This window comes from Ostrea edulis, chromosome 4, assembly GCF_947568905.1.
Source record: "Ostrea edulis chromosome 4, xbOstEdul1.1, whole genome shotgun sequence".
NCBI classification, from domain to species: domain Eukaryota; kingdom Metazoa; phylum Mollusca; class Bivalvia; order Ostreida; family Ostreidae; genus Ostrea; species Ostrea edulis.
Window position 1 is genome coordinate 80,708,876 of NC_079167.1, and position 127,274 is coordinate 80,836,149.

General features: G+C 35.1%; 5 protein-coding genes and 3 long non-coding RNA genes across 13 annotated transcripts; 3 read left to right on the forward strand and 5 right to left on the reverse strand.

The window, feature by feature from the left end:
• Positions 1–7,591: 7,591 nt before the first annotated feature.
• LOC130054380 (uncharacterized) lies at positions 7,592–12,002 on the reverse strand. Its single transcript, XR_008802691.1, has 3 exons — positions 11,898–12,002; positions 8,826–8,995; positions 7,592–7,692 (listed from the first exon to the last, which is right to left on the reverse strand). It is a non-coding gene; the product is annotated as an uncharacterized LOC130054380 (long non-coding RNA).
• A 1,426-nt stretch (positions 12,003–13,428) lies between these two features.
• Positions 13,429–28,207, forward strand: LOC125665244 (uncharacterized). 2 transcript variants are annotated; one of them, XR_008802692.1, is made up of 4 exons: positions 13,429–13,497; positions 19,464–19,676; positions 24,421–24,491; positions 26,282–28,207. It is a non-coding gene; the product is annotated as an uncharacterized LOC125665244 (long non-coding RNA). The 2 variants fall into 2 exon arrangements; XR_008802693.1 differs by lacking the exon at positions 13,429–13,497 and adding an exon at positions 15,000–15,363.
• Positions 28,208–32,609: 4,402 nt separating this feature from the next.
• LOC130053868 (uncharacterized) lies at positions 32,610–49,012 on the forward strand. The gene is made up of 6 exons (XM_056161499.1): positions 32,610–32,940; positions 33,216–33,458; positions 39,787–39,881; positions 41,229–41,346; positions 47,126–47,220; positions 48,357–49,012. The coding sequence occupies exons 1-6, from the start codon at positions 32,610–32,612 to the stop codon at positions 48,474–48,476; spliced, it is 1,002 nt and encodes a 333-aa protein (XP_056017474.1). The 3' UTR covers positions 48,477–49,012.
• A 225-nt stretch (positions 49,013–49,237) lies between these two features.
• Positions 49,238–67,581, reverse strand: LOC125671956 (leucine-rich repeat-containing protein 74A-like). Of its 3 annotated transcripts, none has more exons than XM_048907959.2 (13): positions 65,474–67,581; positions 60,464–60,551; positions 60,017–60,192; positions 58,416–58,523; positions 57,366–57,459; positions 54,423–54,472; positions 54,240–54,321; positions 52,941–53,026; positions 52,551–52,745; positions 51,967–52,062; positions 50,915–51,175; positions 50,480–50,565; positions 49,238–50,183 (listed from the first exon to the last, which is right to left on the reverse strand). In XM_048907959.2, the coding sequence occupies exons 1-13, from the start codon at positions 65,480–65,482 to the stop codon at positions 50,096–50,098; spliced, it is 1,419 nt and encodes a 472-aa protein (XP_048763916.2). In that variant the 5' UTR covers positions 65,483–67,581; the 3' UTR covers positions 49,238–50,095. The 3 variants fall into 3 exon arrangements, with proteins under 3 accessions (XP_048763916.2, XP_048763915.2, XP_048763914.2); XM_048907958.2 differs by lacking the exon at positions 65,474–67,581 and adding an exon at positions 65,075–65,270; XM_048907957.2 differs by lacking the exon at positions 65,474–67,581 and adding an exon at positions 60,626–60,772.
• A 3,892-nt stretch (positions 67,582–71,473) lies between these two features.
• Positions 71,474–73,315, reverse strand: LOC130054381 (uncharacterized). The gene is made up of 2 exons (XR_008802694.1): positions 73,205–73,315; positions 71,474–72,911 (listed from the first exon to the last, which is right to left on the reverse strand). It is a non-coding gene; the product is annotated as an uncharacterized LOC130054381 (long non-coding RNA).
• Positions 73,316–73,318: 3 nt separating this feature from the next.
• On the forward strand, positions 73,319–81,191 carry LOC125671284 (coiled-coil domain-containing protein 137-like). The gene is made up of 7 exons (XM_048906857.2): positions 73,319–73,456; positions 73,663–73,796; positions 74,517–74,677; positions 78,035–78,105; positions 78,352–78,425; positions 79,797–79,885; positions 80,485–81,191. The coding sequence occupies exons 1-7, from the start codon at positions 73,371–73,373 to the stop codon at positions 80,695–80,697; spliced, it is 828 nt and encodes a 275-aa protein (XP_048762814.1). The 5' UTR covers positions 73,319–73,370; the 3' UTR covers positions 80,698–81,191.
• A 10,518-nt stretch (positions 81,192–91,709) lies between these two features.
• On the reverse strand, positions 91,710–95,137 carry LOC125670130 (uncharacterized). Its single transcript, XM_048905114.2, has 3 exons — positions 94,803–95,137; positions 94,466–94,688; positions 91,710–92,801 (listed from the first exon to the last, which is right to left on the reverse strand). Exons 1-3 carry the CDS (start codon positions 94,830–94,832, stop codon positions 91,852–91,854), a joined length of 1,203 nt encoding a protein of 400 aa, XP_048761071.2. The 5' UTR covers positions 94,833–95,137; the 3' UTR covers positions 91,710–91,851.
• A 7,948-nt stretch (positions 95,138–103,085) lies between these two features.
• Positions 103,086–121,601, reverse strand: LOC130054382 (uncharacterized). 3 transcript variants are annotated; one of them, XM_056163911.1, is made up of 6 exons: positions 121,469–121,572; positions 118,997–119,361; positions 114,994–115,134; positions 111,380–111,419; positions 105,943–106,216; positions 103,086–104,647 (listed from the first exon to the last, which is right to left on the reverse strand). In XM_056163911.1, the coding sequence occupies exons 3-6, from the start codon at positions 115,020–115,022 to the stop codon at positions 103,788–103,790; spliced, it is 1,203 nt and encodes a 400-aa protein (XP_056019886.1). In that variant the 5' UTR covers positions 115,023–115,134; positions 118,997–119,361; positions 121,469–121,572; the 3' UTR covers positions 103,086–103,787. The 3 variants fall into 3 exon arrangements, with proteins under 3 accessions (XP_056019886.1, XP_056019888.1, XP_056019885.1); XM_056163913.1 differs by lacking the exon at positions 118,997–119,361 and adding an exon at positions 114,336–114,418 and having other exon boundaries at positions 103,089–104,647; positions 121,469–121,601; XM_056163910.1 differs by lacking the exon at positions 118,997–119,361 and having other exon boundaries at positions 103,089–104,647; positions 121,469–121,601.
• Positions 121,602–127,274: the final 5,673 nt, after the last annotated feature.

Consider the following 127,274-nt stretch of genomic DNA (forward strand, 5'->3'; position numbering starts at 1 on the left):
TGAATAGGTAAATGTAATAGGAAGGACAAAATGAGATTGTATAGGTAAATGTAATAGGAAGGACAAAATGAATAGGTAAATGTAATAGGAAGGACAAAATGAGATTTGACTGTATAGGTAAATGTAATAGGAAGGACAAAATGAGATTGTATAGGTAAATGTAATAGGAACGACAAAGTGAGATTGGACTGTATAGGTTAATATAATAGGAAGGATAAAATGAGATTGTATAGGTAAATGTTATAGGAAGGACAAAATGAGAAAATACGGATGTATATTTAAATAACGTTTCAAAATTTTGAAATTCATTTCAAAATTAAGGATTATCTCCCTTACGCATAGCTCTTATCCTTAGACGAATTTGACTCCACTTTTTTAGCACACTGTTTTTCCTTAAAATAGCTCTAAAATTTAATTGTTATTTCGGATTTCAAACATTTCGGTTGAGCATCACTGAAGAGACATTATTTGTCGAAATGCGCATCTGGTGCATCAAAATTAGTATCGTGTAAGTTTTACTGTATAAGTAAATGTAATAGGAAGGACAAAATGAGATGGTATAGGTAAAAGTAAAACTAATACGGTATAAATTTTGATGCACCAAATGCGCATTTTGACAAATAAATTGTCTCTTCAGTGAAGAGCTCAGAGAAAAGAGCTCAAGCCAAAATTTTGGAAATCCGAAATTACAATAAACTTGTAAGAGCTAAAAGGAAAACTAGAGTGCCAAGAAAAACTGGAGCCAAATTGTCCAAGAATAAGAGCTATGCATGAGGGAGATAATCCTTAATTTTGAAATGAATTTCTAAATTTTATCCTCTTAAATGTAATAGGAAGGACTAAATTTATGGCTACACCAGGAATCATACCCAGGACCCTGTATTACTAGTCATGTGCTCTAACCTCTGAGCTATCCAGACCGACATACACAGTACATATAGTCTATACTACAACAACATGTACTAGTAATTCTGTACTTATATGCTGCACTTATATTTATAGGAAGAACGTTTCAATTTTGAATTTAAAAACTTTACCTTTATTTCTGATTAACGAATTCTTTTGAAAAATTACATGAAGTAATTAAATTTGGTTGAGAGATGAATTCCAGATTATTCAGTTGGTAGAGCACCTGATGAGAGATTCAGGGACTATGGGTTCAAATTCCATTCTGATCCATTGCATTTCCTGTAATGTAGAAAATTTGTGGGACACACAGTAAGAATATCCAGACTTCATTTATCAAAACAAAATAAATGATTCACACTGCCACCCCCTCAATGTTGGTGTTTGGTCAAATGGTCAGGACATTCTTCTGCTGTAGGCTGAAGTCCAGCTGATTGACCTTGTGTTTCCCTGGATCTGGGAGAACTTGGAAAGTTCTGTACAACTAATCACTTCATGTCAAATTCTTCAGTCAATTTCTACAAGAATACCTAGGATGTATCAATGTCAACACAGAAAGTTAATCAATTAAAGTACTATGTTGAATCTATTTATAGCTTGGTAATATATAGGTAACCAGGTACATGTACATGACATTGTGTTCATAGCTTGGTAATGTAGATAACTTGATTCATGACCTTGACAAATGAATAAAACTCATTGTTCACGGTAGCGTATCCGCAATTGTCTAAACATGGTAAATAAATCACTGATAGATCATTCACTCTTGTCTTTGTTATGCGCATTTGTTTACATCTCAAAAGTTCTTCGAGGTTCACTCTCATGCGACTTCATGTTTAGAGTAGAAGAACTGTATCAATTTCTACTCTACTTAAATCACAATCAACAACCAAACAAAACGTTTATGTTGTCATCTTTTTAACAAGAGGCCCATGGGCCATATCGGTCACCTGGATACTAGTGAAAAAGTACAGAGTTGTCGAAAACTCTCGGTCCTGTCGGCAAGGCCGGTAAAAAATTCCCTAGACTGATAAGCTGTTAAAAAATGTCGGTCCAAATGACCGTTTGGAAATATTGGGTGTGATCCAATTATTTTAGAGATCAAGTTCGGGATGCACAAGTGAAGGTCACTCAAACAACATGGCCGAGTGCCCGATCAAATTTGTGAAAGCTTCTCTACCCACGGAGAAAAGATGGGTCATGATAGCTCAGAGGTAGAGCGTTCGCTTCGTAACTGGAAGGTCGTGAGTTCCGATTTCTGCTCATGTCATGACCACGTCAAACCTAAGTTGTAAATATATCCTCGCCTAACTCTCGGCATTTAGCAGTGAGAGTCACAGGTCTTTCAGATATGACTTCCCATGTCGCGACAGGTGTTAACAATTAAAGAACCCTCACTACTACGACATTGATTCAGAGTACACAACATGATATGTCTAGACTAAATATGTGGTATTTCACCTACAGCTGGTGAAGTCTCAATATGAGGGGGAAATTCCTGACGGGACGTAAAACAAACAAATAACTTGGTAAGAAAAGAAAAAATGCTGAACCTCAACCACTTAGAAATTTACGAAGGCTTCCGTGGTGTTTATGAGTTCCAAGATGGTTGGAAAACTGACAGTATTTGGCTGGATATGAGTGGGTGATGCATTGCTGTTAAAACAATAAAAGGCATTTTGGTGCAGTTCTTTTCTTCTTCGTTCTTTCTATGCAATACAAGGTCAAGGTATATGTATCTGGTCTGACAAAACTTTGTTTGGTCTGACAGAACCTTCAACTCAGTCAGACCAAATGTCTGACAGTGATCTAAAAATTTCGACAACTCTGAAAGTATCACTACTCCCACGGGCTATGATTGCTTGATTGATTGATGCTTTCCGTCACACTAAACAATTTTTCAGTTATATGGTGGCGTCCAGTTTTTCATTGGTGGAAGAGAGAACCCCGATACTATGTAGCTGGGAAGAGACCAGTGACCTTCCGAAAGTAAACTGGGAAACTTTCTCACTTACCGGCACGAGCGGGATTCGAACCCACGCCGACAGAGGTGAGAGGCCGTGTGATTTTGAGCGCGATGCTCTAACCACTCTATAGAATAAGCTAAATTATAATGTTCAGCAACAGTATAAAACAATGCCCTCAAAAGTGCTTACACTGATGAAAGGCTTTACATAATATCACAGATGTAACAACATTAAAAGATATACATGTACCTAATTTGGAATCATTCTAGAGTCAAAACCCTGGATTGTGAAATTCACCAATTTTTGTACATCTTTTTCTGCTATTCCTAAGTATGCATTTAGATTGTATACAGTATCAGCAAACTTACACATAAACACTATATACTAAGTTTGGCCCCACCCTGGGGTCAGAACCCCTACCCCGGGGATCATGAAATTTACAATTTTGGTCGAGGCCTTCCTGCTCTACATAATTATGCATTTAGTTTTCCTTAAACATGTGCGGTTCTAGAGAAGAAGATTTTTTATAATTGGTAAATTTTGGGTAGTTTTTGCCCTGCCCCTAAGGATCCAGCAATCCTGAAATTTAAAAATGTCTATTGTTCACACATTTAATAACTGACCATTTTGGCCCCACCCTGACACCAAAACCCAAACCCCTGGGATCATCAAATGTACAATTTTGGTAATGGACTACCTGCTCTTCCTAAATTTCCACTTAGTATCAATGGCACCAAAGAAGATGTTATTTGTTTAACATTTAAACACTATAGTATAGTAAGTTTGCCCCTGCCCTGGGGTCAGAACCCTTCCCAGGAATCCTAAAATTTACAATTTTGGTAGAGGCTTTCCTGCTCTACATCTCTAAGGCCTAAGCATTTAGTTTTTCTTACACATGTGTTGTTCTAGGAAAGAAGAATTTTGAAAAATGCTAAATTTTGGGCAGTTTTTGCCTTGCCCCTAAAGCCCGGGGGTGCAAGAATCCTGAAATTTATGATTTATGTCCCCCTTTGTTCCAAAGATGCTTCATACCAAATTTGAAAAGAATTAGAATGATAGTTATCAAGAAGAAGTTAAGAATTTATATTGTTCACATATTTAATAACTGACTATGGCATTCTAGTCCCACCCTGATACCAAACCCCTACCCCTGGGATCATCAAATTTACAATTTTAGTAAATAATTACCTGCTCTTTCTAAATATCCATTTAGGCCAAAAAAAAATAATATGTTTGTTTCAGGTCGCCTCCGATTTCAAAAAAGGGTCGGTAGGTAGGCTTTTTATTTTTTTTTAATATTTTTTTTTTTCAAATAAATATGTGCCTTCAATGAAAATTTGATAGTTAAAGTTGTTTAATAGATAAAAAATTGGTTCAGAGCACAATGTTTTATTGACAATATGCACAGTATGTGATTGAGTTTTGATATACATTTACAATAAATGTCTTAGCATATTAAAATTGTCAGACATCATATATGGAGCAGAAACCGTACGCATTTCTAAAGGTGGTACAGATTATGCTAAATAGTTGTACACACTTTCCTACATGTATTTATTCATAAACACTGTCATTTGTTTGTAATCAATGTGTCAGCTACTTCTACTCAAAACACAATATTCAACCACATACACAATACATTTGACAAAAAGCATTGCATAGTATATACATGTAGTTCATACAATGTTTATTAGGCTACAGACTACCCTTGCACTTGGTTTGAGTGACTTTGTACATGTACATATTCTCGTGGAAGTCCTATTCTTCCACCGAATAGTTCTTTATAATTACTTACATGCTTTGACATACTACAAGTAATATAAAAACATATAGTTTAGGTGTTCAGTTAATTTCGTTTTTGAATAAATGATTCGTGGCTTTGAACACTCTGTACCATTTACCAGTGAAGGGATTTTTTACCCCTTGAATCCAGGGGCCAGGGCCTTCAAGTTCGGGAAAAATAGCGATATTTTATTGAAATTGGAAAATTTGTTTTATATAAATGAATAAGAAAAACAAGCAAAAAGTTCACCATTTGATATTTTATTATCAATGTGGCTGGCTTAAACAAGCTTTCATTTGAGGTCTTTAGACAGAAAAAACTGTCACAAATGTTTTGCAACAGAGTGGCACTGAGGTTGGATGGCCCCTCATGGTATATTTTCATCAAACCATCCATCATTTGGGAATTTTTTGGCATCATTTTGGGAAACACATCTACTTTTCAGCATTGCCCATGATTACGAATGGGGCCGAATTTCGGCACTCTACAGACCCTTAAAAAAATCCCTGCAGTGCACGGGCGTTTTGGGTTGAAAAGAGTGATGGATCATTAAATTTTCTTCATATGTCGCAAGAACTGCTACTGGATCCAAGTGTGAGATAAAAAATAAAAACGTTCGACTACGAACGGGGTCTCGTTTGGTGCTAGCCCTCACTTCACGTCCGCACGACTGTCCACCTTAAAATCTGCGCCTTGAATAGGTCGCTTAATATCGATTTGTGCAAGACAGTTGTCATAATATAATTGGGGTTCTGATACTGGCATTTAGGTAACTTTATTGCCGACACCGAAGCAGCTTCTAAAAGATGTGTCGCCATTGTTGTCGTCAGTATTGTTAATTCGTACCAAAATGATTTCGGGTAATAGTTCGTACATCGATAAATTGAAATCGGAAAATTGAAAACAAGAGCAACGCCAATGTGGCATAATACGCCCGTAGATTTTGCTCAAGGAAAACATATTTTAGTGGGATTCATATTTTAGTGAAGTTAGCACTGTCCTCTGTGAGCTAATTCATTATTATGCTTGTAGAAATGGATATCAATATATAAAGAGGGATAGCCTTAGAATGCGCTACTTCATAAATATGCTAACGGTTCAGTTTGTATCCTGCCCACAAGGTTTTCCTAATAAGTGATACTACAACCTTGATCTTTGACCTTGAAAAACAATAGGCACCTTCCTCTCATCATGATGATCAAATATACCCAGTTATAATATCCTGGAGCTTACGGTTCGGTTTATATCCTGCCCACAAGGTTTTCCTAAAAAGTGATACTATGACCTTGACCTTTGACCTTGAAAAACAATAGGCATCTTCCTCTCATCATGGTGATCAAATATACCCAGTTATAATATCCTGGAGCTTACGGTTCGGTTTGTATCCTGTCCACAAGGTTTTCCTAATAAGTGATACTAAGACCTTGACCTTTGACCTTGAAAAGCAATAGGCACCTTCCTCTCATCATGATGATCAAATATACCAAGTTATAATATCCTGGAGCTTACGGTTCGGTTTGTATCCTGCCCACAAGGTTTTAGTAATAAGTGATACTACAACCTTGACCTTTGACCTCTGACCTTGAAACACAATAGGCACCTTCCTCTCATCATGATGATCAAATATACCATGTTATAATATCCTGGAGCTTACGGTTTGGTTTGTATCCTGCCCACAAGGTTTTCCTAAAAAGTGATGCTACGACCTTGACCTTTGACCTCTGACCTTGAAACACAATAGGCATCTTCCTCTCATCATGGTGATCAAATATACCAAGTTATAATATCCTGGAGCTTACGGTTCGATTTGTATCCTGCCCACAAGGTTTTTCTAATAAGTGATACTACGACCTTGACCTTTGACTTCTGACCTTGAAAAACAATAGGCATCTTCCTCTCATCATGGTGATCAAATGTACCAAGTTGTAAAGTCCTAGGGCTTATGGTTCAGTCTGTATCCTGCCCACAAAGTTCGGACAGACGGACAGACAGACGGACAGAGCCATACCATAATACGTCCCGTCTTCGACGGGCGTATAAAAAAATATATAGGGTCGGTGGATATATTTAGAGTTGGTCGGGCGACCGGAAACAAACATATATTTTATTTTGGCCTTAGTTTCAATTTATTATCAATAGTTATTTAAGTGTTTTACACATAAACACTTTATATACTAAGTTTGGCCCCACCCTGGTGGTCAGAACCCCTACTCCGGGGATCATGAAATTTACAATTTTGGTAGAGGCCTTCTTGCTCTACATCATTATGCATTCAATCTTTTTTTTTATTTTTATTTTTTTTACACGTGTGGTTCTAGGGAAGAAGATTTTTGAAAACTGGTCAATTTTGGGCAGTTTTTGCCCTGCCCCATGGGCCCCAGGGGTGTAGGAGTCCTGAAATTTACAATTTATATCCCCTTTGTTCAAAAGATGCTTCATATCAAATTTAAAAAGAATTGGAATAGTAAATGTAGTTATCAAGAGGAAATTAAGAATGTTAAATTGTTAACGCACACTGACGGATGACAACCAATTGCAATAGGTCACCTGGGTTTACTCAGGTGACCTAATAACCCATAAAACACCCTTATTTGACCCATAGTAAATATCAAAAAATATTAGATCCCTGGGTCAGAACAATGTGAACATCATTAAATGATAATGAAGTATTGTACAAAAATTCAAGGCTATCTGATAACCCATTTAGGAGGAGTGTTCATGACTATTCTACACCCGCCACTTCTCTTACATCGACTATGACTTCAAGGGGCATAACTCTGTCAAAATTATTGAAGCAGTTTCATTCAATAGTGAAGAGAATGAATGGGAACTGAATTATGACAGAGTGACGGAAAAAGGCAACACTATATGCCCCAGTCTTTTCAGTGCCAGGACATAAAAATCAAGCATTTCACACAAATTTCATTCACAAACCTGACATTTTGTACAGCATTAGAGCTACCCAAGTCTTACAATATGTCACTTTCAGGAAAATTATCCTCGTCAATCAGCCGGACATCTCCAGTAACAGCCATCCTGCAAAATTCATTTTCAGGATAAGGATCCAGTTACCAAACATTACATGTATGCAGCTTCTCATACCATTATATTATACATTAAGAACACAAATTTCTAAAAACTATACATGCATTAATTCTAGATGTATCAAAATAAGACCAAACCGTCCATCCCTCTCACATAAAGTGCAGTATTCATACACTAAAAATTGTTGTCCATCGCTCTCTCATCCCAACATAAACTTCAGTATTCATAGACCAAAAATTGTTGTCCATCCCCCTCACACCCCAACACAGAGTTCAGTATTCATAGACCAAAAATTGCGAAACTTGAACTATTCTGTCGGTGATTTTGGCCTTGAAGTTCATGTCACAGTTTTTGCAACCCATTTTCGATATTTGTCAGTCACCAATAAAAAATCAGTATTATCGGAACTAAATAGAAATTGTGAATTATTAGATTGTTGTCATTATTTATTATAATGTCAATCATTCCAATTTAATTACATTCTCAATTATTTTATTTCATTCACTTTCTCCGAATGCTTTTTTTTTCTGTCTGCATCTGTTTCAGGATTTTTTAACGTTTGGATTGGTTACACGTTATGAATTCACTCCGGTAACTGTTCGCTTTAATAAACTTAGTCAAAATTTAAAAGAATAAATTTTAAATGGGTAATTATAATCAATTGTTTACAAAGAAACTATTGTACAGTATTTGATGTTGGTAACTGAAACTATTTCCTGATGTGCATTTGGGCTGTTTACATGTGAAAAATACATGGTTTAGGTTATGAGGGTAGTTTTGTTTGTGGGTGAAAAACAATTTAGTCAATACCAGGTGTTGTTTTTCTGGTGACATGAGGCATATAAAATTTCTGAGTAACCTAATTTTCACAGATTTAACAACCTGATTTTTAGTTACATGTATTTGTTTTCCGCTGGTAAAAGTAAATTATCAGCTTGATACAATGTATCTTGTGTGTCCGCTATTTAATGTTACAAAACAAAACCGAAACGGAATGGGTTTTAATGATCTGTAATATTCCCTACAAAAATAATTTAAACTGTTATACATGCACAAAATGGCAGAACATAAAATGATATTCGACAGCATGAACTGAAAAAAATCAAACCAGAAAACATGTCTACCTATGTCCCATCCTGTGTTGTATTGCCATGTAACAGTGAAGAAAAGTTTTATAGTTAGGTCCAAAGAGACAGGAAATGTTCCTGTGCCCAGGGTGTCACCATCTCTTGAGGCCCAGGGTGTCACCATCTCTTGAGGCCCAGGATGTCACCATCTCTTGAGGCCCAGGAAGCTGAAAATGTAACAATGAGTGCTGGAATAACCAGAAAATTTAAACAGACCTAATCAGTAAGATTTTCTGCAAGTTAAAATTCTTAAGTATAATCTTGAAGATAATTTTGACAAATCTACTAGATCATTATCTGTTTTAAGACAGACTATTAACTAGAACTGACCTAGAGGGACCCATGGACCATATTGTTCACCTGAACTGAAAATTTTGATCCCATATTGTGGGTTGTTGCTAAAATGCGGAACGGAAAACAGAACGGAAAACATTTTAAGCAATAATGTTATGAGGAGGTCTGCATTGTGTAAAATCAAAAGGCTTATTGTGAACAAGGGAAGCAGAAATTACAGAGAGAACAGGAAGTCATCCTCAGAACAGTCTATGCGAAAGACATTGGACCGTCGGACCTGACCGATGTGCAGTGCCTCAGGTCCGATGTGTCATTTTTTACACCGGACCGGAATGTCCGATGTCTCAGTATTCGGTTTTAAGCTTTATTATTTTGACGCGGAGTCAATTAAATGTTTGTTATAAGTAAAAAATATCACACAAATCCAAATACGTAAATGAATGTGATTAAACCGCATGGACCGTCTAAAGTATTATGCAGGAAGGATCCCTGGTATAGTATTACTAGTATAATAAATAAGATTTCCTTGGTTTTGCATTTTCACGTGTTTCTCTTTTTTACATTAGGTTTTTCGGTCTGACAAAATTTGGTTCGGTCCGGTGTGTTCATTGATTACACAGGACCGAATGTCCTGTGTGGTCCAAAAAACTTTCATATAGGCTGTCAGAATCCACCATTTCATATAAATACCTCAAACCAATGTATTATTCAATATGTACATGTATTCTAAATCAGTGGATTTTGTGGATGAATGTACCAACAGGTGCTTGCTTAATATTTTGTATAATAAGTTTTAATAAAATATTAAGGGCTATTCCAGCAAAAAACGTATTGGGGGGGGGGGGGGGAGAGGGGGAGGGAAGGCAGTTGATATTTTTTCGGATGGGTGGGGGTGATTTGGAAAAATATATTTGTATGGGTAGTGGTGAGTTGGGAAAATGTATTTGTATGAGTGGTTGTCTTCTAGGTTTAAAAAAAATGGGTGCTATAGTGAATTATGATAAAAATGAAGACATTACAGAGTCTGTATCATGTTCCGAAATTTCTTTTATTATAAAAGAAGAGGAAGAAAAGCGGAGCCATCCTACATTTTGTACAAAAAAAGATTGATAAATGGGCAGATAACTCTATTCAAAGTAAATGTTTCAGTTTGTGTAGAAATGACAACAATAATAAATGAATAAATGAAAATGAAATGTTTTCTGTTGGAGTGACATGATTAGAAGTAACACCATCTCCAGATATGATCTATTAAGGGATATGTTTAGCGAACTCGGAAGGGAACGAGAAGAAAATTATGTACGAGTTAACAAAGAAGTTGCAGCCATAAGCCCACCGAAACGCGATTCCACATTTTTATCAGCCAATGGCTTAGGCAATTATTGTCAGGTCTTTCAAGGTAATAATAATACCTGCATTCATGTAAAAAGAAAAAAATTAAAAATGCCCGAATTTTCTCAGAACTTTGTTATGTGACACACATGTCTGAAACACCAACATGTACAACCTGTTGTTTTAACACATGGGCCTATGTCAAGGGTAAGGTTCGAACCTACAACACTGCTAGAAGACCAAATGCCGAACATTAGGCCACTACGCTAGTGTAATAATTTTGATATGAGTGCACCTTCTCTGTTAACTATTAAAATCAACATGCTTAGGATGACATTACAACTTGAGTTTGGCTAGAGAATGGTCACAAATTACAATATCAATGTTTTGGCTTATCTAAAAAATAGTATATTTATATTGAATAGGTCAGATTTTTATTAAAAGTAGGTCAAACTTCCAGGTCAAGATCACAAGATTGCACACCATTGCATCACATGAAATGTATTATCATGAATGTATATACAAATATGAAAACCCTAGGTTAAATAGACTTTTAGAGATATATATTAAAGATTTTTCAACATGTAGCATTTTGATTCCCTATTGTGGCCCCAGCCTGCCCTGGGGACTATTTGGAAATCTCTATGTCAGGAAACTTTCATGTAAATTTCCACTTTTCTGAATATAAGATTTTTAAAGATTTTCCCTATATACTCGTATGTAAAACTTTGATCCCCTATTGTGGTCCCACCTGGCCCAGTAGTTCTTGAGAAGAAGCTTTTTAAAGATTTTCCCTATATATTTGTATGATTGATTGATTGTATATTGTTTAACGTCCCTCTTGAGAATATTTCACTCATATGGAGTGAAGGGCTGCAAAATTTAGGCCTATGTTCGGCACTTTTGGCCATTGAGCAGGGAGGGATCTTTATCGTGCCACACTTGCTGTGACACAGGACATCGGTTTTTGTGGTCGCATTCGGACCGCCCCATTTAGTCGCCTCTTATGACAAGCAAGGGGTACTGAGGACCTATTCTAACCCGGATCCCCATGGGATTATATGTGTATGTAAACATTTGATCCCCTAACGTGGTCCCACCTGGCCCAATGGTTCTTTAGAAGATTTTAAAAGATTTTCCATATATATTCCCATGTAAAACTATGATATCCTACTCTAGTTCCACCCTACCCCTGGGGGCAATGATTTTAAAAAACTTGAATCTGCACTATGTCAAGAAGCTTTCATGTAAATTTCAGCTTTTCTAACCCAGTGGTTCTTGAGAATTTTTTAAAAATGACTCCACCCTATTTGTGCCATTTGAACAACCTTGAATCCCCTTCAACCAAGGTGAGCTAAAAAGTACTGGAGAGAAGTGGAAGAAACAGAGTAAAAACAATATGTTCTTCTATTATGCAAAATCCCTACTGCTCTGTAAACTTACATGCCTTTTCCTTTATTTTAAATTGCAAATATTTTATTTTCATTCTGTAATAGTCTGCCTTTGTTAGGTATGCCTCTCTTTCTGTCCGAAGGGTTAAGATCTCTTCATCCTCCATCGTCTTCCGTCTCTTTGATGTAGATGGTGTTGGCAATGGACCTAAATCAAGTATCTGTGGTATATTAAGACTAATTACTCAGTTAATTTAAAACAAAAACTCCAACTGTTCAAATTCGGAACTACTCTGCTGATTGTACCTAGATCTACACTGCACATGAAACTCGGGTAGAGGTAAAGAACCAGAGAATAAATTTCAATAGTATACCCACAGGCACTTGTTTCTGTAAATAACTTATGACCTCTGACCTCTATATACTAATATACAGAGGTCATATCTCATAAGTTATGTATACATATGTTATAGTACCTAGTAATTTAAAAAAAATATCATCAAACTGTGAAACTCAACACTGTGTCAATTTCCCCAATGAATAATAGATAGTATTATGTATAAAGGAATATACTTACCTGACTGGAGCTTGTAATTGTATTGTACCCGACAGTCACCTTTGCTAAATACCAGCAAAATAGCTTTCTTTCAGACTCGGCATCCATTTTCGTTTTCACAGCAAGTGTCTTCTGCTTCATCAAGAAAGACAACTCTAGTAGATTTTCCAGTGGTATGAAATGAACAATGGCAGGAGTTGCGTTTCTTGCATTGATAACGTTTCTAGTCGTTTGTAGTGGCGGATTAAGAGGGACTCGGGGACCCTTATAAATTCACATGGCATTAGGGGCGAGACCAAAAGTCCAATGTATGACAAAAAACTAAATTCACCAAGTTTTTACCAAGACCCTAACCCACCCCTTAAAACCTAAATATGGTGAATGTTGAAACTTATCGATTAACAAGCAAAAACATACGTGAGTACAAATAACACTGTATACCCAGTGACGGATTTAGAGGGGGCGCAGCTGGCGCCCCCCCCCCCCCCCCCTTATAAATTCACATGGCATTAGGGGCGAGACCAAAAGTCCAATGTATGACAAAACACTAAATTCACCAAGTTTTTACCCCTTAAAACCTAAATATGATGAATGTTGAAATTTATCGATCAACAAGCAAAAACATACGCGAGTACAAATAACACTATATACCCAGTGGCGGATTTAGAGGGTCGAATTTCCTCCATTGTTTACATATAGATTATAGTGCAATATCCTTGACCCAGACGCCTATGATAAATTCTAATGGAAAAAAAAAATAAATGTGTGTGTGTGTGTGTGTGTGTGTTCGCGCACTATGCCGACACTTACGACACGTATAAGGTTACACACGAGCAACCTACGACATTTTCAGAACCTACGACACAAAAGTGTGTCGTAGGTTTGGAGACCCCTTGAAATCGGAATTTTTCATCGTGTTTTACCCAGAAAATACAAAATTTTGTATAGTGTGAGTTTCCGGGTTACACACGACTTTTGTTACACACAACACCGAGCCATAATGGGGTGCTTACACACTTTGCATCCTTGCCACATTCTCGCGCATGCGCAATTCAACTTCCTAAGGAAACGAGGTCGAGTGGATGACAATGCAAATGTAAGTGTTTTTGTTTATTTAATTGAATATAAGTAGTCAATTAATGATTTAAAATTGATATTTTTGTTCCCGTCCGTTTAGTTTGAATACATTGGGGTATGTGATGTATCGTTATTCTGCAGTAATGGTGAGAAAAAGTAAGTTGACCTTTGACACGACTAAGATACAATTAGATGCGTGTAAGCTTAAATAGTTCAATGGTTTTCATTTTCTGTATGTTTTTGTGTTTGTTTTATATCATCATGATTATCTTCAGTATTTCGGTTTATCATTGATTTGACAAAATGTTTTACAAATACAGAATCAAGGAATAGTTAGAATTTCCTCTTCAATACAATATCGGTGTACACGTTTTTTTTTAGACATATGAACATCGTTAAAAGCAACAATTCTCTAAATATTAAATGAGAATTGAATTATTATACACAGTATATTTGTCATTCTTTGATGAATATGCGTATCTTAATGTATAACATTGATATATAACAAACTGACGAACAACTGGAATTTCCTCTTTAGAATATTCTATCTTAGCTTGGCAAAATATTTTCAATATTTTCAAAGATATAAACCCCGTTTCAAAGCGACAATATCAAAGAAAATTAAACAAGTACATAGCTCCAAAAAATTGGGTCTTTATTACCACTATTTTTGGATATTATTAACTGGTAACCGGTGGATAGCTCCAGCCTCTTTCCCCTTAATAAGGAAGGTGTGGTCAAGCGCGGTTAAACAAGTTCTTGGGGAAAATATTGTTTACCTTATTTTAAGAAATTGTTTAGATTTCATTTTGTTCCAACATCGACCAGTTGCAAAGATTTTGGGTTAATTTATCTGATGGTTGACTTTACGCCATGGCTATAAACAACTTTATATAATATGTTGATTTATAGGCGTTGAAAGAAATTTCCAAATAAAGGGTGTTGAAATCAAATGGGACAAGGACATTTAAAGTATGTGCGGTTCAAGTGTCTCTCATCAATATGAATAGAATGAAAAATAAAGTAATTTGTCCCAAAATGAAGTCCCCCCCCCCCTTTCTTCTCTCCAACCCCATCCCCATTTGTGCATGCAGCTAGATCCAGTGTTTTCATACCAGACCAAATTCATGTTAAATTATCAATGTTTGTCCTGTTAAGAAGATATACTTTTTAAGTAAATGGAAACTCCAATCTAGTTCACTGAATTTATGAAAAGGCAAGAGCAGATCCGAATTTCTCTCTCTCTCTCTCTCAGAGTGTTGCCAAATCGGTGTAACTTACATTAAAAAAAATAAAGGGGTTTCGGTCAAGGGCTACCGCTATTTTTAGAGCGACCCTGAACACTAGCGACAGCGATCACCGCAACACCGGCACCAGAACATGTACAGACTGTTCAATCGAGTGGGGAAGATCCCCAGGGCTTTTTGTAAATTTCATATAAAGTTGCAGAAATGACATTTTTTATCTTTGTTTATTTTTTTACTTATTCAATTGTAAGAAATCTGATACTATTTATATGTATTTCTAAAAATAAAATTGAAAAAAAAAATAATAAATCCATTACGAGATTCGAACTGGGTACATGTTATCGTGAGTTTCATAGACATCTCTAACGATTACGTAACAGTGTTTTAATCTTCACACTCTTGTTATTTCACACTCTCAAATAAATGAAGTTATGTAAATCAATTTTGTGTAGCCTATGTTTCAAAATATTATCTGTATTTTGCACCATTTACAAATGTAAAATAGTATTGTTAAAAATTCAGAAGTTTTTGAATTTGTCAGCACTTGGAGATTATTTTTCTCGTGCCGTAGACCGACTGAAGAAGAAAAAAAAGGGGTCAGATTATTTTCTTAGTGCTGTGTTTAAAGTTATGTATTAGTAAGTATAAAATGAGGATATCATTGTTTATAGACATCAGTCAGTGCTGCATATACATGTATTACCATTGTCTGTCTGTCTGTTTACCAGTATTTACAGGTATCTGAATTTTTAATCAGCTGTTAATCTGTAAATGGATACAAATAGAAAAATGGGAGGGGGGATGCATATAGATAGATATATAGTGTATTTATCATCTATTTATAGAGATAGAGTTTTTTCCTTTTATTTATTTATATATATTTATTGATTAAAATACCTGTGCAGTATAATGAATATTGCCCATGTCTGTTGTAGGGGTAGTGGTAAAATAGTATGATATACATGTATGTATGATATTTTAATAATATTAACAATGAACCTACATTGTAATATTTTTGCCATAGTGTGTATATGAATTCTAGGTATCAGGACAACTCGCCCCCAAGACAACTCGCCCTCAAGACAACTCACCCCCTCATCGGGACAACTCGCCCCTAAGACAACCCGCCCTCAAGACAACTCGCCCCCTCTTCAGGACAACTCGCCCCCTCTCTTGAGATAATTCGCTCCTACATATCATACATGTTTACAATTATTATTTTTGGTCTAAATCCAAGAGGTGTATTACCAAAAATTAATGAATTTCTTATAGATAGTATATACATCACAGACAATAAGACGTGTTCACATTAACACCGAACTTCATGTCTTTTTATGCAAGACGAATGATTTTAGTGGAAATCCAGTGTTTGGGTTCAGTAAATTCATCATCACTTTTATGTACATGTAAAATATATAATTTCAGCGGAAACAAGTTAGCGTTTGGTATAGGGAGAGTATTAGCTTGGTCTACAGCTGACGTAGTATAATTATCAATAATCTGCGTCTGTTGTTAAATCTAATTGTTTCATTTCCCCCAAGCTGTTATAAATTTACTTCAAACGTTATGAGTTACTCATCATCAGAGTTCTTTACACTTTGAAATCACCGCGTAAAAAGAATCACACTGCGTAAAAAGAATCAGTAAAGCAAAGCCGTTATAAAATTTCTAAAATGGGAATTTTATTTTTCAACGGGTATTAGTTGAGAAATGCATTAAAAGATAATTACATGTGTCAGAATATTCATGCTTCACCTTTACACTTATGTATACTATATCGATAAAAGAAACACCCACACCCTCAAAATTTTCTCAGTATTAGAGACATTTAATCAATTACCTGAAGATCAGTAAATATAATTTTCCTTGCCAATTGATTTATGAAAAATATAACTTTTTCTGAAATGCAATAATTAAATATATGTATAATTCTATTAGAATTTACCATTCGTGTTAAAGTATGAAAGAAAAAGACGTATCTTTATAATTGTAATTGTAATTAAAAGATTTATATAGCGCCCTATCAACATTAGTTCTCTAAAGCGCTTTACAAATGTGAAAGAAAAGATAATATAAAATCGATGTGCACATACATGTGAATAAAATATTCATAGTGTCAGAATTAAAATGCATAAATATTATTAATAATATATAGCGATATGATATGATTACCATAATAACATATGAAACAATTTAAAACAACCCTTAGGAATAATTAAATACATAACAAGGACATAGGCATAATAACAAACAGCAGGGGTTTTTTTTTTGGGGGGGGGGGGTGTTTGTTTTTTGTTAACAGCACTGTAAGAGCTGTATGTAAGAGCACTAAGTATATAAAAATAATCACAAATTAAAAGCTAATTTAAAGAGATGCATTCTGAGGTCCACTTTAAAATTAGACAATGAAGTACATTGTCTGAGTTTAAAAGGCAGAGAATTCCAGAGACTCGATGCAGCTTTGTCCAAACGTCGATCCCCATATGTTTTCGTACGTGTCCGAGGTACCTGGAGAAGATGCAGAGATTCGGATCTTAGTGATCGTGTGGGATTGTAAACTGTAAAGATATCCTTTATGTAAACTGGAGATAGGTTGTTGGGAGATTTGAAAGTATGAAGGAAGTATCTTATATTGAATTCTGTACTCAACTGGGAACCAGTGAAGATCTATTAGAACAGGAGTAATATGGTCGGATTTTTTTTAGCGTGTTATTAATCTTGCAGCTGTGTTTTGTGCCCTCTGAAGTTTGCTGGTGTGTTTAGAATGAACACCATAAAGCAATGCATTTCCGTAATCTAATCTGGATGTAACTAGCGAGTTTACTAGAGTTTTACATGCTTCATCATTGATAAATGTTAAAAGTGTAAATAACACACACAAAATAAAAATAAAATGTGATAATATATTTATATATAATATTGGGGGCAGGGTTTGACACTAAGGTACGCCCGACCGACCGAGACTACTAAATGATAGGTCTGGTTGGGTAAAATGTTTATTTACTAGTCCGACTGGTCGTGTTAAAAATATGAACAAATTTAAGAAACTTTACTTTAAATCATAAAATATTTTATTCATAAAAAAATAACTGTAAAGAGTTTGCGAGCAATTTAATGAACCGCATGATGACATAATCTCTATCTTTAGTTCTAATAAGTCGCGGTCGTAAGTGATGTTCTACGACATCTACACATTGTTAATGTGTGTAAAGTTATGTTTTGGTTAAATAGAATTATTGAATTCACTTTCATTAAAAAAAACACCAAAACAGTTCATTTGAATTGAATATAAGAAAGTGTTTATTAAACATATGTGCGGGAATGTCTATATAATCAAATATGAAATCTCGTCCTCAATGAAAGCAAAAGATGTCTCAAGAAAGAAAAAAAAAGGAAAACGTTGGGAAGAAACAAAGCAGCTAGGGCTTATGAAATAGAAATTTAAAAAAAAATATTGAGGTCAATTTATTCTAAATGGATTAAAGAATTTCCGTGCCGGTAAAAATTTAATGAAACTGAAAATAGGGTTGAAAGTAAAAGCATCAAATTGAATGACGAGATTAAAGATTTTTTTGAGACAATTAAATGCATTTTAGTTCAAACTTAACGTTTTTCATTTAAATTAAGTACATGTATTTAGATATGGAGAATCTTATAAAAAAAAATTCTGGAACGTTGGTCAGGGCTAGTGGATGTAAGGTCAGGTCTAGCAAAAATCATTTTAAGTAGCCCGATTGGTCTAGTGCCCCAAAAAGTTAATGTCAAACCCTGGGGGGCGAGTGTCTCAAGAGAAGGGGGCGACTTGTCCTGAGAGAGGGCGAGTTGTCCTAAGAGGGGGCGAGTTGTCTTGGGGGCGAGTTGTCCAGCATTCGAATTCTATTGGTATCAATTATATAGTAGGCCTAGTAAGAATACTATTCTACTTCTATTCAGTAGAAATAGAGCAACACATACAAGAATATTTAAGCTTACATTTATGTATAGTAGTCTGGTACCACTAAATATATTAAGTTGAGTGTTCATAATATGTTAAAAATTCAGATCATGATGTTTATTTACATGTCAGAGGGCATAAACATGCACCATACTTTTCATGAAGCACCAACACTCTTCATGAAGTATGCTGGCGTAAAGCGCAGCAGTTCAGGGTACCTGTAAAGTGCGAAACGAAACGAAATATACCGAAACGAAACGAAATCCAACGAAACGAAATATGTCGAAAGGAAACGAAACCCACCGAAACGAAACGAAACCTACCTAAGCGAAATGAAACAAATTGTATAACCAAACTCTTTTAATTATAATAATTAAAAATGGCATCTTAGGCCCCTGTGAAAGTTACCACATATCAATAAAATTCGCCTCCCCTTTGATGTAGGCCTTCGGCTTAACTGATATAATTAAAAGAGATCGGTTATACAATCTGTTTCGTTTCGGTAGATTTCGTTTCGTTTCGGCGGATTTCGTTTCGTTTCGATTTCGTTTCGCACTTTACAGGTACCCAGCAGTTCATGCCCTTAAATACTTTAAAAAATTAAACTTATTTCTTAAATATGCATACATGTATTTGTACTTTAATAATCCATGTTTAGGAAATATTTCCATGTTATATATGTTAATCATATGTGTCACCATGCAATGTTAGATTGAAAAATAATATAAATACATGTGTATATGCAAGCTAATGTTTCATTAGATTCTTTGCATTTGATTTTAATGTCAAGTTTCTTTTTCATAGTTGACGCAACAGATTATGAGATACAGATGTAACATGCAGGGAACCATGTAAATGATTCTGAAAGTGGCTACCCAGGTGCTGTTTAAGGAAGCTTGTAATAGGAGTGGAAAACCACCCAAAAACTATGTGTCTCAAAATGCCAGTAGAGACATAGAAAGAAGAGAGGAACTAGCTGGGATATCATTATGAAGAACCTAACCTCCTTGGAGTCAAGTATGTTACAAATTATTCATATAAATAATCATCCATGTCACCATGAGATCGAAATTAACTTTTTAACCACAAGAAATTTTAGGTACTGTATTCTTTTCCTACTAGGCTCCAATTCGAAATTTAACCAGCATTTTTCTATCGATTGCTTTTTTTCAGGAATTTAATAAACTAAGCACCCCTTTTATCAAAATAAATGAGAAGAAAGTGCAATATCAAAAACAAGATTGGAATTTCTTTCCTTTAACATTTTTAAATGAATTATCAGGCAATGTATCATTGGTGGGGGTCATAGGGAACAGCTATGCAGCATGTACTCACTATCCAGAGGTCCTCCACCTACAATTTACAGCATTATGTGGCTTGAACCTTAAGACTTAGTGTGTATTTAATTCTCTCTCTCTCTCTCTCTCTCTCTCTCTCTCTCTCTCTCTCTATCTATATATATATATATTTCTATTTACTCAATCCTGTGTGTAATCATGCTTAGCAACTATCCAGTATGTTTCTGTGTAACATATTCTCAGCCATGCGGATGTTTTTCGTTAGATGTCATTTTTTTCCCGACGAGTGAGGGGAAACCATCCCCTTACGAAACAGCCTGTAGAGAAATAAATGTTATGTGATTGAACTCCATCTGATCATCAATTTATATATATATATATATATATATATATATATATAATCCAAATAGAAAGAGTTGATATCACACAGTCAAAATAATTAAATAAAAAAGCAGGAATATATGCAGTTCCAAAATATATTCAAATCGCTAGTGCTTTCTGGATTTTAACATCCATCCTCAGGTGAATACAAATATTGAATACAAAGTTGTTTATCTTATATTGTTGTATATGTATATCTAAAACATTTGGAGATTTCATCACAGTGGCTCATCACAAATTAACCCTCTCTCTTCTATATTTACATGGGGGGGGGGGGGGGGGGGGGGGGGATCTGGTATCCCAATAATCACTCCTTCAAATTTCTATTATGTCTCCTTTATTTTACTGACATAAGATTTTACGACCCCTCTCAATCGATCAGAGAAAGACCATAGTTTGTAAAAATACTTAGAATATCTGTTCGCACCAACAATATATTTGAAGGAACAATGCATTTTCTATCGTTTTTAAAACCACAGGAACTTTTCATCAATCACTCAGAATGGAAGACAGACTTGCATTGGTCAGTTCAAGTTGCTCTTCAGTTAGGATGTGTGAGAGTAGTTTAAGCAAACATCCCCCCATTTAAGAAATTATGTCATTGTGCTTCTGCACAACTAATCATAATCTTACGTTCTAAGTTTTTATAGTATGTACCTGGAATATGTCAATATAATTCCATTTTTCTCATTCATAAGAGATTTACCAGTTATCTAAATATTACGTATGCAACTAATCAGAATGAAATGCTTGACGTGTGCATGTGTAGGTATTCATATTGTAAATCAACAGCAAAAAATCATTTTAATTTAATTACCCTTTAATAAGAAAGTTGTGGTCATTTCAGTACCAAAAAATGAAAGAAAGCAATGCACGTTATGTGCATATGTCAATCTGTAATTCTGTTGATGTCATCCAACAGGTATTTGTATCATGTACATATGATTAGCATAATTAGTTTGAATTTCATGTTTGCATCATATATAAGAAAGCTGTGGAGATTTTGAAATTGTCTAATCAAAATTTAGCACAATTGTGCATGCACATGCTGGCTAGTAATTTTAACCATACCAATTTGTAAGTGCCAAGACATACTAAAATCCTCAACTTCAGAAGAATTTAATGAAAAACATAAACATTATGGTCCTTGAAATATAGAAAAAATATAGAATCTTCAAAAGACAGGATATGCATATACTGAGTGTTGGCATTTTTGTATTACACCAATCTATATAGATACACATACTATCTACTATGCTGTGATATCAACTCATTCACTTTATTCATAAGAAAGTTACAGACATTTTAGTATTAAATCCAATCAAAATGAAATTTTGCATGCATGTGCAGATTGGTCATTTTGAACATGCAGATCAGTTAATAAATATCTTAAAAATATCTTAAAAATAAAAATCTTAAAAATTACAAGTCTTAATTAATAAATGCCTACAATATGAATATTAAACAATCTCAAAGAACAAAAAAAAATTTAGACTGATTCCCAAGTTAGTGTACCAAAATCCAATGCATGCACATTCAGACTAAAATACTATCTTTCTGCACATCCAAATGATATACATGTACGTACAATCATCTTAAAAAGATTGCATATAAAGGATCTCTTGTATAGTTATTGAGAACAGAGTATACCCTAAGTTCTGGGAACATAAATATAAGGAATCACTGTCTAGTTTGTCAGGGTATATGAGGTGATTAACAAATTAACATCAACTGAAAATATGAGAATTCATGCATAACAGCTTTACCGTTTATATAGTTTGCATGCATGTATCATGTTCATGCTTTTATGGGATCTTTGTGAATTATGTCAAGGATTTGGATGATTTGAATATATTATAAAAGTGGCAAGAATGAAAATAACATGTTCTGCCATATTTTTGTTTTCGACAGTTTATTTTATTTTTCAATGCGTTGTTTTACACCAGTTTTATAACGTATGCAATGCAGTGTACACCAGTTTTGGACAAATGAAATTGGCCTTTAGTTTGCTTCATCAATATACAGACTCTATTTCAATTGATTATATATTAATAGTGAGTCTCATGCCAGTATAAGGCAATATACATCTTTCTCACATAATCACTAGTGTGAGACCAACTCAACCCATGTGAGACAGCCATACAAGATTTTTCTGTCTTACGCTGCTAAGACATATCTTTGCTTGTGATGTACATATGTATGTCATATATTTTCTGATTTACATTACACGATAAAGAAAAATAGTTTGTATTGTTTTCTTCAAATTTCAATTTGATATATATTATGTATAGCTTTTTTATGGACAACCTTGGGTTTTGTACTTTACACTTATATTGTAAACCATTTTCAGGTATGCTGAGATCTTCATACTGTGTAATTAATTTTTGCATATATTCAAAGAAGGATTTCAATAATTTTGAATTTTCTCAAAGCTCTTGAATTAAAATACTGAACTGATAAAATGTGAGAAAAATAACACTTTATTATTTGCTCATGTGGGATAGGGAAATTCCACCTCTGGAACAAGGTTCACTGCTTAAGACTCAGCAAAGTCTCGTCCTAGACTGCAAATCTTGTCCCCTCGGTGGAATTTCCCTATCTCCCATTCATACGAATGAAGGATTCCATTTATCACACACATGCAATGCACACGTGATATCATGCCAATATACATATGCATTTATCACACATGTAGCAAGTTTCAATGTTAGAACACATCTGATATATGCAGTGAGTTTTATGTCAATATATATTTATCACACACATGCAGTGAGTTTCAGTGCCAGTACACATTTGCACACATGTAATGAGTTTCAGTGCCAGTACGCATTTATCACATGCGTGTAGTGAGTTTAAATGCCAGTACACATCACACACATGTAGTGAGTTTCAATGTCAGTACAGATCAATACACATGTAGTGAGTTTCAATGCCAGTACAGATTTACCACACACATGTAGTGAGTTTCAATGTCAATACAGATTTATCACACACATGTGAGTTTCAATGTCAATACATATTTATCACACACATATATTGAGTTTCAATGTCAATACAGATTTATCACACACATATATTGAGTTTCAATGTTAATACAGATTTATCACACACATGTAGTGAGTTTCAATGTCAATACAGATTTATCACACACATGTAGTGAGTTTCATTGTCAATACAGATTTTTCACACACTTAAACTGTTAAGTGAGTTTCAATGTCAATACAAAGTGATCAATTCTTTTGAGAAGCCTGTAGTAACCAACCATGTTGATATCCAAGAACTTTTTAACATTGTTATCTCTTTCTAAAATATTCAAAGTTTATATTTGGATTTCAAAAATCTTTTGTCTCTCAATCAACACATTGAAATTTGGTTTAAAGCATGTTGAATTTAGTTTCACAATCTTGATATGATTTAATTGTGATGATTTCAAAAATAACATTCCTACTCACCACCCTGCACCTCAGAAATTAAAATGTAACTTAGAAATAATGAATGCATTTAAAAAAAAGAAGATTTAAAAACATTCAATATTTAAAATGATTGGACCAGTATTTCCTAATGTGAAATAATGTTAACGTGTACTGTGTTGTGCGGCGTGAAGACAAAATGTTTGGTAATAAAATAAGGTTATATTTAACAAGGAAAAAGTTTTTGAATAGGTATTGACCATATATTACACAGATAAGTTAAATAGGCAACTTAATAAATTTCAAATGATTAGGTCACTAAAGATCATTTTGGAAAGATCAAGGTCACTCAACATGTACCTTATATAGAAAAGAACCTTTATTTCAAAAGTTATATATCATTGTGCAAGTCATTTGTTACATGAAGTAGTTCAACTTCATTGGTTAGATGCAGTTTGGGGAAGCAATTACTAATATTCTTGTTATTGGATTTCACTCAAATAGAGACATCAACACTTGCCCGAGTCCCCACATACACAGGGTGGAAGTAACTTGTTTATGTGTTTGGAAAACGCGATATGTATATTACATATTTAAAGTTCATTTACATTTTGTTAATAGTAACTTACAGCAGTACAAACATTTTAAAGCTTTATCTCTTCAATGTTGTAGACTATATTCAGAGGGAATGCAGATACTGAGGCCCCCAAGCTCATCTAGGAAGTCGGGAAGAAAAAAGCGAGGTATTTGTATGTCATAATTTGTATTATATTTTGTTATTCCCAAGCAAATGAAGTTTAGGAGGGTATATTAGAATCGCCATGTCTGTCTGTTGGTCTGTCTGTCTGTCGATTTGTCTGTAGGCATAATTTTGGCTGTACTCATTTTAGGAGACTAGCTAGTGGAATTTTCTTAAAATGTGTACACTCTCTCAAATCATAAAGACATATAAAAATCTGCACCTAGGGTTTTCATAATGATTGGACAAAGTTTACTTAATTTAGATCATTTTGTTGTTTCTTTGAAATTAGAAAAATTTTGAGCCTTGTTTGCTTTAACTTAAGGGTATGTCCTGACCTTAGCAGAGGGTCATTTGGACAAGATTACAGATATTTTTATGCCCCCTAGATCAAAGATCGGGGGGGGGGGGGATATTGTTTTTGTCCTGTCTGTCATTCTGTCTGAAACTTTAACCTTGCTAATAACCTTTGAACAGTAAGAGCTAGAGCTTTGATATTTCACATGAGTATTCCTTATGACAAGACCTTTCCGTGGGTACTAAACCTTTTGACCTTGACATTTGACCTACTTTTTGAGAAAAAATTGACATTGGTCATAACTTCTAAATGGTAAATATTAGAGCTTTCATATTGTACATGAACATTTCTTGTGACAAGATCTTTCTACTGGTACCAAGATATTTGTCCTTTTGACCTTGGCCATTATCGGGTGCATTTGTGTTTCACAAACACATCTTGTTTGTCCTTGCCATAAATTGCAAGATGAGATAAACAGGAGAATAATATACTAGGTGCAGAGGTTGCTTGTGTTCAAAGAATGTGCAACAACCAGCATCAGATGATAATCATTTGGACAAGCTAGGTCAAGGTTTCTGGGTGTGCAATGCAAAATTCTTCTCTATAATGTAATTTTATTATGAAATAACTTCAGAAAATTATACAAGATTAATTAAAATATGATCAAAGAAATGTCATGACCCTGAACACAAGTCATTCAGAGAAGTTTAGGGGCACAGTTTAGGAGTTTCAGATTATGAAGTCTTAGGAATGTTAATATTCTAAGTTAGAGGTGCATGGAGAAGTCATACTTGACACAGAGGCTGCTTATAGCCAAGAAGTATGTCATAAACCTTATGCCCAGGTTATTTGTAGAGGGTCATGATCACATGACTCAAAAGTCAAATGTTCTTTAGGCTGCACCAATTTAATGCTGGGATTTTGGACAGTCATATTTTTCTGTTACTCTACTCAAAGTTTACTCATGACCAGACTTTTGGACCAATGTCATTTTGGGAAGGTCAGGCTCACTCAGAATATACACCTTATATATAAGGAAAAGTGCCTTATTTCATTAGTTTTTAAACAAGTATGGATCATAAATCGTGCAGATAGGTAATAGGCAAATGGCTTTCAGACAAAGGTCACTCAAGGTCATTTTGTAAAGGTCAACATCACTCAACATATACCTTATATATGATAAAGAAACCTTCATTCCAACAATATATCAACATTTATTGAGCATTGTGTGAATCATTTGTTATTTGAAATAGTTCATTCAGGTGAGATGTATTTTGGGGAGCATACATCAGTTTTATCAATATTCTTATTTTATATTAAATATCTATTGGTAGTTTAATAAAGGTTTAGGATAGAACATTTAAAAAATATATTAATGATTTGAAATCATTTACTTTAAGTTATGGTAAATGATAGAGAAAATGAGTTGGACAATCTTTCAAGAAACTGTTGTACAACTGTTTCAAGTGATATGTACTGTCCATTCTTTATTACAGCCAATGTTCAGTGCCACACTTGGACCACTGCAGAAAAGGCAGCTTTGTAAAGACAATTTGAGACTTTCATCAAACTAGGAAAAACTCTGGCTCAGGTTGACTGTCTAAAATCCATTTGGAAGGAGAAATCGCTGTCCAGTTTAACATGGTGTCGTGGAAAGTTTGCTGTTAAAAAAAATTACTTCCTGGCAGAGGTGTTACAAAGAGTTAATCCAATTTTTATGCCCCCTCCATTTGAACGAGAGGGGACGTATATATTGTTTTACATGACTAATTCGGTCTGTAGAGCAAATCTTGTCTGCTCAATATCTAATGAATTCTTTTGCTTGACTGTTTCCAAACTTGGTACAATGATTGCCCCTAGATAGTGAATGAACCATATTAATTTACAGGTCACAGGGTCAAGGGTCAAACTGGACACAGTAAGATATTGTCTGTTCAATATCTTGAGAACGCTTTCCTGACAGACATCAAACTCGGTATACTGGTTTCTTTTAAGAAGTAGGTGGTTTCTTTTAAGAAGTAGATGGTTTCCTTTAAGAAGTATATGTCCCATAATGTCCCATATTCATTTTGAAGTCACAAGGACAAAGGTCAAACTGTACATAATAAAATATTGTCCACTGAATATTTAAAGAACCAACCCTTTACCTGACAGTTACTAAACTTGGTACAGCGGTTGCCCCTAGAGAGTAGATGACCCCTACTGATTTCCAGATCCCAAGGTTGAAGGTAAAATTGGACATAGTAAGATACCGTCTGTTCAATATTTGAGAACCATTCGCTTGACAGACATCAAACTTGGTTCACTAATTTTCCTTAAGAATTAGATACCCCATGGATTTTGAGGTCACAAGGTCAAGGGTCAAACTGGACATGACAAGATATTGTCTGCTCAATATATTGAGGACTCTTTGCTTGACAGATATCAAATCAGGTACACTTGTTCTACCTAAGGAGTAGATGACTCCATTTGATTTTGAAGTCACAAGGTCAATGGTCAAAATGCTACGGACATAGGTATTGTCTACACAATATCTTGAGTTTGCGTTTCTTGACAGACATCAAACTTGGTACACTGACACATCATAAGTGTAGATATCTAGTATTCATTTTAAGGTCAATGGTCAAACTACTCTGGACATCAGATTTTGTCCATTCAGTATCTTGAGAACCCTTGTTTGACAAACATCAAACTTGGTAGTCTGGTGCCGCCTAAAGAATAGATGGCTCCCATTGGTTTTAAACTCTCAAGGTCAAAGGTCAGGACTCAAATAACTGGTTATTTGAAAATATCTGCTCAGTACCTTTAGAGATCACATATAATGGTTGCCTCTGACTAATAGATACATTGTAACTTTTGCTACAGACATTCTAAATGATCATTTTCAATATTGTAATATGGAGGGCATATATGTTTCTTAAATCTTTCTTGTAAATGGTTTTGATACTAGTTTTATATACAAGATGTATTATCAGCATTTGTCATTCATTGTACACCATACATTGGTTCATTCAAAATTGATAAATATATAATCAACAGCAGTACACATGAAATAATTCTCCATCTATATCTTGAATTGAACAAAAAGTTTAATGGTATTCCAAGGCCTTATATTCATGTGCGATTGAAAGACTGAATGAATATACTAAGATAATATAACAGTATTTAACTAAAACTAATTGCAGTTTAACACTAATGTACTTATAATGTAATTGATAGTACCATGCTCTTACTTGTAACTTGTTTTCATTTATATTCAATAGATATTTCAAGTTTGATAGCTAACTCAAATTTCAAATATGAATGAACATTAAGTGTCTGCTGTTTTAAGACTAAAGAGTAGCTTTATTTACATCATATGAGGTTTTTTGAGCTAAATTGATCAGCTTTGTATGCTTATGAAATAAATATGTACACCTATATTTTGCAGTTGATTGTACTTTGCTTTAAAGAAGTCTTAAAATTGGTGTAGTTTTCATTAGGTTTGGACTTCGCAAGTGACAAATTGGATTAGGAGTATTTTTACTCAGTGTCTTCTCAAATACTAATGAAAAATCAAGACAATTTAATAGAGTCTTATAAATTCAGTATCTCTTGATAGATTGCTGAAAGAGTAGTACGAAAGAAAAATCCTGAACTCTGAACGATCAGATTCATGATGGATGCAGGGACACACAGTATTTTTAAAAGTCCTTGGTACAAGTTCTTCCTGTGACTTGAGCAGTGTCTGTATTCAGATATTTAAAAAAAAAGATCTTTAAAGCACTGTAGTACACTGTCATATAACCAGGAATATTTCCTGTATGGTCACCTTTAAATGGCCTTTGGTGTCGTATTTCGACATAAAGGACATCCAGGATACAGACGCCTTTGAATGCAACATTGGTTATATTACAAGTGTGACTGATAAGGAGCGTCAAATTAACAAAAACTCAGATAAAAAGATCAGTTCAATTATTACCCGTAATAATCAATTGACGTGCGCATCAAATCAATCATTGTTCTCATCAATTGATTAGGTGTTCACATCAATTATTGCGCCCATATATTAAATAATGCGCGCTGCCCATCAATTCAATGTATGAGAGCAATAATGGGTTTGCTGCGCGCATTTATTTAACTGATGACTGCAATACTTCAGCGCGGCATGTGATTTTGAGCTCCGTATAATTGATTTAATAATCTCTTTAATTCAATTGAAAATATCTTAATTATTTACAACGATTTTTGTACAAGAAATTAATGAGCACATCAACTCTTATATAGAGAGAAACACTTCAATTAATATAATGAATTCAAGACAGATCTAATTAGATAGTTGTTGTATCTAGAAGAAGTATTGCATGCATCAATTGAATAAATATCAATTCAATTGAAGAGAGCAATAATTAAATTATTACACACAGTAATTGAATTGAAGCGCTAGTAATTGAATTAAAGCTTTTTTTTAATTAAATTGTGGAGGGCATCAATTCAATTGTTGATATCAGTAATTCATTTGAAGAGAACAACAATTCAACTATAGCCTAATCAACTCATCAAAGTATTCAATGCTATAAAGAATTCAATCAATGCGCGCAATAATTCAGAATTGTAGATTTTAGTAATTATCTGAACATGTTTCATTGAATTGTTGCAAGCATCAAATGAATTGATGATATCTTCAAATAATTAAACTTCTCTTGAATTTAGCTTCTTAGACTGAAAACCTTTTTCAAATCTTTTTAACATTAATTTCTGTTACAGAAGAGTATATTTTAGTTCAACTGACAAAACACTAGACAGCCTCTCTCTCTCTCTCTCTCTCTCTCTCTCTGATATTTATATAAATTCCCCAAAAAGTTGTTTTTTGAGAAGTGGTTGAAACACTTGAGTTCCCTTTTAATTCCTTCAATCAACCGCCAGACTAAATGTAGTGACTTTCATGTAATATATCAAGTTTATACACTCTGTAGTGAGTTTCCGGTGTGTGTTCACATGTGATATGGTGTCGTAGGTATCAGGTGAAAATTCAATTTTGTTAAAGACGGATTTTCTATATTTTAAGTATCAGAGCAATATAAACAATTTAATCAATGCGCGCTAGAAATTAGAATAGTAGATATTATTAATTATTTGAAGAGATCTTCAATTGAATTGTTGCGCGCATCAAATGAATTGATATTTTCAAATGCTTAAAGATGTCTTGAATTATTTGAGTTTACGTTGATTTGGTGATTCATAGACTGAACACCTTGTTTAGATCTGCTTAATATTAATTACCGGTATTATATAATGAGACTCCCCCCGGAAAATTGGCTATATATAGTAACCCCCCCTCCCCCGGAGGAGTCTGGCAATATAGTTAGACCCCCCACACCCACACCACACTTATCAATAGTGAGCCTCCCTCCTTCGTGATTGGTCTGGATTTCCATCGGAAGACTGGCTATGGTGTTTAGTGAGTCACCCCCTTTGAGGGGTGGCTATATCCCCTAGCCCTAGTAGTGAAACTTCCCTACAATACACATACGTGGTTGGTTGCAATTTCATTAATATCTTTGATATATTGATTAAAGGGGTAAATTCTTTTGGCAGTCGTTCAACTACTGAATTGAATGCTCATTGCGCTTATGAAGGATCATTTTTTAATAAGATGCATTTTGCTATATAGCCAAATTTATTTAGGGGTAATACTGATAGTTAGCCAGGTTTCCGGTGGATGTGGTAGGGTTGCTTTATAGCCAGAATTTCGGGGTGGGGGGGGGGGTAAATAGCTTGGGGGAAAAGCTATTCTTGTACTCTGTACAAGGACACAATGCATGAGCAGACGAATACATTTACTGTATATGTACATTTTCAATATCCACTCTTCGTCTTTTCATCAGACCTTATTTTTATTTGATATTATTGTGTAACACAGGACATATTATAAAATCCAACTTATACTGTGACATAGAAAATGTTAAAAACGGATATTGAACCAGTATTCGTGATTCGATGAAAGACTATATTGTCGAATGATAAATGAACCTTTTTCACAATTTATGTCGGGGGAAAAAATAGGAGTTTTTCCTTACTTTTATACCAAACACATAAAAAAAAAATAGTTTAATCTCAATTTAAAAGGACTTTCATACAATGATAGACGATTAATAAAATGGTAAATAGAAACGTTTTAAATTTTCAACCTAGGACGTAAATATCCATCTGGATCCTCCATTATCCTAAATTCTCTGAAAGTAATTACTAAATGGCTAGACATAAAGCTGATTTTCCGGAGGATGAACCTACTGAAGGGGGTATAAGCTACAACACCAGGTGTCTCATCCCATGCCCCACCAGGGCTTAACCATGGGCGCACTGAAGGCATAACGCCGGACTATTTAGACCCATTGCCTCTGAGGATTGGTACACGTCCTCCAACCCTTGCATCCACTCCTTGGTAGAGCATCAAATACCTTTAATTAATATAACTTATGATCAAATATATAGGTTACAATGTGACACTTCAAACCGAGGCTCTTCTTCGGATATGAAGGTCATTGAAATATGAAAATATTCATTGCTAAACACAACCTCGTGCACTGGCCGAGAAGCCATATCGTCTGATATATAAAAAAAAAAAAATAGTTCTTTTAAAGGTACCAACTTTCCGGATAATATTTTGTGATAAACTGAAGTAAAACAATGCATAAAAGACTGGGATTTTATTTCAATAAACACATGTAAATTATAGCGAACAGGACTATTCCGTATACCAAAGTAAAGACCCCCCCCCCCCTTTACTTTAGTATCCGGAATAGTCCTGTTTGCTGTAAAGGGGGATACTGTAAAATAAAAATTGTTGGGTTTTGTTTTGTTTTTTTGAAAATGGTTGAAATGCTTGAGTTTCCTGTGCTCTCAATCAATCGCCAGACTAAATGTAGTGACTTTCGGGTAATATATCACGTTTAAACACTCTGTAGTGAGTTTCCCGTGTGTGTTCACATGAGTCATGTGACACCGTGTCGTAGGTATCCGGTGTAAATTCAATATTTTTAGAGACGGCTTTTCTATATTTCAAGTATCAGAACAATATACAGATGTCCCACATTACGTAAAAATGAATTTATATTCTGGTTAGCATAACTAGAACATAGTGTAGTGAGTTTCAGGTGTAAAGTCTTGTGTAGTGAGTTTCGGCATTATGCACGTATGTGTGTGTGTGTGTGTGTGTGTGTGTGTGTGTGTGGTCGTTGTACTTAGTTCAATTTTATATTGTCATTCACATTCATTCACTTCAATATGTATTTGTATAGGGTGTTAAAGAATCCTAAACACTTCTGTTTAATTTGTCAAGGTCAAAAACTGTTCATGTATATTGTATGGGGTCATACTTGTGTTATTTGATTGGTCCGTGTTCTAGCCAAAAGGGAGTCCTGGCAAGAATTTCTTTAGTTTTTTTGGAAAATATTATACAGGAAAAACTAGTATGGTAGAGATTCGAAAGGGTGTTGCCACTACCGTAACTGCTTATAAAGTATAAAATATATTTGATTTTATGAAAGATATGATCGCAACCATAGATGTAAGTTGTTGGGGTTTTTTTCTTTATTCATTGATATATATATTTTTTATTCATTTTTTTTTTCTTCTTCGTAAAACATGTGTGCAAGACTTATTTGTGAGAAGAAGATTTACTAAAAAGTAGAATTGTTGAAAAACAGAATTTCTATGATCCAATGACGGCGAACACCATTATGACGTCACAATCACAGCGCGATTAAAGTCATGGTGACGTTATAAAACAAAAGGTTTTCATTCCTGTCGTATCGTGTACGGTTTATTGTGATTTTTCCAGACATGTTGAAATTCCTTCGAAGAGTTTTTGGAAAGAAGAAACGCAGTAATGTTGAATGTCAAGCAGTCGTGATCGACTACGACAAGATTTCTCATTCTGCTCAGGAAATGAGAAGGAATAATAACGATATACACTGCGTGTATCAGTCTGTGCAGGAGAATGTTACGGATGTCGGGGAACAACTACGACATTCCGAGGATTTGATGGATCATTTAGCAAAGAGTTTGACAGACATGGAAAACATGGCAGAGCGAGCCTGTCAAATTCTTTGCGAAGAGAAGGAAAAATTACAAAAGAAGAAGGACACTTTGGCGAAGCTGAAAGAAGATGTCGGTAAGTTGACGGTTTATGCCGGGGGAAATGACGAACCGTACAAGCATACTTGTAGTATTTTGCACGTTCTCCTTATTTTATGCAAACCAAAGCGATTGTAATTTTTCACTCAAAAATAATCCTACATGGTATATACACCCTAAGGAAAATTAGACAGGAGAAATCCGATTTTTACATAATTGTCATAGGACATTATAATTTTGAACTTTATATTTTAATGGCATTTGCCAGAAGATTTTGTTTCCAAAGGTGAAGACATGTTCTCATCTGGTGAGAGTCACCCGGGACTTTGGCAAAAATATCTGAGGATGTTTCCCGCAAAATGCAACTACCGGCTTGTTTATATCTATGTGATCCCTTCCATATAACAGAGCGTTTTCCACTATCAATATCTTTTTCTCCAGAGGATTCTAAATACCGCCTGACAATTTTGAGAGGGTCGGCAGTGGAACAGCACGCCGAGGCAGCCGAGAGTGGGACTGCTGAGAGTTTGGGGTCCTTTGTGCGCGAGGAGCGAGGTGGGTGATCGGGATAGTTGCACGATGTTCAGGCCCATAGAAAGCGAGTTAGTGAAGGGGGGGGGGGGGTCACTGATTGTGTGCATATATGGATGCACAGGCACCTGAAGTATGGATATTACTACATCCTCCCCCCCTTGATATTTTTTGGTGGCAATAATTTCTCTGAAATGTGTGAAATCCCTGTTTATCTCATCCCTCTTTCGATTTATGCAATCGTTTCAAGCGTTTTGTAAACCAATCTCTAAAGCTTACAAAAAGCGTGAAATGATTACATAAATCGAAAGAGGGATGAGATAGACAGGGAATTCATACATTTCAGAGAAATCATTGCCACCAAAACAATTATCAAAAGAGGGGGGTGGTTAGTAATATCCATACTCCAGGTGCCTGTGTGTACATGTAGGTATGTGTGTGGGGGGGGTGGGTGTGGGGTGTGGGGGTGGTGTATCACCCTTATTCTGTGGTGTGTACATGTAGGTATGTGGGGGTGGTGTATCACCCTTATTCTGTGGTGTGTACATGTAGGTATGTGGGAGGGAGGTGTATCACCCTTATTCTGTGGTGTGTACGTGTAGGTATGTGGGGGAGGTGTATCACCCTTATTCTGTGGTGTGTACGTGTAGGTATGTGGGGGAGGTGTATCACCCTTATTCTGTGGTGTGTACGTGTAGGTATGTGGGAGGGAGGTGTATCACCCTTATTCTGTGGTGTGTACATGTAGGTATGTGGGGGAGGTGTATCACCCTTATTCTGTGGTGTGTACGTGTAGGTATGTGGGGGGGGGGGGTGTATCACCCTTATTCTGTGGTGTGTACGTGTAGGTATGTGGAGGGAGGTATATCACCCTTATTCTGTGGTGTGTACATGTAGGTATGTGGACGGGTGTATCACCCTTATTCTGTGGTGTGTACGTGTAGGTATGTGGGGGGGGGGTGTATCACCCTTATTCTGTGGTGTGTACGTGTAGGTATGTGGAGGGAGGTATATCACCCTTATTCTGTGGTGTGTACATGTAGGTATGTGGGAGGGAGGTGTATCACCCTTATTCTGTGGTGTGTACATGTAGGTATGTGGGGGAGGTGTATCACCCTTATTCTGTGGTGTGTACGTGTAGGTATGTGGGGGAGGTGTATCACCCTTATTCTGTGGTGTGTACATGTAGGTATGTGGGGGAGGTGTATCACCCTTATTCTGTGGACCACCTTTATTGTGGAAAGTAAAACCTCCATAGTGTTGTACGATATCAATTTTATAGAATACAAGCTCATTACATGTATATAAAAGATTAGTGTTGATCATATACAACAGTACAACATAAGCTCTGAGGAGCTTGTATTTCAACAGAATATCAGTAAAGCAACAACTACTAGTAATCCAAACAAGAAATACATATAGACATGTTTATCTATATAGTATGCGTGTAAATATGTAGATGTGTTTCCTTTGTGATATTTTGTATTTTATTTTGTCTGTGATAGTCGGTTTAAGCTCATGTTATTTATTTATGTTTGTACACAGTGCCGACTTTAAATAAAATTTACATACTTATTTACATGTAAACAAAAAAAAAAAGGACTGCCTACGCAAAAGCAAAATATAGCATAACAAGGATAAAACAGGCCACACACAGATAAGTATAACATAAAAGCATGCGAAGAAATCAACTAAAAAATAAGTATACATGTATAACTTAAATCAGGAGAAATTAACACAAAAATAAGTATAACTTAAAAGCATCAGGAAAAATCAACTAAAAAATAAGTATAGCTTAAAAGCGTCAGGAGAAATCAACACAAAAATAAGTATAACTGAAATTCATAAGGAGAGATCAACTAAAAAATAAGTACATATATAACTTAAAAGCATCAGAAGAAATCAACACAAAGATAAGTATAACTGAAAAGAATAAGGAGAAATGAACTAAAAAATAAGTACATATATAACTTAAAAGCGTCAGGAGAAATCAACACATGTAAAGTATTAAGACAAACTAAGCATTAGGGGATAATGACAGACATTATTTAAGTAAAAAAAAAAAAAAAATAAGGAGCAAAACAGTGGTCGGGGCAATCCTTTTCCAGCAACATGCCATTATTAAGAAAACTAAGATGAACTGGTTGTAATAAGACAGTAATACCCACACTCAGGTGTTTACAAGTATCTACAAATACACACTTGTGTAACTAGCGAAAAATTACACTTTTAAATATATCTATTTGAAAATGTGAAAGAAGAACAGAATTACATAATTTACTTGAATATGATTAGATTTAACATAAAAAGTTCAGGTGAGAATATGACCTCGGGGGGGGGGGGGGGGGGGGGGTGTACATTACCACATTGCCAGAACTTCCATTTTTCATCTCACGGAAGGCGTTGTACGATAAGGAGGCCTAGCATGCACAAGTCCACTGAAGATGGTGACTTATCTTCATGAGTGAAAACATAAAATTCTGCTAATTCCTAAATATACGCGAGGAATTTATCATCGCGTAATTTCGCGAGAAGCATCACTCGTGAATTAAAATTACTCGCTTTTTTCTTGCTATTGCTAAATTACATGTAAAAACTCCTGATAAAACAGAGCAATCGCGAATTGTAAAAACTCCTGATCAACAGAGCAATCGCGAATTCTAAAAACTCCTGATCAACAGAGCAATCGCGAATTCTAAAAACTCCTGATCAACAGAACAATCGCGAATTCTAAAAACTCCTGATCAACAGAGCAATCGCGAATTCTAAAAACTCCTGATCAACAGAGCAATCGCGAATTGATGTTCTCACGATTCGACGTAATCGCGTAAAATACGGAATCCACAGTAGGACACAAACAAAACTAATTTCTTCTCAGAAACTACACAACAACATTTGTACAGTAGGACACAAACAAAAACTATTTCTTCTCAGAAACTACACAACAACATTTGTACAGTAGGACACAAACAAAAACTATTTCTTCTCAGAAACTACACAACAACATTTGTACAGTAGGACACAAACAAAAACTATTTCTTCTCAGAAACTACACAACAACATTTGTACAGTAGGACACAAACAAAAACTATTTCTTCTCAGAAACTACACAACAACATTTGTACAGTAGGACACAAACAAAAACTATTTCTTCTCAGAAACTACACAACAACATTTGTACAGTAGTACACAAACAAAAACTATTTCTTCTCAGAAACTACACAACAACATTTGTACAGTAGTACACAAACAAAAACTATTTCTTCTCAGAAACTACACAACAACATTTGGTGTGTGATATCGTTACGGGTAGAGGAACAAAAATAAAAAAAATAATTTCATGGTCCTTGCTTCGTTTGCTCCGATGTGGGATTAGAACATTAAGAAAGATCAGATATATTTTCTAAAACTATTCGTTATTCCTGAACATGAAGTTGACTAACTGGGTGTAAAATAACATATATTATGAGAAAACCAAAATCGCCAAATGTATTACCCCCCTTGGTGATCAGTGATACAGACAATAGTGTTAGATTAAATACTAAATTTAGAAGCTCCTGAAGTGAAAATGCATTTCAACCTTGAAGAAGTAATACGGAAAATATAACAGGTCCATTGAGCTACAGTTATCAAGCTGCAAACTTGGATCAGGGCTTTAGACCTCCAAGGAGTGGTTAACAGGTCACTGCTGGATCAGAGCTTTAATTAGACCCCAGGCAGTGGTTAACAAGTCACTGCTGGATCAGAGCTTTACTTAGACCCCAGGCGGTGGTTAACAGGTCGCTGCTGGATCAGGGTTGTAGACCTCAGGCAGTGGTTAACAAGTCGCTGCTCGATCAGGGCTGTAGACCCCAGGCAGTGGTTAACAAGTCGCTGCTGGATCAGAGCTATAGACCCCAGGCAGTGGTTAACAAGTCGCTGCCGGATCAGAGCTATAGACCCCAGGCAGTGGTTAACAGGTCGCTGCCGGATCAGGTCTATAGACCCCAGGCAGTGGCTAACAAGTCGCTGCTGGATCAGGGCTATAGACCCCAGGCAGTGGTTAACAAGTCGCTGCTGGATCAGAGCTATAGACCCCAGGCAGTGGTTAAAGGTCGCTGCTGGATCAGGGCTTTAATTAGACCCCAGGCAGTGGTTAACAAGTCGCTGCTGGATCAGGACTGTAGACCCCAGGCAGTGGTTAACAAGTCGCTGCCGGATCAGGGCAAAAGACCCCAGACAGTGGTTAACAAGTCGCTGCTGGATCAGGGCTGTAGACCACAGACAGTGGTTAACAAGTCGCTGCTGGATCAGGGCTGTAGACCCCAGGCAGTGGTTAACAAGTCGTGCAGTTAAAATATAATAAATCTATCATTAGAATCTCCTCTTTTTCATCCCTGAACATGTACATTTCTAGTGGACAAAGTGGTGCATAGTTCATGACCCAAGGTACATTAGTTCTGGCCCTTAGATAAATATAAATATGTATACAATGTAGACACCGGGTGCTTGAAATACGTCTCCGAGAATCTGATTTTTCATTACGCGATATTTAGTTCACATGGACATGCTATGACATCTTCTGGAGATCTATTTTGAACTGTAGCTCTCTGGGATACATAGATCCGTGATCTCTGTTAAACTGTAGCTCTTTGGGATATATAGATCCGTGATCTCTGTTAAACTGTAGCTCTTTGGGATATATAGACCCGTGATCTATGTTGAACTGTAGCTCTCTGGGATATATAGACCCGTGATCTATGTTGAACTGTAGCTCTCTGGGATATATAGATCCGTGATCTCTGTTGAACTGTAGCTCTCTGGGATATATAGATCCGTGATCTCTGTTGAACTGTAGCTCTCTGGGATATATAGACCCGTGATCTATGTTGAACTGTAGCTCTCTGGGATATATAGATCCGTGATCTATGTTGAAATTCTGTAGCTCTCTGGGATATATAGACCCGTGATCTATGTTGAACTGTAGCTCTCTGGCATATATAGACCCGTGATCTATGTTGAACTGTAGCTCTCTGGCATATATAGACCCGTGATCTATGTTGAACTGTAGGTCTGTGGGATATATAGATATGTGATCTATGTTGAACTGTAGGTCTGTGGGATATATAGATATGTGATCTATGTTGAACTGTAGCTCTGTGGGATATATAGATATGTGATCTATGTTAAACTGTAGCTCTCTGGGATTTATAGACCCGTGATCTATGTTGAACTGTAGCTCTGTGGGATAAATATAGATCCGTGATGTCTGTTGAACTGTAGCTCTCTGGGTTATATAGATCCGTGATCTATGTTGAACTGTAGCTCTCTGGGATATATAGACCCGTGATCTATGTTGAACTGTAACTCTCTGGGGTATACAGATCCGTGATGTCTGTTGAACTGTAGCTCTGTGGGATATATAGATCCGTGATGTCTGTTGAACTGTAGCTCTCTGGGATATATAGATTATTGATATCTGTTGACTGTAGCTCTCTGGGATATATAAATTCGTGATCTCTGTTGAACTGTAGCTCTCTGGGATATATAGATCCGTGATCTCTGTTGAACTGTAGCTCTCTAGGATAAATAGATCCGTGATGTCTGTTGAACTGTAGCTCTCTGGGATATATAGATCCGTGATCTATGTTGAACTGTAGCTCTCTGGGATATATAGATCCGTGATTTCTGTTGAACTGTAGCTCTCTGTGATATATAGATCCGTGATCTCTGTTGAACTGTAGCTCTCTGGGATATATAGATCCGTGATCTATGTTGAACTGTAGCTCTGTGGGATATATAGACCCGTGATCTATGTTGAACTGTAGCTCTCTGTGATATATAGATCCGTGATCTCTGTTGAACTGTAGCTCTCTAGGATAAATAGATCCGTGATCTAAATCAATGTTTTCGCAGGAAGTCACAGTTCTCCAGCCAGAGTAGGAACATGGTGCTTCTAAAGATTTTACGTATTCTTCTCTGTAAACTGTATGTTGTCTGCATCAGGTATTGGTAAACAATCACCCAACAACGGGCACGAGACCTTGTATCCCCCATCCCACGAGACCTTGTATCCCCCATCCCCACACCGAATAATTTGGCGATCTATAATTTTGAATGACTGTTGGGTTTTTTTCTCTCTATAATACATTTTTCCAATACAATAGTTTGTTGTCATTTTACACTCGTATTGTGTATTTAGAAAGTCAATTGTTATACAAGTTTAACTATTTCTATATACTTTTTAAAGAATACCAATGCTTATATTACACTAATCTACTTTTCTCAAATTAGTGAATTGCTCATCTGAGTAAATAGAAATACGTGTACGTGATTCCGTTACTGGTATAAATGTAATGTATTTGATTTGCAGAACAACTAGAACATCAGCTTTCTGTGGCCAAAATGGATGTCGATAGGTACACACAGCAGAACTTAGAAGATGAAGTGGTGATTGATAGTGTACAGGTATTCTTACTATAGGTGATACAGAGTGTACAGATATTCTTATTATAGGTGATACAGAGTGTACAGGTATTCTTACTGTAGGTGATACAGAGTGTACAGGTATTCTTACTGTAGGTGATACAGAGTGTACAGGTATTCTTACTATAGGTGATACAGAGTGTACAGGTATTCTTACTATAGGTGATACAGAGTGTACAGGTATTCTTACTATAGGTGATACAGAGTGTACAGGTATTCTTCCTATAGGTGATACAGAGTGTACAGGTATTCTTACTATAGGTGATACAGAGTGTACAGGTATTCTTACTATAGGTGATACAGAGTGTACAGGTATTCTTACTGTAGGTGATATAGAGTGTACAGGTATTCTTACTATAAATGATACAGAGTGTACAGGTATTCTTACTATAGGTGATACAGAGTGTACAGGTATTCTTACTGTAGGTGATATAGAGTGTACAGGTATTCTTACTATAAATGATACAGAGTGTACAGGTATTCTTACTATAGGTGATACAGAGTGTACAGGTATTCTTACTGTAGGTGATACAGAGTGTACAGGTATTCTTACTATAGGTGATACAGAGTGTACAGGTATTCTTACTGTAGGTGATACAGAGTGTACAGGTATTCTTACTATAGGTGATACAGAGTTTACAGGTATTCTTACTATAGGTGATACAGAGTGTACAGGTATTCTTACTATAGGTGATACAGAGTGTACAGGTATTCTTACTATAGGTGATACAGGGTGTACAGGTATTCTTACTATAGGTGATACAGAGTGTACAGGTATTCTTACTATAAATGATACAGAGTGTACAGGTATTCTTACTATAGGTGATACAGAGTGTACAGGTATTCTTACTATAGGTGATACAGAGTGTACAGGTATTCTTACTATAAATGATACAGAGTGTACAGGTATTCTTACTGTAGGTGATACAGAGTGTACAGGTATTCTTACTATAGGTGATACAGAGTGTACAGGTATTCTTACTATAGGTGGAATATATTCATAAAGTAGCACTCTGTAAGAGAGAGAGAGAGAGAGAGAGAGAGAGAGAGAGAGAGAGAGAGAGAGAGAGAGAGAGAGAGAGAGAGAGAATAAAATTTTTCTTATACCTTTATTTTTGTTCAAGAATCATGCTAGTCTGGATGACACAATCTCTAGATCACAAAATTTGTACAAATGACATTTAATTAATGTATGTACATTTATTTGGGGGATACCACAGCATCGTCTCATGTTGTAAAGTTCTGCACAACATATCATGACCAGTAAAATGAGAATCAGATACATTGCATGTATACATAATGATGTTATGGAGAGTTTTTTATATTTAGCTCATCAGAGAAAAATTACAAAAGGACCACAACCTCCATGTTCGTCAGCTCCAGAACGAGTGTGTCAATCTGGAGAAAAAGAACGCTCTGATGAAGTTCCGGGAGAACCACTTCAACTGTAAGTTAGTTCTCGACCAAAGTCTTGCAGTTCTTTCACACAAATCTATTAAAGTTAATATAACGTTAATTTTTCGCACCGATATTAGTCATGTAGTGCATCGTGCACAGAACCGTTGATTACAAGAATTCGGGGTTTTTAAAAAAGTAAATTGATAAAAAAGAGCAAATGAAACACCGGGCAAAGATAAGTTACCAGAATTGAAAGCACTGAATGGTAATATACAATAAGGCTTTCATAAACCTTATCTTCCCGGAGGGTTGGGAGCGGTATTATTGATATACGTTTAAAGTTTTGTCGGAGGTAAATCTTGGATATTTTGTAATTATACATGTAGCACTTACATTATATTCGAGAGAATGTACATTTAGTTCTCTTGTTTGACCTCGAACATTGGTACCAAGTCGCCATGTTTACCAATATCGAATTACATGTAGTTTGATGTTTCGTTTTTCAAACTGTTGATACATGCATTTTTTGTTTTATAAAGGATGAAATAACCTTATTCAGAAGTAGACCTACATGTATATAATCATTTTAAAGGTATAATGAAACGATTTTTCACAGTGGTATTTTACTTTATAAACATAAAGAAAGGAATGAATAATTAAGGAATGACTTTAATTCTGGGGCAAGTTATACGAGTATAACCTGGTTTGGGTCAGTTTACACTTTTTTATAATCCGCTTCGCGGATTATAAAGCGTAAACTGACCCAAACCAGGTTATACTCGTATAACTTGCCCCAGAATTAAAGTCATTCCTTATAATTTAATACAAGAGACAAATATGTTAACCTTCGTTTATCAAAATGTACATAAAGTCGGAAAAATACAAGTCAACTGAGCAGTGCAATGATTCACTTAGCAACGACACGAAGCGTCTCGATGTGAAGGTCGCCATCTTTAATCTTAGTTCTACGGAGCCTAGCCATTTATCAAAATATTGTGTCGAAAGTGAAGTTTGTCATGATAGAAAATATGTGTAGACTATGCATGCAATGTGTATTTCGCTGCCCTTTATATAGAGATCGACTTTGAAGTCGCTCGTCTCCGACAGATTGAGAAAATACGGGAAATAGCATTGTTTATACCTACCCAAAATAAATCTTCAAATAGATCTATCAAAAAAATGCAATACTTTGCGGCTTTAACTCTGTGAAAACTTCTACTACATAAAAACTTACCCTTGTATGCAACATTATCGCTAATAGTAAATCCGACACAAGAAAATATGTAAGCAAGTGACAAATAGATGGTTTTCCATCGAAGCGATTAAGCAAGAGTTATTTCCCATTGGCCGCCATATTGTAGGTTAACATGCTCGGATTCCTTCATTATTCAACCAAAATCAGCCTTGTTATTCTGGTCACTGAGGTGGAGATAAACTGTTTTTCTTATTAATATACATTTGTTAATGCATCTTTTACTTCATAATTGCAATATTGCAAAGATTCCTCCCATATATTTCTGCCTTACATGTTTGAAATTGGTTGCCCAAAGAGGAAAATCCACCAGTTTGACCTACAAGATGGCGGCCAAGGAGAATAACTCGGGGTCAAAATACGTCATATGAAAACCATCTATTGCGATCCACATGTCAATGTGTCTGACGTCATGTGAGAAAATGTGACGTATGAATTTTTGTTTGCTTTGTTGAAAGACAATGAAGCAGTGAACCCCCCCCCCCTTTTCCCCAGTGAGAAATGTATTTCAAAATGAACAGGGTAATGCTTACTTGGCAAATCATTAATTCGAGTATAATATCTTTCTTTCAATCTATACATACAGAGAAAGTGTTTTACAGTGATTTGCGTACAAGTAGATGCTAATATTGACAATGAGAAAACAACATGTGTATCAAACTGAAGTATCTCATTGTACACGTTGACTTTCTATTCCATAGAAGGCTGAAGACAGTGCTGCGATGTAAATTTAGAGAGAGAGAGAGAGAGAGAGAGAGAGAGAGAGAGAGAGAGAGAGAGAGAGAGAGAGAGAGAGAGAGAGAGAGAGAAATAGTTCCGGCTTCTGGTTGTCAGGGGGGGGGGGGGTGTCCCCATACCAAACCATGTTATACAAAAATAACTTCCATACCTCAATTGGAAATTGACCAATCAGAGACAAGGATACAATAAGAATTAAATTATAAGTCAAATAGCGTTTAATTAAAAAAAAATAATCGCCTTTGGATTGATAACAAATAAAGCTGTAAACTTGTATATAGAATGAATTTGTTACCCGCTTATCGTTCTTGATTCTGTGTTCGTGACGTCACAACGACACATCGATGTAAACAACTCAATGAACTGCCAAAAGTTTTGAAATTGAATTGATATTAAGGCCAGGACTCTACGCTGACCAAACCATGGACTTAAGTTGCTTATTTCTGCGTGATAGCTCTCTAAACTACTCTGGAATATCTATTGTAGATGAGCGGATCTAAGATTTTTCGGGCTCTATTGAGATGTCCTACTTTTACAGCCTTTGAATCAGAGCATTATCCAAATCCCGATGAATATAAAAACGTGACCCAAAAAAAATCATTTCTTTGACACTTGTCCATCAAACGTTACGAAATTCGAACTTGATCTGGAGTTTGCCATTCTGAATTTCAAATGAATCATCGCAAGCATAACGGGAAAGTGTTAGGACAGACTGACAGTCAGACAAAGGGACGGACGGACAGATGGAGAAGAAAACTATAGTCCTTTTCAGTTTTACAAACCGGTAGGGGACTAATAATGTACATTTGTAGTATAGTCACACGAAAAACGACGTTTTAACCGAATACAGCGACTTGTCAACACGTAACATGACATAATAACACCAAAACAATGACGTAATAGCGCCAAAGATCGACGTAATAACGTAACAATGACAGGATAACACAAAACAATGACGCTATAACGTCATGAATGTAATCAAACTCCCCGTCGAGGCTTCACATATATATGGTTTGTGAGGAAACGAACTCTGTCGGAAGTTTGTGATGTAATTAACAAGAACGTTAACTGTTGTTGGTTGGTTGTTTTACGTCCCTTCGAGAATTTTAGTTTAGACCGATGTTTAGACCGTTTACGACCGAAGCAGTCAAGGTTCTTTAACGTGCCAGCGCCTGTCGCGACATGGGACCTCCGTTTTTAAGGTCATATCCGAAAAACCCTTGATTCTCACTTCTAATGCTTCGATTGCTCACTTCTTGGCGAAGGAGCAATCACTACCTACATGTTTGTTTACATCTTAGGTTTGACGCGGCCGTGACACGAGCGGGACTCGAACACACGACCTTCCGGTTACGAAGCAAACGCTCTACCACTGTGCTACTGCGACTAGTTCGTAATAACATGAATCAACACATAATGACCTAATACATGTAACAAGAAATGGCGACATGATAATTCAACGACGTGTTTTTACACGGATTAACAAAGCGTATACGTTCGTGATAACATCTGAAAACTGATTAAATTATGTCTCCCCTTCCCAGAAGGAGGACATAATGTGTTAGTATGAATTCTTCTTCTTAGAACTTCTTCCGCTTCTCATACAAAGTTTGTCCAGTCCAGTTTTGTCGTTTGACCGTTGATATTTAGTATGTGGGTCTATCATGACCTTGACCTTTTACTTAAAGGTGAAATAATAGAATTTTGGGGAATTTTTGTTTTGTTCAGACCATAACTCTTTTGTCTTTTGACATAGGTTGATTGAGTGATAATTTGTTTTTACACCTCGTCGAGAATCGTTCACTCATATTGAGAGGTCACCGGATTTAGGTGAAATACCACAAATTTTGACCTATGCTTAGCGCTCAGGGCAGTAGCAGTGAGGGTTATTTATCGTGCCAACGCGCAGGACTCGAACTCACGACCTTCCAGTTACGAAGCGAACTCTTTACCACTGAGCTACTGCGACCGGTCAAGCCCTTGATATTTGGTGTGTGGGTATACCATGATAAGACAGTGTGTCACGTGCCATTTTTGATAACCATCAACATCTATGTAAAGGTCAAATGATAGAATGGGGGGGGGGGGGGGGCATTTATCCAGACCATAACGTTTTTGTCTTCTGACATAGGACAATAATATTTGGTAAGTGGGTATATCATGATTAGACAGTGTGTTACGTGTCATTTTTGATTACCTTTGACCTTGACCTTTGATATAAAGATCAAATAATAGAATTTGGGGGCATTTTGTGTTTGTCCGGACCATAGCTTTTTTTTTGTCTTTTTACTTAGGCCTTTTTGGTATGTTGGTAATTTAATTTACTATCATATCTTCACACCACTGTACACTGTTCCTTAGTTGAAGCACATATAGATAAAGGTGACTGTTATGTACCGTAATTCTTAATTTTCCACTTTAAAGATGATCCCAATAAATGTTTTTTAAAAACGATGGAAGTGAAGACATAAGTTTTAGTGTGCTAAAACAATTATTTCTAGTTAGTAGGGTGACTGTTTACAGGTTCTGTGTCAAACTGAAATATACTCCTTGCATGGGTTTTTAATAGTTTTATAGGTCACCTGAGTCACCAAGGTGACCTATAATCGTTGGTCTTCGTCCGTGCATCGTCCACTAACAATTTTATATTTTTGACTACAAGGCCAATTGTTACCATTTTTTGGTGTGAAACTTCTATAGGATAAGAATAATGCAGACTGTGAAACTTATTATCTTAGTTCTCCCATGACCTCATGAGTGGGGCCATATTTAAAAAGAATGCCAAAATTTCAAACATCTTCTCTACTCCCACACATGTGGGAGAAAAACTGAATGCATGGTTATAATGTCCATAAAGCCCTTTACCAAATTGTAAAATTTATGCCCCCCCCCCCCCCCCCGGGTCAGGGATTCAGTCTCTTGGATGGGGCCAATATGACCATACGATAAAGATATGTTAAATCTTAGAAAATCTTCTCTACTATATGACATGTGTGAGAAAAACTAAATGCATGTTTATGATGTCCATGAAATCTCTACCTACATTTGTATATTGTGAAAATCATTACCCTTGTGTAAGGGGTTTGGGCCTTAGGGTGGGCCAAAATTGCTCTCTAGTGAAAATGTATTAAATCTTAGAAAAAATATTCTCTACTCTCAGAGATGTGTGAGAAACAACTAGATGCATGGTCCATGAAGCTCTCTACCTAAATTGTTGAATTCATGATCTCTGAATCACGGATTCAGGCCCAAGGGTGGGACCAATATGGCCATATAGTGAGACGTCTTAAATCTTATAAAATATTCCCCTCTCCCATATATATGTAAGAAAAACTAAATGCATATTTATGTCCATGAGGCACTTCGCCTAAATTATTGCACTTGTGTTAAAGGCTTAGGTGGGGCCACTATGACTATATACAGTTAGAAACTGAAAATCATTTTCTTTCTCAGACACACGATTTATTCATGATGTTTTAAAAAATCGTTTATTCTACTGAAACTGAATATAAACTGATTACATATGAGATAGGTTATAGAGCTGTCTACTTTATTTGGAAATTTCATCAACAAATAATTTGGTAAACAGTATAGAGATCTAAACCCATCCAATATGACAAAAACCACGAACGTCGTGGACAGCCCTCGCTCTGATTCGGGCTTTGCGTCATTTAGCCTTTGTTTTGTTTTGCTTTGTTACTACGCATTTAGACCTAAAGCCCCGCAGTGCCGGACGACTTGCACTGCACATGTATGAAAAAGTGATAAGAAAGATTTTTAAAAATATATTCTTTAGTCTTTAATAAAGCACATCATCAATGTTCATAATTAATTACAGCAAATGAAGGGAAAACTGAGCTGTTAACGTTCTTCAGAGTACCTAAAGAGGAACAAGAAGCCACCAAGAAGAGATTCGCCTCACTGAAGAAAAGGGTAACTATATCGTGTCTCCTTTGTATATATGTATAAGTATAACTGATTTACTGAAGAAAAGGGTAACTATATTGTGTCTCCTCTATGAATAAGTAACTGATTTACTTAAGCGCCATATCAAACTGAGATATCAAAATCACTCCAACTCTGATTTTTTTTTTTGGTCAATGTAAACATCCAGCTACTTCTTTTTTTCGGGGGGGGGGGGTCAATGTAAATGCTCTGCTACTTGAGATTTTCAAAGGGAATATGAAAGTGAAGTGCTTTTCCATCAAGATTGACATATAGCACACTGAAATTTTATAGCCTGAGATTGATTACCCACAATAACGAACTATTGTTGAGATCAACTGCACAACTCCAAATTCAGAAGTGAATATTGAAGCTTCTTTGAATCAAATATTCTAAATATTCTAAAGGCTTTGGAAACATAAATATTATTGCATTTCGGATAACACCTTCAGTCTGATGAAACAATCTCGTTTTACCGATAGCAAATGAATATACATAACGTTATATGTTATGAAACGAAACTTAACGAAACAGTAAATTTTGGACTACCCCAAGGTTCAGTTCTTGATCATTCCCTATTGTTGTCATATATAAACAACATTTCAGATAACATGGTAGAGTATGTACTATGTAATTAATATTATTGCAAGTAGCATACAGTACTGTTTGGCGTGCACGATATCCCAGGATGGGTACTCTAGATCTATCATTAAGCTATCTAGGCAAAGGTGGCCGTTGCCTCCCCTGCCATGCTTTCTAATAGACTCTTCCCTGGTAGTTATGTTTATCAGTTGCAGGAGAAGGATAGCACGATTTGTACCAAGGGGGGGGGCATACGAAATTCGAATCAGGGATTTCCCAATCTCTGGTCCGGTACAAGTCATGTGCTCTAATTACCACTCTCCGATCTGTTCCTCGCCGATTGCATTGATCTGGTCGATACAGATACGATATCCCCATACACTAATAACGCATTACAGATGGATTTAGATACATGTGCATTGTTTTCACACAGTATATCGTATATCTGTTCATTGTTCTACTCGATACTCCATAATTCTGATACATGATAGGCATCTCCCCCAGCTTATGTCAATAAATGTATTTTGTTTTCGATGATTTAGAAAGAGGCATTGCTTGAAAAAGTCCAAGGACAGAGACAGAGAAAACGTGTCTTGGCGGAATATAACGCACATTTGAAGAAGTCCATTAAAATGAAAAAGGATAGGGCCATGCTAGGCTGAAGTTAGCAGCCACTCAGCAACGAACGATATCGGATTATTGAACAATTATTCAAGAGTTTACCATTTGGAACGATAAATTGCAATGATAATTAATGTTAATGATGAATTTATAACCGTACATTACTATACGAATTCCACCTTCTGTAAATCATGTTAATTTATCTATTCATTGTCTTGCCTACCCTTTTATTTAAACATCACAAAGGTTATTACTTATGGTATTTTAGATCTCACAGTAATTTGGTTAAGATTTTTATATCACAGCTCTAGAGCAAATTTTATTCATTCAACAAGTAATTAATCTCCGACTACTAATTTATTTCTTGCATCAAAAAGCACCAAAAAAAAAAAAAAAGAGAAAAAAACATTTTTACTTAAATGTGTTTAGTTTTCTTTACAGATTTTTTGCGATTGGTGGCCTTATTATGAACTATAGTGCGGGCACTTCTACCTCACCCCGGGCCATGATGCTGTAAAGAATCACGTTTTGAATTTGTACATTTTCTGTTAATAAATTAATTGATTTTGGTACTGTCTACAGGTTCTGTGTGGGTTTTATCTATAGTAAGAACATCAAGCGAATGAGAACGTTATTCAATTGTAAAGAATTAAGTGATGCGCAACATAGATTAAATGTATAGAACAACAGATAAAGTCGTGCAGACAAATGAATGGAAATCTAATGTATGTCTTAGAGAATTGGCTATTCATGAATTGTATTATAGAAGTAGTAGTACATATATGGCCAATGAAAAGAAAAATATCGAAGAAATATATTTTAAAAAGAAAATCAAATGAAATTACATTATTTTAGATATATCCAAGAGAAAATAGTATCGATCCCGATCGGAATTATGAAAGAGTAATCATAGAGTACATTGTAATCGGAAAACTACTTTCCCTTGATGTAAAATGGTTCACAAATTTAATGAATTTATAAAGGAAACTAATTTCTTGATAAAAAGTGCATACATGTACAGTTAGCAACAATATGATTATTTAAGTCATTTCTCTCAATTTTGATCAGGATCGATACTTTTTGATGGTAAAATCATACTTCATAAGAGGTGTTTTAATGAGCCATTGAATAAAATTTTGGTGTAATGAACTACAGTGTAATAAACGCCCAAGTGCTGCTTCACACTAACAAATGTGTACATCGATAGGAATTGTTGTCATGTACAGTATTTAGGATATATGAAATACAATTTTCACTTAGTTTTCAGAGTTTATTCAGGGACGGTAATGAAATGTACATATAAGCATAATATATACATGTAATCTTCAGAATTATTTTATGATTCCATCATTACATGTAAGAATGCATAGGCTTTTAATCTCTCAAACATTTTGGAATTACGTTTATAAATATAAACAACATGATTATCATTTCCATAATATTGTAAGCTATGGCAGTTTCATTTTGTTGTCAAGACAACTTCATAAAACTCCAGTGTGTAACGACATTCAAAAGCAAATCAATTGGAGGTTGTCACATGTGTATGTTCAAATCGGTGAAAGACTACAGGAAGTTTTGGCAAGATATCTTTCGGAGGTCTTCACGTTTTGATATTCACCGGAAATTACGTATACATGTCACTTGGATGTTCCTCTGGACTTTACCTCCGTTTCTGTGACTCGGCCTGGCGTTGTTCATCTTCCTCTTTTCGCTTTTTTGTTATTTCTTTCATTGTCAATACTAATTCACTGTAAAACAGAAACAGTATGTCCAGCTTCATCCAACTCTTCCATATATTGTAAACCAACTTTTATTCACATGCGAGAACATTCAGCGAGATTCGTGAGAACCTCATCTTCGCGAATATTTCTCATCATGAACCAGTTTTTGAATGTCTGTCACATGCTCAATCACGAAAATTACCCGCCGAGAACCAGTTTACCACATGTGAATCGCGAAATAAAGTACCCACGAATAAAAGTTTGTTTACAGTACCTTAACAGAGGATAACGGGTTATATCTGAAATATCTGTAATCTACGAACCTGAAATCTATATCTCCATCGCCATCAATGTCTATAAAGCCGATTAAGGCATCTACTTGATATGAAGACAGTGGAATCTTAGCTAACTGAAACGTAGAAAAATGTTAAAATCAAAAAGAAATTCTCGGGGTGAACTGTGAGCAGATAAATCTGTATATCGAAAATTCAAAGCTTTTCCTATTTGATTTGAATGAAAATAACGATTGCACCAATACTTTAAATCATAATCTTTTTACTTCCTTTTTCTTTCGATTCATTAGTGTTATTTATACAGGCGTTTTGGTGCGAGGGTGTTTACGATGAAAAGGAGAAGACAACGTAACAATTATCAATCTCTTAACTCCTACAAAGAATACAAACTTAAGAGTAGGACAAACACGGAGTCTTGGACCTGATCTGTATGTATAGAATTAAAAATACTGAAATATTCCATGCCTTGATTCCCTGCCGGAATTCGTCATAGTCCACACTGTTACTTCCGTCCTCATCAAACTCTGCAAAGAGTTTCGCCACCGTTAAATCCTTCTCCTCAATAAACTCTTTAATTATCCACAAAGCCTCCTCTCCCATATCCATAAAACCGGCCATCTTCCTCTTCCCATAGGAATCTGTGTATCCGTGAATGACCTCTAAGTCAGGATGAGTGTCCTTCAAAGATTCCAGTTCCTTGGCTACTGTTGTTCCTAACATCACGTCCTGGAACAAATAAAAGTTAAATGAATTAATGTTCTTTTTCCAAGCTCCAACTAGCTGCGATAAAGCCGTACTTGGCCCTTCATTGTGAATTCGATGACCCGGGGTAGTTGTGATTATAAAGGATATGAAAAACCTCTACAGTGATAGAAATGAAACTAGTTCCAAAATACAACCTGTATTTTACACACATTCTTTCTGAATTAAGCGAATCGAGCCGAGTGCTGATCACGTGACTGTCTTATTATAGATCTTCCAAATGCAATCACTGATAGCAGTGAAGTAAATCATCCAAATGCAAACAAAATTGTAAACAGTGATGGAAATCATACAGAGAGGTCACTGGTGACAGTGAATAGAATCGTCCATAGGCAAACACAAAAAATGTTATTGTAACCAGTAATCGAGATCTTCCAAAGGCAAACACATAAAACGTAATTGTAAACAGTGATCGAGATCTTCCAAAGGCAAACATAGAAAATGTTATTGTAAACAGTGATCGAGATCTTCCATAGGCAAACACAGAAAACGTTATTGTAAACAGTGATCGAGATCTTCCATAGGCAAACACATAAAACGTTATTGTAAACAGTGATTGAGATTTTTCCAATTGCAAATTACCGGATAACAATGAAGGAAATAAATGAAAATACAGGTACTCAAAATAGTTTCTGAACTAATGAACTGGGCCCTTCAGAAACTAATGGCAAAAAGATTTACGGATATATGTGAATGATTAATTTTTATGAACGAGTCATTTAGAACTGGATGATTTTTTATGGGAGAAGACTTACCGACAAATCAAGAACGACTAGCGCTAGAGATGGCATCTCCTTTAGAAGATCTATCGACACCTTTACTGTTTCCTCTGTTATGTTGTTTTTGCCGATCTGAAAATAAAAATTTGATGTATCTTCAGATGAGACTAACAACGCATGCAAGTTAAGAATGAGCTCATTGCAGAAGGTACATTTCAAATCAGTACAGAGAGCTCACTTCATGTTTGGGGGTGGGGGGGGGGGTTCTTGGGGTTTTTGAAGTCCCTTTGAGAATTGTTCATTCAATAGGCGTCAACACGATAAAGTACCTTCACTAAATATCTCACTGTTCATAGTATCCAAAGGTCTATTTACTGTATATCAGCGAAATCTACTGGCGTTTTGGCATCTAGAACGTATTCTCGAAACTTTTAAGGAATTCAAACAATTAATTAATTCTTCGTGAAGACGTAGTGACACACAAGCCCACGCACCAACCATTAACCAACAGTATAATTTCAGTTTGTTGTGAGGGTTATTTCAATTCAATTATCCACAGCATAAGTATAGCTGGTTAAACACAATAATTCTAGAGACCGTTATTCACCATTACTACTTACCCGTAAGACTTCCAAGTCCTCATTTTTCTTTAAGGCTCTCATGACTTGTGCGTAACCCATGTTTCCTATGCGTGATCTTGAGATATCGAGTTCCGTCAACACGGCGTTGTTTGCCAGACAGTCGGAAAACGCCATGGCTCCCTCATCATCGAGACCATTCCACGAAGCATTCACCAACTTCAACTTCATGTTGTCCTGATAAGGATCAATAAGATAGTCAACAACTTATGCATGAACTTCTGAAACAACTCAAAACAACGTGTACAGAGCCAGGGATTTGTTTTACTTAGATGAGAGATGTGCATTTTACTGCATGCATTTGCGTTTTAGATTGTCGTGTGAAACGTCCCGTTGTCGTCACGAGATTGGAATAAAATAATATAAAATTACTCTCAAGCCTCTCGCTAAACATTTTGCACCCGGAATTCTGAACTGATTCCAGCTGATGTTCAGCTCTGTCATGTTGTTGTTTTCAGCTGAAATAGACAGATGAATATAAAGTTGAAACATGAAAAAGGTGAAGATAACGAACAATTAATCTCATAATCCAATAGATAATACAAAATCAAGAACAAAGCAAAGACGGACCCCATGAAACATTAGAGGTGGGATCAGGTATAAACATTCCCTGTTAACCAGTCACTTGATTAGGTAAACGGAGTTATGCTGTAGTCAAAATCAATATGTAAAGGAGGCCTAACAATTGGTATGAAATATGCCGGACAGTATTCGACTTAACCACAGGTTGTATATGCAAATAAAATCATTATAATCATTATAACGACCACAAAATTTGCTGACTTTAAACGTCAACTTACTAGTTTTTGTAAGTAGTCTGCTTCCATTTAAAATTTATCATACGTAAAACATGCTCAAGCATATTGAACCAATTAGGAGACATAAACATCACATGCATTTGATAAAAAGAATATTGCTTCATAAATATGTGAAGTTGAGAATGGAGAAGCTAATAAAGTTATTCATTTTATCATTAAATTGAGTTGTTAGTTTGTCGTTAACATCTATGATCAGTGAAACAGATATACAATATCAGGTGTCGTGTATTTGAAGTTTACTGGGGTACATCGAATCGACATATGAATGAAAATGAATATTGTTAATAAATAAAACGTCCGCAATATACCTAAATGTCAAGCTAAATATCAAGAATATGTTGTGTTTGTTTCCTCCTAAACCCCATTAGTTTTAATTGCATTGTTTGATTTTTTTCCGCCACACTCAACAATTTTTCAGTTATATCTGGTGGCGCCCAGTTTTTATTGGTGGAAGAGAGAACCCAGATACAATGTACCTGGGAAGAGACCACCGACCTTCCGAAAGTAAAGTTTTATTGTATATAAGAAGGATAAAATACCTATATTGGGTTATATAGAATGCATATACCAGTATAATATGTATCAACAGCGCTAATCAGATGATGCAAGAATGGAACGAAAGTTATCGCAAAGGTCACTGTTGGTAATAGGATTACTATCGGTAAATGAGCCATCAATTTAAGAATATATGATAAGTGTTATAGCGTGTCTGTATTTAACGGTATGGAAGGTTTTGTGAAAGTGCATTTGCATTTGCTTTTCTCATGCAGAATCGAGTTTTAAACAAGATTTATGTCCACCGCTGTATTTGTAAAATCAACAAGATTAAAAGCAGTAATAATTACAAACTTACATATCATTTTTTCGAAGCTAGGTCCTGCTAAATCTCCAAACTCGTTATGACTAATGTCCAGATACTCAAGAGCAGGGTGGATCTGAATTTAAAAAAAAAAAAAGATTATTGAATTGAGGTGAAATTTTTGCGGTGTTCTAATATAATTCCTTTTAGATTCATGAAATGAATGTAAATTACAACCTCAATTTCTTTGGTAAGAAATGGTGCATCCAGATCTGTGAATTCGTTTCCTGCAATATGAAACAAATATGATGTGATATGAAAAATTTCGAAATATACCATATAATACAGTGAATAAATGTCATGACAATTTATTGGGATATTTTAGGGGACTTTACTGCAAAGAAATTAAATCTATCAGTTCTAATGCAAGACTGAGGGTAAATTCCAAGGGAAGTCATAACAGGTAAAAAAAAAAATCTTATAAATAATGAGGCCTTTAGAAACTATTAACAGAATCTGTTACATATATCTAGTGTCCACTGTCCTTCCAGTAGGAGATTGATTTTCTCCTAAATAGATACAATCATGCTACAATACCCAAGACCTGATTGAAGACTAGGTGCTTGAAATAGTAACCGCCATGATACTACACTATATAAAACATAAAAATATCCTTTAAAATGATATTGCGCTTACTTATTGTGTCATTTTTAAACAAGAGGCTTGTGAAGGTATGTTTCACTGATCGCATTTTTTCATGTTAAAATATCAACAACAAGAGAAGATGTACTGTCCATGATGATAAACACTCTCAGTAGAAATGCTTCCATAATTCTTATTAGCAATTGATAAAATGCTAATTAAAGATGAAAGTAAATTAATTGTAACTAGATCTACGAAAGGTTTCAAATTATTCTAAGCCGCTCGACGTAAGCCTTGCTAATGTACTTAAATAAACTTTATCTGCACGTGAAGTTGACATCCCTTGTTAACTATTTATTTAAAATTCTCAAGCGTGTGTACAATTGAACAACTGTAACGAAGCCTTTTAACTTCCTAAATATTTGATTTTCTGATTTGGTTGTCGCGAGAAGGGAGGTTTTTATGAAATGATGTGAAGTTTTCGTACGCCTGTGTTCCATAAGACATGTTACAAAACATTTTTAACTGGTATGTTTATTAGAGAACGTTAATATCACCTGCTATGTTTATTGCCTAAGTACTATATTAATTAGAGATCATTGAAATATTACCTGCTATGTTTATTAGAGATCATTGAAATATTACCTGCTATGTTTATTAGAGAATTACATGTACTAAGTGCAATGCATTTATAAATTACTTTCTATATCTATTATAGCTAACACCTGCTAACTTCATTAGATAACAATATAAAAAACTCTTACTTGCTATATATCAAATAACATTTATAATCATTACAAGCTATATTTCTCCCGTGGGGATCCGCGTTGGAATAGGTCCTCAGTACCCCCTGCTTGTCGTAAAAGGCGAATTAATAGAGCAGGCCTTCGGATGAGATCGCAAAAACCAATGCCCCGTGCCACAGCAGGTGCGACACGATAAAGATCCCTCCCTGCTCAAAGGCTGTAAGCCCCGAGCAAAGGCCCGAATTTTGTAGCCCTTCATCAGCAATGGTGACGTCTCCATAGGAGTGAAAGATTCTCGAGAGGGACGTTAAACAATACACAATCAATCATGCTATATTTACATTCATTACGTGCATTGTTTATTATAGGTAACAAACATTACCTGAGCTACGTGTATTAGGTAACAATTATTACCTGAGCTATGTTAATTGGTTAACAATCATTACCTGAGCTATGTTGATTGGGAAACAATCATTACCTGCTATGTTTATTGGGTAACAATCATTACCTGAGCTATGTTTATTGGGAAACAATCATTACCTGCTATGTTTATTGGGAAACAATCATTACCTGAGCTATGTTTATTGGGTAACAATCATTACCTGCTATGTTTATTGGGTAACAATCATTACCTGAGTTATGTTTATTGGGTAACAATCATTACCTGAGCTATGTTTATTGGGTAACAATCATTACCTGAGCTATGTTTATTGGGTAACAATCATCACCTGAGCTATGTTTATTGGGTAACAATCATTACCTGCTGTGTTTATTGAGTAACAATCATTACCTGCTGTGTTTATTGAGTAACAATCATTACCTGAGCTATGTTTATTGGGTAACAATCATTACCTGCTATGTTTATTGAGTAACAATCATTACCTGAGCTATGTTTATTGGGTAACAATCATCACCTGAGCTATGTTTATTGAGTAACAATCATTACCTGAGCTATGTTTATTGAGTAACAATCATCACCTGAGCTATGTTTATTGGGTAACAATCATTACCTGCTGTGTTTATTGAGTAACAATTATTACCTGCTGTGTTTATTGAGTAACAATTATTACCTGAGCTACGTGTATTAGGTAACAATTATTACCTGAGCTATGTTAATTGGTTAACAATCATTACCTGAGCTATGTTGATTGGGAAACAATCATTACCTGCTATGTTTATTGGGTAACAATCATTACCTGAGCTATGTTTATTGGGAAACAATCATTACCTGCTGTGTTTATTGAGTAACAATCATTACCTGCTATGTTTATTGAGTAACAATCATTACCTGAGCTATGTTTATTGGGTAACAATCATTACCTGCTGTGTTTATTGAGTAACAATCATTACCTGCTATGTTTATTGAGTAACAATCATTACCTGAGCTATGTTTATTGGGTAACAATCAATACCTGCTATGTTTATTGAGTAACAATCATTACCTGAGCTATGTTTATTGGGTAACAATCATCACCTGAGCTATGTTTATTGAGTAACAATCATTACCTGAGCTATGTTTATTGAGTAACAATCATCACCTGAGCTATGTTTATTGGGTAACAATCATTACCTGAGCTATGTTTATTGAGTAACAATCATCACCTGAGCTATGTTTATTGAGTAACAATCATTACCTGAGCTATGTTTATCATGTAACAATCATTACCTGAGCTATGTTTATTGGGTAACAATCACCCCCTGAGCTTTGTTTATTGGGTAACAATCATTACCTGCTATGTTTATTGGGTAACAATTATTACCTGAGCTATGTTTTTTGGGTAACAATCATTACCTGCTATGTTTAGCCTCTTGATCCCTTTGTTGTCGTGCAACATCATTCCTATTGCTTTGGCTCCAAATGTTTTTAAATGATTATCGGACACGTCCTGTAGAAAAAAAAAATCAAAGTTAATCACTTGTAAAATCATTTTGATAAAGACTTAAGGTTCACGTGTACTTTAAATTTTGTACTTTCGCTGATTAACATGTGCATGCGCTGTGGTATTCATACAGTGTGACACTGGATCATGCGCAGTTTTTTCATATATAACCAAAACACACCTTCATTTTAAAACTTTAATATATATCTGGTATACTTTAATTGTCAAAAAAAAACCGATTTGTAGAATTCGAATTCACATAAATATATACTCTTACAAGATATCAAAATTTTCTTATAATTAATGCTTTTAACTTTAAAAAACAACACAAGGATGGTAAGTATTAAGGAGATGTATGCTATAATATTCTATGTGATCTGAATTTGGGGACTTGCTGTATGCTGTAATGTGATCTGACAGTAATTAGGATAATTTGGAGATTTTCTGTATGTTATAATAGTCTATGTGATCTGAATTTGGAGATTTTCTGTATGTTATAATAGTCTATGTGATCTGAATTTGGAGGTTTTCTGTATGTTATAATAGTCTATGTGATCTGAATTTGGGGACTTTCTGTATGTTATATTAGTCTATGTGATCTGAATTTGGGGACTTGCTGTATGCTATAATGTGATCTGACAGTAATTAGGTTAATTTGGGGATTTTCTGTATGCTACAGATCTGACAGTAATTAGGTTAATTTGGGGACTTTCTGTATGCTGTAATATGATCTGACAATAATTAGGTTAATTTGGGGACTTGCTGTATGCTACAGATCTGACAATAATTTGGTTAATTTGGGGACTTGCTGTATGCTACAGATCTGACAATAATTAGGTTAATTTGGGGACTTTCTGTATGCTACAGATCTGAGAATAATTAGGTTAATTCGGGGACTTTCTGTATGCTACAGATCTGACAATAATTAGGTTAATTCGGGGACTTTCTGTTTGTCGTCCTACCAGGTCTGTGATAGTGAGGTTCTCTTCCATCATTCTCTGGATGTACAGTATCCCCGTCTTGTCGATGTTGTTACCACTGATATTTAATGTTGTGACTGTGGAGTTGATCTGACAAAATAAAATATTCCTCAGGCTTATTCTCATCAGCAGTATTTTCACTTTTGGTCTGTGCACTTTGAACTAGATATCTGTAGTTTCTATCAAATATCAATGTGACAATATTATTGCCTGTGGACCACGTTCTGACCCACGATATTGCCCGTTGTAATTTGGATTTCCGCTCATTCTGTGTGTGCTTGGCCATCGATACATTTAGTTATCTTTTTTGTTCAAAACAATTCTGCGCCACATCCCTGTAAGTCGTGCTGGAACTGCGAACTCAAGGAAACTTTCTGAACAATTACCAGCTTAATATGCTCACATATGCCTTTTATTTTTATTAAGTACATATTTTTATATAGTACCTTCGACATATCGAAGTATTGACCGAGTCTTCATTTTTACCTCAACTTTGTAGTGCCTTAGATCAAACAGACAACCATTTTAAGTTTAAAAATTCTTTTAATATGGGATCAATTTCGTATTTATACGACGACCATGCAAAAGGAACTTGTTTACAATATTTTTACAGTGGATTTCTGATTAATGGACATGTTTTATATAGAGTTTTAAAAACTATGAACACATGTAGGTTCTTTTGCCGCAGACCTTGTCGATATCATTCAAATTCTTTAAATTCACAACATAATATTGAATTATTTATGACTTCTTCTGACTAGAAAACAATTCAAACATTGAATTCAAAACAAATGATACATTGATACATACATGAACTGATAAATGAATAAAATTCAAAATGATATTATGCATTAGTGGGTTACCTATAACCATTGTATAACAGCTTCTTTGTGGGGAAGGATTGTTCTTTCTAATTTACCTGTTGGATTTATATTTCTTTAATTTTATTTTATCATTATTTTTTCATATTGTTGGTTTCATCTCTTTTTTTTTTGGGGGGGGGTGTTATTTTTCGTATTATGAACATACTTATAGGTTATAGAATTTGTATGGGAAAATATGACGACCGAGTTTTTTGGCGCGTAGACGTCCGCAGAAGTCATATTTTCCCATACAAAGTATATAACCTTTTTATTATATACTTTCAATTTCATTTAGAAACTAACAATAATTTTATTTTTAAAAATTTCTTTATCGGTTTAACTGAGTAAAAGATGAAAAACACGAATAATTTGAAAATTAACGGCGTAGTAATTTGCTTGTGTATTGATTGTGACGTAATGTTTGCGGGTCGGAATGTTTGCGGGCATGGAATTGAAAGTATATAATAACTGCATATACATGACCTCCACGATTTGTAAATAAATGAAACATTGATAAATGAGGGAGTATATGTAACAAAGATAGATAATTCATTATATTGTTTAATTTATTGGTTATCACGAAATCCCATTGTCTTGCGATTTCTTAAACCACGAAAAATTAACTTCGCAAAATATGTCTTGATACAGTTTTCCTCCAGGTCAGTATGTGCATAAATTAAGTAGGTACTCGTGAATATTCAAGAAGTCCAACTCACTCACCACTAGAGCCACTGATACCGCCATTGTCCCCTTGGGTCCCAGTCCGTAGTGTTTGACGTCAATGTTCGGTGACTCCGCCAACTTCTTCAGAATTTTGGAGGAAGGGACCACGCCCAGTTTCTGACAAATCTTCTCGTACGTTCTCCTTCCGGTATCATCGTAAGGAACATGTGGTACTAAATTAAAAAAAAAAATCAAACGCTCAATCAAACGTAGATCTACGTAAGGGAAATATTAAACATCCAATCAGAACGTTTGGTACTTCATGAGAACAAATTCTTTAAAGCAAATATCGCATAGTTATTGGAAAATCGTTGTAAAAATTAACATATGTAAAACGCGACAAAGCACAATATGAATAAATGTTTGAATTCTAATCACATCTGGTAATATTGCTTTATCTATGCTCTCAAAATAAAAATGAAATACACAAGTTATCGACTTTACCTGATATATCCAAAACTGTCTCCTGGTCATCCTCGATGCCTACTCGAGTTTTGACTGGTGTACCGCGAGAGGAACCCTTGGAGAAGACCTGAAAAATTAGACACATTTGAACACATGTTACATTTGCTGATCAGAGAAAATCTTACTTCCATCATAGTCTACCTCGCACTTGCTGAGGGACAGGGACACGAAGGAGTCTTTGGTACTAGACCGAGCATTAACGAAAGACAAAAACCGGGTAAGCAGAAAATCGTCCGTGTAGTGCGAGGAATCCATTGCAGTGTTATCAGTCCAACCAGATCCTGATATGAACTTAGCCAGATCTTGACATAACGAAAAATAATTCTTATAAATACGTTTTTGAAAGTTGTTTGATAATGAACTTTATTAAATCATAATCCGACATGCCAAGCGTCAAGGATTCACTCTTTTTGATAAATAAGAACACAGACTTTGTTCCACGACTGACGGGACAATATTTAATTTCACAGACTGAATACAACAAGAGTAGAAGTCTGGCATCTATTAAATGTGTGGGGCGGGGAAAGTGTTTATTAATCAAACACTTATACATTTTCTTAAGCTTGGCTTTAATACTTTTGGAACAAGCATTTGTGTATTATTGGGAATTAGTGAGATATTTCAGACCTAGGCTCGGTGTATTTAAAAGTGTACCGTTATGATATATTCCTTGAGAAACCCAGCGCGCGGTTTCTATGTATATCAATGACTGAATCTAATCTAAATTTAAATTATTTTTTACAGTTACACTACATGTAAATGTGGTCACTGAGACTGAGTGTTTTGAAGACACGGTAAACACACTTTATATTGAAATATGTTATGCGATTATCTGTTCGTTCGGTTAAATCAACCATTGCTGACTTTGGGTTTCAACTGGGTTTAGAATCAGTTTATGGTCACTTAAGATTGGCTGTAGAAAGATTGCATTTTGTTGTAGAGTTTACAAGATTAAAATAGTAATAAATAGGTAAATAACCTCTCTGTTGTGTAGATTTCAGTTGCTCAATATATCTGTTAGTTTGTTTAAATAACACAAAGATTTTATCGTTTTCTATACTTCATATAATAACTATATCGGGGGCAGTGACTCATTCCTTCTTGTCCAATATAATTTTGTCCTGTTTCAATTCATGATAACTCAGTCTTATGGTTTTCTGCCCTTACGTCTGTAACATCTCCTTATGGCCTGTTTGGGGCTCTGGATTAGAAATAAATCTATTCTATTCTATATGGGGATGGGTGATTTCAAATAACCCTAATTCATAATCATGTTTCAGAATAGTGGCACACCACATTGTTTCTATCATTGTACAAAGAGGAAAATTTTGGAACAGTTTTGAATTCGTTCTAGAAGCATAATTTTCTAGCCAATAGAGATAAATGGCCTCCTCATTCACTGATTCTGATCCGGTACTTGTCTCTCAAAAGGGTGGAGCATGCGCACGAATATTTTGATGCAAATTTTTAAAGGGCATTAAATGAACGAATGATTGGACCACTTCCTGCACGCAGGTAAGACCCTCGCTCGTGAAGAAATGCTGGATCCCTCACCCCTGTAGACTCGATTGTCTATCTGTCACAAATACTATCTACACTGTACGTGTAACTTCTGCTCCCCTCACTGTTATGACGACAAATGGAGGACTTCTGGCTGTCCATAAATTAGGTGTGACTCTTGTTCAAGGACATATCGATAAATGTTTGGGGGCATAGGGCAATGAAATTTTGAAATCAAGTCCGGACTCAATTTTTGTGTTTTCTTGCATGGAATGATTTCAAATTGAAGTTCGTTATTCGTATGACTGAAAGGTGAATTATTGTCTAGACTGTCCTTGGGAAAGGCACATACCATGAATTTCCTCACTCCACCCAAGTGTAAAAGGGGTACCTGGCTATAGACTGAAAGATATTGTTAGAAGGTTAGTGCTCTAGTGCCTGTAACGGCAGCTTGCACTGTATGCTTCCCAGGAAACTGAGAAAGTTCTAGATTGATATAAGGTGTGTCGGGGTAATAATGTATTGTAAAGCGCTTTGAGCAGCATACGCTGGAAAAAGTGCTATATAAAACCAATCATTATTATTATTATGTCACTAAGGTCAAGGTCACGGAAGATGTTGAAAGTCAATGAAGGTTACTTTTGCTTTCTTTCCAGAAACAACTTGCCCAATTGTCATACAAGGGGTGGCTTTACACAGCGACTAATAAATGAGACAGTATAGGTAAAGTCAGTCTCACTCAGTACACAGGAGATTGTTTACTTCATATATTAATTATATATCAATGATTATGTATTATATGTGTCTAATATCTTAACAAGTTACGGGTAAGTTCGACACTATCTCCCTTGGCGACTTTGGTTTATACCCCAGTACGAACTTGGGTTGCACAAGCTGCAATCGAACGGAGAGAGTTTCAACTCTTTTATGACGTATTAATTGTGACATTTGAACTCTACCCAAGTAACCCTGCCTTCTAAGTGTGGTAGCAATATGTCGCTCTTGTAATAATATTTCGCATGTGTCAGTTTTAAAACGACGGATGTGATTGGTTGGAGTATTGTACAAGAGAGTAAGAAAGAACGTTGGAATGTTTACCTTACTAACTCTGGTATCAACCTAAGTCGCCCCCTAGCTGTTACTTCTGTTCAGACACAGGTTTCCTTAGGCGCATAAGCTCGCCTGATTTCAAGTTACAATGTATGAATATACATATCTATAGATGAATTGGTTGGTCTTCTGAGTGAGTTTACAAAGAAGAGCCAAATCTATCGTATTAAAGTTAAATACTAATAAATGAAATGATTTCAAACTCTAGTACATTATTGTCCTCTTTGGGAGAGGGTCTGCATAGGCTGTGGCCGTTGCCGATAATTTTTAGTTTATCAATAAAATATGTTTAGATTAAAAATCCTTGTCCATAGTTCAACGGTACAGTGTATAGCGAACGTTTAGCTACTTTGTATATCAAATACAGGTTACACCCATCATGTCCGAGCCATGGCACTAAGAATTGTCTATTTTTCTATCAACACTAAGCAAGATAGATGTCTGAGCGTGCTGACATGATTTCATTCAAGAATACGATGTTGAATTTGGTGTAGAATTGCAGAAAGGGTCACTACAACATGTAAAATGAGACATTCTACTCTTTAAACATTAATTGCAAGGCTAGATAAATTTATATGCAGCATTTTATACCCATACTCTTTTTTAAAAAGTTCGTGTTTATCGTTGTTACCCAGTTCCGTTCGTCCGTCTGTCACACTTTTTTTCTTCCTCCTCAAACTCTACTTTTATTTTAAGCAGTAAACAATTAATCGCTTGGAATGTGATAGGCGCTTTCCTGTAGATGTGCAATAAGGTTTGAAATTTACAATTTTACCCCAGGATTTAAAAATGATGTGGGTTTGGGTTGGGTTTTTTTCAAAAATAAAAACTGGTTCCCAGAAGTACATGTAATACAATTTACGCAGTAGCCAAATCATAGTTTGAAAGATGACTGGTGGTATCCTGTAGATGTGGAATAAGGTTACATGACTGGTGGTATCCTGTAGATGTGGAATAAGGTTTCGGAATTTTCATTTTCACCATGGGGGCCAAACAGGGGTCGAAAACGACGTTTTTCTACAAAGCCTGGTTGTCAGAACTCCTCAGTAGCAAATCTTTTTTTTTGAAAGATTATTGATGGTGTCCTATAGATGTACAATAAGGTTTCGGAATTTTCATTTTCCTCCTGGTTTAAAAGCGATGTTTTTCTATACAAAAAAACAAAAAAACCTGGTTCCCAGAACCCCTCTTACATTTTATTTAGTAGCCAACTAATCTTTAAGGGGATTATTGATTGTGCCCTATAGATGCGCAGTAAGTTTTTTTGAATTTTCTTTCATCTTTAAAGGGGAAAATGACAAACAAAAATCTGATGCTCAGTGCATGTGCATTGGCATGTGCAACACGAATGTATTTGTTTTAAGGGTTGGAATCTAAACCATTTTAAAGATACAAGTGTTTAATGGAGGTTGGGATGACCCCGGGGCACTTGTTCATCAGAATATTCAATGCATCCTGACATATGCAGCAATAATGATATAGAGTATGTTAAATGGTAACTATCGTGTTGTCTTTGTTAGTTACACAAGTAGAACGGATCTAGAGTTTATCTAAAGACAAACACTTGCGTGCGGGTACATTATGACATACATTGTATTACTGTCTGATGACAGCATCTGGTTAGGACTTATCGTGAATTTAAATGTCTATCAAGGTGATAATTGACATCTTCATTCATGAACTGGTACAGATTATGTAAAACACCTTGGTGTTATTGGCAACTCATTATAACTGTTCCGGATTAATCGTTGTTTCAGTATAATATTTCAGCCTAAGAGAGATGACCTTTTATACCACTTGCTCCACTGTTCGAATAACACAAACTGAAAGTTCACGTGGATATCGAATTTATATCTATCCGCAAAGGCGTTGTGTGATCCGTTACTATGTTTTCTGGATATTCCAACTTGAAATTTACAATAAAAACATATACCACAATTCTGACTAGAGTCACTACGATTTTCACTGATCGTAACTCACCTTTGAAATCGCCTTTTTATCGGGTGTGAAACGTGCGGTGGTGGTACCGATGTACTCTGCCTTTACGCTCGCCATTAGTGCTTGTGGTCACAGTTTTACGAATCTAATTTCTCCATTTTATTCCCAATGATCACGGAATAAATATTGTACTAATGTACCTTCTTTTCTAACTATTTACTAGCATCTGTGAGAGATTTCTGGGTCAATATTTTCATATTCCAAAAACAAATATGAATTCTTTCATTTCTCCGACAAGATGGGGGTGCCGTAGCGCTGGGCGCATTCCTTTGATATATGTATGCATGTGATTACTGTGTACTAAAACACGGGATTAATATTAAATACTTTCAGCCAGAGTGGTCTTTATTTCCAGATTTGTAAATATGGATTTAATCTTACCTCCTCCATTGTTTCTTAATCCACTAGAAGGCCACCCGACCTTTGACACCGGTAACAAGCAAAACCAATATTCATCTAATTCCGTTGTACTTCTCATTTAGGTTTATGGACCTCCATTTTAATGAACACATTTGCTTTGCAATGATACAGAAATTCATTTTTAAAACGGTTAAACTGCTACTGGGGTTGGATAGGGGAGTTGTAACAAAACAATTAAGATATATTTATGTTTATGCGTAGGGGAAAAAGAATGAAATAATTTAAATAGAAATAATACTGATTGCAATAAATAATTCGATTTTCTTTTTACCATATTTCAAATAAGAAACGTCCATACCCCCGAATATTTGAATACCCCCTTGGGAACCAAATTAATCTGAAATTGACTCGTATTTTAAATTAATTATTGTTTTGATGCGGAGCTAACAGATCAGTGGAAGATAACAATGGATTCGTTTAAATAGAGCCTTTGTGCCTAAGAACAATCTTGTCTCTAGGGCCGCTATATTGCTCAGTGCCTGCTACAAAACCCACAAACTGAATTTTAAATTTGAGAAAGAATTTGCAGTCTGTTTGAATCTCATGATGTACGTTTTTAAAGGGGGGTGTAAGAACACAGATCATTGATCTCTTCGTCTGATTATTGCAGACTTTTAAAAAGTTTTTCTCTACTCCTTGTACAAGTAAAAAAAAAATACCCCACCGTCAAATTATTTGTTACTTTCTCGCTTATTTCACCTTAGCTATTGTCAAAAGAGAACTTCCTAATCAAGGTTTTTGGAACGTATGTCTTATATTGTAATCTCCAGAAGACGACAGATCCTTTTAATAGTACACGTGTACGTTCCATAACCTGCTGTTACAAAGTGCAACAGAGACAGGGTCTTGCTAAACAGCGAACCTTAGAGAACTGGAAAGAGTCCTGGGGATTTTTATATTATTTCAAATGGGTAGACTGTTTAACTACATGGATTATTGATAATAGTACAATCAAACTAACGACTTTTCATCCATCTATAACCCATTTTATTGGAGAAAAACGCCCACTTTCGCCGCTCGTTAATTTCTGTTACCTAAAGAACTCAAAAGTTCCTTTGTAATTCATATTTTCCAGAATTATTTTTTTTTGTTTGGACATATGAAAATTTAGCTTCTTGACAAATGGTGCTGTTTGATAGATCACGATTTTATATATACTATGAACACAGAATATTACAGAAATAAGAGAGAGAGCGACAAAGGGAGAGTGTAATATCTTTAATAAAATGAATAAAACGGGCAATAAATGGATCGAAATTTCTTAGTTTGATTAATATTTGAACTATCATCAATAACTACTCTAGTCAACCAATCTACGTACACACTTGTAATAGTTAAAAATCTCCAGGGTTATCTCTGGGGTTCTCTATTTAGTAGGGCCGACAGAGATATCTTTACTGGAGTTCTCTGTTTAGTAGGGCCGGCAGAGATATCGACTTTAGGGTTCTCTGTTTAGCAGGGTTGACAGAGATATCAACTCTATAGTTCTCTGTTTAGTAGGGTTGACAGAGATATCGATTCGTGTTCTCTGTTTAGTAGGGTTGACAGAGATATCGACTCTATAGTTCTCTGTTTAGTAGGACCGACAGAGATATCGACTCTAGGGTTCTCTGTTTAGTAGGGCCGACAGAGATATCGTTGATTTTCACTACAGTTCGGGTTAGCGAAACTTGCTGCACAAACTTTTTTTTTTCAAAAATGATGAAAACTAAAATTTCATTTTTATAAGTAGAATGAGTACTATTTATCGTATGGAATGTAATGTATTCTCATGATTTCTCAATTAAGTCCAAATCAGTGGGAGAAATTGGTAATTGTATAGAGTTACATGTATATAGGGAGGGGGTACATATTTCAATTTAATTTGAACATCATTGAAAATTTACAGGTCCCTTGGTTTGTTTGGGGTTTTTTTTTTTTGTTTGTTGTTTTTTTTTTTTTTTTAATTTATTTAGAATGATATATTTGTACGTATTACAATGAAACTAAGCCAAATATATATATCAACTCATGCATTCATTTTTCCTTCCTTTTTTCTGTTCAAGTGCTTTTCTAACCGAGGGCTAATACCATCATTTATTACATGAATATATGATTCCTAGCGTTCTGACTGAGATCGAACAAACTAGACAATACTTCTCATTACCAGCTCGTTAGAGTTATCGCGCTTTGATGACTCTTGTGCGTCATTGGTAAGAAAATGCACAAGTCTCGCGAGAAAGTGCGAGATTACTGGGACATAAACAAAACGTTCATAGCACCCCCCCCCCCCCCCTTTTTTTAAGAGTTAAAATACATGTTGTATTTTTAAATAAAATAACGATTGGTCAAACTGCATTTTTTAAATATTCTAACACTATTTTATTAAAGATGTTACATGTTTTTTAAACTCCACCACACCTATTTTAAAAAATCCAAACAACGATGTTTTCTGTCCTAAGTCCATCAATATTTTGTAATTTTCAAAATAGCTTCGATGCAGTTTGGAAACGCATTAGTTGTGTTAATTAGTGTTATAAACGTCTAACAAAAAATGCAGTTTGGAATATATATAACTTGTTCTAAAATATGGGAATTGAAGGGGGGGGGGGGGGGTGTACGTGTATGATTACAAAGTCCATGCCATATGAACCTGTCCTAATTGTATGATAAAATAGAATGTCTTCATAGTCTGACAGAATAACTTTAAAAACATATTAATCCCATTAATTACAAGAAAAGTTCTTGTGTTGGATGTGCATATAGGTTTTTCCCTTCACAGTTCTTCTTGCGATTGATGCTTTATATCGGTCAGATTTGGCAAATTTAGTAGCTTCTCTCCCTCACATAGTTAAATAAGTCCGTCAGTTTTCTTGTAAGAATATTCAATTCCTAAATTTGACTTTAGAATTTTAATCAGTGTTGTGGTTTGCAGTCGGTTATAATATGTATTCGATACCATAATGTATATTACGTATGCCTAAGTAATGTGTTTACATTATGTTGTCCCGGTAGCACGACTTTACGCGCCTTTAATTTGAAGAGTTCCACTAATGGAAATGATAAGTATTAGAACATTGCAGTCATCTCTACGTATTTTTCAACTTCCGTACCCCCTCCCCCCTCCATCTCTCTGTAGATCCGTCATTGGTTTCGAAGTCTCTACTACTAGTAGCCAGTTTTGATGTATTTAAGTAACCAATCATATAAAAAAAAATGACATTTTCCCGGTCCATATGATTCTTTATCTACCCTTTAAGTAAGTGAAATATTCATCCCCACACTGGGCTCAGTGAATATCGGACTTCTCAGGTAGCTAAAGCATCCTATAATATAACCAGGAATCAGTGTAAACTGATATAACCGGGAGTCAATATAATGTAATATAACCAGGAGTCAATATAACCTTATATAACCGGGAGTCAATATAACCTGATATAACCGGGAGTCAATATAACCTGATATAACTAGGAGTCAATATAATCTAATATAACCAGGAATCAATATAATCTAATATAACCAGGAGTCAATATAATCTAATATAACCGGGAGTCAATGTAACCTGATATAACCAGGAGTCAATATAACCTGTTATAGCCGGGAGTCAATATAACCCGATATAACGAGGAGTCAATATAATCTAATATAACCAGGAGTCAATATAACCTGATATAGCCGGGAGTCAATATAACCCGATATAACGAGGAGTCAATATAATCTAATATAACCAGGAGTCAATATAACCTGATATAATCGGAAGTCAATATAACCTGATATAACCAGGAGTCAATATAATCTAATATAACCAGGAGTCAATATAACCTGATATAACAGGGAGTCAATATAACCTGATATAACCGGGAGTCAATGTAACCTGATATAACTGGGAGTCAATATAACCTGATATTACCAGGAGTCAATATAACCTGATATAGCCGGGAGTCAATATAACCTGATATAACCTGGAGTCAATATAACCCGATATAGCAGGGAGTCAATGTAACCTGATATAACCAGGAGTCAATATAACCTGATATGACAGGGAGTCAATATAACCTGATATAACAGGGAGTCAATATAACCTGATATAACCAGGAGTCAATATTACCTGATATAACTGGGAGTCAATATAACCTGATATGACCCGGAGTCAATATAACGTAATATGACCAGGAGTCAATATAATCTAATATTACAGGGAGTCAATATAACCCGATATAACCAGGAGTCAATATAACCTGATATAACCAGGAGTCAATATAACCTTATATAACCAGGAGTCAATATAATCTAATATAACAGGGAGTCAATATAACCTGATATAACAGGGAGTCAATATAACCTGATATAACATGGAGTCAATATAACCTGATATAACCAGGAGTCAATATAACCTGATATAACCGGGAATCAATATAACCTTATATAACCGGGAGTCAATATAACCTGATATAACCGGGAGTCAATATAACCTAATATAACCAGGAGTCAATATAACCTGATATAACCAGGAGTCAATATAACCTGATATAACCGTGAGTCAATATAACCTGATATAACCAGGAGTCAATATAACCTGATATAACCGGGAGTCAATATAACCTGATATAACCAGGAGTCAATATAACCTGATATAACCGGGAGTCAATATAACCTGATATAACCGGGAGTCAATATAACCTGATATAACCAGGAGTCAATATAACCTGATATAACCGGGAGTCAATATAATTTAATATAACCGTGAGTCAATATAACCTGATATAACCAGGAGTCAATATAACCTGATATAACCGGGAGTCAATATAACTTGATATAACCAGGAGTCAATGTAACCTGATATAACCAGGAGTCAATATAACCTGATATAACCAGGAGTCAATATAACCTGATATAGCCGGGAGTCAATATAACCCGATATAACCAGGAGTCAATATAATATAATATAACCGTGAGTCAATATAACCTGATATAACCAGGAGTCAATATAACCTGATATAACAGGGAGTCAATATAACCTGATATAACCAGGAGTCAATATAACCTGATATAACCGGGAGTCAATATAACCTGATATAACCAGGAGTCAATATAACCTGATATAACAGGGAGTCAATATAACCTGATATAACCAGGAGTCAATATAACCTGATATAACAGGGAGTCAATATAACCTGATATAACCAGGAGTCAATATAACCTGATATAACGAGGAGTCAATATAATCTAATATAACCAGGAGTCAATATAACCTGATATAACCAGGAGTCAATATAACCAGGAGTCAATATAACCAGATATAACTGGGAGTCAATATAACCTGATATAACAGGGAGTCAATATAACCTGATATAACAGGGAGTCAATATAACCCGATATAACCAGGAGTCAATATAATCTAATATAACCGTGAGTCAGTATAACCTGATATAACCAGGAGTCAATATAACCCGATATAACTGGGAGTCAATGTAACCTGATATAAATGGGAGTTATTCCATTTGGAACAAAATTGGAATGTCATGATTTGGCTTGTTGTATTGATTTTTATATGTTTATATGTTTACTCCTTTATCCAGTGGATGTACCCATTATAATCATAAATTCCAATTATCACACTATACTTTCCTATGCCGTTTTTGACGTCTCAAATAAATGTCAATTTTACACATTTTGTTTACAATATGTAAGGAAGAAAAATTCTTAACAATACAGTAACTTAAATGAATAACTGGCAGGGGTGTGGGTGTCTTTTCTATCCCCTCATCAACGCTCAGCGATAAAATAAAACCCACACAACTCATTGAATATAAATCATATCAAACCACAACCCATGGGAGATCCTATATATACTGTATAGCTTTATTCCCTTTGTGTCTTGATATATCATGATATAATAACACTGTCACAATATTGAATTCTATGGCATATCCTTGGCATTCACACTAAACTTTAAAATTCTGAAACAAAAACTCAACCTGATTCAAATAAATCATAATTTATATTGTGTAAATGTATGACTAGCATCACAAGATAGAATAAAAATATGATATAATGCAATCACTTGCACACAACACATTTATCACAATTACTTTTGATGTCTTATATTTCATTTAAAAATGAGGAAAATAGTTCCTTATTCATAATATTAAATCCTGTAACAGCTTAAAGAGTAATGAAACTCACACTAAATGTAAAATTGTATGGAATGAATAGAATATCATATATATTGTAAATAAAAATACCTGCAAACAAAGACTGCTGTAACAAACTGTCTATCAGAGGTATTCATGAACAATCATTTACATACAGGTAACACGTCAACACTAAGTTATTCTGTAGTATGTATCTTGATGTAAGGAAAATAGATATTTTATTGAGATTAATACTGACATCTTTATATTAAGTTGTAAATGTTAAAAACAGATATTTATTTTGATAAGCAACACTGCAGGAGAGAGAGAGAGAGAGAGAGAGAGAGAGAGAGAAAGTACATAAAACATTATGATTAATGTATATAGTACTATGCCTTTAAGATGGCAAAGATAAGGGTGATTTGCTTGGTTTGCAGAAATACAGTATTACGCCATTTCATAAATTCATGTAATAAAAATTAATTGGACATATTTACAATTCAACTAATTTTTCAACAATTACAATTTATAGTTCATTAGTTGATATGCAACAATAAATCAAGTATAAAATTACAAATGAGGTAAAATAACTCCAATCTGATTAAAAGACAGATCTCTCAAATAATGCAGAACTAGCTCATTGTGCTGTGTGCTATATCTATCTGTATAAGTATTTCCAACACATTTATAATATCACATTCAAAAGTGAGCATTTTCATTGTGATCACATGATAAACATGGACTTTGTATAACAATTCTATAAAAGGCCAAGTTCAAGTTTGAGGAACATTTTGAGTGAAGGATTATCAATCTTGTCTATTTCCTTTTTGGCACGATCATTTCCATCTTTCTCATAATATTTCCTCACTTCATCTGCATACATGATCCACACACAGTTTGCACATCCGCTCATACAACAGTCCACAGGAGGCTCAGGGGGCATCCCCTTCCCTGGTATCACATCCCTGGAACAACTAGATGGAGAGTCACTGCTATCTTCATTTATGTAAACACTTAATCCAGGGTCCGCAGAATGATTAACAATGTCTGTATCAGGAGTACTTGATGATACTTCTAGTGTATCACTGGGCAAATTACCTGTACATGAATTTTGTGTTGTTAATTTTTCACCGACCCGTGTACCATTGCTTCTGATCTGGTTATAAATCCAAGTGTTTTGCTGAATATTTTGTCCGACACAGCCTTGATTCATACGACCCCATGATGGCTGATGCTCTAAATTCTTCACTAGGTAGGAAACACAACCTCTGAAGATTCTCATCACTCTATAAATACAGAAGGACACTCCAATTCACAACAGTTGACAGTCAGGGCTTCTCGTCGATAATATCTAAACACGTATAATGTGAACGTTTACTTTCAACAGTATCTTCCTGACTGGTGATTTTCTAAACATCGATCTCATTATTAGACATCACACAAGTAAACATGTTTCTATAGTACATACAGGACATTTACTTACAACTTTTGAAGTTTATCTGAACTTTTGGCAGACGTCAATTCACCTAAATATTTAAAGATATTTACGTGTATTCTCACCAGTACTCTAGAAATTTACCTTCATAGTAAAAACACAGTTTTGCAATCCCTTTTTTACCGACACAGCACTGTGACTGTGTCCTTCAGCTGTATAAGGAATACCGGAACTGCACACTACGTCACAAAAATTTGCGCCCTACGTTGTATGCATGTAAACATTACAGCGTGTAGTGAGTAAGTCTAAAATGGGGAAAATTGGCAAATTACAAAAGAGTAGAAAGCACAAGAAACTGAAGAACGTTGATTCTGAATATTTCAATGAGTCAAGAAGGTATTTCAATATACTAATCTGATGAAATCTATCAAACGATTTGCATCAAGTTTGTATTTCAGTGCGAATTTCCTCATTAATTCCACAGGTGTTTGGGTCATAATACACATCTAACCTTATACATATGTAAATAATCAACATGTATAAGGTTAGATGTGTATTCATATATCATGACCCAAGCACCTGTGATTAATTCTTATTATTAGGAAAAAGCCTTCCAATTTACCTCCAACAAATGCTGAACAAGACATTCCCAGGAAAGTGCAAACCATATCAAAATTTAAAGGGAAAACACCCAGACAACTACAGAAAGAGTATATAAGAGATAACAGCAAATCAGGTTTGAAGTCTTATAAACATCTATATACTGATATACACAGTTTCTAAGTAAACATGCAGGTTGGGAATACTTCCCCTATAGCGAGATATTCTCACAAAAACACGATTATCCCTCCAAAACGAGAATAAATATATCCCGTACAACCGAGAAAAACACCCGTGGTTTACATCTCTTCATGTTTCATGTGAAAAGAAGAAAAAGTACTAAAATGTCTTATACTTGAACTTCTGCAAAATATATTAATCAAAACAAAAAAACTCATGAATAGATGTGCAGCCTCCTTCCCTCTTACACAGCAACGTAAATATGAAATTTATTGACTGTGTTGTAACTTTTTGCATCATGCTGAATGTGTGTCGCATTTATTCAGCATTGCACGGAATTTGTCGTTATTTTCAATAAAGACACCAAAAAAACACCTGTTTATGGTAATGTTTATTTCTTGCAAAAAACACCTGTTTATGGTAATGTTTATTTCTCGCTAAAGAGTGATAATCGCGTTTTAACAAGAAGATCTCAACATAAGGGAGTTGTTCCCAATCTGTTTAATAATGAATTCTTGAGTTCAAGTAAATCTTAACTTTTATAGCTAAAAGTTTTAAGAAACAAAATACTTTAGATATTTTGAAATGTGCAGTAAGATAGATGGTTGTCAGGTTATGCAAATAATAGAAATTCCTTTATAACATCAGTTCATAAAGATTTACATGATTTACGCAGGAAAGAAACATGTTTACATGGAGAGGGGGATGACAAGACCACTAGCTGAACCTCCAAAATTTGTTCAAGGAAAGAAAGAGAAGAAGAAAGATTTCATGAAGAGGGTGGAAGTGGAGACCAGGAAAGTCCTTCACCGTCACCAACTCTCTCAAAAGTTTAAGGTAAATTTTTTAAGAATTGAATTAAGTTTCTGGTTTTGTGGGTTTAATGATTGTGTTGTTGAATGGGTCAGTGGTTTATATCCTTTTGTATGCTAAATGCTCTTGTAACAGGAAGGGAGAATATGCAAGGAACAAGACCCGAGATTCAAAACCGGACTCTCCGAATCTCTAGTCAGGTGCCTACCAACTGAGTTATCTGGCAACCGGCGATAGAACCCGGTTGACCATTACATTCCTCCCTCCTTAAATGTCTTCACACTTTAAGACATCAACCCAGGATCTTTATCCCCTGGCAGGCATTTTTACCAGTTCAAAGGACTGGTTTACGGCACTAAATTTAACAGGAAGAGAGAAGATGCAATGGATCATACCAGTATTTGAACTCAGGCCCCCTGAATCTCTAGTCAGATGCTCTACCAACTTAGCTATCTGGCCACTGGCGATCGAACCCGGCTGACAGCTACACTTTGATTCAAAACATATCATCAACGTTACTGTAGGTGTTTGATTGATAGATTTTTGTAAAGTTATGAAATGGAATTTTGTTATGCTCCTGGAAATTATTTTTGAGGGAGAGCATATAGTCACTGTTGTTCCATCCCTCTAAGCTCATATCTCCTACCTAAACCTTTCATCAGAAACTGAACGTGATTGATCACAAATATTCCTTGGAACAGGGATTTTTGGATCAACGTAATTTTGGAAAGGTCAATATACCTTTACATGTAAAAGGAAAAAGTTACTTATTTCAACATGTTTTTGAACAGGGATAATCATATATCCCACAATTAAGTAATAGGCAAATGGTTTTTAGACAAAGGTCACTTAAGGTCATTTTGTAAAGGTCAGGATCAGTAAGAACATATACCTTATATATGAAAAAAACACTCATAAAATTTCAACAGTTATTGATCATTGTGCGAGTCATAATCATATTATGAGGTAGTTCAGTGGTTAGATGCAGTTTGGGAAACATCCATCAGTTTTACTTATATTCTTGTTTATAAAAAGGGTACAAGCACCCTGAATATGGATTAATTTTATTATCACCTACAGTAGTGTTTTTTCACAGACAGAGAAAAATGGGTATTTCTTAGTGGGATTTAAAACCATGTTGATGATCATGACTAATGCTTTCGAATTGAATGTGAAACACTTTTGGTGAGTATGTAGCTACTAAGGGGTGGCACAATACATAGACCTTACGATACGATAAATATCTCAATACATCGATACAACACGATACAAGTATCTCAATATTATAACAAATTGTGATATTTTAACGAAATGAGTATTTATTTGTCTTTTTGACAATAAATCAACAAAATTTATTAAAAATTCAAATCACATTTCAGAGATTTCTCTAGGTTGTTTTTACTACCGGTAAAAGGTACCTTCCCCCCTTGGCAACAAATAGATATTTCCCCTTCCACAGATAAAAAAAATCCCCTTCATTTGTAGAAACTTCACAAAATTGTATAAAAATTTCAACAAAAATCATTTTTTTTATATTCTAAGTAATTTTCTATAATTGTCAGACTTACAATATAGATAAAATGAGTAATCATTAAATATAAAATGGTCAGTAACAACTAAATGCTGGATAAAACCCTGCATTTGCTTTGTATGTTACCATCCCTATGTATTATTTTCTACACTGGTAGCCATTTTCCATGCTCACACAATAATGACAACAAAAGACATGGATTCTTATTGGACTGTAGACATTCAGTCCACCATTCGTAATACATCTGGTATTGACATCACGTGGGGATCTGGGATAGAATAGGTCCTCAATGCCCCCTTGCTTGTTGTAAGAGGTGACTAAATGGGGCGGTCCATCGGATGAGACTACAAAAACCCAGGTCCCGTGTCACAGCAGGTGTGACACGATAAAGATCCCTCCCTGCTCAATGGCCATAAGCGCCGAACATAGGCCAAAATTTTGCAGCCCTTCACTGGCAGTGGCGACGTCTCCATATGAGTGAAATATTCTCGAGCAGAACGTTAAACAATATTCATTCATTCATTGTTGTATTGACATACTTAGTTTTCCAATTCCAAATTTTTAGCCGAGTTGCAACGAAGTTGAACTCGGCTATTGGTTTGGTGATGCGGGCAGTTGGGCGTCAACAATTGGTTTCCGAATAATAACTTGAAAAGTTTACAATCTAATCAAATGAAACTTTGATATATTGTTGGGTACCAGGTAAGGACGACCCCTATTGATTTTGGAGAAAATGGGTCAAAGGTCAAGGTCACAGTGACCGAAAATAGAATGAAAATTTAAGAAAAATTTAGTTTCCAGATGATAACTCAGAAAGGTTACATCCGAATCAAATGAAACTTAGATATATTGTTGGGTACCAGGTAAGGAAGACCCCTATTGATTTTGGAGAAAAAAGGTCAAAGGTCAAGGTCACAGTGACCGAATATAGAATGAAAATTTCAGAAATATTTGGTTTCCGGATGATAACTCAGAAAGTTTAAATCCGAATCAAATGATACTTAAAGATATTGTTATGTACCAGGTAAGAAAGACCCCTATTGATTTTGGAGAAAATGGGTCAAAGGTCAAGGTCACAGTGACCGAAAATAGATTAAAAAATTTTTTTAAAAATTGGTTTCCGGAGGATAACTCGAAAAATTTTAATTTGAATCAAATGAAACTTGGATATTGTTGTTTTTAACATATTTTATTGATGAAATCAAAAGGATTGGGAACAAGTTCTGACAACTTACAAGTCCCTCTCCTTAAAATATTACAATATGTCATGCAAGGTAATAATTAACTTGGATATATTGTTGGATACCAGCAAAGCAAAGCCCCTATTGACTTTGGAGAAAAATGGTCAAGGTCACAGTGACCGAAAATAGATTGAAAACTTCAGACAAAATATGGTTTCTGGACAGTAACTCGAAAAGTTTAAAACTGAAATTAGTTCTTCACAATTATAGATATGCCACATCATTCCTGACTTTACAATGTATCCCATGCAACTCGGCTCATGCACCCCAGGGTGCATGTACATTGATTTTTGAAAGGTAGTTTGTGTATTGTTTTATACTAATATTACAATGCACAGTATCGTATAGCGCATCTTAATGAGAAACATCACTAATCATCATATACTAATGATTATGATTAGAAATTAAAACATTTTTGATGAGGATGATTAATGTTTCTGATTTGAATATAAACACTTTTGATGATTAGTATTTCTGAGTGACTATAAACATTTTTGATGAGGATGATTAATGTTTCTGATTTTTGATGAGGATGATGATGAATATAAACATTTTTGATGAAGATGATTAATGTTTCTGATTCAAATATAAACATTCTTCTTTTCCCAGATGGACATGGATGCCCTAGAAGCAGGAGAAATTAAAAGAGACAAGAAAAAGATGACTGATGGCCAAAAAAAGTAAATGTAGACACATGTATTTTTAAGTAATGGAAAAAAATTGCAACTGATAGAAAAGACACTCATAGGCATAAGTATTGCAGATTTCTATCGTACAAATTAGATAGTCTTTCATCTTGAAAATTTCAGATTTCTATACATATCTATTAAAATACTCACTTTACAAATTTTTGTATGCTAGGTGTACTGTGATAGTTTTTATAATAATGGTTACTTTCAGTACTTTGATTATAATAATGGTTACAGGAGATTGCTGCAGAAGAAGCAAAAGAAGTCCGAGAAGAAGAGAAAGAATTTTAATGAGTTTGATGATTTTGAAGGTAATTTGGTAGAATGGACTAAAGGCTAATAATCTCTTCAAATCCCTGATGAAAGATTAATAGAATCCTTCATTAGTACGAGTGTGGGATAGGGAAATTCCACCGAGGGGACGAGATTCGCAGTCTAGGGTGAGGCTTTGCTGAGTCCTAGATAGCGAATCTTGTTCCAGAGGTGGAATTTCCCTATCCCACACGAGTAATAATGGAGGATTATTTTTCTCACATTTTACCTACAGTTTAGTGCATAAATTTAGGAGCTTTGAGAAAATTCTAAATTATCAAAATTCTCATTTGAACTTCAATGCAAAAATTAATTAAATAGGCAGAAAGAGCATACCCAAAAATGGTTTATTGGTTTATACTGTAAGTGTAAACTAAAAACCCCAAGGTTGTCCAACAGAAACCTATATACATTAAAATTTAAAGATAACAATGCAAAATATTTTTGCTTCACCTTGTAACGTAAATCTTCACCGTATAACGTAAATCATAGAAAATATATGACGTCACAATCAAATGACGTTGCAGCAGTGTGAGACAGAAAAATCTCACATGGGTAAAGTCGATCTCACACTGGTGATAATGTGAGAAAATCTCATCCCATTGCGCATTTTCAGCTCAGTGCAAATATTTCAATTTTATTAGTTCCCTACAGGAGAAGTCGGAGGGAACATTAGCTTTGCACTCTGTCAGTCTGTCTGTCCATCTGTCAGTCTGTCTGTCCATCTGTCAGTCTGTCTGTCCATCTGTCCGTCCGGCAAATAAGTTTTCCGCACTTTTTTATTGTCATGCTTGCAGCTATTCATTTGATTTTTGATACATCGCTCTACCAGGACAAGTTACAGATCAAGTTAAAATATTGTTCTAGTCCATTGATTTTTTGCTATGTTATGGTCCTTGGACATAGAAAATATGGAATTTGAATCTGTCATAGATGGCTTTTATTTTATGGGACCTGGTCATTCTTGTGCCTAAACTATTAACGTGATTATTCACACAAATTATCAGACAACTTAATTTAGGGCCAGTAATATACATGTATTACTATACTTACAGAATGCTTGTTACTGTTAAAACATGTTTTTATTTGGGACTCAATAGTGGGGAAATCCATACATAATTAATTTTATTCTAAGAAGGATTGAGCTGACATGATCTATTATGTGTAGTAAACAAAGCAGAATTTGATGAATATTTCTTGCACAAGAATAAAATTTGGTTTACATTACATAATGTAGAAGATACATTTGTAATAAAAGTAAAGTGTGGAGAAGTAGCAAATATTTACTAGAAGGATGGAATCCAAGATCTCATACGCAAATAAAAATTGTTTTATAATGTAGTGCATGATTTTTCTTATCTTCTATTCAGATAAAGTGAAGTTCGGAGAAGTGGTCAATGAGCCCCCTTCACTCTCGGCTCTACCCAGAAAAGCTGTGAGGGAGGAGTCTGTGCCTCGAGTGAGTTCTAGATCTGTCGTCTTAACATTTCAAAGCATTAGTCATATCAAATAACAGCCTAAAACTTAGATGCATAAAACTTCTGAGTGTGCAATAGAGAGTGAGGCAATTTTTTCATAAGGCTTGTACAGTAAAACCTGCTGATAGAGAAGTGCTGGAGATGAACAAATTCAATGAAATGCAGTTCGTTACATCTAATAAATTCATGATATCTTTTTAAAAATGACTTCTCTGTAAAAGTGAATTCATTATACGCATGTTCTCTGTAACTGTAATGTACTGTATTTTTATAGTCCAGTGAAAAATTTCTGTAATTGATTCGCAGGTCATATAAACATCATATACAGAGTGATTATCAATGCAACGGTTACATGAAATACTATAATGTGGAAAGTACTGATACTATAAAATGTCATGTAATGAAATAGAAATTGGATGTTGGTTGTGTTGGAATAAAAAGCATTAAAAATATCAGGAAACTACACCTACTTTAAACTATTACACAAACATAATCATTTGCAATCTCTTTCAAAATGAATCCTATATTTCTTTCTTGTATGAGTCTTACTAGAACTGCTATTTTGTACAATGTATTGCAGCCTGGGAAGAAATCGCTACTTCTGAAGGAGATCATAGCAGATAATGCCTCAGTAACACCATCAAGTGTTGGATCGTCATCCAAGCGTGAAATCGGACAATCAATCAAGCGAAAACACCTGTCTATGGCACAGCAAAGTAGAATGGATATGGAAAGAGAGAATGCAATAATGTTGTATAGACAGCAAAAAAAGAGAAAATTAAAGGATTCCTGACCCAGTTCTTGGTTTTTGTGCTACAGCAAAGTTTGCCTGTCTGTTCTCCAAGCGTAGTACATGTACATCCTAAAGATTTCAACCTATCAGAAACATAGGGATGTATAGTATATACCCAGTATTTACCCAGTCATCAAATGTTGCACTGTAAATGCTCTAAGCCATGGGTCTAGATCAATTTTGCTATGTTTTACAGAGATCAGATGTTCAACATGGCTAGCAGGTGTGAGGCAATCTAATCTTTCTCCATAATGGTTACCGTCCAATTCTTGGAATGTGACACAGTTTTATATGCAATGCTTGATTTTAGATTAATTATTTTAAATCTCTGTCCATCTGTTAAAATCTTCTGCATGAATGTTTTACAACTCTGATGGTTATGCAATGAATTTTTTGGGAGTTCAATTTGTTTTGGATGACAAATATGTTTATAGACTTATAATCTGTTGTCCATCCCCACCCCCTTGTATTAAATAAAATGTTTATTAAGTGAAGGCGTCTAAGAGTATCAAAATATTTTAGACAATTGGGACATATTTTCTGCCCCTCTCAACTATCTATATCTTTTTGTGATTCTGTCATAGTTAGTTTTCTGGATACTTTTAGCAGAGTTATGACTCTTGGACTATGAAAACAGAACCAATGGTTTTCCGGATCGCACTCTTCTTGCAGGTAGTGGACTGATTTTTGAGTATGTTATTTAGAATGTTTCCTTTGGTTTATAAAATGGGACAGGAAGGTCATAAACATTGCAAACAAAATAATGCAGATTATATATAAAATAAAAAAAGAATTCTGCAAGTTTTAACCAAAGTAAGACATTTTATTATTTATAATGTATTTTTCTATATCTTTTTAAAATGTAAATATATTCTAATTCGTAAAATATCAATATTGTTGACCTGGACCCAGTTGCACAAAGATTAACTGACAGTTAATTTGCCATTAACTTGAACATTTATATAGCGTTAAAGGGGCATAGACACGATTTGAGCTGAAATTTTTCAAATTTTATTTTTCCATTTTTATTGTTTACAGAGCTTAACTAAAGTGTTTTAAATGGTCAACCAAAATTTGAATATCAGTTGTTGAGTTGTAAGTGAGATACAGTCCTCGCAATTCTTTGTTATGTAAACAAGGCTCATGCCATGTTTTTGTTTACATTAGACTGTTTAATAGAAAATTGCGTGTTTAAAACAAAATCAGATGTGCAAAACACTAGAAAATATTTAATTGTGTTAAGAATTAACTTATAAATTGAAAAAAAATCTGCTTCTATAAACGAAACTTTTACTAGTTTATTTAACCTACGTAAACAAAAACATGACACGAGCCTTGTTTACATAACAAAGAATTGTGATCTCTGTATCTCCCACGTACCTCGACAACTGACATTCAAATTTTTGCTGATCATCCACTCTGGACATGGGAAGACATTGTCTGCTCAATATCTTGAGAACCCTTTCCTTGACAGACGTCAAACTTGGTACATCATAAGGAGTAGAACCCTATTGAGTTTGGGTTCACATAATCAAGGGTCAAAGTGAACAAAGTAATATTATCTCCTCTATATTTTGAGAATCATTTGCTTGATGGACACCAAACTTGGTACACTGGTAAATTATAAGAAGTAGATGACCCATAATAATTTTGAGGCCACATGGTGAAGAGTCAATCCACTTTGAACATAGGAATTCCTGATATCTTATTAGTTGTTTTGGCACTACTATCAATGAAATGATACATGTGTGTAACACTTTTCAATTTCACTCACTTTAGTCATAAGAGCTCGCAGCTATCTCTACCCAGAGTTGCCGTTCCTTGCTCTCACAATATCTACCCAGAGTTGTCTTCCTTGCTCTCACAATCTCTACCCCAAGTTGTCTCTACCCAGACAGTTCTGGGTAGATATTGATCTTGCAGTAGGCTGAATCATTGTGCTCGCTATGAGTGTAAGATAAATAGGTTCAAAATGAAGCTTAAAAAGTATAATGATGATCTCTAAGATAATTTCTCTTAAAACACACTACACCTGTTGAGTTTTTTATAAGGCATTCCTCAAAGTGCTCCTTTAATTAATTAGCTGAATTGATACAAAAACTTGTACGTGAGAAGAAAAAATGTCTTGCTCTGGCCTTCAATTCGGCATTTAGATTTATCGACGACGAATTATCTATTAACAATAATAACTTTCATTCATATATCGATTCGATATATCCCCGTGAACTCGAAATAAAAGACACCACAGAGTCGTCCACTTCTGCTTCATACTTAAATATTTTATTGGAAATAGATATTAACGGCAAACTAACAACTCATCTTTATGACAAACGGGATGATTTCAGCTTCTCCATCGTGAACTTCCCATATTTATGTAGCAATATTCCATTATCACCTTCACATGGTGTGTATTTATCTCAACCGATTCGATATGCAAGAGCTTGTTCTGCGTATAGTCAGTTTTTAAATCGAGGCAGGCTACTGACAAACAATGTGATGATACAGGGGTTTCAACAGTCTCGTTTATAGTAAGCATTTCGCAAATTCTATGGTCGTTATAACGATCTAGTTTGCCAATACAACCTATCATTGGGTCAAATGCTGTCTGACGTGTTTCATACCGATTGTTTGGCCGTTCTTGGCACACTGATTTTGACTACGGATAACTCCGTTTACCTGATCAAGATATAGGGCTCACGGTGGGTGTGACCGGTCGACAGGGAATACTTACTCCTCCTAGGCACCAGATCCCACCTCTGGTATATCCAGGGGTCAATTTTTGCCCAACTATCTATTTTGTATTGCTTAAGGGAGTTATGAGATTGACCACTGTGCATTATTTTCACCTTTTATTCAGCCCTTTTGACATAGCCTTCAACTGTAATTATAATTCATTAGCAACTTCAGTCTTTCTTGTGTAACGTTCAACTGTAATTCATCACTTACTTCAGTCAACTATGATTCAATCACGACTTCGTTATAGTTGTATTTTAATCGTAATTTACGCGTTTCCTTATTACAGTCCTCACTAATCTTTTCTAAACTTTCGAACAATTTTTAGAAAATTATCAGTATTCTTTTTTCACGAAACTAGCAATTCTCACGTGATAACACTTTTCTCTGCCTGCTCAAAGAAAATTCATATACATGTATTTGAAATTGAATATTGACCCGTTTTGAGTAGATTTACGGCTATTGGACTTCAATTTTGAGGGACTACTTCCCTTATCTGAATTATAATATTTGAATTGTAACGGAATATACTAAGCTGACCGGAACTTGCTCCACAATTTGTAAAAGGTTACCGATTTCAGCTACTTTCCGCAATTTATATACCTAGCAAGGCCAATAATGCAGGATAATTAATGGTTCTGTTGCCCACCCAAACTGGTATTTCGTCTCTTTGTTCAAAATGACAAGGAACCAGAATTATCACGTTATGCCGCCACTTTCAGTATTGCTAAATTTTCACTCCGTTTTTCTTCTATTAGGTAACACCAAGCCCATGCAGACTTGGACAAACTTTGACCGGTCACATCCCCTGAGAGCCCCATATCTTGATCAGGTAAACGGAGTAATCCGTAGTCAAGAACGGCCTAACAGTTTGTTGAAACACGGCAGGCAGCATTTAACCTAGTGATGGCATGTTATTTGCAAATTAGATCCTGATAACAAACCAAAATTTACAAGTTATTGCATGAATTCCTAATTTGCAAAGAAACGAGTGAATTCGGATCACAGCGTGGAACCTAAGGTCAATGCAGAAAATATATAAGCGAGGTTAAACCAGAAAAGCCAACTTGCACATGCACAATTTCACCAGAAGAAATCGGATAATCGCTCGGCCTTTTCCGTCAAATCGAGAAAAAACGACATTTTTTCTTTTCGACTTGATAGAAAAGATAGAACGATGTTCCAACTGCATATGTAAATGACGAGGTGACCTTTAGTCATAGATTGAAACCTAATAGGATAGCAACCGTTCACAGGGCTTGGGGGGGGGGGGGGGGGGGGGGGGGCGGGGGGGTCAGCTTGCGCAAGTACATGTACATATGCAAGTTTATCGAAATCAAGAAATATCATTTTTTAAATATCCTGTATGGGTTGTAAAAAACAGATTTTAGTGTTCTTAATACTAAATGAATAATTAATCTTCATTTAATTAAATCGAATCGGATTTGTTCTTGAATACATAGTTTCACAGCAACATATTCACTTAAAAGAAACGCTCAACAAAGGAAGTAATGTATCACATCTTGAGATGGACATCATTTGTGAAGTTGCACTAACCTTTTGAAATGAAAAACGACATTCAAGCCTATGAACATCAACAACGATTAAGGTATGGAACTCAAAAGTTATAATTTTAAGGTGGTTGGGTAGGGCCATGTGCAAAAGCGTAATAGCATGTTTCTTAAAACGCGCTATCACGCTAACACAACACATTGTCACGCTAACGCGCTATCACGCTAAAACAAAACACGTCGTCGTGCTATCACGCTAACACAAAACACGCTATCACGCTAACACAACAAATCGTCACACAACACATCGTCGCGCTATCACGCAAATACAAAACACATCGTCGCGCTATCACGCTAACACAAAACACGCCGTCGCGCTATCACAAAACTCGCCGTCGCTGTATCACGCTAACAAAAAACACGCCGTCGCGCTATCACGCTAACAAAAAACACGCCGTCGCGCTATCACGCTAACACAAAACACGCCGTCGCGCTAACACACAACACGCCGCAGCGCTATCACGCTAACACGCCGCAGCGCTATCACACTAACACAAAACACGCTGTCAAGCTAACACACTAACACAAAATACGTCGTTGCGCTATCACGCTAACACAAAACACGCCGTCTCGCTATCACGCTAACACAAAACACATCGTCGCGCTATCACGCTAACACAAAACACATCGTCGCGCTATCACACTAACACAAAACACGCTGTTAAGCTAACACGCTAACACAAAACACGTCGTCGCGCTATCACGCTAACACACCGTAGCGCTATCACACTACCACAAAACACGCCGTCGCGCTATCACACTAACACAAAACACGCTTCAAGCCAACACGCTAACACAAAACACGTCGTCGCGCTATCACGCTAACATAAAAACACGCCGTCGCGCTATCACGCTAACACGCCGCAGCGCTATCGCACTAACACAAAACACGCCGTCACGCTATCACACTAATACAAAACACACCGTCGCGCTATCACGCTAACACAAAAAACGCCGTCGCGCTAACACAAAACACGCCGTCGCGCTATAACGCTAACACGCCGCAGTGCTATCACACTAACACAAAACACGCTGTCAAGCCAACACGCTAAAACAAAACATGCCGTCGCGCTATCACGCTAACATAAAAACACGCCGTCGCGCTATCACGCTAACACGCCGCAGCGCTATCATACTAACACAAAACACGCCGTCACGCTATCACACTAATAAAAAACACACCGTCACGCTATCACACTAATACAAAAAACACCGCAGCGCTATCACACTAACACAAAACACGCCGTCGCGCTATCACACTAACACAAAACACACCGTCGCTAATACACAATCGAACGCTATTGACTGTGTAAAATCGTGACGGCGTGTTGTGTGTTAGCGCGACAGCGTGTTGTGTATTAGCGCAATTTAGCGCGACAGTGTGTTAGCTTGACAGCGCGACAGCATGTTGTGCATTAGCGCGACGGCGTGTTGTGTGTTAGCGTGAAAAAGCGTTTTAAGGTATTCCATGTATAATGAAAGGATAATGAACAATTTTGAAGGATTTAGATCAACATAAATGTTTATTGTTAAATAATGATGAAAGTGAAGCAGATGAAATTCACATGACTGGTACATAATTAGAAGCTAACCTTTTTGCACTTAAGACTTTTTGGAAGAGTTGTCTGCCCTTTGTAAAAATAAGAAAAATCTAATTTTCTAAAAATGTGTGTGGTCAATGATTAATTTTATTTCATATTTTCATTAAGAGAAAGTGTATGTAACTTTCTACCAAGAGATTTGTATGAAAATATAATTTCTTCTTAAAATATTGTAATAAAACATGCTTTTCCCATATACCTCAATGTTAAATTCTAGGTGAAATAAAGCAAGCAGTAAACAAAATTTTGAAAATTCCTATGGTGGATTATTTTTATTTGATGAACCCTTCAAAATGATACCATGATTACAAAAATTCCACCATCCATTTATTAGATATGAAATATGGTCATTATACATTGAATACCTTAAGAAACGCGCTATTACGCTTTTGCACATGACCCTATCCGGACACCATATAATTTAGACCCGGTGGGTTCCCTGTTGAATCTAAACACTAAGGTCAAGATCATATATGTACAAGAAAATGACTATTAATTATGAGGTCAAAGGTCAAAGCTACAAATAGTTCATATCGATTAGTGAAAGGCGAAGATAACGAACAGTGATCAATCTCATAACTCCCACAAGCAATACAAGATAGTTCTGTATATCAGCACAGCTTTAGCAATAAAACTTCTTCTTTGTTTAAATCTGATTTAAAACACATTTTACTTCAACCTAGACCATTAAGTTACTGTTGAAAAATATGCTTATGGTCCACGTATTGCGATCTTTGAATAATTATATTTTGTACATCGGTCATTACACGCCGATGCTCTTACGTTCTTCGGTAGACAGACCAACAGAAGATATTGAATGAATTATCATAGTTCGTACATTCTTATTCACACACCACGACTACGCGATTATGTCACCTGAACTGCGCACTTGAACATTTTACAACAGGTTGATAAGAGAAAAAAAATGCTGAATGTAAATATCACCCATTGATATGGTTATACAATGCGTGCTGTAAATTGAATCTGCAATGGGTGTGGTGATTTAAATTCCATGTTTGTGTGTTTCTTTTTTTTTTTATAGCCTACAAATCACGCCATCCAGGTGAAGGAAGCCGTAGATACATGCAGAGTCATTGGAAACTGGTAATGAAGATATCTCGTCATGGATCGAATCAATTATCCCAAAGTTATCAAATATTACTACTGTAGCAGTATTTGACAACATCTTATGCGCAGTGGGTTTTTTTAAAAGTTTCACTGAACTACACCCTGGGGTCAAATGGAAGTTGAAAACGACATTTTGCTACATAACCTTGGTCCCCAGAACTCTTCTAACATTTTACGCAGTAGCCAAATGATGAAAATGATTGGTGGCGTCCTGTAGATGTGGTGTCCTGTAGATGTGGAATAAAGTTTCGGGATTTTCATTGTCATCCTGAAGTCCAAATGGGGGTTGAAAAACGACCATGTTGTAGAAAAAACCCTGGTTTCCAGAACTTCTCTCACATTTTAGCAGTAGACAAATCATGTTTTGGAAAATGATCGGTGTCATGTAGATATGCACTAAGGCTTCGAAATTTTAATTCTAGGGGCCAAATGGGAGTTAAAAAACATTTTTTATCTAAAAAAAAAAATTTAAAACCCAGAACTCCTCTTACATTTTAAGCATTACCCAAATCATCTTTTGGGGATGATTGATGGTGTCCTGTAGATGCTCAATAAGGTTTCGGAATTTTCATTTTCACCCTGGTGTCCAAATGTGGTTCGTTATAAACCTTGATTTCCAGAACACTGATATTTTAGCATTAAGCCAATCATGTTATGGGGGATGATCAGATGATTGGTGATGTACTGTAGATGTGCAATATGTTTTCGAAATTTTCATTTTCATCCTAGGGGCCAAATAGGAGTAAAAAAGTATTTTCAACCACAAATTAAAATATCCAATTTCCCAGAATTCCTCAAACATTTCACTCAGTAGACAAATCATCTTTGGGAAAATATTAGTGGTGTCCTGTACGTGTGCATGTTCACCTTGAGGGCCCATTGGGAGATTTAAAACACGACATTTTTCTATAGACAAAACCTGTTCCCAGAACTCCTCTTGCATTTTATGCAAAAGCCGAATCATCTTTTGGGAGATTATTGGTGGTGTCCTTTAAATGAGCAAGAAGTTTTCAGAATTTTCATTTTCACTTTGAGGGGCAAATGGCGTGGAAACCTGGTGCATAGTGCATTGTGTCTTACGCAACAAGAATGTACTGGCTTTAAAGGTTGGAACCTCATTATTTGAACAATAAACAAGATGTTCATGGGCCACTTCGCTCACCTGAGTAACCTAGCCTTGTCATTGTTCAACTGTTGTGATTTTCAAAATCTTTTCATTAATCTATCTCCTCGGGAAACATTTTGGCCCCATATTGTTGTCCACACCTAGCCCCAAAGGATTACGACATAACTGAAAATGAATTCACATAACACAGAAGGCCTCAACACCAATATGACTAGCATGACCTCGCTCTTCTGGTTACAACCAAAGATCACGATATGAAATGAAAGATCCTAAACAGAAAATATGAAAGTTCTATCTTAAATATCTCAGTAAATATTGATTAGGTAAGATTTTAAAAGGTAGGTCAAACTCCAAAGACAAGGACAAACACTATCAGCATACAGGCTCTTGATCATCTGTTGTGGCCCCACCTTACCCCCAGGAATCATATTTTCAACAATTTAAGCTTAAATCTACTCTATGGAATCTTTCATGTAAAGTAGCACATGGAAAGAACGAAAGGAAAGGCCCACAGGGGTTGTAAATCTCATGCACGATCATGTATAAAATAAAAGTCGAAACTGGTTCCGGATTTGATTGAAAATTTTATATTCTATATTTATATATGCGTTTATCAAATAGATAGTTCATACCGGAATGAAACGAAACAAGAAATGAATATTTATTTGTGAATATCTTATCGTTGTAAAATAGCTTTGTTGGAGATCGCCTAATATATTGAGAACAATCTATCGGTTCATTGCCCAACTATCTCGTTACAGTTTTCTTCTCCATTTATCGCAGATTAAATCATCTACCCCACACCTTTTCACAATGACACAATTTATCCTCTTTTGAAGAACCCCACCAACAAATGAACGTTTTGCTGGTGGAGTTTTTCTACAACAAGCACAAAAAATCTTAAATGCCATCCTTATTAAACTTTCTGTTAAAACGTGGCGTCTGTGTCTGTTAAATGATACTTGGCCTCCACGGGCACTCGACGTTTTAAATATCTATAATTAAAAAAAATGTCCTCCTGTTATGTTTACAGGAAGACATTTTTTTTTTTACAGGAAGACAAATTTTTTTATTATAGATACGTCGAGTGCCTGTGTTGGACTCGTGCTATACATTGAATAGAAACCCGTTTCATTTGAGTGAATCTATTGTTAGATTTCTCGTTTCATATCTTGATTATGTTTTTGTACTAATCTTTAATTTGATAATGGAAACTAACAAATGTCATTAAGTTCCACGCTACTTATTGCGCTACGGGCGATACGATACTACTGAGGTTAAATGCGCTACGGGCGATACGATACTACTGATGTTAAATGCGCTACGGGCGATACGATACTACTGATGTTAAATGCGCTACGGGCGATACGATACTACTGATGTTAAATGCGCTACGGGCGATACGATACTACTGATGTTAAATTTGGGACATGCATGTACGTTACAACAATAATTTTCGGGGACTCGGGAGGGAGGCTATTTTTTCGACATTTTCACCCTCATGGCAGTGGTGCCCATGAAAATTTCATCGTGATAGTGAATCTGCAATTCACAACAAATCTCAAAATGTTTAATAATTTGTCCATGGGCACAACTGCCAACATGCTCTTTGAAGGGAAAGTAATGTCAAAATGGATCACCAAAATGAGAAAACAGTGTTACTTGCCAAATAGATCATCTAATCAATAAAAAACGTTTATGTAAATTTACACTTTTCTGGCCCAGTAGTTCTTGAGAAGATTTTTAAATGACCCCACCCTATTTTTGCCTTTTTGGAATCCCCTTTATGCAAGGATGATTTGTACCAAAATTGATTGAAAATTGCCCAGTGGTTGTGGAGAAGAAGATAAAAAATGTGAAAAGTTTATGGATAGGCAGACGGACGGACTAAAAGGTAATAAGTAAAGATCACCTGCGCTTTTAGCTCAGGTGAGTTAAAATTCTATGGGTTGGGATGGCCTCAAGGCACTTGCCTATCAAAATATTCAGTGCATCTTGATATGTGCTACAGGAATAAAGATGGTTTAGAGGTTGGGACCTCAGTTGTTTCTCAACAATTATGAAATAGGTTTTGGAATGATGCTAGCTAAGGCAGTTGCCCAATAGAATGCTGAAGTAGAGAACAGGTACTCAATACATATTTTTATGCAGTAATAATATACATGTATTTTATATGGTCTACGATATGTTATGTGGTAACTATTGTGGCTTCTTTGCTAGTTACACAAGTACAACGGAGAGTATATCAAACGAGGAACACGTGCGTGTGGGTAGTACTGCCTTATGACAGCATTATTAAAAGAGGACACACGTGCGTGTGGGTAGTACTGCCTTATGACAGCATTATTAAAAGAGGACACACGTGCGTGTGGGTAGTACTGCCTTATGACAGCATTATTAAAAGAGGAACACGTGCGTGCCTTATGACAGCATTATCAAAAGAGGAACACGTGCGTGCCTTATGACAGCATTATCAAAAGAGGAACACGTGCGTGCCTTATGACAGCATTATCAAAAGAGGAACACATGCGTGTGGGTAGTACTGCCTTATGACAGCATTATTAAAAGAGGAACACGTGCGTGCCTTATGACAGCATTATCAAAAGAGGAACACGTGCGTGCCTTATGACAGCATTATCAAAAGAGGAACACGTGCGTGCCTTATGACAGCATTATCAAAAGAGGAACACGTGTGGGTAGTACTGCCTTATGACAGCATCTGGTTTTTGTTTTATTACAAGTCCGTCAATATCAGCGAGCTCTGAAGTTTAGAACATATTTGCCATTTTCCTATAAGTATATTGACTTATCGTTGACCAGAGATTTTATAAAATCAATAGAAGTGGACAATTATTTGTACTTCATTCATTTATATACAGCATCATTATTTTCTTCTGAAGACGGTTAATAAGAGCCAGTGCTGTAAATAATGACTCTCTTACATTCCGTAACTCAGCACACAGCAAAGGCGATGCCCTAGAATGACAACAAACCATTAAGTAATCGACTTAATATTGTCATATGTTTTTTCTTTAAATGCTGTCCTTTTGACGTCACCTCTGCTAATACTTCTCAGGTGTCTCCCTGGATTTGAACAGGTGTTGTCTTTAACACTACTGGTATCTTGAGATTCCGTCTGCTGCCTAGTCTGTTGCTTATCATCCACCACGTCATAGTGTACCGTGAGGTAATCTGACTCCTGGCAGTGCTTTTTTCGCTCGCGAAACGAGGAAGATCCAAGTTCTTCAGATGAATTAGATTCCATTGGTGAGTCATAATAATTTTTCACACCGAGTAGTTTTCGTCTAAATTTTTCTTTCACGTGTCTGCAGAAACACGTAAACGTAATTCGCTGGACTTTAGCCATTTCTTTTACGAAACTACTGTGGTGTTCTTCCAAGGCTTCCATCATACTGGGAAAAGTAGCAGGATTTGCGCTCAATTGTTGACAAAACTTGGTCCACTGTGTTGCACCATTATCGCACCCCAGAATGCTTTCCGCTACTATTACATCTATCAATTTTTTCTGGTAGAACGTGTCAATTATTTCACACACCCTTACATTGTTTCGTATTCTACATACTACACATTTCATATCATCGCCTTCAATAATATGTTCTTCTTGCAGCTTTGAATCAAAAGCATCTTGTAATCGTTTTGCAAGTTGTGGATATTCCTCATCAAGAGAGTTAATGAAATGTTGGAAGCATTGCTTATCACGACTCTGTAACCGGAACAGAAAAGCACGTGTCTGACTTACTCTGGTGTCCTCCACCCCCACACTAGACCTTGTATTCCGAATTGCCTCCGCTTCGCTGGATTGTAAAACTTTATTCTGCACTAAATTGTCCAAAATATTTGTGCTGCATAGATCAATGTCCATAAGTTGTTTATGTTCTCCTCTAAGTACGTCTTTATGGATATCAATGTCAGATGTGGCCAGGACTAATAAAATAAAATAACAGGAATATCACTCATCATTTACTTCATTTTACTTGTGGGTTTATATATATATATATATATATATAGAGAGAGAGAGAGAGAGAGAGAGAGAGAGAGAGAGAGAGATGTAGTGTAAAATTAATTATGATGAAAAAGCAGGAAAATATGCAGTTCCAACTAAATTATATTTCGGAACTGCATATTTTCCTGCTATTTTATTTTGATTAGATATTATATATATACATGTATATATATAGAGAGAGAGAGAGAAAGAGAGAGAGATTCACACATCCATCCTGGAAAACAGGAATTCGTGATTGTGTTTATTCCATGAACTAAACAGAAATAAAACTCCACGCGAGAAGTTATCACATGCCAATTTCTATCACAGAAGTTAAAAGGAGGTATGCTACACCAGAGAAATTTGATGTAGATGAAAAGTGTAGGATATGTACAAAAATATTTTGAATTTGAAAATTTTCAAATTTACTTTATTTTGTCAAAAAATACAGTTTTAGTAGAAGGTAATCTGAAAAAAATTTAAAACGTCTGCTGGACTCGAACCTGCGACCTACAGTTCAGCAGTCGGTATTCTAACCTACTGAGCTACTCGGATAGGTATTTAAATGGAAAAGGAAAAGTCAAATATTGCTGATATCGATTTTGTCATCCATGTTTTTAAAGGAAGTCAGCCATTATGACGATGTAGAGTACTACCTTAATTAAGTCTATTAGAACACATGAAAAAAATCAAGGTGACCACCAATTAAAACGAAGGGCTTCTCAATGACTATGAAAAATTGATTTCCTAAAACAAAATAAAATCTAATCTCACTTAAAATTGATTTCATTCTCTAAAATGTTCGTAATGTAAATTTGAGAGATTCAAATTAGTACTTCTTTGTACTTTTAACTATCGAACTGTATATTTAAATGACATTCCTTCTTCAGGTCTAGTGGTAATCCTACGGCACAGGTTCGAATGTTCCAAGTCCGAAATGTGCGTTTCAGTCTTCTATCAAGTAATCGTTTTTGACATTTCTAAATTTTGGTTAAGCACCTTGTCACTTTCTGGTAGATTGATTGATTAAATGATTGAATATTGTTTAACGCCCCTCTCGAGAATATTTCACTCATAAGGAGACGTCACCATTACCGGTGAAGGGCTGCAAAATTTAGGCCTATGCTCGGCGTTTATGGCCTTTGAGCAGGGAGGGATCTTTATCGTACCACACCTGCTGTTGCACGGGGACTCGGTTTTTGCGGTTTCATCCGAAGGACCGCCCCATTTAGTCGCTTCTAGCGGCAAGCAAGGGGTACTGAGGACCTATTTTAACCCGGATCCCCACGGGATACTTTCTGGTAGAATACACAGGTTTCTGTTTCTTTATATATTGACTCTTTTCTTAGCTATGTCGTGAACTTTGCAAAGTATATAGAGACTCATCTTCACTAACTTTTCTAGAAGTGAAGTAGGTCATAAAATCGTAAACCCTGGTTAGCGAAAATGAGATAGATTTATTTGTTACAAGGTCCAATAAGCACGAACTATTTGGTAGAATTCTATATGTGCGGATAAATGAAATCAGAACCCAATTTTTAACAGATCAGCATAATGCTCGCGTGCAACAGTCTCTTCATGTTTTCACAGAAACAGATCATCTTACTGTCAGAGCATATGGACATGATTGATCCACTGCTGAAGTCCCCGGATGACAATGAAGTCCGGATATGAGGTACTGTGTGTGATCCTACTATGTAGCTTTGGATGTTGTTCATTTGACCTTTCATTTCGGTCATTTGAGTTTTGAGTTCTTGAAGTACGCATGCATTACTTTTGAAGTCGCTGAGTTCCTGAAGGAGCTTGTCTATGGTTTCCGACGAACAACCCTGAGAGTAATATGTAGAGTGTATCAGAATAATGCGTTTACATCTGATCAGCGCATGTGATACTTTCTAAGATGACAGTTTTAAAAAAGATGCATAGCATGAATTCTACCCTACCTGAATGACTTCCGCTCGGTCCGTTGCCATATTCTATATTTTACATCGTTTTGATGGTTGGTGTTAAAAACTCGTCATTAATCCATTTCAACACCATTTCTAAAACGTGTATTTCATAACCAGGAAGTGACGATGTAATTTCCTGAATTCTATTTTCGATTTTATTGAAGGTGACGGGGTGTCCAAATTTTACATCACTCATACCTTTGTAAACAAAAATGTCATTTTAATGTGCTCGAGCACAACAGGTAAAATCTTTATGGTGGAAGTTCCGGTTAAGTCCGAAAAAGTTCAAATAGAAACAACTACCACCCCGCAAGGAAATTGATAGCAAGCAAGTGGTATTTACAATCTTAATAGAGGACAGACAGATTTATATTTGCTTCCTTGCTTCAAGATATCAATTTCATTTTTGAACTTTTATTTACGAAAATAAACATGTGGTTTTGTAAATACTTGTACATAAAGAAGAAAATATGCCTAATTGGCATACCATACATCTTTAATTTCATCATCCATGTTGTACAGTGTATTTAATGTCTTATGAACCACGAGTAATTGTTTCAAATAGTGAGTATACGGCTTGAAAAAGTTTAACATTTTTATTTCTAGATAGTAATGTAAAGTTAACAAGGAAGACAACAAATATATATTAGTAGGCCGTTCTTGGTACACTGACTTTGCCTACGGATTACTCCGTTTACCTTGTCAAAATACACGACTCACGGCGGATGTGGCCAGTCAAAAGGATGTGCTTACTCCTCCTAGGCAACATCTATTTTGTATTGCTTATACATGTTATGAGATTGATCACTGTTCGTTATCTTCACCTTACATGAAGGAGTTATGAGATTGATCACTGTTCGTTATCTTAACCTCTCTGTGCAATGCTAGCATATTTGGTGTAGGAAAATAAATTTTGACATGGAAGCATTGAGAGCATTTTCTGAATTCATAACTATAAACCATTCCTTAAAAGAATGTCCATTAATTACAATTCATTAGTCTTGATGTTTACATCTAGTTTGCTATTAGTGTTCAGCCATCATCTACAAAATATTACTCTTGGTGTCTACTTCACACTGTCCAGTCATCGAGTACACTCTTGGTGCCTAATGATGATTTGTGATTAGTGTTTATGCATCGTCTAAGATGCACCACACTTTGTGTCTACTTCTGATTTGTATCACCGGTCGCGGTAGCTCAGTGGTAGAGCGTTCAGCCCGTAACCGGGGGGTCGTGAGTTCGAGTCCCGCTCGTGCAATGGCCACGTCATCCAAGACGTTAACAGGTGGTGATTGCTCCTGCGCAAAACGCTTGGCATTTACATGTAGAAGTGAGAATCACGGGTTTTTTCGGATATGACCTTAAAACGGAGGTCCCGTGTCGCGTCAAGCTTTAGCATGTTAAAGAAGTCTTACTGCTACGACCTTGAGCAGGTACATCTAATTTGTGGTACTGAAAATTGTAAAATAGGATAGTAAAATCATTAAGAATCACTATTTATTAAAATCCAATAACCCCACGTACAGTGTAGCAACATTTAGGCCTAGGTTTGGCGCTTGCGGCTTTTGAGCAGGGGATATCTTTATCGTGCCACACCTGCTGTGACACGGGGCCTCGGTTTTTGCGCCCCATTTAGTCACCTCTTTAGCCCCATTTAATCACCTCTTACGACAAGCAAGGGGGTACTGAGGACCTATTCTAAACCGGATCCCCACGGGATTTGTTAATAGATAATACGTCGTCGATATATATCTAAATATCAAATTGAAGGCCACAGCAAGAGATTCTTTCTTCTTCAATAAATCCTGCTTCATAGGAATATATAAACAGGTCAGCTAACAAAGGACACAATTCGTGCCCATGGGAATTCCAACAGACTGTAGGAAGACCTGCTGGTAACCAAAGACTACGACGATATTGTCAATGAGGAACTCCAGCATATTTTTTTTAATTTCAACTTCAGAGTACTTGTGCGTGGAATCAGAGTGGCGTTTAACAAAGTAATTTTTTTTTTGGATGACTGTGCTTTGCGTTTTCCATTTTTGTTGAAGAAGCAACTGTCCATGGTGTAAAACATTCTAGTCTTTAATTTATCGCGAGGAATGGTCTTTTAAAGTGTGAAAAGTAATACGTTTTGATGTTGTTGATTTGAGGAAAGTTTTGCGATTTCAAGTTTACTAAAATTTCTTTAGAATTTTTTTGAATGCATATTTGATTTACACCACTTCTGGCATATGTAGTCGCACAGTAAGTTTGAAGTTTCTCCATCGCAGCTGTTAATATTTTCGTGAGGAGCAAAGATAAGGGCTTGGTAGAGCACTTACTGGATCCAGTAATGTATCTTTTTGTAAGGGTTTTTATGACGCTTGGGAATCCAGTATAGGTACAGTAACGCATATTCATCCGACCCATTGACTGGGATATTAAATGTGTCTAAAACTGAAACATGGTTCTGAAGAATTTCGTCTTTTGAAAGGACAGTTAGTGTATTAGTACGATTACCAAAAGTGGAATTAATGCCAAATTCGTTTAAAATGCAGTTGTAATAATGAGCCTTACAAAAGAAAATCTTGTTACAAGCTTTGTCATCTGAAACCAAAACATGTTCCTTATGTAACCTATTTAATTCTTTTATCACTTCGGGGCTACTAAACACAGAAGGATAGATGTACGTACGTTTGTTTTAATATGTTTAATGCGTAATTTTGATATTCCTCTTATACTTTTAATCCATTGTGACAATGTATCAAGTTCTTTTTCATATCGTCTGGCATAATCCTCGACAGAATTCATAATAGAGAAGTTCTGTCGCCAATTAAAATACCGAGGATCTCTGTATTTTGGACCTTTTAGAATAAGTGATTTGAGGTCCTCATTTTCAACTATATCGACATCACCAGTAATGACATCTCTAGCTGGGATAGGATTAGGCAGAAGGTGGAGTTTATAGGATAAGACTTCTCCTGAAGACCACCATCTTCTCACGTGTGAAAGAACATTCTAGTCCACGCTTCTATATGTAGTGAATATATAATGTGAACTTCAAAGCACCATTACAATGTAACCCCTGAGACCAGGTGGTTTAATGTTTTAAACTAAATTCATTAGTGTCTCAAATAATGATCATAACAACTGCATGTATGTATAGCTAGACCACTGAAGTGAGCATTGTGGTCCATGAACCACTATATTGTTCGAAAGCCTTCGTAGAACCAGAAAGAACTATGTTAAACACTGGTAAATGAGTTGCTCAGCCATTCTTTTAGAGTGCTGACGTGACACTATTTTTAGAACGGGAATTTCCACACATGCACTGGAGACGAAATGTATTCGTTTAATTTTTTTTTTTTCATTGTTACCAAAAATAAACACAACCAAAGATATGAATAAAATAAATTTAATTTAAAGAAACAATACAAATAGTGATGATCTGGTAGAATAGTCAACTTGATGACGTAGAACATTGACTAGACAGATAATTGTCTGCTTTACGTAAAAACATGACGGAGCACTTGGCGATGTTTTTATCTTGGAGACATGAAATTGAACTGCTTCATATGGAGCTCAACGGGGGCGATTTTGATGAAGAGGTATCAAGCTTTTTACTTGATATTGAAATGGAGCCTAGTCGCATTACACGGTACCGTTGATAAACGCACAAGGTCAAGAAAAGAATTATTAGTTTCATTTCTAATTCACTAGTGGAGATTCCAAACAAGATATGATAGATATGCTAATGTTATGCGTGATACCAGTAAATGCATGAACAATTCCTTAAACATCAACTCGTAAATGGAAAGTTATTTTTATTCATGTTGAAATAGCCATAGATTTAAACATAGACCTAGTTTGTTTTTTTATTGTGTGTATAACATTCCCTTGTAAGGTATATCTGCATTGTAAAGCACCTTTGAGCGTACATGGTGTATGAAAAGGGTGCTATATAAATATGGTATTATTATTATTATTGAATATTTCCCCAAACTTAACATATTTATATTCCACTTTTCCTACAAAGGTTTAAAACACTAGAGTTGTACGTAAAGTTGGTGGAAGGGGAGCTCTGACGCTGTGTACTTATTTATACAGTGATTGTAATTAACAGCGTCCATTAATTACATGTATACCGAAATAAAGTGATTGTATCTAACAGCGTCCAGTAATATACCGAAATAAAGTGATTGTAAGTAACAGCGTCCAGTAATATACCGAAATAAAGTGATTGTAAGTAACAGCGTCCAGTAATATACCGAAATAAAGTGATTGTAAGTAACAGCGTCCAGTAATATACCGAAATAAAGTGATTGTATCTAACAGCGTCCAGTAATATACCGAAATAAAGTGATTGTAAGTAACAGTGTCCAGTAATATACCGAAATAAAGTGATTGTAAGTAACAGCGTCCAGTAATATACCGAAATAAAGTGATTGTATCTAACAGCGTCCAGTAATATACCGAAATAAAGTGATTGTATCTAACAGCGTCCAGTAATATACCGAAATAAAGTGATTGTAACTAACAATGTCCAGTAATATACCGAAATAAAGTGATTGTAAGTAACAGTGTCCAGTAATATACCGAAATAAAGTGATTGTAAGTAACAGCGTCCAGTAATATACCGAAATAAAGTGATTGTATCTAACAGTGTCCAGTAATATACCGAAATAAAGTGATTGTATCTAACAGCGTCCAGTAATATACCGAAATAAAGTGATTGTATCTAACAGCGTCCAGTAATATACCGAAATAAAGTGATTGTATCTAACAGCGTCCATTAATTACATGTATACCGAAATAAAGTGATTGTATCTAACAGCGTCCAGTAATATACCGAAATAAAGTGATTGTAAGTAACAGCGTCCAGTAATATACCGAAATAAAGTGATTGTATCTAACAGCGTCCAGTAATATACCGAAATAAAGTGATTGTATCTAACAGCGTCCAGTAATATACCGAAATAAAGTGATTGTATCTAACAGCGTCCAGTAATTACATGTATACCGAAATAAAGTGATTGTAACTAACAGCGTCCAGTAATTACATGTATACCGAAATAAAGTAATTGTATCTAACAGCGTCCAGTAATATACCGAAATAAAGTGATTGTAAGTAACAGCGTCCAGTAATTACATGTATACCGAAATAAAGTGATTGTAATTAACAGCGTCCAGTAATATACCGAAATAAAGTGATTGTAAGTAACAGCGTCCAGTAATATACCGAAATAAAGTGATTGTAACTAACAGCGTCCAGTAATATACCGAAATAAAGTGATTGTAAGTAACAGCGTCCAGTAATATACCGAAATAAAGTGATTGTAAGTAACAGTGTCCAGTAATATACCGAAATAAAGTGATTGTAAGTAACAGCGTCCAGTAATATACCGAAATAAAGTGATTGTATCTAACAGCGTCCAGTAATTACATGTATACCGAAATAAAGTGATTGTAATTAACAGCGTCCAGTAATATACCGAAATAAAGTGATTGTATCTAACAGCGTCCAGTAATATACCGAAATAAAGTGATTGTATCTAACAGCGTCCAGTAATATACCGAAATAAAGTGATTGTATCTAACAGCGTCCAGTAATTACATGTATACCGAAATAAAGTGATTGTATCTAACAGCGTCCAGTAATATACCGAAATAAAGTGATTGTATCTAACAGCGTCCAGTAATATACCGAAATAAAGTGATTGTAAGTAACAGCGTCCAGTAATATACCGAAATAAAGTGATTGTATCTAACAGCGTCCAGTAATATACCGAAATAAAGTGATTGTAAGTAACAGCGTCCAGTAATATACCGAAATAAAGTGATTGTAACTAACAGCGTCCAGTAATATACCGAAATAAAGTGATTGTATCTAACAGCGTCCAGTAATATACCGAAATAAAGTGATTGTAAGTAACAGCGTCCAGTAATATACCGAAATAAAGTGATTGTAAGTAACAACGTCCAGTAATATACCGAAATAAAGTGATTGTAAGTAACAGCGTCCAGTAATTACATGTATACCGAAATAAAGTGATTGTATCTAACAGCGTCCAGTAATTACATGTATACCGAAATAAAGTGATTGTAAGTAACAACGTCCAGTAATATACCGAAATAAAGTGATTGTATCTAACAGCGTCCAGTAATATACCGAAATAAAGTGATTGTATCTAACAGCGTCCAGTAATATACCGAAATAAAGTGATTGTATCTAACAGCGTCCAGTAATATACCGAAATAAAGTGATTGTATCTAACAGTGTCCAGTAATATACCGAAATAAAGTGATTGTAAGTAACAGTGTCCAGTAATATACCGAAATAAAGTGATTGTAAGTAACAGTGTCCAGTAATATACCGAAATAAAGTGATTGTAACTAACAGCGTCCAGTAATATACCGAAATAAAGTGATTGTATCTAACAGCGTCCAGTAATATACCGAAATAAAGTAATTGTATCTAACAGCGTCCAGTAATATACCGAAATAAAGTGATTGTATCTAACAGCGTCCAGTAATATACCGAAATAAAGTGATTGTAAGTAACAATGTCCAGTAATATACCGAAATAAAGTGATTGTATCTAACAGCGTCCAGTAATATACCGAAATAAAGTGATTGTATCTAACAGCGTCCAGTAATATACCGAAATAAAGTGATTGTAACTAACAGCGTCCAGTAATTACATGTATACCGAAATAAAGTGATTGTAAGTAACAGCGTCCAGTAATATACCGAAATAAAGTGATTGTATCTAACAGCGTCCAGTAATATACCGAAATAAAGTGATTGTATCTAACAGCGTCCAGTAATATACCGAAATAAAGTGATTGTATCTAACAGCGTCCAGTAATATACCGAAATAAAGTGATTGTAAGTAACAGCGTCCAGTAATATACCGAAATAAAGTGATTGTATCTAACAGCGTCCAGTAATATACCGAAATAAAGTAATTGTATCTAACAGCGTCCAGTAATATACCGAAATAAAGTGATTGTATCTAACAGCGTCCAGTAATTACATGTATACCGAAATAAAGTGATTGTATCTAACAGCGTCCAGTAATATACCGAAATAAAGTGATTGTATCTAACAGCGTCCATTAATTACATGTATACCGAAATAAAGTGATTGTATCTAACAGCGTCCAGTAATATACCGAAATAAAGTGATTGTAACTAACAGCGTCCAGTAATATACCGAAATAAAGTGATTGTATCTAACAGCGTCCAGTAATATACCGAAATAAAGTGATTGTATCTAACAGTGTCCAGTAATTACATGTATACCGAAATAAAGTGATTGTATCTAACAGCGTCCAGTAATATACCGAAATAAAGTGATTGTAAGTAACAGCGTCCAGTAATATACCGAAATAAAGTGATTGTAAGTAACAGCGTCCAGTAATTACATGTATACCGAAATAAAGTGATTGTAACTAACAGCGTCCAGTAATTACATGTATACCGAAATAAAGTAATTGTATCTAACAGCGTCCAGTAATATACCGAAATAAAGTGATTGTATCTAACAGCGTCCAGTAATATACCGAAATAAAGTGATTGTATCTAACAGCGTCCAGTAATATACCGAAATAAAGTGATTGTATCTAACAGCGTCCAGTAATATACCGAAATAAAGTGATTGTAAGTAACAGTGTCCAGTAATATACCGAAATAAAGTGATTGTATCTAACAGCGTCCAGTAATATACCGAAATAAAGTGATTGTATCTAACAGCGTCCAGTAATATACCGAAATAAAGTGATTGTATCTAACAGCGTCCAGTAATTACATGTATACCGAAATAAAGTGATTGTAAGTAACAGCGTCCAGTAATTACATGTATACCGAAATAAAGTGATTGTAACTAACAGCGTCCAGTAATTACATGTATACCGAAATAAAGTGATTGTAAGTAACAGCGTCCAGTAATATACCGAAATAAAGTGATTGTAAGTAACAGCGTCCAGTAATATACCGAAATAAAGTGATTGTAACTAACAGCGTCCAGTAATATACCGAAATAAAGTGATTGTAAGTAACAGTGTCCAGTAATATACCGAAATAAAGTGATTGTATCTAACAGCGTCCAGTAATATACCGAAATAAAGTGATTGTATCTAACAGCGTCCAGTAATATACCGAAATAAAGTGATTGTATCTAACAGCGTCCAGTAATTACATGTATACCGAAATAAAGTGATTGTATCTAACAGCGTCCAGTAATATACCGAAATAAAGTGATTGTATCTAACAGCGTCCAGTAATATACCGAAATAAAGTGATTGTATCTAACAGCGTCCAGTAATTACATGTATACCGAAATAAAGTGATTGTATCTAACAGCGTCCAGTAATATACCGAAATAAAGTGATTGTAAGTAACAGCGTCCAGTGATATACCGAAATACAGCATGAAAAGAAAACAATTCGTGGATCTCTACCTGGCATCCTCGTATTAGTTACAGCGTGCGAAGCAAAGTAATTATACCCAAGCATTGAAATGCATAAGGGATTTGGACTTGCGTGTAGATAGAAAAATGTATTGTTTAAAAGGTTTGTAAGAACACAATAAGCAAATAAAAAACATTATGAAAGATCGTGTAACGGTGCGTATCTCGACATTGATCGTGGTATTGTAAACAATTTCACGTCCACTCTGACACATAAAGGTAAAACATTTGAAATGTTGAAATAGTAACATGCATTAAGCTATTTTATATCAGAGTAAACATACAAATGTAGTTCGGTTATGTTACCTCGAGATCTTACAAATATTTCCGTATTGAAAATCAGTTTTACTAAAAGCTACTTTTGTTAGAGAAAAAAAATGTCTTTCCTTGAGTGACATATTCATTATTCATATTGTTAAACATTTTTGTATTGTCATTTTTCATCAATATTTGGATGATCTCCTATACTTAAAAAAACCAAACATTTACTGCATTTCGACGTAAAACAGACTGAGGTCGATGGATGTTTTACTTTTGTTCCTGGTGTTTTCCTTTGAGGTCTTTTTTCTTGATTGCTTGTCTATGAAATCTCTCTCTGAACCCTGTATCACCGAATCTGCCCAAATATTCCACTGATCCCAAAACATTTCCCGGGTCTGTTTTAACATACCAGGAAGAATCGTCACTCCCCGTGTCCCTTTCATTGAGGAATGGATTATAACTGTGTTCTACAGGGGATGCCGGCACTTGTTTCTGCTTGTTGGCTTCCTCCAGCTTTCGCTTAGCGCTCAATCTTTTGCAAAAGCAAACAAGTCTCGACATGTCTTTCATTTTGCGTAGTTCACAGGACAGACTTTTGAATTTTGGTAGAAGTGAATCGGCCAGAACCCCGATAGCCTCTCCGTTTTTGATTTGGGGTTTCAGCTGTTCCCAGCCCTGCCTGGGATCGCCACACTGGTTTATATCATTCAAGACCTTCGCAGTGATGATCTTTTGATGATAACATTTGTCAATGATTACACGAGGGTGTACGTTTTCAATGATTCTACACACGGTACATTGTATTCGCCCGTCTTTCTTTTCTTTGCACATAATACTGAGGGACCTTTTCAATGACGTATGGAGATAATTATAGTCTCTTTCTATGGCGTCAACAAAACTTAGAAAGGTGTCATGACCACGCTGCTCCAACTTCAGGAGAAGGCTTCTAGTTTGATCTCTTCTTCCTCCCTGCCTTTGAATATCCTCAATATCGCTTGAGGTTAGAGCATCTTCGGTGACCAATCTGTCTAGGATATCTGTGTTGTTAAGGTCGACATCGTTCAAAATGTTCTCGTGTTCTTGAACTAGAACATCTTTGTAAACGTTAGCACATGCGCTCGGGAGATCTGTAATGATAAAGTCACATATATCTTAGTTCTTTAGACCACATGACAAAAGTTTAATTATGTATAGTCGTCTGCTGTAATTCAACTGATGTACATATACTCATGAGATCTTTCTTTTTATGTTGTGTTTGCAAAATTTACGAAAACTACTTTCCTGCGAAAACTACTTTCCTGCGTCAATTACACATGTCAATGTTTTATTACATTATCTACCAGTGTGAGATCGACTTTACCCATGTGAGACAGCCATGTGAGATTTTTCTTTCTCACATAATCACCAGTGTGAGATCGACTTTACCCATGTGAGACAGCCCTGTGAGATTTTTCTGTCTCACATTGCTGCGACGTCATTTGATTGCGACGTCATATATTTTCTATGATTTGCATTACACAGTTAAGTAAAATATTTTGTATTGTTTTCTTTAAATTCCATTTTGATATAGCTTTACGGTGGACAACCTTGCTTTTTTTTTAGTTTACAGTGTAAATTATAAGTTATTGTGGATCTAAGAGGGGTGGAGGATGTAATATTGTTTGTGAACACTTCTCCTATATGGCTTATCTGATAGATTTGAAACTTTGTACAATGCTTCATTGTCATTTGTAGATCTCCATATTGTCGGGACAGGAGGATCCAATTATTTTCCTAAAAGTTATAGTGGATCTAAGAGGGATGGAGGGTGTAAAATAGCTTGTGAACGCCTCTTCTCCTATATGGCTTGTCCGATAGACTTGAAATTTTTGTAAATACTTCAATGCCATTTGCAGATGTGCATATTGTACGGACATGAGGATCCACTTGTTTTCCTTAAAGTTATAGTGGGTCTGAGGGGTGGAGGGTGTAAAATAGTTTGTGAACACTTCTCCTATGTGGCTTATCGGATTTCATATTGTTTATGTTCCTGCTCATGCTTTCTCCTCCATACCATACAGTACATTAAGGGGAGGAGGTTTCATTTGGAGCACTTCCAATTTGGGGAGCTGGGAAGACATTATTTTTTTTTAAAACAATCTCTAGTTAGGTTTTGCATTGAAGTTGAAATGTGGATTTTGATAATTTTGAATTTTCGTGAAGCTCTTGAATTTATGCACTAAACTGTGGGGAAAATGTGAGAAAAATCTTGTCTCCGCGGTGGAATTTTCCGATTTTACACTCGTACTAATGAAGGATTCTATCAGTCTCTCACTTGGCAGGACTAACTGTCGCTGACATAGATCGCAGAAGCTACTAGCAAATAAATATATTTACATCGGCTTTGGCAAATAAAAGTTGTCGATGATGAAATTTACATTACCTTCCATTTTTATGCTAAACGATCCGTCGCTGCTGCTGGTGTCTAGATCATCCTCGCTGTGCCAGATTGCAGCGCTCCTCTTCAGTGGTCTGTTGCGACCAAATGTTGTGGTGGGACAATGATGACACTTGGCGCCGCTATTTGGGACCCGTTTCCTATAATCGTCATTGATCTTCTTTTCAAGACTAAATACTCGCCGTGTGAGGGTATCTAGTTTTTCATCGGTGACTTGAAAGCGGTTCAAAAACTTTTTTTCTAAATCTTCAAGCATTATCTGCAAACACAAAATAGAGATTATTTCTAATTTTCAATATATATTTCTTTATTGCTGAAGACATACATACATGCAACACTGAACTTTTTTGTCTGTGGTGTATACGTATATATTTTCATTCTTGTGGGGATCCAGGTTAAAATAGGTCCTCAGTACCCCTTGCTTGTCGTAAAAAGCGACTAAATGGGACGATCCTTCGAATGAGACCGCGAAAACCGAAGTCCCGCATTACGGCAGGTGTGGCACGATAAAGATTCCTCCCTGCTCAATGGCCATAAGCGCCGAGCATAGGCCGAAATTTTGCAGCCCTTCACCGGCAATGGTGACGTATCTATATGGGTGAAGGATTCTCGAGAGGGACATTAAACAAGATACAATCAATCAATTATTGTAAAGAAATGTATGCGCTCCTGTCCAACAACAAATCATCATATCTGAAAGAAGAGACCCGTTGTCCAAAGCGCTCATCTGAGTTACTTTGCTCATCTGAGTTACTTTGCTCATCTGAGTTATTTTGGTAGAAATATGTTAGGATTTTGGGCCCCAGCTGTGTCTACATATCAAACCATACTGGATGTCTCTATGCTGTGACTCCATATCAAACCATACTGGGTGTCTCTATGCCACACGAGACTTCCTGCCATAATCTATCTCTTTTGAAAAATCAACAAACAATACTGTAAATTCCTAAATATTCGCAAGGATTTTATTATCGCGTGATTTCGAAGCATCACTCGCGAATTAAAATTACTCGCAATTTTATCATTATATTGCTAAACTGCATGTAAAGACTCTTGATCAAAGAGATCTCGCAAAGGACAAGGGACGTTATTGGCTATATACCGCCGAGATTTTTTTCATTTTTTCAACTTTCATACTATGCTTAATTATTCTTTTTATTTACACAACTAGGAATGTTCTTCTAATCCCACTTACATGAAAATGACGTAATATTTTATTATGACGTCATGAATATACGCTAAAGATGAGCTGTTTAGCGGAATCTGTTGATTTGAAATAAATTATGAATAAACTTTAGCAAAAACTAATACTTTTGCATGCAACAACCAGATTTATATTTTGCATGTTTAATTATCCATTAATATTCTTCTTTCATTATCAATATGGTGTCGGTTGTTGGCTGCAAACAATATGAATTTTAAAAAAGAATGAATGCGAAATCGGCTGTTTTCGATACACAAAGTCAATATTTTGCATGTTATAGAACTGAAACAAAAACTTTTGCATGCAACAACCAGATTTATATTTTGCATGTTTAATTATCCATTAATATTCTTCTTTCATTATCAATATGGTGTCGGTTGTTGGCTGCAAACAATATGAATTTTAAAGAAGAATGAATGCGGAAATCGGCCGTTTTCGTTACACAAAGTCAATATTTTGCATGTTATAGAACTGAAGCAAACTGTTCCATCATTTAACCTCATAAACTTTTACTTTCTTTGCGATTTAATAAATACATGTATGTCCAGTCAAACAATTAATGCGTTATCTAGTTTGCCATAAAAATATGCACCCAATAAATGCAGATGATGTCTGCCTTTCGAGTCACGGAGGCGGATCAAAAATCCACCGCATGATGAATGGAAATTATTCTACTTTCGTTTTTAAAGGTCACGGGAATATGTTTGGACGTCCTGTCTTTTCAAAATAAGATTATTTAAGAATAAATTGCATTAAAAAATAATAAAATCAAAGACACACACAGACCTTTAATAACTCGAATTTATTTTCTTTTTACAAAAATCGGACCAAAATTCGTTCATTTTCGGCAAAAATGGGAATTGATACGTTATATCTCAAGAGCTAGATAGTTGGGATGTCTGTTACTTTTTTCGCTAAATTTTAAACTATCTTTTATACAAATATATCAAATATAATGCGGTTGTTTTTTTTTAAAGCAGTTTTCTTACATCATTTTTTACGTACATGCATGTATGTATATGTGATGCATGTTGAAATTAAATATTACTACATTAGTAATTAGATATTGATTCCAAAGGTTCTTAAAACGGTTTAAATTAAAAATAAAATAACAGCAAATCATTATTTATATCTTCCAGCGAAATGTGGTTTCTTTAAAACGTCGAAAACCTGTGATCGACTTGAAACTTCGACCATTGTGGTGCAAGATTTTTTTTCTATATCGCATATGATTGATTGATTGAATATTGTTTAACGCCCCTCTTGAGAATATTTCACTCATGGAAACCTCACCACTGCCGGTGAAGGGCTGCATAATTTAAGCCTATGCTCGGCGCTTATGACCATTGAGCAGGGAGGGGTCTTTATCGTGCCACACCTGCTGTGACACGGGACCTCAGTTTTTGCGGTCTCATCACCGCCCCATTTAGTAGCGTCTTACGACAAGCAAGGAGTACTGAGGACTTACTCAAACCCGGATCCCCACGGGTTCATATATACATGTATATGTAATAGATGCACATTTACAGGTACACATATATAACAAAGGTAATTGGGCAGGATGAACATGTGTATATATACATGTATAGATATAAATATTCAGACACCGTAGTATCGAGGAGGGGTTGCCCTTCCACTTTGAGGGGGGGGGGGGTGATGTTGACCATTCCCTTGCTATGGGAACAACTTGACCAGCCTAATGACACTTCAACTTTTATCAATCTTATAAAATATAAAATATATGTGTTGTGATGATTGTTACTAAAAGTTTATATTAGTATTAACGTACGCCCCCTCCATGATTAGGAATACTGGAGTATAACCGTAAGGTGATGTAGACCCCCCCCCCTCTCTCTCTCTCTCTCTCTCTCTCTCTCTCTCTCTCTCTCTCTCTCTCTCATGTCAAGGTGTTCTGGATAGGCCTGGCCCGCACATTGAAAAACGAAAACACATGCATGATATTTATCAAATTCATTTTTATAAAAGGTTTGTTGTAGTTACATATACTGTCTCTTTGAAACAGACACGTAGCATCATTTATCGGGGGGAGGGGGTCGAAGGATAAGTTGGTAGTTAATTAGCAAATGAAAAAAAACCTTTCTGCCTGATCTTCGAATTTTTAAATCGTCGGGGGGTGGAGGGTTATCCTTCGCTACATGGGTTCAATTAATAATTTTAAGCCTATTTTTTTCTCATTCAATACTACTATCAAGAATAGGGGGGGGGGGGGTCACTCAATATATCCTTATTCGCATATGAAAATAAGTGCCTGGGAAAAGCAGTTACATATACCACATTGTCTATACATGTACTCAAACAACTTCCCAGAGTCCGTTCTAGATTTGGACTGAATGTCGGTGCATGCAATGACATGCCCACTGACTGATGTATTTTTATATTTATCAAAGATGAACACTATATGGAGAGAGAGAGTTGGAACTACTTTGTTGACCATTTAGGGGAATGTAAAGATATAAACACGGACACATTTTTGTGAGGCTTTTAAATACATTGGACGCATTTTTGTGAGGATTTTACATGCATTTGCTATATGAAATATACCATCTGAAGTTACATGCATATTACTGTACCCAAGAAAATGATATCCCATTCATGCAACATAAATTTGTATCGTTTAGTATATGTACATTTACCACACTTTATTCAATATATTTTGTAAATACCCACAGCATATTTTATTGGTATGTACTGTAACATGTATATTGCATACACATGTAAGCAGACCTGTTATATGGTCCTTGGTGTACATGGCATAACAAGTAATTTTATCCGACTCAATCGACGTTTTTAATCAAAGTGTTTATGACCAAAAAACAAAACCAGGAAAAAGAAAATTCAAAAGCCATTTTATTTTTCATATTTCATTTGAATAGGAGGACATCGAACAGCACCTTCGAAAATATGATTGCGTTCTACTGAACAATTTTTGACAAATACACGCATTATTTTCCTCACTCTAATTAACACAAGATTCTTCCGCAAAATGTCTATGACCACGATAAAGTTACATGTAAATGAATTATGTATTTTCCATAGCATGCCAGTTTTCAATTGTCTTTGATCTCAATGAGTATTTTTATTTTAAAAAAATTAAATTGTAACTTTTAGAAAAATATTCTAGAAGAATCAGGGGACTGTAAATCCTATAAGGTCGATGACGTCGTTCCGAAAAAGCGACCGTCGGAAGATAGCGTCAGAGTTAACAATGCAATATTGTAACGTTATTTTCTCAATATCAGCAACAAGTAAATGGTACATGTTATATATGAATGAAACGAGAAAATTATCACCTTTCTACCTGCAAAATATGATCGGTTTTTGAAGTGCGGCCAATTTTGGCCAATAACGTCCCTTGTTCTTTATGTTCTCGCGATTTAATGTACACGGGTCACTTTTGCGATATTAAGAAGGAGTCTAGCGTACGTAGTGAGAGCCCCCGAAACAGAATAAAATGGCAGACTCTTGTGCATTTAAAAGAGGTCGGGTAGTTCTCATGTTTGAGTCGACGGACATTGAGAGTTAAGAGTAGGAGAGTGAGAATTACGATCCCAGCGATCGATATGATATTTTCCTCAGCTGTATTTTTGCTTCATAATCATGGGTGTTCCATGATATCTAATAAAAATCTGAACGCTGAAATTATTAACCATCATACAGATGGTAGACGTTTATCTGTAAAGACTGTTAAGTCTTACATAAATATTGCTATCCAAAATTGGTGCGATGTCAAAGGGTTGTATTTACAAAGAAGGTGTTTTCGATAGAGTAGTTTTCTATTTAATTACACGACGTTTAAAAGATTATCCAATAGGTAAGCCATATTTTAAATAAAGTACGGGAAGGTCTGCAAGTGCAAGAAAAAAGTAAACTTCCTGGACAGACCGGAGCGCAACGTGTGCATCATAACTCTGTTGCACTGTGATATGAAGATGTCGACATACATCCTTTCTTCACAGTTTACAATTATCTAAATTTTCAAGAGTTCGACCACGCCAAATACTAACAGATAATCGTAATTTACGGCACTACTCGACTTACAATTTGTAAGTCAATGGGTCATTTGCGTGTCTCAATGAACCAGTCTGTTACAGAAAAATTTCACAAGGAAATAAAGAGAAATATATAGTAAGCAATTGGCACGCTGACAGTTTGCTTGTTTTAAAATTGTAAACAAACCCATCAAAATAAATAGCTAACCTTTAGCTTTTCCACAATATCTCCAGATCCCTCTTCAAACCTGTGGAAGAAAATCAGACTTTGCTGAGAATATCAGTCTAGTGTGTGCAGATTTTTGGGATCATTTTAAGAAAATATCTTCTGAAAATGAGTTTTATTTTATTTACTATGCGACAGTGTATATTACAGTGCGCGTGTGGAACTTTGCCTGCCGTAAATGGTGAATTTTGCAATTTTATTATTCGTGTCTAGTTTACTGAATTATGAATTGATATTGCCAACATTGCGATGTGTACATGTACAATGTAGAGACTAATAATGTCAGAGCCTTATGTCAACACAGAGATTTCTACGAAGTCGCCACGCTATCGTATTACAACGTCAATATTACGAAGTCAACAAACATGGTATTTTCATTGACCATTTTGTCACCACCTTTTTTCAACATCACGCCCATCATCCATTAAATGAAGAGACGGTGGTGTTTATCGAACACACATTATAACATTCTAAATCTTGGACATGCTTGTACATACTATTCGTTTCACCATATTGTCGGTATACTTTAAAAACGGACAACTTCTTTATTTCTGTGAGCCACAGGCTCATTGGACATACATAAATACAATTGTAAGTATGTATATATACAAACAAAAATGACGTGGAGAGTGAATAGACAACAATGTTACAACGATGCACAATTTAAATTAAACACCTAGTTTCACATCATACGAAGTAATGTCGTGTGAGCGATTATTCCAAAGGCCAATAAACTATGAATAATCACTAGCATCGATAGCTATGTACATGTATGAAAAGGCCGAAATATGAAATCATTTTCAAATATGTTTGGGGAAAAAAAGTTAAGTACAGTGTAGTTTGATTAGCATAGGACTAGAGTTGACTTTGTCGTTTTCAAAGAATTTTTTTTTATTTATAGGTTACTGTGAACGTTTTATAACGACTTTTTATTTATGGAAATTTTCATGTATATCTGACCAGTAAATGTGCTTGGATATAGATACAAGTCCCCTCTGTAATATATATACAGGTATTCGGTAGATATATCTTCATTTGTATCAGTTATATAAATGTTATATTGTAAAAGAGTTTACAAAATGAGTTAATCAAGCATTTAGATTTTATAAAACAAGGCACAGGGGCTAAGTCCGCCATGGACTCGATTTCTGTGATTCCATGAATAAGTTTTGGGCCCGAACTCTGCAATACCATAGATATATATTTATGGTATCACAGAGTTCGGGAACAAAACGGGCTTAGCCTCTGTGAAACAAGGAACATATATGTATTCCAATGTCAAGCGCTCAATCGAAAATACCACGTGCCGAATATATACTAATAATTGCAACGAATTACTATACTTTGTGTTTTATCGAAAACATGGTAAATAAAATAATTCTGTCAAATCTACAACTCGCATTTAACCTTTAGCTAAGCCACGGAAAATATTAGTCTATCTTTATGGATCTTAAGACCCACCTCTGAAGTTTCAACACATCTGCTTTTTTCAGAATTGTACATTGTAAATAGGATAAATGATTTACTTGCCAACATCTTTTATAGAATACAAAATAAATATCTACTTCCAACCACCAGATCTCCACACTGAAACTGTTTTTATTTGATTTAACGCCTAATTTTACACAAAGTATTCAATGGCGTTGTACATGTATAATATAAAAAGCTTTAAACGAATAAACAATACATCATATACATGTAAACACACTCTACATATACTAAACTAAAAACATGTACATTAAAACTGTCTAAACAAATGTGTCTTCAATTTGGCTTTAAAAGTATGTAATGATTTGGACTGTCTTATCTCTAGTATTTCTGAAGTGTACTTCACTTTCAAAATATTCCGTTTATATTGATACTTTATTTTAAATTTGAAACCAGTTGAGTATGTATCTAATAATTAAACCGTATATAAATAGTTAAGTATGTAATTAATAATTAAACTGTATGTAAACAGATAAGCATGTATTAATAATTAAACTGTATATAAACAATTAAGTATGTATTTAATAATTAAACTGTATATAAACAATTAAGTATGTATCTAATAATTAAACTGTATATAAACAATTAAGTATGTATCTAATAATTAAACTGTATATAAACAATTAAGTATGTATTTAATAATTAAACTGTATATAAACAGGTAAGTATGTATTTAATAATTAAACTGTATATAAACAGGTAAGTATGTATTCATAATTAATCTGTCATGTATTTAATAATTAGACCGTATATAAACAGTTAAGCATGTATTAATAATTAAACTGTATCTAAACAATTAAATATGCATTTAATAATTAAACCTATATAAACAATTAAGTATGTATTTAATAATTAAACTGTAAATAAAGAGTTAAGTACGCATGTAATAATTAAACTGTATATTAGCAAATAAACATGCATTTAATAATTAAACTGTATATAAACAGTTACGCATGTGTGTAATAATTAATCTGTCACGTATTAAGGTGGGTCCTTAGTCCTGAATTTTTGGGGTTTAGGTAGCATTTTTTTGTTTGGAATCAATAAATCAACATTCAGAGTAATGAAAAAAGGCAAAACAGTTAAGGGTTTCCATATTAATTTTCATTACATACACTACTAAAGTCATATACCCCGATGTAGATTTTTATGAAATTCATTGGAAACAGTTATTTGTTGTTATTTTAATATAAAAACAACAAAATATTTTTTGAATTGCATTTATTTATCGGGAAACATGTCAATAGCTAAAACACATGTCATTTTCAATATGTTCATGAAGTTTTAGAATAATATGTGCAAAATTATTGAATTAGCGTTATTCCCCAAAATGCTAAAAAACAAACAAATGTGGACGCATTTTCCTTATAGCATGGTTTACATATCATTTTTTCTGTTTATATTAGTAGAGTTGCATCTGTTATAGTTATTCATGGGGAAAAATCCATACCTTTCCTTAATAATTTCAAATCTATAGCTTCCAGATTATGTATACCCCCATCAAAAACTGAAGTCTGGCACCATACAGCTGAGCTATTTAAAATCACTCGGGATTAAAATGTTATGTAATTTCATGAAAAGACACAAATAATGATTCCTTATCACCTTGGTAAAATGTTTGTCAAAAATAAAGGAAATCTATCGCATTATGGACTTGATAAATAATTGAATGAAAACAGAGTTATTGTCCTTGGATTCAATATTTTGAAACATATCATTGACTATTCAAATATAACGAAGAATTTTGAAATATTTTATGGCTAACAAGATTTTTTACAATAACTATTGAAAAAGATTCCAACAAAATTTATGTTCCTATCATTAAATCATTGACTTTGCAAAATCCTATGACGTCACAGGAGTGTGGAACTACGTTAAATCATTAAACTGTATATAAACAATTAAACATGCATTTAATAATTAAACTGTATATAAACAGATAAGCATGTATCTAATAATTTATCTGTCATGTATTTAATCATTAAACTGTATATAAACAGTTAAGTATGTATTTAATAAATAAACTGTATATAAACAGATAAGCATGTATTTAATAATTAAACAGATAAGCATATCTTTATTAACAAGTCGCTACTCTGTTTACTCACCCCGAGTCAGCCTTTTGTAGACCCGCCATGATTGTTTGCTTACAGAGATCGGGATATTTTCTTATCTAATATATCAACACAGGTGTTGTCTTTTTTCCCATTCGGTGTTGAAATATATAGGATGTCGTAGTTTACCCACATCTATCAATATGAAAAAATGTAGATAACAGTGACCAGTTTTATAATTCCCATGATGATAATGATAAAAATAGAATTTATATAGCCCCTTATATAAAACAAGTTACTCGAAGGCGCTTTACAAGGGTAAGAAGAGGAATAGAACGATAAAACAAAATCCAATGACAGTATGACATATTAAGATATTATATCTGTAAATATATCAAAATAAAACACTATAATTATCAAAATAAAACACTATAATTAGCATCGATAGCTAAAATTGTTTTTAATTTTAGTGGTGGATTTGAGGGAGGGATTATTATTATTATTATTTTGCCTTTTTATAATGAATACAAAAGTAAGAATAGGGCAGATATACTAGAGGTGGGATCAGGTGTCTAGGAGGAGTAAGCATTCCATGTCGACTGGCCACACCCACCATGAGCTCTCGATCGGGAAAACGGAGTGTTGATTCGTAGTCAAATCAATGTTATATTTAAAACATAGATATGTCATTTACACCTAAAAATGATCAAAATGTCCTTGATCTTAATATATCTTTACTCAAACCATGAATGTGAAAGCAACTCGATCACCGCTTACATGTAGTTTGGGAGCATAAAAAATTCATTGTAATTGAGTTCATTTTCAATTATATGTAAATGAATTCATTCCATGTTTTTTTTTAACTGTGTACATTTTAATTGCAAACATCCCAGAATTGCATTTTAATTCCACTCCCTAATCCCATTGAAAGCATAAAGTATAAAAGAAATATGAATATATAATAGTGTTAAATCTAAAGCAAACTAGCATGGCACCATGCCATGCCCTTTTTGGCTGGCACCATGCCCTTTTTAATTGCACCATGTCCTTTTTTCTCTATTATAAAATTTTTAAAAATATTTGTTAATATAAACAATTGTTCTTTATTTCACAAGGTTGATTGAAAAGTTTAAAAATCAAGGCAGCAGGTACTAACTTTTAAAGAGGCTAAATGATTATTCTATTACTATCATAGTATGATAGAATGAAAGTGTCCCGAAATTGTCTTGCTGCGATGAAAAGTGCCCTTTTGAACATATGATAGGTGTGCCCTCTCTTTAATTTTCCATATAATAATATTTAATAAAATGTCTACAAAATTCTTGATACTATGGTCAAATTAATATACAATGTAGTTTTATATAGTGGATTTTCATATCCCGCACAAAATCCCCAGGACGTGCTCTATGAACCTGTGATTCATTTCCAGGGATTTTTTTCCGCAGTATATACTTCGAAGTTTGTTCAGTTTAAATAAAGACGATGAGATACACTGTTTTAAGACGGAAGATATCTTTTAAAATAGTTGGAGTTATCTGACAGCGATTTACAAGAACATAGCGTAGACACCTGACTTTATGATTCATACCTTTTGATTCATTCATCCATTTTTAATTTGCAAAACTGTCCTGTTAATTCGCGAGTGCATTCTTTATCTATCATATCTTTGTAGGGATCCGGGTTAGAATAGGTCCTCAGAATCCCTAGCTTTTCGTAAGAAGCGACTAAATGAGGTGATCCTTCGGATAAGACCGCAAAAACCGAGACCCCGTGTCACAGGTGATGCACGATAAAGATCACTCCCTGCTCAAAGGCTGTAAGCGCCGAGCATAGGTCTAAATATTCCCGCCCTTCACAGGTAATTTTGACATCTCTATACGAGTGAAAAACTCTCGAGTGGGACGTAAAACAATATACAACCAACTAGATCTAAATGACATTTTGCACTTTTATCAAAGACCCAAATCACAGTTTTACTATTCATATACATTATGTTTGCACAGTCAAGTAGAACTTTGTAACTTAAAGAGGCTAGCACCTGAGTTTTGTTATATTGGCAATTTTTTGACAATTCTATATTGTCCAAATAATGTAATGTTGACTTATACTTTGAAAGGGAATTATAGAATTAAAAAGAAAACGTGGGTTATGGTGCTTATTATCGAGCTACATTTCCCAGACCTATCACTATAACATGTAACAAAAAGACCAAACGATAGAAAAAAGTGTGGAAAGCTGCCAGGGATGGGACCCTGACTAAGCTCCACCTAAATAACAATATATATTCCCTATTACATCTCGCAGGATGTAGAAGACGAAAAAAAAACTAAGAGAAATACAAGATTATATAATCAGATGAGAACAAAGTTATACAAATGTAAATACATCATTTCTAGAGGATATGAAAGTATTTCGTGACAACTACCCAAAGGGCCCTTCTCACACTCCAGAAAGTCTATTTTGACCCTGGGTAGTCATGTAAAAGGCAGATCATTTCCCTTTACTTTATTTGTACATGATATAATTAGTATGTAATACAATTTGTAATATGAATATATAAGATTATAAATTTTTTCTACAATTCTATCAAGAATATGTGAACACGTTACCTTGTTTAATCTTTTGTACACAGATACATTGAATTCAAGGATTCCCTTTACATGATTTCGAATGTCATAAGTTAATTGCTCTTTTTTTGTTTAGTATTCTACAATACATTTTATATTTGTAAATTTTACATGCAATTAGTGATAAAAGATTATTTAAAAAGATTGTTTTCTCATTGATTTCCCCAAAAAATAACCAAGAACAATGTTTTTTCATGAAACTTGAAAATTCAATATTTTCTCAACAATTTTCCAAATTTCACAAACATTTTTACATTTCAGTACCAGATGCTCATTATCCTCTTTTTCCTTACATAGTGAACATAAATCCATATCATTAACTTTCCATTTCTTTTACATAACTCGGTTGCTGGTTAGATTGTTCAACAACTTGTAATTGAAATCAGCAATGTGGGTGTAAAAAATACATGTATTACATATTTTTTGTTTATATATTGCACTCCAAGACTGTTTTGAAACATTGAATTTTTTAGAATAAAAATTTTGGTGTAGAGGAGGTACAGATTTCTTATCCCGATAAATATCATAGAACATTTTACTTGAGAAATTTTTCACACGTACAATTCCGTGATTTAGCAGTAGAAAGTACGAATTATCTTTTATATGTACATTTTCATATATTATATTTTGAACATCGAAAGGTTGTAGTAATCAATTTATCTGCAAACCATTCTCATCCACCACGTCATTCACGTATTTCAGACCACTCTTTAGCCATGATTTTAGAAATATGGGTTTATTTTTAAATACCACAATATTATTATTCCATAATGGTTCCCTCTGTATATTGTTCAAACAATCTAGTCTGTTCCTACCCTTGCATTCATTAAAAAATGCGAACATTTCCTTGTCAAACAAAGTTTGATATTAGTGATATTAGTTTTACTTAAATAGTCAAAATCATAATTGTTTTCCAAACATATGCTATTCACAAAATGGTGTAATGGATTTCTTTTATGATACTCTTAAAGATTTAATTTTTGATAAGATATCTACAACTCTAATGATAATTCCGATTAATGTATTTTTTTTTATTCTATCTCTCTTATTCCAAATGAAATTGTAAATAAGTCTTTGGATTTCTTTGATAATGTTTGTATCTGGTAGGTTTAATATCGAAGCTATATATATATACATAATTTTAGATATTGAAAGACTATTAATTATGCAAACCTTGCCAAAAATGGTTAGTTTCTTGTTTTCCAAGATTCAAAAAGTTTCTCTACATCGCTGGTGATTTTTGTCCAATTATTTCTCAGGCACATTTCTTTATCATGGCCAATATATACACCTAATGCTTTTACACATGAAACATTTACATAAACATTATGAATTTTCTTAAATCTGTTTTTTAAAGGTCCAGTTAATATGCATTCTGTTTTTGACATATTTAATCTCATACCCGAAACATTACTAAAATTACTTATCACCTCGAGGGACTTCTCTAAAGACTTTTCTTTTTCCATTGGAAGGGTAGAATCATCTGCATGCTGTATCATCTTAATGTCTTTTTCCATTCCTTCTTTTTGAAACCCATGTATGCTGGGATTGTTTCTTATTGAAATTCCTAATATTTCAGCCACAAAGAGAAACAAGATTGCTGATACCGGACATCCCTGCCTTATACCCCTATGCATCATGCAAGTTTTAGATATCCATCCATTATTTTTCATTCTGAAGATTGGATTTGCATATAAGATGTGAATCCATTCAATAAAATGTTCACCAAAGTTCAATCTTTTCAGTACTTCAAACATAAAATTCCACTCAATTGAATCAAAGGCTTTCTGAAAGTCTAAAAATAAAAGAATAAGTTCTTGATTATTTTCTTCACAATAATCAAAAATGTCCAAAATTAATCTTGTATTTACTGCGATATTTCTTCCTTTTATATAAGCTGTTTGATTTATTGATATCAAATCATCTAGCAGTTTTTGTAAACGCCTGGCAAATACAAAAGCTATTATTTTATAGTCTGTGTTGGTAAGGCTAATGGGTCTATAATTTCCTAGGTTTTCTTCGTCTCCGTTCTTATAAATTAATGTAATCAATGATAATCTCTACGTAAAATACATTGTATTTAAATCAAAAATACTTTGTAAAACACAATAGAAATATTGTTTTATTTCTTCCCAGAATGTTTGATAAAATTCACATGGTATTCTATCCAGACCAGGAGATTTATTGCTTTTCATATTTCTGAGCATTCCTGAAGTGAGGGGAATATTTCTAATTCACTTTTCTCCTTATCTGTCAATGTGAATTCTAAGTCTATAGTATTTAAATATTCATCGTCATCCGTGATTTGTATATTATTTGTTCTACATCAATTTTCATAAAAATTGTTTAGTAAAATAAGATAAGATATTGTTTATTTCCTCCAAGGTAATGGAGAGGTATGAGTATTTGACAACTAGAACATTATATAATTAGATATGAACAAGAACAAACAAACATAATTATATATGTACGAAGTTACATTTTACGACAATCAAACAAAGAGATTTTTCAATTTGAAAACGTAATTTGAAACAATTTGAATTACTTTTTTTTTTTAACTTAACCGTCTCTTATATTCACTTACGATTTATTCGCATACACTCGATTTATCTGGTGATGTCAACACAGTATAAGGCACACAGATCAATCATTATATCAAATAAATGCATCCTCGTATAACAATGTGTCTCATAAAAGTTTAATGCTAGTAGAATTGAAATTAAAATATAACTTTTTTCTGCACTCACGAAAAATTAATGGTCAAACTCTTCGAATAAATTTTTGGGTAAATTGATACATATGTTTTAAGTTCGGTGTTATAAAAAAATATATAATTGGATATCAACCAACTGAATAAATTTACAACATCGTCATAAACATGTTCAACTGGATAGTTCGAGGTAATAAATGTTTGATGTTACGATAAATGATTAAAAGATATTAAACCTGCATACACATGTAAATATAAAAATCCGTGATAAAATAAAATAAATTAGCCACCAAAAATAATAATGAAAATAAAAGAGACAATTGATGAATCGAACCTTTATCCAAATAGCTCTACTTACAAATCACCTTCGTGGCCAGCGTTTTAGACCGCTTAACCAGCTTGCTTACAATATTCATGTTGATTTTTAAAATCATGTATGCTATACCGTCTTCAATGTAAGAGACTTGGAATATTTTGTTTTTAACCAAACGCTATTATTTTGTAAAAGATTTTTACATCTACAGTGGGCCTTGAAGACTAAAAATTGTACGTTTTTAGTTTTTCTATAAGTACAAAAAAAATGGAGAGTTGAGCAACAACGCTGAAATTTTATCAAACTCGTCTATAAAATAGTCAACTATGGCCCTCGTTTTCACATTCCAAAATTTTAAATAATTTGATTCCTCGTGCGTTTCGATTGCGACCCATGGTAAACATACATACTTTAAACCTAACTGACGAATTCTAACTCTTTTAGAGAGATACTTCTCGCCTTGTACAGTAATGGAGGGCAAGGTCATTGATTACCGGTCTCCAATTACCTTTCAAAGTATTCAAACCTTTCCCCGTCTGGAGTGTTAACGCACCACTTCTCAAATATCAAATAAAAAGAAGAGCCCTACATGCTAAATTCTATTCTTAAAAATATGAAAATGACTTTTTAAAAGGCATTTTCCATAAGCATATGTGCATTGTGTACACAAACGTCTCTATCGACTTTCAATTACCAAGTTTTCACATTGTTTTTTAGGGAAGTATTTAACGTTTAAAACATTCAATTTGTATCGGTACTCTGCTGAATTTTAAAGCAGTTAGTACGTACTATTTACCAAATAATTCACAATGTCAGTTAATACGTACTATTTACCAAATAATTCACAATGTTTTTCTATCAAAGCTGCTGTTTACTCACCCCGAATCCGCCTTCTGCAGGCCTGCCATGATTTTGCTACCTACCCAGATCGGAATATGTTCATATCCGATATAGCTGCACAGGTGTCGTCCGTATTGTTGCCATGACACGGTTAAAATCTTAGCAGGTAGTCGTCTGATTCAAGGGGGACAAATTGTTTATCTGTAGACTGTATCTCTAACAGACTTGGCTTGAGCCCTTACTGCAATGAATATAATGCAGTAAATGTATGTACGATTAAAAATTAAATAAGTGAGATATATTTAATGAATTTCTATGCTGAATATTTTTGAAGATTTTTTTCATATATCATCAAAAGACATGTACAGCTAGCTTTTAAACACATAACAGTAATTTTAGTCATATATAGTATATATCTAATATATATCATGATAACAATGTAAAACTAAAACATGACTGAGTGTTACAAACGTCAGCGATAATAATTCACTTACGAGATGTACATTCAAAAGGCAGGGTTAGACAACACAGAGACACGAGGTAAATTTCTAGGCTTTCCTCCTCACATTCTGGTTAGACAACACAGAGACACGAAGTAAATTTCTAGGTTTTCCTCCTCACATTCTGTTTAGACAACACAGAGACACGAGGTAAATTTCTAGGTTTTTCTCCTCACATTCTGTTTAGACAACACAGAGACACGAGGTAAATTTCTAGGTTTTTCTCCTCACATTCTGGTTAGACAACACAGAGACACGAGGTAAATTTCTAGGTTTTCCTCCTCACATTCTGTTTAGACAACACAGAGACACGAGGTAAATTTCTAGGTTTTCCTCCTCACATTCTGTTTAGACAACACAGAGACACGAGGTAAATTTCTAGGTTTTTCTCCTCACATTCTGTTTAGACAACACAGAGACACGAGGTAAATTTCTAGGTTTTTCTCCTCACATTCTGGTTAGACAACACAGAGACACGAGGTAAATTTCTAGGTTTTCCTCCTCACATTCTGTTTAGACAACACAGAGACACGAGGTAAATTTCTAGGTTTTCCTCCTCACATTCTGTTTAGACAACACAGAGACACGAGGTAAATTTCTAGGTTTTCCTCCTCACATTCTGTTTAGACAACACAGAGACACGAGGTAAATTTCTAGGTTTTCCTCCTCACATTCTGTTTAGACAACACAGAGACATGAGGTAAATTTCTAGGTTTTCCTCCTCACATTCTGTTTAGACAACACAGAGACACGAGGTAAATTTCTAGGTTTTTCTCCTCACATTCTGGTTAGACAACACAGAGACACGAGGTAAATTTCTAGGTTTTCCTCCTCACATTCTGTTTAGACAACACAGAGACACGAGGTAAATTTCTAGGTTTTCCTCCTCACATTCTGTTTAGACAACACAGAGACACGAGGTAAATTTCTAGGTTTTCCTCCTCACATTCTGTTTAGACAACACAGAGACACGAGGTAAATTTCTAGGTTTTCCTCCTCACATTCTGTTTAGACAACACAGAGACATGAGGTAAATTTCTAGGTTTTCCTCCTCACATTCTGTTTAGACAACACAGAGACACGAGGTAAATTTCTAGGTTTTCCTCCTCACATTCTGTTTAGACAACACAGAGACATGAGGTAAATTTCTAGGTTTTCCTCCTCACATTCTGGGAGGACAAGGAGCAAGGACTGCATGAGAGCAGTAAGATTTTCGCCATCCTTATGTAACATAGTTACAATATTTTTCTCCATATATACCAATTTAATTTCCCATTTTCTTATATGATTTTTTTTTGGAGGTTTTTAAGGTTACTTCATTTGTTTATCTTATAAACTTGTTTATATGTATAGTGTCAAATCCTATACTTTTGCTGTTCCATCGTTAATTTTTGGGGGGGGGGGGGGCACAGAAAGGGGAAAGGGCCCGGGACCCCGCCCCCTCTAAATCCGCCACTGCTTTCATTACTAATTGTTTGTTATTTTTCTTGTGCTATAATATTCTTCCACCAAACTACTTTTCTAGAGAAAAGGTAATTCATAATGTGATTTGAATTGCAACAATCATCTACCATTATGAACATTTAAACACAATTCTTTCTTTTGAAGTTTATTCCTAATAAATTTAAAACGCCAAGATGAAGATGTTCGAAGAAAATTCGCGCTCTCAGCTCTCTATTTGAAGAATTTGTTGTTATTCATTGATTTTGTCATGGATAAAGTATAGCTAGAATAATCCGTAAAAGTAATTAACTCCAACATAATTCAAATTCAAAGAGAAAAATGTTTAACTCCAGGAAAAGTGAAAGTCCAAGAAATATGCTAAAATGCATTTTTAAACTTTCCATTTCAAGAAACTTTCAAATATCAGGAAATTATATTAAAGTTTTTGATTTTTATCTTAAACTCCAAATGTTTCTTTTTCTGTACATAATAAATGTCATAGAAATACAAAATTATTTTCTAAAGTGTTTTTAATGCCAACTCACCGTATGTACTTGAACTGACTTTACATTTAGTTTTTCGTATTGTGTTGTCCACTTATTTTCGTTGTTTTCGATTGGTATATATACGGTAAATATTACCGATAACAAAGAATATCCTAAATTCGTCTACTACAATACGATATGATTTATATCCAAATTAGGGCCCTCTTGGGCATACAACATACATGATTGTTAATATTTTAATGTGTATTGTTTATAAAAATGATAATAAAAAGAAAAGAATGAAAATTCAGAATATTCACTATAAGTACCAGCTCAAACATTGTTCATTACATGAAGCATTTTGAACATGATAAGTACCACCGTGTATTCTAATGTAAAACAGTCATATGTACAAACGTGTATATTATGTACATTAAAGTGAATTTAAATGAAGGATGTTGATATATTGGGGCTAGGATATATTTTAATGGCAGATATATATATAATATATTCTAATATTTTCTCCTTGAAATAATTCCTATTTTTCGAGAGAAAAAGTACGCTACATGGAATTAGCTTGGTATTGAGTGGTTCGATTTTAACACAGATTATGAATGGTTGAAGTGTTAGCTATAAGATAAGTTTTATTCCAATTTTGGGCCCAGAGGACATAACAACAAGACAGTTTATACAGAAGGAAATTCAAAAAAGAAAGAAAGTTTACAACATTAATTACAGGTTGCATAGACTGCAAACTACATGTGGATGCAGCATGTTGGGGAAACAAGTACATACATATATGAATTGCTAAGCATGTGTATACACAAGTAAATGGACATGGATACCAACATATGAATAATAAACTATAATGATTTTTGCAGTTTTAAAGCATCACTTCTTTATCTGAAAGTTTGCACTAAATATTCACTCAATTTGACAATTACTGGTTTGTCTTATAGTCGAGTGGTTTCGTCCCATGTACCGGTGCAGGTCTCCCTTAGAATCGTAGTCAGTATAGGTCGCAGTGTCCAATCATGGCACGAGTGTTCCATGTTGTTATGACATGATGTCTGACATTGGTGTCATTGTTTTGTTGAGCTAACCTCAAAGCAGAGGGGGTGTATAAAAAAGGGGTAAAAACTGTCTAAACGTTCGTATGGAGGGATCCCCCCCCCTCTTTTTTCATAAATTTATGGATCCGTCTATCGGCATATCAACACATGAAGTAAAAGGTTGTAGATTAAAGCATAGCCCCTACATGTAATGTTAGAATTATCATCAATAACACGACCACCATGTGTCATAAACAGCTACTCTACTGATTTCACTAAAAAAAAATTATTAAGATATTCAAAACAAATTATGTTAATTAATTTCTACATTCAAATCCTTCATTAATTTTAGGATGAATTTAGATTCAATCATAATTATTGATAAGAGAAAGATGTGTAAATGTGTAAAAGATCAGCCCACACCACCGTATTTCAGTACTATCTGTACTTTGATTAAATAGGTTTAAAACAAAATTGGCAATGATTAATAAATTATCAGCGTTTCACATATATATCCCATACATGTATATCCCATGTCATATATTTCAAATACTCCATATTTTGTCGATACTTACACGGTACACTTTAACAAATTCTTTACATGTGTCAATGCCAATCGATGTATAGTTATCACTGGAGGATTTAGAGGGGGGAGTGGGGGCGCAAGACACCCCCCCCCCCCCCATTTTTTTATTATAAAGTTTTGGCTACAAATCAGTCCGTACTATAAAAAGAGGGAAAATCAAATTATATCTATGATTGAATCAAATGAATGTCAAAATACATTTTTTTAAAGTCCCTAACTCCGTCACTTTCGGGAAACCCTGTGCAGTTTATAAATGAATGTGATTGTGACGTCATTTTTTTTCCATGCTGAAAATCTATAATGAAATACCGATAAGTTATAACAGTCAATTCAAGAATATGTCAGAAACAAATAACGATAAATTAATATGTAATTTATTTCATGTGTATATCTATCATATTTTAAGTGAAATCAGTAAGCAATTTCATGGCTGTCTGCTGTTCAAAGTTGTTTTGGGGAATATTTTATCACTTACAATATTTTACATAAGTAGGAGAAATAAGCATTATATCTTGTTCTAATATTGTACACACATAAATAAATAACTATGTAGAGATTCCGAGTTGATTATATCTTTTTCAATAGGAATACTAGTATGCGTTTCTTGAGAATTGTTTATATATACCTTGGTCAATTTTTTGCAGCCCCTCCCTCTCTCCCCAAAATCATGCATTAATGTTTTATTGGCTACTATATATATATATTTTTAAATCTACTTCTTATCTAAAAAAAAAAAAAAAAAAAACAACAACAAAAAACCGAGAAACATCTGTTGAGGCAAGAGGCGTAACATGTGATGAAAAGAGGTGTGTAGGGGGATTCAAATCCAAGAAATACAAATAAATGGACTCAAATCACAGCTCGATGACGAGCAAATAAGTTTGACTAGAAAGAAATTTAATGATGATAAATTTGGCCTCATTTGAGTAGTGTTGATAAAGGTGTGTTTCTGTTTGTAAGAGGGGATGCAACTTCACCTATGAAGGCTAATCACATGGTTAAATTTTACTCTTAGAATCACTAAAATTCAGGACCCACTGGGGACCTTAGGGCGGCCCCCAGACCCCCTGCCTCTGGAACAAATTCCACGCTCCCCCCTCCCCAATCAGAATTTCTGGATCCGCCCCTGGTTATGACTCCATAGCCGAGTGCTTAAAATCACACGACCTCTCACCTCTGTCGGCGTGGGTTCGAATCCCACTCGCGCTGGTAAGTGAGAAAGTTTCCCAGTTTACTTTCCGAAGGTCGGTGGTCTCTTCCCAGGTAGATTGTATCTGGGTTCTCTCTTCCACCAATAAAAACAGGGCTCCACCAGATAACTGAAAAATTGTTCAGTGTGGCGGAAAACATCAATGAATCATCAGTTTACTTTCATACTGATCAGACAGAACTTACACGACAGCAGTCATGAAAGGTGAAGATAACGAACAGTGATCAATCTCATAACTCCTATAAGCAATACAAAATAGAGAATTGAGCAAACACGGATCCCTGGATATACTAGAGGTGGGATCAGGTGCCTAGGAGGAGTAAGCATCCCCTGTCGACCGGTCACACCCGCCGTGAGCCCTATATCCTGATCAGGTAAACTGGGTTATCAGTATATCATTTGGATCTTAGTAGCTTCATGGTTTATTTTATGTATAAATAAAACGTACATAAAAATAAAATCGGAATTTGATATATACTTGAGAAATGAATAGCACTTTTGAGCTGTTCATTGTCAATATTCATGAACGGATTTGGATTTGAGGCAAATTCTGTGAATCGCGCTAGCTT

Coding starts and splice junctions, on each gene's coding strand:
- LOC130053868 (XM_056161499.1), top strand. CDS start 32,610: ATGTTGAAATTCCTTCGAAGAGTTTTTGGAAAGAAGAAACGCAGTAAT. Junction 32,941..33,215: donor GAAGCTGAAAGAAGATGTCG/GTAAGTTGACGG, acceptor TCATCTGGTGAG/AGTCACCCGGGACTTTGGCA. Junction 39,882..41,228: donor TGGTGATTGATAGTGTACAG/GTATTCTTACTA, acceptor TTTTATATTTAG/CTCATCAGAGAAAAATTACA.
- LOC125671956 (XM_048907957.2), bottom strand. CDS start 60,739: ATGGATTCCTCGCACTACACGGACGATTTTCTGCTTACCCGGTTTTTG. Junction 57,460..58,415: donor ACCTCACTATCACAGACCTG/GTAGGACGACAA, acceptor TTTTTTCTACAG/GACGTGTCCGATAATCATTT. Junction 54,322..54,422: donor TTCTTACCAAAGAAATTGAG/GTTGTAATTTAC, acceptor TTTTAAATTCAG/ATCCACCCTGCTCTTGAGTA.
- LOC125671284 (XM_048906857.2), top strand. CDS start 73,371: ATGGGGAAAATTGGCAAATTACAAAAGAGTAGAAAGCACAAGAAACTG. Junction 78,426..79,796: donor TGAGTTTGATGATTTTGAAG/GTAATTTGGTAG, acceptor TCTTCTATTCAG/ATAAAGTGAAGTTCGGAGAA. Junction 79,886..80,484: donor GGGAGGAGTCTGTGCCTCGA/GTGAGTTCTAGA, acceptor AATGTATTGCAG/CCTGGGAAGAAATCGCTACT.
- LOC125670130 (XM_048905114.2), bottom strand. CDS start 94,832: ATGGCAACGGACCGAGCGGAAGTCATTCAG. Junction 94,689..94,802: donor ACCGAGCGGAAGTCATTCAG/GTAGGGTAGAAT, acceptor TATTACTCTCAG/GGTTGTTCGTCGGAAACCAT. Junction 92,802..94,465: donor CATGTCCATATGCTCTGACA/GTAAGATGATCT, acceptor TTATTTTATTAG/TCCTGGCCACATCTGACATT.
- LOC130054382 (XM_056163911.1), bottom strand. CDS start 115,022: ATGGCGGGTCTACAAAAGGCTGACTCGGG. Junction 106,217..111,379: donor ATATTGTGGAAAAGCTAAAG/GTTAGCTATTTA, acceptor TTGTGTTTGCAG/ATAATGCTTGAAGATTTAGA. Junction 104,648..105,942: donor GTTTAGCATAAAAATGGAAG/GTAATGTAAATT, acceptor TTATCATTACAG/ATCTCCCGAGCGCATGTGCT.